At 40.4% G+C, this 115736-nt stretch overlaps 1 protein-coding gene and 1 long non-coding RNA gene across 5 annotated transcripts; both read left to right on the forward strand.

Annotated features, from left to right (window-relative positions):
* Nucleotides 1-26815: 26815 nt before the first annotated feature.
* On the forward strand, nucleotides 26816-115417 carry unc93b1 (unc-93 homolog B1, TLR signaling regulator). 4 transcript variants are annotated; one of them, XM_012960408.3, is made up of 12 exons: nucleotides 26816-26974; nucleotides 38456-38565; nucleotides 86269-86410; nucleotides 89829-89982; nucleotides 90123-90284; nucleotides 93539-93668; nucleotides 100532-100625; nucleotides 100709-100836; nucleotides 100931-101113; nucleotides 111743-112016; nucleotides 113374-113492; nucleotides 114608-115417. In XM_012960408.3, exons 1-12 carry the CDS (start codon nucleotides 26950-26952, stop codon nucleotides 114899-114901), a joined length of 1815 nt encoding a protein of 604 aa, XP_012815862.1. In that variant the 5' UTR covers nucleotides 26816-26949; the 3' UTR covers nucleotides 114902-115417.
* Nucleotides 81261-83290, forward strand: LOC105947200. The gene is made up of 2 exons (XR_001170615.3): nucleotides 81261-81444; nucleotides 82328-83290. It is a non-coding gene; the product is annotated as an uncharacterized LOC105947200 (long non-coding RNA).
* Nucleotides 115418-115736: the final 319 nt, after the last annotated feature.

Consider the following 115736-nt stretch of genomic DNA (forward strand, 5'->3'; position numbering starts at 1 on the left):
AAATATGCTAAATAACAACTTTTTATTTTACGCAGTTCAAGAGCCTACTAGGAATGATTCTCTTTTGGACCTGGTGATATTTTATAATACTGAACTCATCTCTAACATTTGTGTGGGTGAGCATTTAGGGAACAGTGATTATAACATGGTCTCCTTTGAGATAATTCTGCAGAGACAGCCAGGCCCGGATTTGTGGAAAGGCCCGGGCCTAGGGCGGCAGAAGTTTAGGGGCGGCATGCCGCCCCACCGCAAGAACATTTTTAAATTTTGCTCCCATACGGAGCAGTCGGGACCTCTCCCCACTGCTCCGTATGGGCGTTAAAAGGAGCATGCGCAATGGGGAGATGGCGTTGCGCATGCGCACTGGGGGGGGGGGGGGCGCGTTTGCGCATGCGCACTGGGGGGGGCGCGTTCGCGCATGCGCACGGGGGGAAACACCCACAGGGGCGGCCTCGAGGCACACGGGATAGAAATCCGGCCCTGGAGACAGCTCTATAAGGGAGTAACTAAAACATAAAATTTTAAACCTGCCAGAATAAGGGCATCTCTGCAATGTGTCAACTGGGAAAGGCTTTTCACAGGGTTAAACAAAGAAGAGAAGGAAAATGGAACATCTTTAAAATATTTTCATATCAATATTTAATATTAATATTGTTTATACAGGTCAGTATATTCCCCTTGTAAGCAAGGTAAGACATTGCGAAGCCAAACTGTTATGGTTGAATAAAAGTGTTAGTGTCAAGGTTGGTAAGAAAAACATAATTTTATAGTGTTTTGGGGGGGTATCCTTAAAGGGATACTGTCATGATTTTTATGGTGTACTTTTATTTCTAAATTACACTATTTACATAGAAAATAATTCACTCTACCATTTAAAATATTGTTCTTGAACCAACATATATATTTCTTTTTAAAGAGCCAACACTACAATTCCCATTGATTTGCTGCTGGAAGGTGGGTGATATCAGTGATAAGTGTAACTGAAATTTATCACAAGTCACGTGACTGTGGCACAATGGGAAATGAAGAATATGGTTATCCCCATGTCAAATTTCAAAATGAAATATAAAAAGAATCTGGATTTCAATGCAGGATTCTGCTGGAGAAGCTCTATTAACTGACACATTTTGAAAAAAACATGTTTTCCCATGACAGTATTCCTTTAAATTGAAAAGGATCTGGAGATTCTTGTAGATAACAAGTTGCCTGATTCCAGGCAGTGTCATTCAGTGGCTGCTAAAGCAAAAAAAGTGCTGTCTTTGTAAGGCCTCACCTTGAGTATGCAGTGCAGTTTTGGGCTCCAGTTCTTAAGAATGATATAATGATCTGGAAATAGAGCAGAGAGGTGCAACTAAACTGGTAAAGGGGATGGAAGATTTAAAATATGAGGTTAGACTGTCAAAGTTGGGGTTGTTTTCTCGGAGAAAAAGGCACTTGCGAGGGGACATGATTAATCTGTACAAGTACATTAGAGAGGATTATACAGATAGGGTTTTTTTTTTTTTCTTTTTTAAAACATTCAGTGTACCAGAGGCCACCCCTTTAGATTAGAGGAACTGAACTTTTATTTGAAGCAGCGTAGGTGTTTTTTTCCCTTACGTCCCAAGGCAGCACTTACTTTGATAGAGACTCCTCCCACTTGGTAGGAAAAACACCGCCCTTAAACTTCAACCACACCCTATAAAGCCCTCCTCCACAAGGAATTCATCAGTGTTTTTTTCCTACCTAACAGGTTAGGATAACATCGCCGGTTATTAGCTGCCTGGATAGAGTTTATGGATTACCTGGGCGCCACTCAGATGATTGTGCCCCCAGATATGCGTAAACCAGGGCACCTGACAGATGTCTGTGCCCGCCCCCTATGTTAGTGGAAGCTGCATTTTTAAACAAAACGCATATGAAGGAAGCCGGGTCGAATCGCACGATTGTGCCTTCTGTGCTATAAGAAACTGACCGCCGTGCTCAGTATAAGGTTCCTTCCGCTTGCCACATGTTTCCAGAAGCCCTTGCAAATACAGGTTTGTGGAGCAAGATCCTGAGGAGAAGTTGGTATCTGGATCCTTGGTCAGGGCTATATATATAGTCATAGAAAACAACCCGTGGATCCCGTTTGTATAACCATGTGGTCTATGCATCCTTAAGGAAATCCTCTTACTTGTGTGGATTAATCAAATATCCCTTACAGGGAAAAAGCCAGTAAGTCCTGATGTGTTTTGTTGGTATGTTGAAAACGGCCATGTGCATGAAATGCATAATTGTTTTCATGTGTGCATCAGAATGTGTAGCAAATGAAACCGTAATTAGGGCAACTGCCTACAGAGCACAAGATCCTGAGCTTGATTCCCAACTCAGCTGCAGGAAATGCAAATGGAAGAAATCATGCACGGAATAGAACCCCCGACGTTAGGAGGAGAGAAGTTCCCAAAGACCCAGATGAATGTTTAATGCAGCAGCTTATTTTATAATCCACCTTCATGCTTATTATTGCGGTTGTCACAGCAGGGCGCCATTCAGATGATTGTGCCCCTGAATATGAAATGTAAATGCAGCGTCTTATTAACTGTTATTGCTTCAACTGGGCGCCATTCAGATGAGTGTGGCCCCTGATTATGAAGTGTTAATGCAGTCTCTTATTAACTGCTGTTGACACAACAGGGTGCCATTCAGAAGATTGTGGGCCCTGAATAACCCTGTGGTTATTTCACAATCCACCTTTAGGGCTCTGGCACACGGGGGAGATTAGTCGCCCGCGAACAGGGAGTTTTATCGCGGGCGACTAATCTCCCCCGTGTGCCAGAGCCCTTAGATTATGCCTTTTACCTGCTGTTGGCGTTTGCTCATTCTGGATTCCATTCAGGGTGAAGTTGGGATATACTATATGCAAAGTACATTGTGCAGAATGCTGTTGTTAGCTGTGCATACATGCTTTACCTAAAGTTCACGCTTTACAAACCATTTGGTTGGATCATTAATGTAATGCTGCCAAACATTTAGTAAGAACTAGAAGACTGGGAGATCAGGTAAGTAATTTTGGCAACTTGGCCTGAATTAAGAGAACAAGCAGCTTGTGCAGCCTAATTAGCAGCTTGCTGAAAACTTATTGAATTCACCTGGCTGACATACATGATTCCAAACATTTTTTATGCACTCAATACTTGGTCGGGAATCCTTTTGCAGAAATCACTGCTTCAATGCGGTGTGGCATGGAGGCAATCAGCCTGTGGCACTGCTGAGGTGTTATGGAGGCCCAGGATGCTTCAATAGCGGCCTTAAGCTCATCCAGAGTGTTGGGTCTTGTGTCTCTCAACTTTCTCTTCACAATATCCCACAGATTCTCTATGGGGTTCAGGTCAGGAGAGTTAGCAGGCCAATTGAGCACAGTAATACCATGGTCAGTAAACCATTTACCAGTGGTTTTGGCACTGTGAGCAGGTGCCAGGTCGTGCTGAAAAATGAAATCTTCATCTCCATAAAGCTTTTCAGCAGATGGAAGCATGAAGTGCTCCAAAATCTCCTGATAGCTAGCTGCATTGACCCTGCCCTTGATAAAACACAGTGGACCAACACCAGCAGCTGACATGGCACCCCAGACAATCACTGACTGTGGGTACTTGGACTTCAGGCATTTTGGCATTTCCCTCTCCCCAGTCTTCCTCCAGACTCTGGCACCTTGATTTCCGAATGACATGCAAAATTTGCTTTCATCCGAAAAAAGTACTTTGGACCACTGAGCAACAGTCCAGTGCTACTTCTCTGTAGCCCAGGTCAGGCGCTTCTGCCGCTGTTTCTGGTTCAAAAGTGGCTTGACCTGGGGAATGCGGCACCTGTAGCCCATTTCCTGCACATGCCTGTACACGGTGGCTCTGGATGTTTCTACTCCAGACTCAGTCCACTGCTTCCGCAGGTCCCCCAAGGTCTGGAATCGGTCCTTCTCCACAATCTTCCTCAGGGCCCGGTCACCTCTTCCCGTTGTGCAGCGTTTTCTGCCACACTTTTTCCTTCCCACAGACTTCCCACTGAGGTGCCTTGATACAGCACTCTGGGAACAGCCTATTCATTCAGAAATTTCTTTCTGTGTCTTACCCTCTTGCTTGAGGGTGTCAATGATGGCCTTCTGGACAGCAGTCAGGTCGGCAGTCTTACCCATTATTGCGGTTTTGAGTAATGAACCAGGCTGGGAGTTTTTAAAATCCTCAGGAATCTTTTGCAGGTGTTTAGAGTTAATTAGTTGATTCAGATGATTAGGTTAATAGCTCGTTTAGAAAACCTTTTCATGATATGCTAATTTTTTGAGATAGGAATTTTGGGTTTTCATGAGCTGTATGCCACAATCATCAATATTAAAACAATAAAAGGCTTGAACTACTTCAGTTGTGTGTAATGAATCTAAAATATATGACAGTCTAATGTTTATCAGTACATTACAGAAAATAATGAACTTTATCAGAATATGCTAATTTTTTGAGAATGACCTGTATATATATATATATATATATGTGTGTGTGTGTATGTATTCATTTTGGATGTTTTCACTAAGTTCATGATGACAATGGCACTAGTTTCTGTATCATCATCATGTGCTACTTTTCTACTTAATATATTGGGCACTGTAGATCACTACTATAAAGTCTTATTCTGGTTAGCATAGTAAGCTAGATCTATTGGGATTTAATACTCTGTCAGTTGTTCCCCAACCAGTGTCTCAAGAACAACATATTGCTCCCCAACCCCTTGGTTGTCGCTGCAGTGGCCTCAAAGCAGGTGCTCATTTTGAGTTTTGGTAAGGAGGCAACTTTGGTTGCATAGGGATCACGTAGAGTGCTAAACAGAGCCTTCTGTGGACTGTCAGTGTCAGGGGGGCTATTAGGTAGCCAATTCTAGCTCTTATTGAACCCCCAGGAACCAAGATCACTGCTCTATGTATTGCTGTTTTCCCATTATAGTACCTTCAGCACATTATCCTGTGTATTCTACTCTTTTGTTGTTACCATTACAAAGTATTCCAGCAGATCTTCCTTTTTTCAGTTGTCCATAGATTCTACCTTATTGTACACACTAATTATGTCCTTATTTAAACTGTGATCATAGAGTCTTGCTACTAAACATTAATGCAAGAATATTGCAATTGTTTAAGCAAGGATATTGTTACTCCACTCTTCTTACTGTCACTATCCTGGGTCATCAGTGTTCCTGCCCATAGATTAGTTGTATGTGATAGTGTAGTTTCTAGTGCTTAAATGCTAGATCTAAGGGTGTTAATGTCATAACCTTTTTTTTTTAAAAAAAAAAAAAAAAGGAAAAGAGAAAGGGAAAAATACTGCAGTGGAGTTATCTGGTACATGTAGCTGTTGCTGTGGCAGCAGAGTACCTTAAAGGGCTTCATAGGGCAGGGTGACCTTAGTTGTCATTGGCATAATAATGTTGCTGCAAAGCTGCAGTACATATTTAGTGTTGCACTATAGCGGGGGGTGCAAAATAGGTGGTACTTGAATACTGCTGTTTCGGTGTAGCTGTACTACAATTGTGGGCTACTGTTTCTTTTTAAAGATATTGACCACTATGTTTGATTATTATGACTGTAATTTTATGGCAGTATAACCTCTGTCACTGACTATTGTGATTACAGCATATCTATATTGTTATTGTGGCTGATCTTGAGTATACAATTGAATTCTCATTTCTTTTGCAGCAGAGTGTGATTACGACCTACTGTTCGAACTTGGCTTTCACTGCATCATGACACTACTATGGATAGCTCTTGATAAACTTAGGACAGTTACATTGCTGTTTTACTTGCCCACCCAAATTTACTGCTACCTAACTCTCTCAAAGTAAGTGCTGCCTTGGGACGTAAGGGAAAGAGCGGATTTGTACTTACCGTAAATTCATTTTCCCTTTAGTCCCAAAGGCAGCACAATTCTCCCTCCCTATATATTATTTGGTTGTTATTGCTTGGAAAATCACTGATGAATTCTTGTGAATCCTTGTGGAGGAGGGCTTTATAGGGTGTGGTTGAAGTTTAAGGGCGGTGTTTTTCCTACCAAGTGGGAGGAGTCTCTATCAAAGTAAGTGCTGCCTTTGGGACTAAAGGGAAAAGGGATTTATGGTAAGTACAAATCCGCTTTTTCGCAATGAGGATAGTGATGTTGTGGAATGCCCTTCCGAGCGATGTTGTGAACCCTTTAAGAGGGACTTGGATGATTTTTTGAACAAGCATAATATCCAAGGCTATTGTGATGCTAATATCTACAGTTCGTATTGATGTTGGTATGGTTTATGTATGTTAGTGTAGAGATAGGTCAGTATAGGTTTGTGTGCGCTGGGTTCACTTGGAAGGGTTGAATTTGATGGACTCTAAGTTACTAACTATATATTCTGAGACTATTTGAAGTAGGTCTTTTTTATTTTTTTTGTGTGGTTTTTCACTTATTTAGTGTTTTGTTCAGCAGGTCTCCAGTGTGAAATTTAAGCAGCTATATGGTTGCTAGGGTCTTAATTACCCTAGCAACAGGCAGTGGCTTGAATGAGAGACTGGAAGATAAATAGGAGATGGTCTAAATAGGGAGAAAAGTAATAAAAATTAACAAAAAAAAGTAGCCCATGCAACCAATAGTTTTTTGGCTTCTGGGGTCAATGAATCCTATATAAAAGTTGGATGGTAGATGGGAAATGCAAATAATGAAAAAACTGTAGAAAATACTAAAGACCAATTAAAAAGTTGCTAGGAACTGGACATTCTAAAACATACAAGTTAATATAAAGGTGAACCACTCTATAAAGCAATGGAAGGCACTGAGAAAGCTAGGCTACATGGTGGCCACCTTGGAAGTTATTCTGTTTGCAAGGTTCCACATGCAACCCTTTTAGAAACATTTCACAAGTCTGTGGAACAAAGGTAACCACAATCTTTCTCAATGGATACCTCTCCCCCCACTACAATAGTGGCAGAACCTCAACAAGGGCAGACTTTGGGATCTGCCATTCTGAAATGTCGTCACAACCGATGAGGTCAGATTTCTCACCTCTGACTTGCCAGGGAACCTGGACACAGGAAGAGTCACAGATGTAAATAAACCTACTCGAAATCAGAGCCATAAGCAGTGCAATCCACTCCTGGTCACATTTTCTGACAGGCTTTTCCCTGCATGTCCAATCAGACAACACCTTGGCGGTGGCATATCTGTGCAAACAGAGGAACCAAGTGTGCCTGGGCAATGCGAGAGATAACAGTTCTTTAATGGGCAGAAATTCACATCCTCAGCAGTGTATATGTATGAATGTATAATTTTATTTATAAAGCAGCGCTGTACAGTAGAATACATTAATACAAACGGGGTTAATAAGATAATAGATAAATACAAAGTATAACAATAAATACAAATAAATACAATATACATTTACAGTTGCAATAAGTTAAGAGTCAAAGACACAAGAGGATGGAGGTCCCTGCCCAGTAGAGCTTACAATCTATATGGGAATCTATATCCCATATCAGAAGGGGATGTCCCCTTCAAGGGGCCTGTTGAGATGGTCCTAGCAGGGCAAGGTGTTACATGAGAGGTGGTGGGAAGAGAAGTATTGGCTGTGGTTTTAATTTGTCCCTTGGGGCAATTCTGTGCTATAAAAAAATTATATATAGTACCCCCTCAAACAGACCCTTAAAGGACCCCTCAATACCATCTTGACCCCAGGAAGAAACAGTTGCAACTGCCAGTTAAAGAAAAGCATATGTCTCAGCCTGCTCCCCTTGCATCCCAAGGGAATTTTAGAAAAAATATTTCCCCAAGGGCTTGCAGGTGGGGGTGTAATAAAGCGTCTTGTAAGAAGGGGGGGCAAATTAGATAAACGTTAGCAGAGTATCTGGGTTTTACAGAGTGCAGTAAGTAATGCTGCAAACATGGCTGATACTTTATTCTCCTTACATCAAGCAAAGGAAAAAGGGAAATAGCATCACATTCTCGAGACTTTTTCCAGACTACACAGGTTTCAAGAAAACTTTATGAATAGCGATGAGCAAATTTTTATGGCAGGCATAGATTCGCAATAAATCTCCACATTTCGCCATTGGCGATAGTTTTGTGAAGCCTCTGTGAAGTTTTGCCGCAAAAATTTTTGATCGCATCAAAATAGATGTGGTTGTGTCAAAATAGGTGTGGTTGTGTTAAAAAAAAAGTGCGGTTGCGTCAAAAAAGGAGTGGTCGCTTCAAAATAAGGTGTGCATGTATTAAAAAAGATGCGCGGCACCCGTGTTTCATGAATTGTTCACCGTTTTGCAAATTTTTCGGTGAAGTGAAATGGGACAGATTCGCTCATTACTATTTATAAACACAAAACAACATGTATAATGACACCTACTGGCAGAAATTAATAACAGTATAACACAGTATATTAGTGAGAAGGCTTATGTTGGTAACTGACAGTGTACACACACTAGTCTAACAATAAGACTACCCTGGTGCCCAATCTGCCTAGGGGTTTTACAGGGACATAACTCTCACCTACTTTGATACCACTTTGCGCTCCAGCTAGTGTAGTACAAAGAGGTTTCTAAACAGGTTTCTTGGGGCAACTGAGACTTTAGCAAATCTGTAATAACATAAAACAACTCCAAAATCTCCAGAAATGTGTTCAAACTCGAAATTTAATAAAATGGGGCAGTGGGGCATTTTTTTTACATAGGCTCTGACTGGTGGTTTGTTGAAAAGTTACAAGGCACTTTTCACCTTTAAGACTACCCTGGTGCCCAATCTGCCTAGGGGTTTTACAGGGACATAACTCTCACCCACTTTGATACCACTTTGCGTTCCAGCTAGTGTAGTACAAAGAGGTTTCTAAACAGGTTTCTTGGGGCAACTGAGACTTTAGCAAAATTGTAATAACATAAAACAACTCCAAAACCTCCAGAAATGTGTTCAAACTCGAAATTTTGTAAAATGGGGCAGTGGGGCATTTTTTTACATAGGTTCTGACTGATAGTTTGTTGAAAAGTTACAAGGCACTTTTCACCTTTAAGACCCTAAGGCCTTTATTTAAATATTTAAATAAATATTTCCTCCCATTATTTTACAAAATAACCCACAAACCCATAATCAACTCAAAACTTTCCAAAATTCACCCACCAGGTGGCCAACACCTTCACACACCAAATAAAAACAAAAAATCATTGCTTAGAAAGGGTTTTCTCTGCTTAATTTGAAACCAAACAGGGAGTCTTCTTTTTTTGTGACTTTACCCCCACATAAAATGCAGTAACATTTTTGATTTTGTAGTTGAAATGACAGAAATCATAGATCATGTGGGGTATTTATATCTTGGGGCCCCTACATGCCACATACTTGAGTAAAACTATGCACATTGAGCATCAAACTATTCAGTAGACTTTTAGCATTCATGTTTAGGTTTTTTTTGTTTTTTTTTATCTTGGTACCTAATTATATGTGGTAGATACAATTCTGCAAAGTTGAAGCTTTAAGGCATATTTCAGACTTTTTATCTATATAAAAATGCTACATTCAGGAAAGTTTTGTGGTTTAGTAGTTCGAGTAGGAGTAGAAAGAGTTATTTACCCAAGTTGGATTTGGTAGAATGCATACTTTCCAAAAAGACATGGCTTTCTGGGGTAAATTAATTTTTTTGTGGGTTTACCCCACATAAAATGCAGTAAAAGTTGTTTTTGAAGTTTTAATTTTGGGCCACCTACATGCCAAATACTAAAGTGAACCTATTTACATTGGGCATTAAACTGTTCAGTAGACACCTGGCATTCAAATATAGGAGTTTTTCATTTTTTTTATCTTAGTACCTAATGACACGAGAGATAAATTCCTGCAAACTTGAAGTTTTGTGGTGGTTTCAGATGTTTCAGAAATTTTATAAAAAATTATAACTTCATACCTCCCAACTGTCCCGATTTTTGTGGTACAGTCCTTCTTTTGACAGCTCAACCCGCAGTCCCAGATTCTTAATAAAAAGTCCCATATTTCCCTTTGATCTTAGAAACGTTGTTTTTCACTTTTAATTGGGCTTTCTGCAGAAAAGCACTGAGATACAACTGTAACTAAGCTAAACAGGTTTCTTGGGGGAACTAAGACTTGCAGCTTAAAGGACAATTTCAGCTTTTTCAGCTAAACTGTAATAACACATTAAACGTGAAATGTGTTCAAACTTTAAATAACCTGCCAAATTTAGTCAAATGGGAGTGGTATTTAGGGGGTGTGGTTGCAAAAGTGGGCGTTGTAGTAATATGTTTGGGGACTATGCATACATACCTGTAAGTGTATGATATTAGTATCATTTAATTGTATGAACGTACACAATGCACAAGATATCTGTATAGATTTAAAAAGTGAATCAGTCAGATGGTAATAAAGTTGCTCAAGTTGGGAATCCTTTGAAGTGCCTTTGTGTTGGTTACCTTGGTATTTATTATAGGGGGGGTGATCAACACCAAGATATCACAGGAAGCCAACTGGAGGGTCTTTTGCATTTCAAAGTTGAATTGTGTGTACAGTTGTTTATGGTAACACAGCTCCTTATGGGAACTACCCGACTGACTAACACAATAAGATTCTGATACCTGATTATCTTGTCAGCCAATCAGAACACATCCCTACTTTGGTCAGTGAGAGCCCTAAGAGTATAACTTGTGAAGCTCTTATACACACATAGTTAGTTGGACAGATTGCTAGAAACATAGACAGATAGACACACACACACAAAGATTTATGAGTTAGGTTAGGGAGAAGTCCTGAAGGCTAATCCCTATAGAACAGATCCTGTGGGCATATTTAAAGGAACTCTGTATCATTTGCTGTCTCTGGGCTGGATAATCGAAATAAATTAGCTTCATCTCTGGAAAAGAACCGTGGTTGTTTCCTTTTACCTGGTTGTGGTAAATATTGGAATATCCAGTATGTTTGTAATAATATACTACATCTACACTATACACAACAGGCGTGGCCAAAAAAATCGCCGCACCATTTAGTTGGTCACTCTTTCTGTTTTCAAAATGTTGGGAGGCATGTAACTTTATAAAAGAATTGCAGTTTGGTAGTTTGTGTAAAAACATGTAGAACCATCTGAATATGTACTTTCCATAAATGGATGGTTTCCTGAAGTAAACTTGCTGTGGTAGGATTGTGGCCGACTGTGAAACTTTGTGGAACTATTTAATCCACTTCTATCCTCCCTGCACGGACAAGCTACTGCCTACAGAGGCCACTCTCGCAGCCCAGGAGAACACCCAGCACAGATTGTGACAGAAGTTGGCTCTGCTGTGCCATCATTGCTTGGGATCTGCCTGAGACTGTAGTGGCAAGAGTGAAATTGGGGACCACATTGGAGCTGCAAGTGATTCCAGTTATTTCAACCTGCCCGGATCATAGGAAAGACCCTTGGAAAGCTCATCGGGGGGTGAGTGATTGCAGGATCCTAGAGCTAACAATACTCCACAAATCACTTACTGTGGCCCCAGCCCATTTTGAGCTGCCTGCATTAAAATTGTGATTTTTGCACTATACATAGTTACTCCTGCTGGCACATAGTGAGAGTGCACTGTAACTGTAATGACCCTACTTAGAACACAAAATTTGTTGCAAATGTATGAGTCTCCAGCCCATATGTAGTACTCTAATTACAGGACAATGCTATACATTTGACCCATATTCTATTTAACTACTGTACACTGCTCATCATTGATCCTCTGGTTCGTAAACAATTGCTGTATATCACAGAACTATACTAACGTATCAAAAGCTCTTGCACATCTGACTTAAGTGATTAATATGGGAAAAAACCTGCAAAAGTTTAGATCACGTGCAACTGCATGCCTGAACAATATGCCCGCAATAGCAGCCAAGAATCTGTCGGCTCCACTCCGCCTACACCAAGTGCGTCTCCCCCACTCCCAATTAAAACAGTCAAAGAACTGCCAATGGAGAGTCCCCAAGTACCAACACCAGCAGATCTAATGTCTGCCATCCTCCACAGGATGCCAAAACCCCCTAACTTATAATTTTAACTCTAAAATTGAAGAACTAAAGGTAGATCTTTCCCTTATTAAACAAGACATTCAAAATATAGATAACTAACAAACTGGAGGAAAGAGTGTGACTAGCAGCCACAATGTGCAATGTCCCCTTAAATTTTTAAATGACTCCTGCTGAAGTTGGAAATAGCTGTTTATAAGGTAGTAATATGGTTATAATGAATACAGAAAGGGCACATATGCTAAATCAGTTCTTTTCTTCAGTGTTTACAATAGAGGGGCCAAAGTTCCAAGTCCCATCCAATAGCTGCACTGTTTGCTCATCTCAACTAGTCAGTGGTTGATACAGGATATGGTACATAAAGGTTTATTTAAAATTAATGTGAACAAGGCACCAGGGTCAGATGAAATACACCTTGAGGTACTGAAAGAGCTTAGTTCAGTTTTAGCCAGGCCTCATACTTCTGATATTCTTAGACTTGTTTTCATCTGGTATGGTACCTATAGATTGGTGGAAGGCTGATGTAGTTCCTATATTTAAAACATGGATTACAGTTTCAGCCTGGCAATAATAGGCCATTAAGGTTGACATCAGTGGTGGGAAAGTTATTTGAAGGCTTGTTAAGGGATCACATTCAAAATTATGTTCTGGAGAATGGCATTATGAGCGTAATTAGCATGGCTTTATGAAGAACAGGTCATGTCAGACAAATAAGAAGCTGGACAATGGGGTTGCAGTTGATATATATATATATGATCTATTTGGATTTTGCCAAAGCATTTGATATAGTGCCCCACAAATGACTGCTTTCTAAACTAAGGTCTGTTGGTCTTAGTGAAGACGTTTGAACATGGGTAGGGAACTGGCTATAGGATCGGGTACAGAGGGTGGTTGTTAATCGGACATTCTGTACTTGGAGTAAGGTTCTTAGTGGGATCCCCCAGGGTTCTGTATTGGGTCCACTTTTATTTAACTTTTTCTTTAATGACTTAGGGGTGGGTATTGTAAGTACTTTATCAGTGTTTGCAGATGGCACAAAACTATGCAGCCAAATCAATTCTGTCCAAGATGTGACATCTTTGCAGCAGGATCTTGACAAACTGGCATTCTTGGCAGCAAAGAGGCAATTGAGATATAGGGGCTGATTTACTTACCCACGAACGGGTCGAATGGAGTCCGATTGCGTTTTTTTCGTAATGATCGGTACTTTGCGATTTTTTCGTATGTTTTGCGATTTTTTCGGATTCTTTACGAATTTTTCGTTACCAATACGATTTTTGCGTAAAAACGCGAGTTTTTCGTATCCATTACGAAAGTTGCGTAAAAAGTTGCGCATTTTTCGTAGCGTTAAAACTTACGCGAAAAATGCGCAACTTTTCGCGTAAGTTTTAACGCTACGCAAAATGCGCAACTTTTTACGCAACTTTCGTAATGGATACGAAAAACTCGCGTTTTTACGCAAAAATCGTATTGGTAACGAAAAATTCGTACAGAATCCGAAAAAATCGCAAAACATACGAAAAAGTCGCAAAATGTTCGTTTTCAAGTCGGAACTTTTCCAATTCGGGTCGGATTCGTGGGTTAGTAAATCAGCCCCATAGTGTCAATAAATGTAAGGTCATGCAACTGGGATGTAAGAATATGCAAACCACTTATATCCTTAATGGGACTGCACTAGGCAAATCTATAATGGAGAAGGACCTTGGAGTCCTTGTAAAAAATAAACTTAGAAATAGAAAATCGGTCATAAAACAAGAACAATATAGGATATACAGTAGCAATACTATATTTCTGTGCTCTCTGGAAAACACATTTCTGGATAATGGAGCCCATAACTGTACAGCATTTTAAGGGCAATACCAGACAGGGCTGATCTAGGCCCCCCTTTAGACAATATTAAAATACTGCAGAGGAACCCACAGATATAAACAGACCCTCTGGGATCCTAGAAGCAACAAGCTGGCCTCAGGCCTTTACAACTCTCTAATAATGTGCCTCCCTGCTCCCTTTGATAGAACCCAACAAGTGTAGCAAATTACTATCCTGTCACTAGAATTAGTGGGCTGGGGGGAAGCAACCCATTAACTACAGGAATTTTCTGATCTCCTCTAGAAACCAGCTTGCCCAATTTAAGTTCATTTACTCAAGCTAGTCACAGCGAGAAAAAGAGGCGGAACTACACATGCCGAATGGCTACACCCAGATATCTAATTTTGCCACTTGGTATGGGAATGTCTAAAGATCTCTAAATAATGGATAGATGTGGGGAGAATGCAGTATTTGAAAGACCTTCTATCATTTTTTGACGCAAAGATTGCGTTTACTAGGGGTGGTTGAAGACTTACTCCTGCTTGTTAAGAACAGAATCCATATTAAAACTGTCCTCTTCTAGGCAATACAATTGATTGCCATGAAATGGATGAACTCCCACGGTCCAACAAATCCTCACTGGCTAACTCTGGCAAATAGTGTCCTAGCAAAAATAATAACACGGAATATTCTAGACATAGTAACATAGTAAGTTGGGTTGAAAAAAGACATACGTCCATCAAGTTCAACCATAATGCCTATATATAACCTGCCTAGCTACTAGTTGATCCAGAGGAAGGCAAAAAACCCCATCTGAAGCCTCTCTAATTTGCCACAGAGGGGAAAAAATTCCTTCCTGACTCCAAGATGGCAATCGGACCAGTCCCTGGATCAACTAGTACTAAGAGCTATCTCCCATAACCCTGTATTCCCTCACTTGCTAAGAATCCATCCAGGCCCTTCTTAAAGTTATATAATGTATCAGCCAGCACGACTGATTCGGGGAGGGAATTCCAGAACCTCACGGCTCTCACTGTAAAAAATCCTTTCCGGATGTTTAAATGGAACCTCCCTTCTTCTAAACGAGTGGGTGCCCTCGTGTCCGTTGGAAGGACCTACTGGTAAATAAAACATTAGAAAGGTTATTATATGATCCCTTTATATATTTATACATAGTTATCATGTCACCTCTTAAGCGCCTCTTCTCCAGTGTAAACAGACCCAACTTGGCCAGTCTTTCTTCATAACTGAGACTTTCCATACCCTTTACCAGCTTAGTTGCCCTTCTCTGGACCCTCTCTAACTCAATAATGTCCCGTTTGAGCACTGGAGACCAAAACTGAACAGCATATTCTAGATGGGGCCTTACCAGCGCTCTGTAAAGGGGAAGAATAACCCCCTCCTCCCGTGAATCTATACCCCTTTTAATACAGCTCAAAACCTTGTTTGCCCTTGCAGCTGCTGCCTGGCATTACTTGCTACAGCCAAGTTTATTATCTACAAGGACTCCAAGGTCCTTCTCCATTATGGATTTGCCTAGTGCAGTCCCATTAAGGGTATACGGGGCTTGCATATTTTTACATCCCAGGTGCATGACCTTACATTTATCCACATTAAATCTCATCTGCCACTTAGCTGCCCAGATTGCCAGTTGGTCAAGATCCTGCTGCAGGGATGTCACATCCTGGATAGAATTGACTGGTCTGCAGAGTTTTGTGTCATCTGCAAACACTGATACATTACTCATAATACCCTCCCCTAAGTCATTTATGAACAAATTAAACAAAAGTGGACCCAGTACAGAACCCTGAGGGACCCCACTGAGGACCTTATTCCAAGTAGAGAATGTACCATTAACAACCACCCTCTGTACCCGATCCTGTAGCCAGTTTTCTATCCATGTGCAAACGGCTTCACTAAGACCAATAGACCTTAGCTTAGAAAGCAGTCGTTTGTGGGGAACGGTATCAAATGCTTTGGCAAAATCCAAATAGATGATATCTACTGCATCCCCACTGTCCAGCTTCTTACTTACCTCATCATAAAAAGCAATTAAATTGGTCTGACATGACCTGTCCTTCATAAAGCCATGCTGATTACTGCTCATAATGGCATTCTCCACTACATAATTTTGAATGTGATCCCTTAACAAGCCTTCAAATAACTTGCCCACCACGGATGTCAAACTTACAGGCCTATAATTGCCAGGCTGAGATCTTACTCCCTTTTTAAATATGGGAATGACATTCGCCTTCTTCCAATCCCTAGGTACCATACCTGATGAAAGAGAGTCTGAGAATATCAGAAACAAGGGCCACTGCAATTCTGCCCCTAGCTCTCTCAGTACCCGAGGGTGTATTCCATCTGGCCCAGGTGCCTTGTTTAAATTTATCGTGTGTAACCCTTTAAGCACCATATCCTGTGCCAATCACTGTGTAGTTGGAGCTGAGGCAACAGTGAAGCTATTGGGTGGGACTTGGCCCACTGGCTCCTCTACTGTATACACAGAAGAAAAGAACTGGTTAAGCACATCTGCCTTTTCTGTATCCGCTGTAACCATATTGTTATTATAACTCAATGGGGCCACACCCTCAACCTGCATCTTTTTACTATTAATATACTTAAAAAACTTTTTGGGGTTAGTCTTGGCCTCGGCCGCGATGCGCTCCTCATTTTCTATCTTTGCCTTCCGGATTGCTGTTTTACAACACTTGTTATAGTGTTTATAATCATTAAACGCATCTACTGTCCCCTCTGACTTATATTTCTTAAAAGCTTTCCTTTTTCTCCCTATTAACTTCTTTACCTCAGAGTTAAGCCACATAGGGTGATTCTTAACACTTCTACTTTTTCTTATTAATGGAATAAATTGAGAACAGTAATGATTTAATATCATTTTAAATGACAACCATTTCTGCTCTGTGTTTTTATCAGAAAACATAATGCCCCAATCTATGCCCTGAAGCGCTGCCCTTAAGGAGCTAAAATTTGCCTTCCTAAAATTCATTGTCTTTGTTGCCCCCGTGTAAATTTGTTTCCTGCACCAAACATTAAATGAAATAACATTATGGTCACTATTACCCAGGGGTTCAACCACTTGCACATTTGCTATACGTTCTGGGTCATTAGAGATCACTAGATCTAGTATAGCATGGTTCCTGGTTGGCTCCTCAACAACTTGTGACATAAAGTTGTCATGCAGCAAGTTTATAAACTTGTTCCCATTTACTGTCCTGGCAGTACTATTGCCCCAGTCAATATCAGGGTAATTAAAATCCCCCATTATTATCACTTGCCCCAAACTAGCAGCCTTTTCTATTTGCAACAGGAGCTGGGCCTCCTCCTCTTCGCTTACATTAGGGGGTCTATAGCATACCCCTACAATTAGTTTGGTAGATTCTTTACTATCTGTGAGAAGCTCAACCCATAAGGATTCAGCTCCCTCTGTTAACCCCATCACTTCCTCCCTAATATTTGCTTTTAATTCCTGCTTAATGAACAGACACACTCCTCCTCCTTTTCTATTGCCCCTGTCCCTCCGAAACAATGTATACCCCCCAATATTAACTGTCCAGTCATGAGACTCATTCAACCAAGTTTCAGCAACTCCAATCACATCATATTTCCACTCCAACGCCAGTACCTCCAGCTCTCCCATTTTACCAGTCAGACTCTGATTTTTAATTGCTCATTGATTATAATTGTGCTATGTTCTTTGCTTGATTTTTACCTATTTTTCACTACTGTATGAGATTAACCAATTTAAAACAAACATATTGTTAATGTTCGGTTTTATCTTCATTTTAACACCCTCCCTCTAAATTATTTCCCCTCCTGTTGAAACTCAATAAAGAGAAACTTTAAAAAAAATAATGCATATGCTATTTCATATATGCTATGTCTATAAAGGGGAAGTTTGGGGGCTATTTGGTAATATATTTGTGTGCTACTTCAAAATGCAAAAATGCCCAAAACAATCCTGCCTGATATTGCCCTAGGTGACAAAATAACACAAGCATAAACAAACTAGATTTAACCCTTTTAGTGCCATGGGACGTAGATTCTACGTCCTGGGTAGCAAAGGACCAAAGTGCCACAGGACGTAGAATCTACGTCCTACAGAACTATCAGGTTTACAAGCGCTGCGCTCGCTTTTAAAGCAGCGCAGCGCTTGTAAACCCTTCACAACCCCCTAGGCAACGAGCACAAGCGGTCATACTCACCGATCCGGTCCCACGATCGCGTCGCCAGCCAATGACAGCAGTGGACACGCGATGATGACGTGTCCACTGCTGTCCCTTTAAATAGCGCCGCCTACTGTCGGCTCCTCATTCCTGCTGCGCACTTCGGACCTGATGGAGCTCCCCTGCTGCCTTCCTGCTGCCTTCCTGCCAGATTGGTCGCCCCTGATCGCCTGCCTGCCTTGGGTAAGCTGAACTACAACTCTCTACCACTGTTTATTTTGCTTATTTCTATCTCAACTTTCAATTTTTTCTTCTATCTTTGTCATTATTACACTTTTGCACACATACACACTTATTTACAACTTTCCCAAGCACACACAGACACTCACACACACACTTACACTTACACTTTTTTTTTTTTTTTTTTTTCTATCTTTCTTTTCTTTTCTTTCTTTCTTTTCTTTCTTTGGCAGTCTTTTTTTTTACTAAAACTTTATTTCTGATCTTGCTCTATAATTATCTGATTTATTTGGTTGCATTTTAGTGTTTTTTTGGCATTTTCATAATTGATTTCTGTTTTTTTATTATTGTATTGTATTGTAACTTTTTTTATTGCTATTGGGTGCTGAATTTGCAGTGACGTTGGTGGATCCAGGGCTCTGACCACCAATTTCATTGCAATTATTGTTCTTCTGTTGGTTTAGGTGGTTTTATTGGATTTTACTGATTTTATGGTGTTTTATCTTTGCATTGTTCTTTATTGTGTGTTTAGTGCCCCCAAAAAGGTTGCTTTTGCAGTGACATTGGTGGATCCAGGGCTCTGACCACCGATTTCATTGCAATTATTGTTATTTGATTGCTTTTAGTGGTTTTATTCCATTTTAACTTCATTTGATTTCAGTTGTTCTAGAAAGGCTAAGATTGTTCTGGTAGTTTCTATTGCCAAGGGTTAGGCTGATGCCACACATGGCGTAGGGCTGATTTTTTTCAGCAAGTGGAAAAACGCTTGCCGAAAATTCAGCCCTACGCCTGCTACTTGTGCCTGCACCCGAATGAATGGAATACGCTCGGGTGCAGGCACATGTAGCCGATATACGCATGAAAACGCGAGACTTTGCATTCTCGCGCGTTTTCATGCGTATATCGGCTACATGTGCCTGCACCCGAGCGTATTCCATTCATTCGGGTGCAGGCAAAAAAAAAGGGGTGCATAGAGTGCAGCCCCAATATTATGCATTTTCAGGTTTGGCGGCCATGTACTTATGTGCAACCAGACATAGGTATCGTTTTATTCAGGGGAACTTGCAGATTGATGTTTAGTAAGTTTTTGGTAGTTGCCATGGAAATTTTGGAGAGAAATCTAGGTTTGTATCTGGTTTTTCCTTGATTTCTGACCAAAGCGCTGACTTCTGCAAGGGACTGCGGCCACAATTTTCCATGTAGAAAGAGAAGAGTGGTGTCTCTGAATAGCTGAAGGTGTGCACTTTTCGTAAATATATTGATTGTGGGGGTTATTTCACAGGTATGGGGGTGTTTAGACTAAATAACTGCAGGTAGAGCACATAGAGCACAGACCCCCCTTATGCATTGCCCCTGTTTGGGGGCATTTGGTGGCCACGTCTTTATGTGCACCCATACATATGGGGTATCGTTTTATTCAGGGGAACTTGCAAATTGAGGTTTAGTAAGTTTTTGGTAGTTGCCATGGAGATTTTGGGGAGAAATCTAGGTTTTTATCTGGTTCTTCCTTGATTTCTGACCAAAGCGCTGACTTCTGCAATGGACTGCAGCCACAATTTTCCATGTAGAAAGAGAAGAGTGGCGTCTCTGAATAGCTGAAGGTGTGCACTTTTCGTAAATATATTGATTGTGGGGGTTATCTCACAGGTAGGGGGGGTTAACACTGAAAAGCTGCAGGTAGTGCACATAGAGCGCAGCCCCCAAAATTTCAACTGAAATTGCCCTTATACATTGCCCCTGTTTTGGGGCATTTGGTGGCCACGTCTTTATGTGCACCCATACATATGGGGTATCGTTTTATTCAGGGGAACTTGCAGATTGATGGTTAGTAAGTTTTTGGTAGTTGCCATGGAGATTTTGGGGAGAAATCTAGGTTTGTATCTGGTTTTTCCTTGATTTCTGACCAAAGCGCTGACTTCTGCAAGGGACTGCAGCCACAATTTTCCATGTAGAAAGAGAAGAGTGGTGTCTCTGAATAGCTGAAGGTGTGCACTTTTCGTAAATATATAGATTGTGGGGGTTATTCCACAGGTAGGGGGGGTTAACACTGAAAAACTGCAGGTAGTGCACATAGAGCGCAGCCCCCAAAATTTCAACTGAAATTGCCCTTATGCATTGCCCCTGTTTTGGGGCATTTGGTGGCCACGTCTTTATGTGCACCCATACATATGGGGTATCGTTTTATTCAGGGGAACTTGCAGATTGATGGTTAGTAAGTTTTTGGTAGTTGCCATGGAGATTTTGGGGAGAAATATAGGTTTGTATCTGGTTTTTCCTTGATTTCTGACCAAAGCGCTGACTTCTGCAAGGGACTGCGGCCACAATTTTTCATGTAGAAAGAGAAGAGTGGTGTCTCTGAATAGCTGAAGGTGTGCACTTTTTGTAAATATATAGTTTGCGGGGGTTATTTCACAGGTATGGGGGTGTTTAGACTATATAACTGCAGGTAGAGCACATAGAGCACAGCCCCCCCTTATGTATTGCCCCTGTTTGGGGGCATTTGGTGGCCACGTCTTTATGTGCACCCATACATATGGGGTATCGTTTTATTCAGGGGAACTTGCAGATTGATGTTTAGTAAGTTTTTGGTAGTTGCCATGGAGATTTTGGGGAGAAATCTAGGTTTTTTTATCTGGTTTTTCCTTGATTTCTGACCAAAATCTAGGTTTGTATCTGGTTTTTCCTTGATTTCTGACCAAAGCGCTGACTTCTGCAAGGGACTGCGGCCACAATTTTTCATGTAGAAAGAGAAGAGTGGTGTCTCTGAATAGCTGAAGGTGTGCACTTTTTGTAAATATATAGTTTGCGGGGGTTATTTCACAGGTATGGGGGTGTTTAGACTATATAACTGCAGGTAGAGCACATAGAGCACAGCCCCCCCTTATGCATTGCCCCTGTTTGGTGGCCACGTCTTTATGTGCACCCATACATATGGGGTATCGTTTTATTCAGGGGAACTTGCAGATTGATGTTTAGTAAGTTTTTGGTAGTTGCCATGGAGATTTTGGGGAGAAATCTAGGTTTGTATCTGGTTTTTCCTTGATTTCTGACCAAAGCGCTGACTTCTGCAAGGGACTGCGGCCACAATTTTCCATGTAGAAAGAGAAGAGTGGTGTCTCTGAATAGCTGAAGGTGTGCACTTTTCGTAAATATATAGATTTTGGGGGTTATTTCACAGGTAGGGGGGGTTAACACTGAAAAACTGCAGGTAGTGCACATAGAGCGCAGCCCCCAAAATTTCAACTGAAATTGCCCTTATGCATTGCCCCTGTTTTGGGGCATTTGGTGGCCACGTCTTTATGTGCACCCATACATATGGGGTATCGTTTTATTCAGGGGAACTTGCAAATTGAGGTTTAGTAAGTTTTTGGTAGTTGCCATGGAGATTTTGGGGAGAAATCTAGGTTTTTTTATCTGGTTTTTCCTTGATTTCTGACCAAAATCTAGGTTTGTATCTGGTTTTTCCTTGATTTCTGACCAAAGCGCTGACTTCTGCAAGGGACTGCAGCCACAATTTTCCATGTAGAAAGAGAAGAGTGGTGTCTCTGAATAGCTGAAGGTGTGCACTTTTCGTAAATATATAGATTTTGGGGGTTATTTCACAGGTAGGGGGGGTTAACACTGAAAAACTGCAGGTAGTGCACATAGAGCGCAACCCCCAAAATTTCAACTGAAATTGCCCTTATGCATTGCCCCTGTTTTGGGGCATTTGGTGGCCACGTCTTTATGTGCACCCATACATATGGGGTATCGTTTTATTCAGGGGAACTTGCAGATTGATGGTTAGTAAGATTTCGGTAGTTGCCATGGGGATTTTGGGGAGAAATCTAGGTTTGTATCTGGTTTTTCCTTGATTTCTGACCAAAGCGCTGACTTCTGCAAGGGACTGCGGCCACAATTTTCCATGTAGAAAGAGAAGAGTGGTGTCTCTGAATAGCTGAAGGTGTGCACTTTTCGTAAATATATTGATTGTGGGGGTTATCTCACAGGTAGGGGGGGTTAACACTGAAAAGCTGCAGGTAGTGCACATAGAGCGCAGCCCCCAAAATTTCAACTGAAATTGCCCTTATACATTGCCCGTTTTGGGGCATTTGGTGGCCACGTCTTTATGTGCACCCATACATATGGGGTATCGTTTTATTCAGGGGAACTTGCAGATTGATGGTTATTAAGATTTTGGTAGTTGCCATGGAGATTTTGGGGAGAAATCTAGGTTTGTATCTGGTTTTTCCTTGATTTCTGACCAAAGCTCTGACTTCTGCAAGGGACTGCGGCCACAATTTTCCATGTAGAAAGAGAAGAGTGGTGTCTCTGAATAGCTGAAGGTGTGCACTTTTCGTAAATATATAGATTGTGGGGGTTATCTCACAGGTAGGGGGGGTTAACACTGAAAAACTGCAGGTAGTGCACATAGAGCGCAGCCCCCAAAATTTCAACTGAAATTGCCCTTATGCATTGCCCCTGTTTGGGGGCATTTGGTGGCCACGTCTTTATGTGCACCCATACATATGGGGTATCGTTTTATTCAGGGGAACTTGCAGATTGATGTTTAGTAAGTTTTTGGTAATTGCCATGGAGATTTTGGGGAGAAATCTAGGTTTGTGTCTGTTTTTTTCCTTGATTTCTGACCAAAGCGCTGACTTCTGCAAGGGACTGCAGCCACAATTTTCCATGTAGAAAGAGAAGAGTGGTGTCTCTGAATAGCTGAAGGTGTGCACTTTTCGTAAATATATAGATTTTGGGGGTTATTTCACAGGTAGGGGGGGTTAACACTGAAAAACTGCAGGTAGTGCACATAGAGCGCAGCCCCCAAAATTTCAACTGAAATTGCCCTTATGCATTGCCCCTGTTTTGGGGCATTTGGTGGCCACGTCTTTATGTGCACCCATACATATGGGGTATCGTTTTATTCAGGGGAACTTGCAAATTGAGGTTTAGTAAGTTTTTGGTAGTTGCCATGGAGATTTTGGGGAGAAATCTAGGTTTTTTTATCTGGTTTTTCCTTGATTTCTGACCAAAATCTAGGTTTGTATCTGGTTTTTCCTTGATTTCTGACCAAAGCGCTGACTTCTGCAAGGGACTGCAGCCACAATTTTCCATGTAGAAAGAGAAGAGTGGTGTCTCTGAATAGCTGAAGGTGTGCACTTTTCGTAAATATATAGATTTTGGGGGTTATTTCACAGGTAGGGGGGGTTAACACTGAAAAACTGCAGGTAGTGCACATAGAGCGCAACCCCCAAAATTTCAACTGAAATTGCCCTTATGCATTGCCCCTGTTTTGGGGCATTTGGTGGCCACGTCTTTATGTGCACCCATACATATGGGGTATCGTTTTATTCAGGGGAACTTGCAGATTGATGGTTAGTAAGATTTCGGTAGTTGCCATGGGGATTTTGGGGAGAAATCTAGGTTTGTATCTGGTTTTTTCCTTGATTTCTGACCAAAGCGCTGACTTCTGCAAGGGACTGCGGCCACAATTTTCCATGTAGAAAGAGAAGAGTGGTGTCTCTGAATAGCTGAAGGTGTGCACTTTTCGTAAATATATTGATTGTGGGGGTTATCTCACAGGTAGGGGGGGTTAACACTGAAAAGCTGCAGGTAGTGCACATAGAGCGCAGCCCCCAAAATTTCAACTGAAATTGCCCTTATACATTGCCCGTTTTGGGGCATTTGGTGGCCACGTCTTTATGTGCACCCATACATATGGGGTATCGTTTTATTCAGGGGAACTTGCAGATTGATGGTTAGTAAGATTTTGGTAGTTGCCATGGAGATTTTGGGGAGAAATCTAGGTTTGTATCTGGTTTTTCCTTGATTTCTGACCAAAGCGCTGACTTCTGCAAGGGACTGCGGCCACAATTTTCCATGTAGAAAGAGAAGAGTGGTGTCTCTGAATAGCTGAAGGTGTGCACTTTTCGTAAATATATAGATTGTGGGGGTTATCTCACAGGTAGGGGGGTTAACACTGAAAAACTGCAGGTAGTGCACATAGAGCGCAGCCCCCAAAATTTCAACTGAAATTGCCCTTATGCATTGCCCCTGTTTGGGGGCATTTGGTGGCCACGTCTTTATGTGCACCCATACATATGGGGTATCGTTTTATTCAGGGGAACTTGCAGATTGATGTTTAGTAAGTTTTTGGTAATTGCCATGGAGATTTTGGGGAGAAATCTAGGTTTGTGTCTGTTTTTTTCCTTGATTTCTGACCAAAGCGCTGACTTCTGCAAGGGACTGCGGCCACAATTTTCCATATAGAAAGAGAAGAGTGGTGTCTCTGAATAGCTGAAGGTGTGCACTTTTCAGAAATATATAGTTTGTGGGGGTTATTTCACAGGTAGGGGGGGTTAACACTGAAAAACTGCAGGTAGTGCACATAGAGCGCAGCCCCCAAATTTTTAGCTGTAATTGCCTTTATGCATTGCCCCTGCTTTGGAGTGTTTGGTGCCCATGTCTTTATGTGCACCCATACATATGGGGCATCATTTTATTCAGGAGAAGTTTGTCTTTCAAATTTGCCTTTGTTAGAAAATTTTTATGAGATTTTTTTTTGTCAAATCCACATTTGATCATGCGTCCAAGTTTACGTTTTAGAAAAAAAAAAAATGTCAAAAAAAGCTCCAAATTGCACAATGCACTGACAAAAGGTATTTGGCTTTTGAGAGAAAACTACATTGCACCTAGAAACCTGAAGGTCTGTAGTTTCTAAAGATACCGAACATGAGGGGATATTTTAGATTTACATATAAGTTATGCTGCATCAACTGTTACAAGCGCTTTTCCGCTTTGTTCTGGTGTGATATTGTACTAAGTATTGCTTTAGTTTGGGGGTTACTTCTGGACAGGAACTGTGGGGTACCACCACATATTTGGTATCGTTGGACTTGGGAGTATCAGGGCTTTTACAAACGACAAAAAAAAGTGTGTAAAATTAACTTTTCTATGGAAAAAAACCTCAAAATATACAGAAATTTTTCATAATTTTTTTTTTTTTTACATATTTCACCCAAAATACACATCATATCTCCAGAAAAGTTATAAAATTTGATATGTATGTCGAAGCCCAATTAGTGACGAAAAAAACGATATATAATTTCCCTAGTTTCATGGAGGTTTTCCTACCAAAAAACATTGTTAAAGTGAATGAGTACAAAATGCTTAAAAAACGTCTGGCACTGGGGGGAACCGAAATGACGAATTCGGCTGGCACTTAAAGGGTTAAAGACCTTATAGTATATAAATGGTAATGTAGTCAGTGATGAAAGACTACTTCAAGTATGAGTGTGTGTGTGCGCAGCTTTCTGACTCCTGTGATTGCAACAACTTACTGTAAGTTGTACTTCTGGCTCCCAGGCCCCATGTGAGCTAAGGCTTCACAGCGTATGTCCATGTATTCTTAAATTACCCATAATTAATTCCATTTTCATTATATTCTTCAGATTGTGATTCACGCTGAGCTGTGGGGGTTTTACCCTTCATTTGATTTTTTTTAAAAAATTGTTGATTGAACAATGAATAGCACGGTATATCAGCATGCAAGACAAAACATTTAAATAAACAATGCACACGGGAACATACTAAGCAGCTTATTTCTGCACGGCAGAAATAGGAACAGCCGCTGTTCTCAGTTTTAGGAACTGAAAGCTGTTTACTTGCCAGAAACCTTTTCCCACTTCTCGTTTACCAGTTCAGCTTACCATTTTATTGAAATACACAAACTTAAGCATATGTATACCAAAGTTCTCCAGCAGCGATCCTTTGTTGTATTGTCTGTGGCACTCTTCCCTGTACCTGTATCATCTCCAATCAGGGTTGCCAGATTTATTTTTCCAAACTAGCCAAAGGCAGTTCTAAAACCAGCCCAAAACTAGTCAAAAGCCACTTTGTAAGTAGCCCAAAAATAGCCCAATATGCGCAATGAAAAAAAATTCTAAAAAAATAAAAGTATATATGGGAAAACATGCCTTTTTAAAGCGTATAATCACTACCCATGCCCTGTGCCCCCTCTCCACTTACTGGGATGGCTGAGAATTCCCTTCCCTCTGTGCCCAGTCCAGCTGGGAAGTCACTACAGAAATGGATTCAGAATGTTGCATTCACCCCAGACATGATATACATATGGACATATGGGTGTGTTGAACTACAACTCTCAGAAGCCCCAAGATATCCTGAGAGTTATAGCTTAATGATCAACTGTAGAACTGCCCCCACATCACAGTAGAAAGTAATAGTACAATCACATACCCTATAGAGCAGGGAGCAGGTTGCAGAACATACAGGTTGAGCCTGAAAGAACAAAAAGCAATACAGAACAGAGCTTCTGTATATACTGTCCAATTGCATGCTAGGTATTGTAGTTTTATATTAATCCTAGCTGTAGGCTAATTGTTAGAAACAAACTACACTACCCAGCATGCAGTGGAACAGGCACACTAGAAAAAACTTTGGCTAGTTTCCAAATTACAAACCTGCCAAGGCTCCAAAAAATAGCCCAAAATTGTACCTTGGTAGTTTTGTACTTTGGAAACCTGCCAGGGCGAGACCTTGTCTCCAATTGCTTTCCCAACCCCCTTTAAGGTCATTCTCCTCCCTTCACTTCCTCATTGTAAACTCAAAGTAATTTTACAGCAGAAGCAGGAAGTGTGTAAGAGACGCAGATGAAAGAGGGACACTGAAGACAGAGAAGTCCCTGGAATAGTGTGTTATCCATTAAACCTGTAGGATTTCTGCTAATGAATTACATACATACATGCAAAGGTAAGTAGTTATTAATTAAATCCACAGAAGAAAGACAACAAAAAATTAATATGATGGTGTAATTGGACACAGGAATAAGAACAGTAGATAATATAATGTATTGCAGTATTGCAGTAGTGGATTATTAGAAGCATTTAAAGAGAACCTGTCAGTTTTCAGTTAACAATAGAATGTTTAGAATGTTAAGTGTTAAGGAACTCCTCCGGTCACAGGCACAGCAAGGAGGGCTGCAGAGGGGAACAGAGCATTACACAGACTCATCGAAACTCCTCTGGTCACAGGCACAGGGAAGGGGCTGCAGGGGGGAACGGTGCCTCGAGCATTTTCACTGAAACTCCTCTGTTTATAAAAAGGAGGATGCAGGGATTGCACAGCACTGGCTGAAGCACAGTAAACTTGAAGTCCTTCTCTAATAATGGAAAAAAAAACTCTCTTCCATGTTCTCTGTTTTCCGTTCTCTGTTCTTCCCATGGGGCTTGCATACCTCCCAACATTTGAAAAATGAAAAGAGGGACAAAAAGACTTGGCGCAGCGCAGCAATTTTTTGACCACGCCCACTTTTGTGGCCACGCCCCAATCACCACACTTTTCATTGTAGCACAAGCATTCCAGTGTACAGTATAAGTGTAAGTAACAGTGAAATGTGTAAGGCAATATCATTTCAGCAATACTTTTATCAGTGCTGTGTAAATTGTGGTCCACTGCTCTAGCTAAACTGTGAACACCACCATCAATTAACAGCATGTTTTATGGATAATGATGGATGCAGGGAGTTGTAGCTAATAATATACATACTGTGGCAGCAGGGGGGGTGGGAAGTCATAGAAAGCCAAAGGGCAGCAGCAATTCATCTATCCTGTCGGCTTTGGAATCTCAGCTGCAGCGTTCACATTGTTTCGGTGCAGTGTGGTCGTGACGTCACAGTAAGGAGCGGGACATTTAAACTAAATGAATGATGAAAATCGGGACGGGACAGTTGGGAGGCTCTTTTCGTTTCAGAAAGTCGGTGGCTCGTGCACAGTTTTAAAACTACTGCTTCTGGTAATTATTTAAGAAATAAAGTTATGGTATGTCATTACACTTAAGACGTTAAACACATTCCTATTGTTAACTGAAAACTGACAGGTTCTCTTTAACCCTTTCGCTGCCAGCCGTTTTGGTCAAAGCGTTTCACTTTAGGGGCCTTTCCTCGGGGGGACTTTTAGTTTACCCAGGAAAACAATATATCGTTTTTTTTAAGACAACTTAAGCTTTCAAAATATGGTAGAATGTTGGTGTTATTCCAATTCTGTAACAAGATATAGGCTTCTAAATGTCTAAAAAATAAAAAAAAAATCACATTTTCCATAATATAAACACACATACCAGAAACAAAAATTATTTTATGCACAAAAATACAACTGATTTGGAAACTCCCATGTCTCCTGAACGTGACAATACCAAATATATATAGTTTTATGAAGATTTCTCACTTGTATAGGTCAAAAACTCCCAGCAGTACACTACCCAATTTCCAAAGCACTGCTTCATAAAGCTGCATACTTTAGATTTCAAGGCCAAAAAATTCACTAACAGAAGGTTTATCCCAGAAAATTACACATTTCTGGAAAGAACAGATTCTGGGGAATCCAGAATAGGCACAACTGTCCTGTCTACTCCAAACTATCAAGTCACAATGCTTTTTATCAAAATTTGTGAAATTTTTAAAAAAATCACTTCAAAGCTGCCAGTCGAAAGTAGCTTATCTCCTATAGGTCATAAAGTAACCAAATAAAACACTCTAAATATGAATGCCAGGGGTCCACTGAATAGTTTGATGCCCAATATGTATAGGTTTAAGTAGATGGCATGTAGGGGCCCCAAAGTGAACATAACCCTATATGATCTATCATTTCAGCTCCAGCTAAATCAACACATTTACATCCCTATATGTAGGATAAAGCTAGTAAAAAGTACGCTCACCCCAGAAAGTCATATATTTTTGGAAAGTACACATTCCCCGGAATCTAAAATGGGTACCCATGTCTTTCTACTCCAAAGTACCAAGCCGCAAAGCTTTTCTAAATGTAGCAATTTTGATGACATTTCCAAAAATTCCCTCAAAGCTTTGCAGCATCTTATCTCCCACATAGTATTAGGTACCAAGATAAAACACCCTAAATTTGAACGCCAGGGGTCCACTGAACAGTTTAATGCCCAATATCTATAGGTTTACCCAAGTATGTAGCATGTAGGGGCCCCAAAGTGAACTCGCTGCTAAGCGAGTGTTGCATGTAATCTAAGGGGCACATTTACAAAAGCACAAACGCTCGAGCGTTCATGTGAATGCTCCGAGCGCATTTTCGCCGATTTTTTTCGGACGTCCGCATGACTTTTTCGTACGCCGCACGACTTTTTCGGACGTTTGCACGGAAAAATCGGAAAGGTTTTACCGCTGTTTACAATTGTTTGGTACGAAAATTTAGTGACTTTCGGATCACCAATACGATATTATCGTGACTAATACAATTTTTCGTAAGAATTTTCGGGGATATTTGCGATCTTACGAAATTTTCGTTTCCAATACGATTTTTTCCCATTCGTGATTCGGATTCGTGGATTAGTAAATGTGCCCCTAAGTGTTGCATATGAATTAAGTGTTTAGCAGGCGTTAAAAACAAAAAGGCGTTTGAAATTAAAAAGGCACTATACAAGGGATTGCACTCGGGAGACTAAGTACCCAGTGGAAATATGAGTTCCAGTATAATTGCGGGTGTTACTCAGTGTGTATCTTGTCACATGTATGTGATCCTGGAGCAGCAGTTCCATGCAGCATTTACTTGTGAGAGATGCAGGTGGGTTTTCCTCTTTGAATCTGAAGTGCAGAATCTAAGGGGGGAACTGGCAGCACTGAGGGCAGCTGCAAACATGGGGGAGAACAGGAGGCTCACTAAGCAACCACTGGCAGGGGCCAGTGTAGTGGGGGGTGTAGAAGGGACAGTGGAGGTTAATGAGGGAGACAGGTTTGTAACAGTTAAGAGGGGAAGTAGGGGACGCAAGGGTAGGGGGGCTGGTTCACAGCTTGTACAAACCAGCAGATTTGCCGCTTTAGGTGAAGATGCTGGGGAAGACAACTCTGAGCTAGCATGTATGGAGCAGGCTGACTCTCAGAGCACCCTGGGTGCCGGGACCTCTAATACAGGTGGGGGGAGTAGTGCTAGGAAGGGAAGGCAGGCTATAGTTGTAGGGGATTCAATTATTAGAAAGGTGGATAGGGTAATTTGTTGCAAAGACCCTACATGCCGAACTGTGTGTTGCTTGCCTGGTGCTAGGGTTTGGCATGTGGTGGACAAAGTGTTGGGAGGGGCTGGGGAAGACCCGGCGGTCTTGGTACACATAGGTACCAATGACAAAGTTAGAGGAGGGGGGGAAGACCTCAAGAACGATTTTAAAAAGCTAGGTGAGAAATTGAGGGCAATGACTTCCAAGGTAATTTTCTCAGATATTACCTGTGCCACAAGCAATGTTAAGAAGGCAGCGGGAGCTTAGGGAGATTAATGCGTGGCTGAGAGATTGGTGCAGGTAGGAGGGCTTTGGGTTTCTCGAGAACTGGGCTGATTTCTCAATCGGCTACAGGCTCTTTGCCAGGGATGGGCTGCACCTCAGTGATGTCGGGGCAGCTGCTTTGGGGGAAAAGATGGCTAGAGGGTTGGAGGAGACTTTAAACTAGGAGTGGGGGGGAGGGTGCAGCGGGTAATTCTGTGGGAGACAGGATAGATGAGGTAGTGGGCATAGTAAGGGAAAATGGGGGAGGAGACTTGCTTTGGGATACTAATAATGGCAGGAAGGCCCATAAGTTGTTTTCACGTCATTCTCACGCTGGTACTAGTATTAAATGTATATTTACCAATGCAAGGAGTCTGACTGGTAAAATGGGAGAGCTGGAGGTACTGGCGCTGTGGCGGAAATATGATGTGATTGGTGTTGCTGAAACTTGATTGAATGAGTCGCATGACTGGGCAGTTAATATTGGGGGTTATACATTGTTTCAGAGGGACGGGGCAATAGAAAAGGTGGAGTAGTGTGTCTGTTCCTTAAGCAGGAATTAAAAGCAAATATTAAAGAGGAAGTGATGGGGGTAACAGAGGGAGCTGAATCCTTATGGGTTGAGCTTCTCACAGATAGTAAAGAATCTACCAAACTAATTGTAGGGGTATGCTATAGACCCCCTAATGTAAGTGAGGAGGAGGAGGCTCAGTTCCTGTTGCAAATAGAAAAGGCTGCTAGTTTGGGGCAAGGGATAATAATGGGGGATTTTAATTATCCTGATATTGACTGGAGCCATAGTACTGCCAGGACAGTAAATGGGAACAAGCTTATAAACTTTCTGCATGACAACTTTATGTCACAGGTTGTTGAGGAGCCATCCAGGAACCATGCTATATTGGATTTAGTGATCTCTAATGACCCAGAACGTATAGCAAATGTGCAAGTGGTTGAACCCCTGGGTAATAGTGACCATAATGTTATTTAATTTGATGTTTGGTGCAGGAAACAAATTTGCACTGGGGCAACAAAGACACTGAATTTTAGGAAGGCAAATTTTAGCTCCTTAAGGGCAGCGCTTCAGGGCATAGATTGGGACATTATAAAAACACAGAGCAGAAATGGTTGTCATTTAACCCTTTCACTACCAGCCATTTTGAACAAAGTGGAACTTCTACTGCCAGACGGTTTTTGAACATTTTGCACTGTTTCACTTTAGGGACTTTTCCTCGGGGGGACTTTTAGTTTACCCAGGAAAACTATATATCATTTTTTTCAGGACAACCTAAGCTTTCAAAATATGGTGGAATTTTTGTGTAATTCCAATTCTGTAATATAGATATAGGCTTCTAAATGTCTAAAAAATAAAAAAAAATAATATTTTCCATAATATAAACACATACACCAGAAACAAAAATTATTTTATGCACAAAAATACAACTGATTTGAAAAGTCCCATGTCTCCTGAACGTGCCAATACCAAATATGTATATTTTTATGGAGATTTCTCACTTGTATAGGTCAAAAACTCCCAGCAGTACACTACCAAATTCCCAAAGCACTGCTCCAGAAAGCTGCATACTTTAGATTTCAAGGTCACTAACATAAGGTTTACCCCAGAAAATTACAGAAAGAACAGATTCTGTTGAATCCAGAGCCTGTCTACTCCAAACTACCAAGTTGCAATACTTTCCTAAAGTTATTTAGGAAAAAAAGTTATTTTTTATTGTTTTTTTATCAAAATTTTTGAAATTTCTTAAACATCGCTTCAAAGCTTCCTGTCTATAGTATCTTATCTCCTACAGGTCATAAAGTAACCAGATAAAACACCCTAACTATGAACGCCAGGGGTCCACTGAACAGTTTGATGCCCAATATGTATAGGTTTACCTAAGTATGTGGCATGTAGGAGCCCCAATGTGAACATACCCCGATATGCTCTATCATTTCTGTCATTTCAGCTTCTGCAAAATCAACACATTTACATAATTTTGTGTGGGACAACACTATAAAAAAAGTAGGCTCACCCCAGAAAGCCATATATTTTTGGAAAGTACACATTCCCCCGAATATAAAATGGGTACCCATGTCTTTCTACTCCAAAGTACCAAGTCGCAAAGCTTTCCTAAAGTTGGCAATTTTGATAATATTTCCAAAAATCCTCTCAAAGCTTCCAGTTTGCAGCATCTTATCTCCCATGTATCATTAGATACCAAGATAAAACACCTTGAATTTGAAGCCAGGGGTCCACTGAACAGTATGATGCCCAATATGTATAGGTTTACCTAAGTATGTGGCATGTAGGGGGCCTAATGTGAACATACCCCATATGATCTGTCATTTCAGCTTTTGCAAAATCAACACATTTACATCATTTTATGTGGGATAAAGTTAGTAAAAAGTACACTCACCCCAGAAAGTCAACTATTTTTGGAAAGTACACATTCCCCAAAATCTAATATGGGTACCCATGTCTTTCTACTCCAAAGTACCAAGCCGCAAAGGTTTCCTAAGTTTGCTGATTTTATTACATTTCCAAAAATCATCTCAAAACTTCCAATATGCAGCATCTTATTTTCTATAGGTCATTAGGAACACCTAATAAAACACATAAAATTTCATGGCTTACCTTTACCTAATTCATAAACACATGGTAGTTTAATGTGGGATAGAAACTGCAGAAATGTAGGGTTACCCCTGAAAATCATATATTTTTGGAACGTACACATTCAGACAAATCCAGCATGGGTAAAGAGTCCTTTCTATACCAAAGTACCAATCTGCTAAGCTTTCCTAAAGCTAGTGGTTTCTATGACATTTCAGAAAATCTACTAAAAATGTTGCAATTTGCCGCATTTATCTCACACAATTTCTTGCATACAAAGGAAAATCAACCCAAATAGGAACACCAGAGGTCTACTGAACAGTTTGATGCCCTATATGCATAGATTTACCAAACTATGCGGAGTACAGCGGCACCCAGATAAAAACAGTGCATTTGAATTTTCACATATGACGCTCCGGCTCGTGCAGTTTTTGCACCCGGTATGTGTATTATGTGCCATGTGACAAAAAGTAATTTTTTCGAAAGTACACATTTTCCGAAAGTACACATTCTGACAAAACAAAAATGAGTAAGTACATCCTTTTACTGCAAACTACCAAACTACAAAGCAATGCTAAACAGAACAGTTTTTATGACATTTCTGAAAATCGTCACAAAGATTGCATTTTACTTCATTATGTACCCCCACAATTTGTAACGTATCAACATAAAACACTCTAAATTCATACGCAAGGCTCTACTGAACAGTTTGATGCCCTATATGCATAAATTTACCAAACTATGCGGAGTACAGGGGCACCCAAATGAAAATAGTACATATGAATTTTGACGAATGACGCTCCGGCTCATGCAGTTTTTGCATCCGGTATGTGTATTATGTGCCATAAGACCCCCTAACAGTACGGAGACCCTAGAAAACCATGCATTTTCCGAAAGAACACATTCTGACAAAACAAAAATGGGTAAATACATCTTTCTACTGCAAACTACCAAATTACAAAGCTATGCTAAAGAGAACGGTTTTTATGACATTTCTGAAAATCGTCACAAAGATTGAATTTTACCTCCTTATGTACCCCCACAATTTGTAATGTATCAACATAAAACACTCTAAATATGAACGCTAGGGGTCTACTGAACAGTTTGATGCCTTATATGCATAGATTTACCAAACTATGCGGAGTACAGGGGCACCCAAATAAAAATAGTGCATATGAATTTTCACGAATGACGCTCCGGCTCGTGCAATTTTTGCACCCGGTATGTGTATTATGTGCCATAGAAAACCATACATTTTCTGAAAGCACACATTCTGACAAAACAAAAATGGGTAAATACATCTTTCTACTGCAAACTACAAAGCTATGCTAAACAGAATGGTTTTTATAACATTTCTGAAAATTGTTACAAAGCTTGCATTTTGCCCCATTACAGTTTGATGCCCAATATGCATAGATTTACCAAACTATGTGGGGTACAGAGGAAGCCAAATTGAAATACAGCAGACAAAATGTCCATGTGCAAGACAAGTAACAAAGAACAATATGAAATGCAATAAAATCGCTAAAATCACAAAAAAAAAACCTAAAATCAATGGGGTTTTTTCCTAGTGATATCTGCAGTCAGAATCACAGTTTGAGTATTCTGGCTTGGGCAAATTAGTTTTACTGACAAAGTCAAGCGAACAACAACTATGCATAACTGAAAATGCAATAAAATGGCTAAAAATGCAATAAAATGACTAAAAATGCACCAAAATCACAGAAAATGTAATAAAAATACCAAAATAATACACAAAAGGTATTGCGCAGTGCGGTTAGCGAATAAGCTATCCACAATGGCAATAAAACAATTTTTTCAAGCAAGAATAAAAACGATGCGATTAAAAAAAAAAATTACGTGTGTAAGTGAGTGTGTACACTAGGCAAAATGTGTTTTGAGTGTGTGTGTGTGCAGGTAAGTGTGAGTGCTGTAAGTGCTGTGAATGTGTGATACCCCCCAACCCCCCCCAAAATAAGTGTGTGTGTGAGTGTGAGTATAAGTGTGTATTAGTGTAATATATGTGTGTTTGTGTGTGTAAGTAGCACTTACCTGGGGTCCATGGAGCTGAAGATCGCTTGAGATCGCAGGAGGGAGACAGGAGAAGCAGGACAGCAGCTTCAGTGGTGAGTAGCCGGCACAGGAAGCGGGGGGGTGGAGGGGGGAGCGCAATTATATTTAAAAAGGGAGTAAGATCTCAGCCTGGCAATTATAGGCCTGTAAGTTTGACATCCGTGGTGGGCAAGTTATTTGAAGGCTTGTTTGAAGGATCACATACAAAATTATGTACTGGAGAATGCCATTATGAGCAGTAATCAGCATGGCTTTATGAAGGACAGGTCATGGCAGACCAATTTGATTGCTTTTTATGATGAGGTAAGTAAGAAGCTGGACAGTGGGGATGCAGTAGATATAATTTATTTGGATATTTGGGATCATATAATAACCTTTCTAATGTTTTATTTACCAGTAGGTCCTTCCAACGGACACAAGGGCACCCACTCCGTTTGGAAGGAAGGAAGGGAGGTTCCATTTAAATATTCGGAAAGGATTCAGATTTTTTACTGTGAGAGCTGTGAAGTTGTGGAATTCCCTCCCCGAATTAGTCGTGCTGGCTGATACATTATATAACTTTAAGAAAGGGCTGGATGGATTCTTAGCAAGTGAGGGAATACAGGGTTATGGGAGATAGCTCTTAGTACAAGTTGATCCAGGGACTGGTCAGATTCTGTTAATGCCTTTAAGAAGGGCCTGGATGAGTTCTTGAACAATCAGAATATCCAAGGCTATTGTGATACTAATATCTACAGTTAGTATTAGTGGTTGTATATATAGTTTATGTGAATGTATAGATTGGTAGGTGTGGGTTGTGTGTGCTGGGTTTACTTGGATGGGTTGAACTTGTGGACTCTGGTCTTTTTTCAACCCTATGTAACTATGTAACTTACTATGTTACTATGATCCATCATTTCTGTCATTTCAGCTCCAGCAAAATCAACACATTTATATCATTATATGTGGGATAAAGCTAGTAAAAAGTACACTCACCCCAGAAAGTCATATATTTTTGGAAAGTACACATTCCCCGGAATCTAAAATGGGTACCTTTCTACTCCAAAGTACCAAGCCACAAAGCTTTTCTAAATGTAGCAATTTTGATGACATTTCCAAAAATCCCCTCAAAGCTTCCACTTCAAAGCTTCCATCTTATCTCCCACATAGCATTAGGTACCAAGATAAAACACCCTAAATTTGAATGCCAGGGGTCCACTGAACAGTTTAATGCCCAATATTTATAGGTTTACCCAAGTATGTGCATGTAGGGGCCCCAAAGTGAACATAACCCCATATGATCTGTCATTTCAGCTCCAGCAAAATCAACACATTTACATCATTATATGTGGGATAAATCTAGTAAAAAGTACGCTCACCCCAGAAAGTCATATATTTTTGGAAATTACACATTCCCCCGAATCAAAAATGGGTACCCATGCCTTTCTACTCTAAAGTACCAAGCCGCAAATCTTTTCTAAATGTAGCAATTTTGATGACATTTCCAAAAATCCCCTCAAAGCTTCCACTTCAAAGCTTCCATCTTATCTCCCACATAGCATTAGGTACCAAGATAAAACACCCTAAATTTGAACACCAGGGGTCCGCTGAACAGTTTGATATCCAATATGTATAGGTTTACCCAAATATGTGGCATGTAGGGGCCCCAATGTGAACATACCCCCATATGATCTGTCATTTCAGCTCCTGCAAAATCAACACATTTACATCCTTTATGTGGGATAATGGTACAAAAAAAGTACACTCACCCCAGAAAGCCATATATTTTTGGAAAGTACACATTCCCCTGAATCTAGAATGGGTACACATTTCTTTTTACTCCAAAGTACCAAGCCGTAAAGCTTTCCTGTTTACCGATTTTTATGACATTTCAGAAAATCGCCTAAAAATTTTGCATTTTGCCGCATTTATCTCACACAATTTTTTGCATACAGAGGCAAATCACCCCAAATAGAAACACCTAAGGTCTACTGAACAGTTTGATGCCCAATATGCATCGATATACCAAAGTCTGTGGTATGTACTGACCCCAAAATGAAAATAGCGCATAAGGATTTCTTGCCGGCCAAATCAGCTTTTGCATACAGAGCCCCCCTGACAGCATATTATGTGCCGTAACACCCCCTAACTATACAGAAAAACCCAGAAAACCATATAGTTTTGGAAAGTACACATTCTGACAAATCCAACAGCGATAAAGAATCCTTTCTACACCAAAGTACCAATCTGCAAAGCTTTCCTAAAGTTAGTGGTTTTTATGATATTTCAGAAAATCGCCTAAAAATTTTGACATTTGCTGCATTTATCTCACACAATTTCTTGCGTATAAAGGCAAATCACCCCAAATAGAAACACCTAAGCTCTACTGAACAGTTTGATGCCCAATATGCCCAGATATACCAAAGTCTGTGGTATGTACTGACCCCAAAATAAAAATAGCGCATTCTCGCCTGCCAACTTTTGCACAGAGCCCCCTGACAGCGTATTATGTGCCATAACACCCCCTAACTATACAGAGATAGAAAACCATATATTTTTAGAAAGTACACATTCTGAAGTACACATGGCAAAGCTATGCTAAAAACAGATCAAGAATACTAATAATAAAAAAATAAAAATGCAATAAAACCATAAAATTGTGCAAATGAGTGAAACGACAAAATAAGTCACATAACAGTGTAAATTTTTTTTTTTTAAAAAGTGTTTGTGTATACATGTGTGTACATGTGTAAAAGTTGTGTGTACGTGTGTATATTAGTGTATATAAGTGTGCAAAATAAAAAAAGAACCTGCTAAATTGTGTTCTGTAAGTGTGTGTAAATGTATGTAAGTGAGTGTGAGTGTGTGTGTAAGTGCAAAAAAACCCCACCTTACCTGTCCTGATCCCAGTCCTGGTCCTCCTGCTGCAGTCTTCATCCGTGGCCGGCGCTTGGGGGTGGGAAACAGGAAGGAGGAAGTGGATACCAAGCAGCAGACGCGATCGCATCGCATGACCGACATGACAGCTCCCCTGGCTTGTTGCCCAGGGGGCTGTCATCGCTAAAAACTCTCTGCAGAAGCTTCTGCAGAGAGTACCCTTATCTGCTAAACAACGTACGGCGCACATTGTTGGCAGATAAAAGCCTTTTACTGCAACAACGTACGCCGTACGTTGTTGGCAGTGAAAGGGTTAAAGGCTGAAGGTCAAAACTTAGAGTTCAGGAAAAGCAAAACATGCCTCTGCCAGTTTCTTTTAGTCCATGCTCTGTATAATTTAGTGTTGTTGCTGCCATTGACAGATATGGCTGATATTTATCCAGAAGCCTCCATTAATGGGATTGCAGCTGACAGAGGCAGGAACTATGCAGTGCAGGATGACACTCCTGTTCTTGACGGAGCTAATGCACAGGTAAGTTCAAAAATTCTCCTAAATATATGTTGCTGAGTTAGTCCTTTGTTTCTGATAAGTCTGCTGCTGCTGCAAGTTGTTATGAAATGTCTAACTATTGTTTGACTTTATCTGTTTATTTTGTACTTTTACTGCCACAACAGGTAACTCAAAGTAAGTATTTGTGTCAAAGCATACTCTGAAACATTTGCCAAAGTATAGTTTTAAGGAAAATGAATGCAGAAACTGTGCTGTCATTCTACAGTCCTAGGGTTACCTTCAACAAATTAACACAGAGCTTAAAGCGGACCTGTCACCCTAAGAAATCACTCCAAATTATTTTCTATATTGTTAGTTGAGAAAAATAAACTTTACTTACTCTATATAAATAATATAAATCTTGTTTCCTTCTGTCTTGGAATTACACAATCAAAGCAAGCAGGCAGGCGCCATTTTGTGGACACTGCTATTAAGACAAGCTTTGTATCACCCCAAAATCTTGTTTATGTGCCAGACTGGGGGACCAGATGCCCAGGCCCTTGCACTGGCTGCACAATTAGATGAGGAGGAGGGAGGGGAAAAGTGAGATGTGCAGTGACATCTAGGTAGTGCTGAATGGAAAGCTAAAGTTATTGTCTGCCCCACCTCTATGCCTAAGGCATAGAGGCGGGGCAAGCAATATATGATTGACAGCTGTGATTTTTAAATGCCTTTGTAATGGGTTTGGATGTGGTAATATAAAAATGAATTTCAGTTTCATGTTTAATTTGAAAGGGACTTTTATTATACAGCTTTTTTTGTCTGGGTGACAGGTCCAGGGCAAGGAAAGGCAAAGTCACTTGGGGGTGCCAAAATGTTAGGCACCCCCAAGTGACTTTAATCGCTTACCTTGTACCCCAGGCTGGTGCCCCTGTTAGGAGAAAACAGCACCAGCCCGGGGTACCTGTAGCGGAGCGCTTCCTCCTTCCAGCTTTGTTTTGGAACGACTAATGCAGGCGCATGTGCAGTAGAGTGAAAATGCGACTTTTCTGTTAAAGTTCGGCTTTTCACTCTACTGTGCATGCGCACGTGACCCAAGAAGGAAGAGTTGCAGCTACCCCGGGCTGGTGCTGTTCTCTCCAAGCAGGGGCACCAGCCTGGGGTAAAAGGTAGGCAATTAAAGTCACTTGGGGGTGCCTAACATTTTAGCCATCTCACTAGCTAGAATGTAAATCGCAGGTGGGATGGCATACGTTGCGCCGCGATTTGCCGAAGTCGCCTTGAGAGGAAACTTCCGTCGACTTCTGCTAATCGCGGTGCCACGTATGCCATCCCACCAGCGATTTACATTCTAGCTGGTGGGATGGCATTTCGTGGAGATTAGTCGCCCACGACAAGGAAGATTTGTCGTGTGGCGACTAATCTCCCCATGTCACAGCCCTAACATTTCAATTTACAAAAGGTTCTAGGTCGCTTTACATTACATTTCCTATAGAAAACTGTTAGAGAGAAGTAAAACCCTGCTAGCAGCTGTCGCTGTGCTAAAAAAAAATCAGCTTTATTGTATATACACCCACAGAGAAAAGCCAATCTGTTTCTTTCTGCCTCATATGTGGGTTTACTGACAGGCACCGGATCAGCCTGTCAGGGAACAGACAGAGGGGCCCATTACACGCTCCATGCAGTCACTTTTTAACTGTTTTTATAAACATGGTTGTATATTAATATTTTCTCTTAGCCCTATATGAATAAAAGTTATGTTTTAATACATTGAAGTAAAAAAGTTCTTTTACTTTTTTAGCTTTTTTAGGGCTGTGACAGACGGGGAGATTAATCTCCCCAAAATGCCATCCCACCGGCGAGAATGTAAATCACCGGTGGGATGGCATACGCGGCACCGCGATTTCCCCAAAACCACGGAAGTTACCTTGAGAGGAAACTTCCGGTGCTGCGTATGCCATCCCACCGTGACAAGGGAGATATGCCGTGGGCAACTAATTTCCCTGTCTGTCACAGCTCTTAGAGCAACCAGCATGCTGATTGGGCTCCTGTAAATATCTAGACTATTATAGGGTGGAAGGTGCAGGGTTTACTTTTTTCTTTTCTCTTTCTATATGTACACATCTACAAAGATAAGTCTTAATGTCTGCTGTCCTTACTGTTGCTGTCTTAAAAAACAGCTTTGTTCTCCAAGTTTGTTTGTTTTTTACCCTCTTTCAGGTTGATTTTTGAATCTGGTAGTGTGAATAGACAGAAATAAAATCTTTGATATAGAGGTATTATTTGCAAATTGAAATCCCTTGACTTATTACTGTTATAAAGCTCCTGTAAGCCTTCAAAATGCCACCTCGAAGTTTACAAATAATCCTGTGTCACAGTTTACTGACTTGTACTGTAGTATGCTGTGGCCAGAGGGCTTCAGAACTTCAGTTATCAAAGTTAAATGAACAGTTAAAAATGCAAAATGGGAACAGAAATAAAATAAAAAGAACATTTTTCAGTATTTGAAGAGGAAACCACCAACATGAAAACATCAAATGCCATGAAAAAAACTCAAAACATGTCTTAAATATATACCCTACAGATATATACAAAACGATACAGGAACATCAAAATAACTAGAAAGTAAGAGACCTAGCCCTACAGGCAGCTTGTACGACCACTAAAGAGAAACTACCATACAATATGCAACTTTTGCAGATATCGCATGCATTACCCTCCAAAAGCAGCGCCAAATGAAACCACACACCAAAATACTTGCAATACAATGCAACATATAGTTAAATATAGGTGGGGTTTCCCATTTTCGCTGAAATTTTTATGGAAAGGCCAGAGCCATATAATTTATACGCCAGAAGCGGGTCTGGCATTACTAGAAGGCACCACAATAAATCCGGACAGAGACAGCTGGTCACCCTCTGCCTCTTCTTTCCGAGATCCAGAAAGGACCACAGCCACCTCCAATAAACAACAAAAACAGCCTCCTCCAAAGAACAAAGACCATGTCCAAATCGAGACAAAGCATGAGATTTACAATTGTAATTACCCTACAGATGTGTTGAAGATGGTTTATTGCCCGGACCTCCTTCAACCTAACTATGGTAATGCAGAAATGGCAATATATACCCTGTTTTTTTTTGTATATTCTTTATTTTCAGTTTTATATACAGACAGTACATATCAAAGCCGGAAAACTTTCTACAATAGGCATATTGAACACTTCATGTGTCAGAGTGAGTCAGGCAAATTTAGATTGTTTACAACCATACAGAATAAAATAACGATTTTTGTGTCGTTCTACTTTACCAAAGCTATTAGTTTTAGCATTTATTCCTTATACTTAGTTAAATTTTAGCAATGATATTTCCTACTGCTGCCATTATTATAGTATTATTGCCTGATATAGTACTGAAGGGGAAGAACAAAATAAAAATAGAACCAGAAAAAGGAGAAAAGGAGAAGATATCAATAGTAGGGAAAACAGAACTTTGAGTTGCTCAGTCGCTGAGTCGCCGTTGTTGAATTCCTGCCATCTTCATCAGTTGACCTAGTCAGGTATCATTTGTTCATCTCTGTATGATTCTAGGAACAAGACCCACGGGGCCTCTTGGACATTGCTAAGCAGCTCCTCCATTCACATAACATTTCCCATCTCTTTGACCCATTCACTTATAGTTGGGGGAGTGATAGATCTCCAGTGGCGTGGTATCACTGTCCTGGCCGCCCCCAGGCAATAACCTAAAAGTGACCTCTTATATTTCATGACTGATCCCGGAAGGATTGACAAAATGCCTATCGAGGGGTCAGGTTTCAGGTCTAAGCCTGTGCATGAATTGATAACCTTGAATATTTGTTCCCAAAATGGAGTCAGTAAGCGACATGACCACCAGATGTGCAAAGGGGTCCCTGTTTCAGTCCCACATCTCCAGCACTGGTCCATGACCGTGGGGTACATTTTATGTAGAATTTCAGGGCATTTATACCACCTTGAGATTATTTTATAGTTTGTCTCTTGAGCTTTGCATGCTATAGAGAATTTGTGTGTGAGATAAAAGCAATTTCATTGGTCTCCTGTAAGTTGAATTTGTAGCTCCCTCTCCCACTTCCTAGTGAATTTGGGTAATGTAGTGTTTTTGTTGGTAGTAAGTAACTGATATAGTATGGATATTGCACACTTAGGGCCCGATTCACTAAAGTCCGAAATAAGGAGTGCTATTTATAGCATGCGTTAAAAATCTTATCACTTCTTATTTTTCACTCGATTCACTAAAAGGACACTTGTGATAATTAAGAAGCAATGTTCTTGGCGTTATTAATCTTACGATGACATATTTTAATGAAAAAAACTATGCGATAAGCGTTATGGGGGCCGATTCACTAAAGGTCAATAACGCTTATCGCATAGTTTTTTTCATTAAAAAGCATGCGATAATTAAGTACCGATTCATCAAAGTCATTTCGCATGTGTTAATCCGCATATCGCATAATTTTGTCCAAAATGATTGTATTGTGGTAGTGGATGCTCACCTAGTAGCATGTTGAATAGCTTAATGACCGTAGTGGTGAGCTCTTGCTGATTTATGGATTCTATGAGTCCTTTGATCCTAATATTATTTCTTCTGGAGCGATTTTCCTGATCGTCCAGTAGATTTTGTAAGTGGAGGAAACGGGTTTCGTATTGTGCAATAGTCTTGTCCACCTTGGTAAGGTTAGATGTATTGCTATTTACAGATTTTTCCAGTTGTGTATATTTTTCTGTTATTTGTTGCAGCTTTGTATGTAGTAAGCTAATTTCTGCCTTTAGGGTGCAATATATACCCTGTTTTAGCAAAACAGGGTAATGATCCACAAATCTCCTACGGCACTTCATGGTATTGGGAAGTTGCTATCCCACCAAGAGCACCTCTCCGTGTGTGTGTCCCAGAAGAGAAAGGGAGTCACACTGATTTAGTGCTTATTTACAAGTGTTAATTCACTGTAATATATTAAGTTTTTCCTTTTATGGTATTACTGTGTTTTATATATGTTTGATTGGTTTAGCGGCTAGGACCAAAAAAAATTAGGCAAAGGCAAATAATAATGCAGGCATATGGAGACTTGAGACCCAATTTTCAGACAATACAGATAGATCTACATCCACCTCTACAACAAAACACAGAAAATTAACAAAACAAATAGAACATCTGTTACAAACCTATAATCTGTCAGATTCATGGAGGGAGGCTAATAACAGTAAAAGAGACTACACATTTTATTCACATACACACAATACCTACTCCAGGATAGATTATATTTTGATAAATTCACCAGATTTATCGGTCGTGAAGGAATTGAGAATTATAACACTGTGCATGGTCTGACCATGATTTTATGATGACAAATTTTATTAATACACTAACAAACCATACAGGATGCTGGCTAATCTATTAAAAACCCAAAATAAGTGCCACACTATATACAAAATCAGACAACAAGATGGACACATCCCCTCTAACCCTAACACAATTGCTTCAACATTTATGACTTACTATTACTGGCTCTATAACTCCACAATTGAGATCCATACCTTAGCTGTAGACTTATTCCTTAAAAAAATTGTTTCATTTCTAAAATTAATGGAGTTGGAGCAAACAATAGAAGGCAATATTACATATGAATTAATAAAACAAACGATTAAAAAAATGAAATTAAATAAAACCCCAGGCCCAGATGGCTTCTCATCTCTATGCTATAAAAATTCCAAGGTCAACTATTCCCATACTTACCCAACTCTTCCAACACATTCCTACAAGCCACCATCTTCTATGAGAAATGAATGGAGCTACAGTAACAATAATCCCAAAACCAAACAAAGATTCTCTATCCCCCTAAAATTATAGGCTAATCTCACTTCTCAATATTGATATAAGATTACTTGCAATTATATTGGCCTTCTGACTGAACAAAATTCTAGCAGCTACAATTCACAAGGACCAAATAGGATTTATTCCATCAAGGCAAGCCCCTGACACATAAGCAAAATTCTCAACCTGATCACACATTCAAACAAAACACATACTCCCATGTGCTTGAACTTGATATTGAAATAGCCTTCGATATGCTAGACTGGAGATACCTATTACCTATTCTCTCTCTTGGAAACTATAGGTCTTGGCCCTATTTTTATTAAGACTTTAAGAACATGCTATATTGCCCCCTATAGCTCAACTTAACCCTAGCGATGGAACTGTTAGCTAGAGCCATCAGGGAAAATGTAGACATCCAATGCTTGAAATTAAAAGATAAAGAATATTAAATATCCTTATTCACAGATGATTTATTGGTACATGTAACGAAACCTCTCACCACATTACCCAGCCTGATGAACATATTAAAAGATTTTGCGAAAGTCTCTGGATTGACAACTAACCCAGACAAATATGAAATGCTGCATTGAAATTTACCTAGCCATATTGTTAAATTTACAGAACTGAATTTTGGCTTCAAAATGCAAACTGAATCCCTATCCATAATATCTTCTGGATCGGAAGAATATATTGTGTTAAAACGGTACTACAGGTATTCCCTTATCTGGAAACCCATTATCTAAAAAGTTCCGAATTACGGAAAGGCCATCTCCCATAGACTCCATTTTAATCAAATAATTCACATTTTTAAAAATGGTTTCCTTTTTCTCTGTAATAATAAAACAGTACCTTGTACTTGATCCCAACTAAGATATAATTAATCCTTATTGGAGGAAAAACAATCCTGTTGGGTTTAATTACTGTTTAAATAATGTTTTTAGCAGACTTTAGGCAGGAGATCCGAATTACAGAAAGACCCCTTATCCGGAAAACCCCAGGTCTCGAGCATTCTGGATAATGAGTCCCATACCTGTACTACCAAAGATCCTTTACTTATTCAGAACTTTATGTATAAAAGAACCATCACAAGACCTGCATAAACTCCAGAACAAAATCTACACTTTCATAAGGAAAAATAAACACCCAAGAATATTTGGGTTCTTATGGCTAAAATACTACTGGGCAGCCAGAATAGCACACCTGCACACGTGGGTACCCACACACCATTATGGGTACAAATTGAAGACGACCTGATCTACCCATATTCATTGCAATGTATATTATGGTTACCAAAAATACCCTTCAACTATCTCTCCGAACGGAAATGCTACATATGTGGCAGGCATTATGAAACAAATACCACCCAATCTTTAAGCAATCACCATTAAGGCAATCACCATTAACAACAAGGACTTCCCACCTGGAAATATTTGCATGGTGGACTAGCAGAGGAGTAATACATTCACATTCCCTAACTAAACATGGCAAACCACTCACCCTATTTCAAAAATTTTTAACCTCTTCCACAAGAAAAGTACAGAGCTATACAGCTAGCTTATTATATACAACACCAAGCTAAACAATGCAAACACAACACCCTAGGCGCAACAAGCTTGGAAGCCATATGTTGTCATTTCCCATTAGAACCGGGAACCCTTAGCTTGGTAGCTTAATAGTCATTTTACTACTGCCTACTCCTTCGGTACTACACAATTTGGCCTTCCAGCCTCTCTCCATGGCTGTGCTTCCTGTCTCATCCTCAGGTAAGCCACCGCTAGCGTGAGGTGCTTGTGGGTGGCGATCTCATCTGACCTGCTCGGTGTGACAGTATAACCGAGCCATGGACCGTGAGGAAGATTCATCTCCTCTTACTGTACTCTGACTCAGCAGATTGTGGCCCTTTCCCATGCAGTTAAAGAACTCCAAGTGGACTACAATCAAGTTCAGCTGCCGGCCATCCAATTTCAGCCTCCACCTCCTGCTCCGGCTGTGTTACCTCCATCTGTTGTGGGCGCCGCAGCCAGCCCTTCAGCTCTTGAGCCTAAAGTTCTGTTACCAGACAAGTTTTCTGGAGACTGCAGTACCTTTTCATTTAATGGTGCAACAAAGTCCGGTCCTCCAAACTGTGGATTCCTTCTTCCAAGCGATGGCAGTCATATACAATAATCCCCATCGCGTAGCCACTGCTGAAGCGGCTTTAAGAAATCTCCATCAAGGTGCCCGTCCTGTAGAGGACTATACTATTGAGTTCCATAAATTTTCTGCTGACAACGACTGGAACCAAGCAGCTCTTTCCCTCCTAAAGGATGAACTGGCATTTACCCAATTATCCCAAATGCCTTACTCATGTTCCTACTTACAGGACCAGAGATACATTATAATGCCATCCCAACTACCTCGACCCAACCAAGGCCACCTCATAATCCTACATACAATGGCACATAACCTCGCAAACGACCACGGCCGATGTTTATACAGTTTATGTTGTTATCTTTATTGTTTATTAACTTGTTTAAACGGTTCACAGGGCTACAGACTACTCAATAGGTCTAGATATTGATGTTAAACTATAAATGGAAATATATTGCTAGCATATTAACTAATATATGTAAATGGTGAAAATTCTAACTTTAAATGTTAATGATCTTAACAGTGTCATGAAACGCTATATGACAATAAGAGAAATTCATAAGCTTAGACCAGATATTGTGTTACTACAAGAGTCTCATTTCAAAGCCTCAGAAAACCAAACTTAAAAACTAATTTATATCCAAAAGTATATCAATCAAGTAAAAATGCTAAACGAGCAGGGCTCCTTACGATGATCCACAAAGACTGTCCATTTGAAGTTACAAAAGTCACTTCAGGCCCAAATGGACGCTACTTAATCATAGAGGGGACCCTAGCAGGAAAACCACTTAAAGTGGCAAATATATATGCCTCTAATAGAAACCAGTTGAAATTCCTTAGAACTGCTTTAACTAAGGTCTGCCGAGACTACAACTTGCGTATTTTTATTGGAGGGGACTATAACTTAATACCCTCAGAGCTAAGAGACCGATCATCCCCTCCGTTACAAAATGAATATAAGACACAATGCCAAAGGTTCAGGCAACTTATATGTAAACTAGACTTACAAGATATCTGGCGAGTCCACCACCCTAATGAAAAATCATATACTTTTTACTCGGCACGACATCAACAATATTCCCGACTTGATTTCTTCCTGATACTTAGGGCATTACTAACCTACCCGTCAACCACAGATATCCAATCCACTGGTCTGACCACTCCTCAGTCCTACTAGATATAGAACTGGACAAGCCTCCTCATAAGACTCATTGGTGTTTAAATGAGACTCTTTTAAGTGATCCGGGAATCTGCTCGGAAATTTCACAAACTATGGAAAATTATTTTAAGGAAAATGTTAACTCTGTATCCAATGTGTCTATACTGTGGGAAGCGCACAAAGCAGTCCTCAGAGGTAAATTTATAGCAATAGCCGCTCATTAGAAAAGGTCCAAACTTCACACCCAAAATATGCTTGAAAGAAAACTAAAATAACTAGAACACACTGCACATAGAAACCCCACAAAAAAACATTTTAAAAGAAATTACACAGACCCGAAAGCATTTAAAATCTCTGACAATGGACAGCACTGAAAAAACATTATGCTGGACCAGGCAAAAATACTATGAAAGGGGAGATAAACCACACTCCCTTCTAGCCAAAAAGCTAAAAGACCAACAAATTCAATCAGCTATAACTGCAATCACACTAAGTGAAGGTAAAATGGGATATGCACCAACAGAAATTGCGGGGGCTTTTCATAAATAATATACATCATTATATAACTTGCCAAACCCCCCAATTCACCTACAGAATAAGGTAAAACTTCAAAGAAGGACCTTTCTAGAGAACAATATTGGAGTTAGATTTACCCCTGAGGACCTACCAAAACTAAACAAAGAGGTAACAGCCGAAGAAGTCAAAGAAACGATCACATCCCTCCCCACCTCAAAGGCCCCAGGCCCAGATGGCCTAACATATCTATATTATAAAAGGTTTCTGGAAATCTTAGCACCCCACTTAACTAAGCTGTTCAACTCATTCCTAGTGGGAGAGGTAATCCCCACCTCTATGCTAACCTCCTATATCACACTGATACATAAGGAAGGCAAAGATCCGCACCAATGCAGCAGTTATAGACCCATTGCCCTTCTAAACTCCGACTTAAAGATATTAACCAAAATTCTAGCGAACAGATTGGCCCTTCTAATGCCCAAACTCATTGATACCGACCAAGTCAGATTCATACATGGGAGACAGGCCGGGGATAACACCAGACGTGCCATAGATTTAATTGAGGCCATTAACAAAAGCAAAATCCCAGCTCTCCTGCTAAGCCTAGACGCTGAGAAGGCGTTCGACCGCCTCAACTGGGATTACATGACAGAATTACTGTCCACCCTGGGAATAAAAGGCCCTTTCTTAACAGCCATACAAGGGCTATACTCCACTCCTACAGCAACCCTTAAACTCCCAGGGGCATCTGAACACTCCATTCCCATAAGGAATGGTACACGACAAGGCTGCCCTTGTCACCTTTACTATATGCTTTGAGCACAGAACCGCTAGCCTCAGCCATTAGAAACCATACGGACATTACAGGCCCCCACCATTAAACAATAACACAAGAAAAAGGGAAAGTTGTGCTCAACCACTAAATTGTAAATCATTAGGCGTGGGTGCAATGAGGCTGTGACCACAAAATACATATAAACAACCACAAAAGATCCTCTGCACTGATCCTCTGCATAGAACCGCTAGCCTCAGCCATTAGAAACCATACGGACATTACAGGCCCCCACCATTAAACAATAACACAAGAAAAAGGGAAAGTTGTGCTCAACCACTAAATTGTAAATCATTAGGCGTGGGTGCAATGAGGCTGTGACCACAAAATACATATAAACAACCACAAAAGATCCTCTGCACTCACCCATATGTAGAGATAGGACATTAGGACATTCTGTGCAATCAGCCACTAAGAAATGCCCTCCCGCCCCAGACCCAAAAGAGGGATTGTTTGTCCATACATTGCAATATACTTCAAGCTGGCCAACTACGTCAAAGTCATCCCTTCTGGCCAGTCCTACACTGACTGACCTATATACTGTAAGTAATTTAAGATTAGTACTGAGCAAAGGGACTAAGTTTTACCTGCAACATTCTTGCTTATAAGGTTAAAACTCCCATATGGTTGCCCTTTTATTGGCTCCATTGGGATCACCTGACTGTAGCTGGGAAGAGTGGGGGCTACAACATGGAGCTGGCCACTGCTCCTGTATAAACAATAACACAAGAAAAAGGGAAAGTTGTGCTCAACCACTAAATTGTAAATCATTAGGCGGGGGTGCAATGAGGCTGTGACCACAAAATACATATAAACAACCGCAAAAGATCCTCTGCACTCACCCTAATGGTGACCCTTTGCTCAGTACTAATCTTAAATTACTTATATAGGCCAGAATACGGGGTGCAATCCCCCGATTCAATAAAGTATGGGCTAGATGGGATATCTTTACAACCACAGACATATAACCACAGTATATAAAGAGCTATGTGCAACCTAGACTCAGAAATAGAGAGTAATAGCCCTCAAACACAAAATTTATACACAATGAAGCCGTGTTTTATTCCCCCCCTCCGGTTAACACATCCAGGTTTATACCCCCTCTAGTATATTATACATGGTCTAAAACGGTACTAAGATAAAACAATGTGTTAAATGAAAATGACATGCTGACTTTAACAAAAATTTCTTTTCTGGAGACCATGTACCAAAACTGTATAACATTAAGAACTATAATGTATAACAAATCACAATGTCTTACTTTTTTCTTTCTGATAAATCTTTCAATAAAAATTTAAGTTACAAAAAAAAAAGACTAAGATACAGCTGACCCTGCTCTCTTCAGTTTGCCAGTATGGGAGCTGTTTGCATATCAAGAGGCAGATTTATTATGCAGTGTAAAAACCTGCAACAAAATTCGCCACGCATTGGCAGGCTTTGCCGTGAAAATTGGGCATAACTTTTTTATGATTTTTTTCTTCCGCCGAAACTTACGTAGAATAATGGCGTCAAATCTGGCATTCAGACAGTGAACTTCTCCATTTATTTTACACAGCTCATTTATTCCACAACTCATTTATTTTACACAGCTTTTTACATCGTTTTTTCGACAGATTTCATCTTACACATTTACTAAGCTATTTTGAGAAAATTTTGTTTCTTTTTTTTTATGTGTAGATATTTTCGAGATTTATGAGCTTTCGCCAGTACACATTTTTTCTGATATTTCTTCATGAAAAATTTGTGTTTTTCAGAAATTTTTGCTGAAAAATTAGTATTTTCAAAAGAAACTCGCATAATTTGTGGTTTATTAATGTTTAGTTAACTTTATTTTGGCCAAAAAAAAAATTGCCTGGTTTGATCTGTCGAGTACCATTGAGTTCTATGGAGAATAGTAGAGGAATAGAATAGTCAGTGACAGCCTGTTCTTGACACATTTTCAAGGGGAAGTTAATGACCTCATTTATTTCTATTTTACCCAGTTTCAAGTGAGGAAAAATAAAGAGGATTCATTGAAACAAACATCCATATAAACTCAGATTTTTCAATTTTCATATGACCAATAGCATTATAGGGACATTTTATAATTACAACAATGATTAAGTTTAATCAAAATTTATTCCATGTTGAGTCTATATGATGAAGGCCACAAAAAAATTAATTTTAGTAAATTGTCCTCTGCACTCGCTGCTTGATGGTTTGGGTGCAGGAAAGTGGCACTGCCAGCGGCATAGAGTTACATGTTATGAGTTACATAAAAACAAATAAAAATGCTGCTCATTATCAATGTTAGTAATGGGCCAGAAAGGTAAACAAACAAAACGGTGGCACTCTCAGCTGTATATTTAATGGAAAAAATGTGCTTTTCTCACTGGAAAACTCAATATTTTGTACTAAAAAAGTCACATTTAAACATTCAGATTTTGGGCCCGTCAGTTGGTATTATTAACATTTATTTATAAAGCACCAACATATTCTGCAGCGCTGTACAATAAGTGGGTTTCATACATTGGACATACAGAGTAACATATAAAGCAATCAATAACCGATACAAGAGGTGAAGAGAGCCCTACCCAAAAGAGCTTACAATCTACAAGTAGAAAGGGCTGAGACACAAGGTGTGGGAATGGGCATGACCAGAGTTGTGAGAGGTGTGGGGTGGGGTGTGAGGGTATTGCTTTTAGCAGCACACTGAGGTTATGTTAATCTAGATTAGAGTAAACTTCTCTAAATAAATGCGTTTTTAGAGATCTCTTGAAGGCAGAAAGATTGGGAGAAAGTCTGACAGTTTGTGGGAGCGAATTTCAGAGAAGGGGGGCAGCCCTTGCAAAGTCTTTAATGCGAGCGTGTGAGGAAGGAATGAGAGAGGAGTTGAGGAGCAGATCAGTAGAGGAGCATAACAAGAGGGTTGGATAGTACCTAGAGATGAGTTCAGAGATGTAGGGTGGGGCAGAGTTATGAACTGCTTTGAATGTGAGAGTCATTAGGGGAGGGGTAGGGGAAGCCAATGCAGGGATTGGCAGAGTGGAATGGCAGAGGAGGAGCGGTTAGAGAGGTGTATGAGTCTGGCAGCAGTATTCATTATGAACTGGAGTGGGGACAGTCTTTGGAGGGGAAGGCCAATTAATAGGGAGTTAAAGTAGTCCAGGCGAGATATGATGAGAGAGTGAATCAGAATTTTGGCAGCATCTTGGGTGATAAATGATTGTATTTTGCAAATATTTCTTAGGTGAAAGTGACATGATTTGATAAGTGACTGGATATGAGGAGTGAAGGACATTGCAGAATCAATGATAACCCCAAGGCACCGGGCTTGGGAAGATGGGGTGATGGTAGAATTGTTAACTGTTATAGATACCTCAGGAACAATGTGGGCATTAGATGGGGGAAAGAGAACCAATTCAGTCTTAGAGAGGTTTAATTTAAGTTAACGTTGGGACATCCAAGTGGAGATAGCGGACAGGCAGGAAGAGACACGAGTTAGAAGCTCTGGGTTGAGATTAGGAGAGGAAAGATAGATCTGAGTATCATTAGCATAGAGGTGTTACTGAAAGCCAAAAGAATTGATTCATTTGCCGAGTGAGGAGGTATAGAGAGAAAATAGTAGGGGGCTCAGGACAGAGCCTTGAGGAACTCCGACAGAAAGAGGCAAGGGAGAAGATGATTCACCATTGTGAGAGACACTGAAGGATCGATCTGAGAAATAAGATGAAAACCAGGATAGGGCAGTGTCACGAAGGCCAAGAGAGTGGAGAGACTGGAGGAGAAGAGGGTGATCCATTGTGTCAAAAGCAGCCGAGACATCAAGAAGTATTAGTAGCGAGTAGTGTTTTTTGGCTTTAGCGGGTTAGAGCAGTTTCGGTGGAGTGTTGTTGTCTAAAACCAGATTGTAGGGGATCCAGGAGGTTATTGTCAGAGAGGAATAGCGTCAGTCGGTTGTAAACTAGGCGCTCGAGTAGTTTGGAGATGAATGGAAGCAAAGAGATAGGTCGGAGGATATTAGGATTGGAGGGATCAAGGGAGGGTTTTTTCAGAATAGGGGTTACAAGGGCATGTTTCAGTTGGGAGGGAAAGATTCCAGTATAGAGCGAGAGATTAAATAGATGAGTTAAGGCTTTGATAAGACAGGGGTTGGCATTGCGTAGAAGTTTGGTAGGAATGGGATCAAGTGGGCAGGTAGTAAGGTGAGAGGAAGCCAAAAGTTTTGAGACTTCCTCTTCAGTCAAGAAGAGACTGGGTAGTGTGTAGGGAGGGAGGTGAATGGTTATGGGGATTAAGTTGTGCAATGTCACTTCGGATGGTGTCAATTTTATTTTTCAAGTGCTCTGCAATAGCTTGAGCAGTGATTGAAGCACACAGGAGGTGGAGAAGGGGACAGCAGAGAGTTAAAGTTAGAGAAGAGTTGTGCAGGTTTTTTAGAGAGGGCGTTAATGAGTGCAGTGAAGTAGGTTTGTTTAGCTTGGCGGAGGGTGGTATTATTATCTGCAGAGCAGATTTGTAGCTGCAGAAATCTGATTCTAACCTTGATTTGCGCCAGCGGCGCTCAAGTGTATGTGACTGTTTTTGGAGGGATTTGGTATGAGCAGTGTGCCAGGGTTGGAGTGGTTTGGGCGTTTTGTCAGAAGCAAGCTCATTAAGGGCAGTGGAGAGTGTGCTGTAGTAGACAGAGGTAGCCTGATTAGGACAAGAGACAGTTAGGATGTTAAAATGAAGAGAGTCAAAGGAAGAAGAGAGATGTGTCGTGTTTAGGGATTGCAGGTCTCGGTATGTGCATGTTTGGGGGACAGCAGACGGGTGTAGAGAGAGTTAGCGAGAGTTGAAATGTGAGCAGATTGTGATCAGAGAGGGGGAAAGGGGAGTTAGTCAAGTTGGAGATAGAACAACATTTTGTAAATATAAGATCCAGGGAGTTTCCATTGGAGTGAGAGGGGGAGTCAGAGCACAGAGATAACCCAAAGGAGGATGTTAGTGAAAGGAATTTAGAGACAGCAGGAGCATTAGGATTGTTAACAGGTATGTTAAAGTCACCTAGTACAATGGATGGGGAATCAGAGGAAAGGAAGTAAGGAAGCCAGGCAGAAAAGTTGTCAAACAATTGTGAGGTTGGTCCAGGAGGTCAGTATATGACTGCAATGCGAAGCGAACCAGGGGAGAAGAGCCTAATAGAGTGAACCGCAAATGAGGAAAATGAAAGAGAAGGAGGAGGTGGAAGGACTTTAAATGAATAGCGGGGGGAGAGAAGGAGTCTTACCCCCCCTGCCCTGTTTCCAGGTCTGGGAGTGTGAGTAAGGTGTAGCCCCCCAAAGGACAGAGCAGCAGGTGAGGCAGTGTCAGTAGAGGAAAGCCAGGTCTCAGTTATTGTAATTCTTTCGCCTACCCAAATACCTATGATTCTAGCAGTAAAAACAAAGTTAGAGTAAAACAGTACTTTTTAAGAAACCATTGCTTTTTATCCTGGAATGTCATCCCGGATGTGTCATTCATGGAGGGAAATCTGGACAAATTAGCAATTTGGGCAATTGAATGGGAGATGTGATTCAAAATGGTAAATATAAAGTTATTTACTGTGGATTTAACCTTTTTAGTGCCACAGGACGTAGAATCTACGTCCTGTGTATCAAAGGACCAAAGTGCCACAGAACGTAGATTCTACGTCCTGCTGCACTTCCGGTTTTGGGAGCGGAGGAACGGCTTTTCAAGCCATTCCTTCGCTCCCCACTCGTTCCCCAGCCTCCAGACAATAGTCAGAGGTGGGGAACGAGTGGCCCCTGGGTAGCGATCACCCAGGGGCCCCATGGGACTTACCTGCCATCCACGTGGCTTTCTGTGCAGCTCCTCTCCCTTCCGCAGCTGCCCCCTCTGGCCCCCCTGCTTCCTGACACGCCCCCTCACATGAGCTGATGCTGCTGTGCCAGATCGTGTTTCTCCTGCAGATCCTGATCTTCTAGACCCCAAGTAAGTGGCAAATACACACACAATCACACATTTATTACACTTATACTCACACTTACACACACACACATGCATTTTTGGGAGGTTTTCAAACATTCATCACTTACAGCACTTAGAGAAAACTCACACTTGGTTGCATACTCACACACATGCACACAAAACACATTTTACACAGACACTTACACACTTATGTAATTTTGTAATTATTTTTTTTTTTCTAATCGCATCGTTTTTATTCTTGCCTGAAAAAAATGTTTTATTGCCATTGCGGATAGTGTATTCGCTAACCGCACTGCGCAATACCTTTTGTGTATTATTTTGGTGTTTCTACTACATTTTCTGTGATTTTGGTGGATTTTTGGGTATTTTACTGCATGTTTAGCCATTTTATAGCATTTTCAGTTATGCATAGTTGTTGTTCGCTTGACTTTGTCTGTAAAACTTATTTGCCCTAGCCAAAATACTCAAACTGTTATTCTGCCCGCAGATATTATTAGGCAAAAAAAAAAAAAATGATTTTAGTGATTTTTTTTTATCTTTATCAATTTTATTGCTTTTTACATTGTTCTTTGTTACTTGTCTTTGCACATGGACATTTTGTCTGCTGTATTTCAATTTGGCATCCTCTGTACCCCACATAGTTTGGTAAATCTATTCATATTGGGCATCAAACTGTTCAGTAGACTAGTGGCGTTCATACTTAGAGTGTTTTATGTTGGTACGTTACTAAATGTGGGGTACATAATGGGGCAACATGCAAGCTTTGTGACGATTTTCAGAAATGTCACAAAAACCGTTCTGTTTAGCATAGCTTTGTAGTTTGGTAGTTTGTAGTAGAAAGATGTATTTACCCATTTTTGTTTTGTCAGAATGTGTACTTTCGGAAAATATATGGTTTTCTAGGGTCTCCTTAGGTGGTCGTATGGCACATAATACACATACCGGGTGCAAAAACTGCATGAGCCGAAGCATCTTATGTGAAAATTCATATGCACTATTTTTACTTGGGTGCCCCTGTACCCCACATAGTTTGGTAAATCTATGCATATAGGGCATCAAACTATTCAGTAGACCCCTGGCGTTCATATTTAGAATGTTTTATGTTGATACGGTACAAAATGTGGGGGTACACAATGGGGTAAAATGCAAGCTTTGTGACAATTTTCAGAAATGTCATAAAAACCGTTCTGTTTAGCATAGCTTTGTAGTTTGGTAGTTTGTAGTAGAAAGATGTATTTACCCATTTTTGTTTTGTCAGAATGTGTACTTTCGGAAAATATATGGTTTTCTAGGGTCTCCTTACTGTTAGGTGGTCGTATGGCACATAATACACATACCGGGTGCAAAAACTGCATGAGCCGAAGCATCTTATGTGAAAATTCATTTGCACTATTTTTACTTGGGTGCCCCTGTACCCCACAGAGTTTGGTAAATCTATGCATATAGGGCATCAAACTGTTCAGTAGACCCCTGGCGTTCATATTTAGAATGTTTTATGTTGATACGGTACAAAATGTAGGGGTACATAATGGGGTAAAATGCAAGCTTTGTGACAATTTTCAGAAATGTCATAAAAACCGTTCTGTTTAGCATAGCTTTGTAGTTTGGTAGTTTGTAGTAGAAAGATGTATTTACCCATTTTTGTTTTGTCAGAATGTGTACTTTCGGAAAATATATGGTTTTCTAGGGTCTCCTTACTGTTAGGTGGTCGTATGGCACATAATACACATACCGGGTGCAAAAACTGCATGAGCCGAAGCATCTTATGTGAAAATTCATATGCACTATTTTTACTTGGGTGCCCCTGTACCCCACATAGTTTGGTAAATCTATGCATATAGGGCATCAAACTGTTCAGTAGACCCCTGGTGTTCATATTTAGAATGTTTTATGTTGATACGGTACAAAATGTGGGGGTACATAATGGGGTAAAATGCAAGCTTTGTGACAATTTTCAGAAATGTCATAAAAACCGTTCTGTTTAGCATAGCTTTGTAGTTTGGTAGTTTGTAGTAGAAAGATGTATTTACCCATTTTTGTTTTGTCAGAATGTGTACTTTCGGAAAATATATGGTTTTCTAGGGTCTCCTTACTGTTAGGTGGTCGTATGGCACATAATACACATACCGGGTGCAAAAACTGCATGAGCCGAAGCATCTTATGTGAAAATTCATATGCACTATTTTTACTTGGGTGCTCCTGTACCCCACATAGTTTGGTAAATCTATGCATATAGGGCATCAAACTGTTCAGTAGACCCCTGGTGTTCATATTTAGAATGTTTCATGTTGATACGGTACAAAATGTGGGGGTACATAATGGGGTAAAATGCAAGCTTTGTGACAATTTTCAGAAATGTCAAAAAAATCGTTCTGTTTAGCATAGCTTTGTAGTTTGGTAGTTTGCAGTAGAAAGATGTATTTACCCATTTTTGTTTTGTCAGATTGTGTACTTTCGGAAAATGTATAGTTTTCTAGGGTCTCCTTACTGTTAGGGGGTCTTATGCCGCATAATGCGCATGCCGGTAGCTTATATTGCAGTGTATACACTTTGTATGCACTAACTTCCTTTTGGGGTCTCTAAATGCCAGATACATCGGTGATCCTATGCACAATGGGCATCAAACTGTTCAGCGGACCCTTGGTTTTCATATTTAGGGTGTGTTTTCTTGGTACCTAATGTTATGTGGGAGATATGGTGCTTGAAAGTGGAAGATTTGATGTGATTTTCAGGTATTTCACCAAAACTAGCAATTTTGGGAAAGCACTGCGACTCTGTAGTTTGGAGTAGAAAGACATGGGTACCAATTTTGAATTCGCCCGAATGTGTACTTTCCAAAAATATATGGTTTTGGGGGGTCAATGTATTTTTGTGTGTTTTTACCCCACAGAAAATGCAGTAATCGTGTTGAATTTTCAGTAGCTAAAGAGACCTCTGGGGCAATCTCTATGCACTGATGTCCTTATGGGGTCTCTAAATGCCAGATACAGTGCTGATCCTATGCACAATGGGCATCAAACTGTTCTGCGGACCCTTGGCTTTCATATTTAGGGTGTGTTTTCTTGGTACCTAATGTTATGTGGGAGATATGGTGCTTGAAAGTGGAAGATTTGATGTGTTTTTCAGGTATCTCACCAAAACTAGCAATTTTGGGAAAGCACTGCGACTCTGTAGTTTGGAGTAGAAAGACATGGGTACCAATTTTGAATTCGCCCGAATGTGTACTTTCCAAAAATATATGGTTTTGGGGGGTCAATGTATTTTTTTGTGTTTTTACCCCACAGAAAATGCAGTAAATGTGTTGAATTTTCAGTAGCTAAAGAGATCTCCTGGGCAATTTGTATGTACTAACTTCCTTTTGGGGTCTCTAAATTCCAGATACATAGGTGATCCTATGCACAATGGGCATCAAACTGTTCATTGGACCCCTGGCTTTCATATTTAGGGTGTGTTTTCTTCGTACCTAATGTTATGTGGGAGATAAGGTGCTTGAAAATGGAAGATTTGAGGTGATTTTTTAGAATTTTCATAATTTTTTATAGAAAATGCTAAATTCAGTAAAGCATTGCCGTTTGGTACTTAGGAGTTGGAAGACATAGTTACCCATTTCGGATTCGTCAGAATGTGTAGTTTTCAAAAATGTATGGTTTCCTGGGGTAAACCTAATGTTCCAGGATTTTTGGCTTTGGAATGTAAAGTATGCCGTATTCTGCTGTAATGCTTTGAAAATTTAGTAATTTACTGCTGGGAGTTTTTGATCTATAGAAGTCAGAAATCTCAATAAAACTATACATATCAGGTATTGGCACGTTCGGGAGACATGAGGCTTTCCAAATCAGTTGAATTTTTGTCCATAAAATAAAATGTGTTTCTGGTAGAAATCCTTATATCATGAAAAATAGCATTTTTTCTTTTTTTTTTTGTATTTCAAGCTCTAAATCTTGTTCCAGAAGTGGAAATACACAAAAACTCAGGTAGATTTGGAAAGCTCAGGTTCTCCTGAAAAAAACAATATATAGTTTGCCTACCTAAACTTAACCCTGCCCCCAGTAAAAGCCCCTACATTGAGAGAGCACAGAATGTTCACAAAACGTCTGGCACTGGGGGGAACTGAAATGACGAATTCGGCTGGCACTTAAAGGGTTAAAAACTGCAAGCCAGTGCTAAATGAGGTCTCTGGAGAACTTTGTTTTTCTAAATAGCATTGATAATAAAATTGATGGCTGCAAGCTAGAGCATGCCACAACAAATATGATAAAATGTGGGCTGACTGGACTGCAGCAAAACTCAAAGTCAGTTATACCGAAACGAGTCATTGCAGTATTTTAGAGCTAAACTACATAGAAGAGTTTGATCAGACTTTATTTGACCCACAAAATCTTGTTATGCAATATCACAGCACCAGATATTGTGGGATAGTACACTGCTGTAATGTAACATGGGTCATTCGCATTGTGTTTTGTTAATATATCTATATCCAATGTAGACTCCATCAGATTTTGTCTTGGTGGATACAAACCCAGCAAGCAGCATTCCATTCTGAAAGGCTTGTGTCAGATAAATCTGTGTAAATGACATAGATTTGCTATAATTTCCAAACAGTTATACTTTGGCTGTAGAGGAAAGAAGATGTAGACAGTCTGTAAACTCACTAGTAGATATGTTGGGTTTGGGTGCCAAACCACAAACCTACAGCCAAAAGGAGTGGATTACTATGTATGTACAAAGATGAGCTGGTAATTCTAATGTTGACAGGTTCAGTGTAAAATAAAAAAAAAATCTTTATTAAAGTTTACAGTACATGTCCATAAAAAGCCTTATTATATTCTGACCCTTACAATGAATTCTGACTTGTAGGATGCCTCCATTATACCTCTGTAAAATTAACTGTTACTTTTTTCTCCACTTCATTGGAATATTGTACAGGTATGGGACCTGTTATGCAGAATGCTTGGAACCTGGGCTTTCCAGATCAGGGATCTTTCAGTAATTTGGATCTCCTACCTTTAGGGCTCTGGCACACGGGGGAGATTAGTCGCCCGCGACAAATCTCCCTGTTCACGGGCGACTAAGTAAAAAAAAAAAGTAAATCGCCGGTGGGATGGCATACGCGGCGGCACGATTTCAGTAAAATCGCGGAAGTTTCCTCTGAAAGGCAACTTCAGCGATGTAACTGGAATCGCGCCGCCGCGTATGCCATCCCACCGGCGATTTACATTTTCGCCGGTGGGATGGCTTTTCGGGGAGATTAGTCGCCCGCGAACAGGGGGATTTTCCGCGGGCGACTAATCTCCCCATGTGCCAGAGCCCTTAGTCTACTAAAAAAATTAAACACAATAGGATTAAACAGTAAATTAAACACAATAGGATTGTTTTGGCTCCAGTGAGGATTAATTATATCTTAGTTGGGATCAAGTATAAGGTACTGTTTTATTATTACAGAGAAAAAGGAAATAATTTTTAAAAATGCGACTTATTTGATTAAAATGGAGTCTACGGTAGATGACCTTTCTGTAATTTGGAACTTTCTGGATAATGGATTTTTGGATAAGGGGTCTGTAAGGTTCCTGACCGCCGACTGTAAATTTAGTAATCCGTGGGAGCCCTCCTGCCAGGACAAAGACGTGCACGGGAACAAGAAGGACACAACCAAATGGAAGTTCAAACTTGTTCAATTTATTGCTAAGTGATCATCACTTTTATAACCTTCGGTGCACACGTAACTACATAAGGGTGTGTTATAGCAAATAAGAAAAAGACTATTGTTGCTTCAAAGATGGCCTTCAAGGATGGCTAATGCGGGACAGGAATTTTAAGGAGGACACAAGGAGTAGAAGAGGCGTTAGTGCACAGATAAGATTAAGTTGTTTCTCAAGGCTTATATTTCGTAAGGTGCAAGCTGTGCCAGGGTACTCTTTGGGAAAAACAACTATTATGGGATGTTCAAACCTTGCTGTTTGCTGTTACAAAATGGAGATACATTTCTAAAATGTAGTATGATATGCTAAGCATCAAAGTGTATCAAAGTTATCAAAATACATGCATATATGATTATATGAATATGAGAATATAGGATATTATATCAAACCTTACAATCCCACCTTTTATCACAAAGTGATAACATATTGAAGATAAAATCTATGGAGGGAGAATTTTAGGTACCCTCCCTTTTATCACGAAGTGATAACACTTAAAGTTAATCATTATAACATGAACAACACATGCGGATTAATGAAGGCACACACTGAATGATAATCAAACAAATGACCATTGACCCAACCACTAATGTCTGGGAGCCAGCTAGTGAGCCAGTCCCATCAACCTTGATCTTTATGTTGGGTAATGTTGTCAACTAAACCGTGAAGTATGCCGAGCTGTTAGTTAATGGCATGTGTATGATCAGAAAGATTAAAACAGCATAAGCCTTCAAAGTATTCACAACCATGATTATGTTTGAAAAGCAAATAATCGATCGCTGCACAATTTTGTAGTACAGCTTTTCTAACGTCTCCTATGTCAGTCAATAGATTTGCAATTGCAGTGCTGGTGGCATTAATGCTCTTAACTATGATGCAAGCAATTTTATTAATTTGTTTACCCTGATATACAGTCAATCCTGGTACTTCTACCAATGAAAATCCTAACGCTATTATTTCAGAATCATACATTAAGTGTAGGTCTGACTCACAATCTTAGGTATGTATTCATAATCTGTGCTTCTCTTAGGGCGTTGGGCCTGGGTGGTCCGTCCAGGGTAGGTTGTAGGAACAGCTAAACTAAGTCTAGTTAATACACAGGATCCACCGGAAATATTAGCTGGAATGTAATTAAACGAGTTGTTCCCACAAGAGAAGAACCAACCTCTGGGCATTGGCACATGCTTAGCTAAACTAGGTGACAGGATGGTATGATTACATGACATAGTTGTGGTGACATTGATGCATTGAGAAGTCATCCTACTGCACACTGGGTGCGGGTCAGTACTCTTAGTTAAATGTGCCTAAATGCACACAGGGATGTCGCTAACATTACAAGTCATGTTATAGCATATGTCACTTGCAGTTACATTGGGAGTGACTTATGGAAGCAAAATGTTGATCTGCAATATAAATATAAGAGGACATGTGTTTCAGTATCAGAATCTTGCACTTCAGAGTCATTATTTGTAGCATAAAAAATGTCAGTAAATGTCAGTAAGCACAGTATTGGGAGTAGCAACAGCTACGAAACAAGTCTCAATCAGTTCAGTTGCACTAGTGACATCCTTTAGGCACCTGTAATGTTAAGAACAATCCGTGCCATGTATTCCCACAAATTGTCATCACGTATGTCTAATGCTCTCTTGTCTACTGTTATATTCCTGTTGGGGCGGTCCGAAGACTGTCCACACAAACAGGGTAACTTCTCAGGGTGATATGCACACATGGTGCTGAGGAAAATGACAAAGTAGACAAATCCTGCTAAAACAAGAATTTTGCTGAGGAAAATGATGAGGTAGATTTTCAGACTCGATCGCCGTTTCTTGGGGCGAGGACTGGGTAGGGCCTCAAGGGGGGTCGCCATCGTCATCTGAGGATGGTGTATCCTGTGGAGTAATCCTCACGGGGGGGGGCCCTCTTTAGGCGCATTGCGTGTATCCATTGGTTGCTGTCAGATGTCAGGACTGCGGTTCTGGTGATGTCTATCACGGTTGTGAGATCTCCGTAGGGGTGGTTCCCCCTTTCTTTGGATGGAGTCTCGCATGATGTCTCCTGGTTAATATGAATGTGTAGGTTTCTGTGAAGTAATAAGAAAAGAGAGAGAAACATCATTGTTGTGATTATTCAAAACCTTTATCAATTCAGTTACATATTGTTCCCGTATCTGATCCACATCGCCTGATATAGTGATCTAAGGGAGTCCTTGTCCACGGAGTGGAAAAAGGCTTACCCATTAAAATTTCAAATGGAATTTTTTGTGCTCCCATTTACCTACTGAACCTGTCTACTATGACAAGGGGGTATTGATACCCTCCAGTTTCAATGTTTCACTTGCTATGACTTTCCTGTTTATATGCACCGTGAACTACATAATGAACAGTGGTGCTGCATATTTCTGGAGACCTATAATCCCTCCTTTTGACCAGAGACTATTGTCGTCGATGGTCAACATATTATCCTGCCAGTATATTAAATCTGCAGAAGTGGCATATAATTGTAGCTCATATAAGAGCAAATCATGCGGCAGAGATGTTGGCATGCATAATACAGTAATATCAGGCGGGGGCTTATCGGGAGGGGGGGTCAGTAGGATTGGCAGCCACCGGCGGTAGAGTGCCCACGGCACTTAACTACCATTAGGGTGTGTGGAAGCATAAGGGCTTGTAACGATTCTTCTATATAAGTAGCAATAGGCTTTACCATCAGCACTTGTAAAGTATAGAAAGTTATAGGATAGAATGAGGTATTAGCAATAGAAGACTCAACAGCTACCCGAACAAGCTGCTAGCACCCACAGGTAGGCAGGCATGCCTTGCACAATGAGCGGTAGCACCTTAAAGAAGTATGCTATGGGTCTTTAACTGTTTCCGTGAATCTGGGCTAAGACTGCAACCATGGTCTTACAATTTCCTGCAGTACAACACAAAGGCAGATTATAGTTAGGCAGACTGAGTATAGGTGCAGATGCCAATACCCCCAGTAAAGCTTTAAATGCATTTGTGCCAGTTTCAGTCCATTGCAAATTGTCAGATTCAGAGTCTTTAAGTATGCTCCTTAAGATGCTTTCAAAATATGAACAGTCTGGAATCCATTGTCTGCAAAAACCAACCGTGCCCAAGAACGTGAGCAATTGTTCCTTAGTTTGTGGCTTTCTATGGCTGAGATTGCCTGGATTCTCTGTGGGTTAATTCATTTCTGCCCCTGAGATGACAAGAAACCCAAATACTGCACAGATGGCTTGCAATACTGCACCTTTTTAATGATACCTTGTGCCCCTCCTCAAACAGGTAATTCGGCAGTGAAATAGTGTCTTTTTCACAACTTCCTTGGTCTGCACTACATAACAACAAATCATCAACATATTGCAGGGGAGTTGACCCTGACTGATATCCCCAGCCCTTTAGAGATTCGAGGAGTACATACCCATAAATCACGCTGCTAACGGCATACTCATTGCTAATTGCGCAAAGGTGATTGACGCCGATCGCACGTGAAGGCAAACAAGGGCCTTGTCTTCTCACTTACTGATATAGAATGGTAGGCATTCCCTAAATTTATGACACTGTAGTATGTTGAGTCTGAAGGTGTAGATGTAAGTAAGGGGTTAATGTCTGTTACAACGGGCACCATCGGGTGTATGAGTTTGTTGATGGCCCGTAAATCTTCTCTTGATACAAGGGATACTGTTTTTGATAAACAGGTGTGTGGGTCTTTAAGAATGCTTTGTAGGGGGTACAAGACACTCATCCTACGTTGATTTTGAAAATAGCCCACACGGCAGGTTAATTTGATCTAATGGACAAATGTCCGGACACTTATATAATTGTGCCATATGTCCTCTAATATTCTCTGAAACCTTTTTGTTTACAGGCTAAGGCAACTGCCATAGACTGTGTACCAGTCCATAATCCTTCCATTTCTACATTCATTAACCCTGACACATATGTCTAAGATAAATAAGGCATGAGGCTATGTATTAGAGGAGTTGTATCAGAACTGTGTAATACAGAAAAGGATATTTATTATTGCACGGATACAAGTGTTCCTTCCAGGACTGGGATCTTTTGTAGTGGGAGGTGTGGTTCCAAACAAATTTCTTTAGCATCATTTAGTCCTCGAGCTGCAGTTCCCTCAGTGAAGGTTGGATCTGGAACAAAAGAGAACACCTAACCATGCACTTTAGTTAGTTCACAAGTCAATTGAGATACAAAATTAGTTAAAGCATCAGAGTGTAATTGCAGCTGTTGGGGAAAGTAACACCTTAATCTGGGAGCTGACTCAAACAAAATTTTGAAGGAGACAGTTTACAGTCCCCCCTTGGTCGGTATCTAACACTGAACAGAGCTACAGGCAATCTGTCAGGTAATTGCATTTTTTTTATTTTTATATATATATTTCTTCCCCTCTATGGCTGCCACCAGCTCCAATGCTGGGATCCCTTCCTCCACCTTATTATTGGTTTGATCCCTGGAACCCAGCAGAGAGAGATATCCAGGGTCCTATATTTCTGACTCGTTTTTGCTCATCTTGTTCACACTCTAACATCCCTTCCTTAGGGTGGCAAGCACACTCCATGGGTAGGTATCCGCTGGAAATAGCATTTTTTCCAAATCTGTATTATACTTTTCCCTAGATTTTCTTGTCCCACAGGGAAATGGACATTAAGCCGGTAACACAGAATGTCCGTAACACTGAACGATACACGTTTTCTACCAAGGTAAACTTCAGGATACCCCCCTTCCATGATCTTAGCTAGTCGCCACCCCCCTTCTGTAATACCAAACAGAAGTCCACATACACAATTATGACACATATCTTCCCCGTGCACTGTACTAGGTTAACCCACCAAAGTTAAGATACCCCACACACAAGCACAATCCAGTGCGATTATCCCCACTCCAGCATGTAGACCTCTCAGCTGGAATGTAACTATTAACCCCTCTTATGCCTGCACATAAGAGTCCTCCTGTCACTGACCTTCACGGGCACAACTTCGGACGGTTAACGGAGACCAATTATAGGGAGACAAAAGAAAACATAAAGACAGAAAACATAAATCAGGCAATAGATACCATGTGCAGGTTCAATAAATGGGCTGCAGGCAAGAGGAACCTGTCTTTGCTGGCTGCCAGGAAGCCACTGGGGACAACGGACTAATTCACAATAGAATATGGGGATGACACGGTAAAGAAACTAAAATCTAAGTTCCCACCGTGTCCCGCGATCAGGTGATCAGTCTCCGTCCCGCGTCAACTGTCTGGAATCCTTATATTTGGCTTAAAGGCAGACAGGACCTACAGTCTCACATTGGGCTCAAATTGTCAGGGACACAATCAGTCCTCACGGTATTTATTCCTGTTCAAATTAGTTCAGCAAAGCGTGTGGGTGCGCACCGAAAAAAACATACTGACACCAGGTTCAGTACTCCTTGCAAATTTTATCATGAATGGGTGGTGGTAATTTCTTAGAAATTTTATTTCATTTATTTTCAACTCCTTATAATGAAAATTAATTGCAACAATTCCGAAAAAGCAAAAACCTTATTAGCTCATTCAGAGGTATTTCTTAATGTTGCAATAAATTTTAGATGACCGGTTTAAAAATATAACATTTACTTCTAAAGACAATAACAAAGACACAACACAGACAAACAGTAATTCATCCAACAGTATCGCAACAAGAGACCTGTGCCTACCTAATGCCCCTCCTTTAGAGGCTTATCTTTGAGTTTACCAAAAAAACTCCTTATAACCTTTGGCTACTTCCCACGATTAACTCTTAGTGCCGTTAATTTCCAAAGATCAAAAATATAAGCACGCTTGGCAAAGCAAAGTCGTCGGGGCTGAACTGAGATCATGGTCCCAACAATACCCGCAATGACATGCGATCACAGCAGACTATAATTTAACCTATAAATCCTGCACTCCTACAGCGCAAACAAAAAACCCTGCGCTCTCAGCAGCGCAATAAATTACCTTCAAAGCTTCTTTTCTTATCTCCTACTGGTCATAAAGTAACCAGATAAAACACCCTAAATATGAACGCCAGGGGTCCACTGAACAGTTTGATGCCCAATATGCATAGGTTTACCTAAGTATGTGGCATGTAGGGGCCCCAATGGGAACATACCCCATATGCTCTATCATTTCTGTCATTTCAGCTTCTGCAAAATCAACACATTTACATCATTATATGTAGGATAACACTAGTAAAAAGTACACTCCCCTGAGAAAGTCATATATTTTTGGAAAGTACACATTCCCCTGAATCTAAAATGGGTACCCATGTCTTTATACTCCAAAGTAACAAGCCGCAAAGCTTTCCTAAAGTTGGCAATTTTGATAACATTTCCAAAAATCCTCTCAAAGCTTCCAGTTTCCAGCATCTTATCACCCACGTATCATTAGGTACCAAGGTAAAACACCCTGAATTTGAACACCAGGGGTCCACTGAACAGCTTGATGCCCAATATGTATAGGTTTACCTAAGTATGTGGCATGTAGGGGCCCCAATGTGAACAAAACCCCTTATGATCTATCATTTGTCATTTCAGCTTCTGCAAAATCAACACATTTACATCATTATATGTGGGATAACGCTAGTAAAAAGTACATTCACCCCAGAAAGTCATATATTTTTGGAAAGTACACATTCCCCCGAATCTAAAACAGGTACCCATGTCTTTTTACTCCAAAGTACCAAGCCGCAAAGCTTTCCTAAAGTTGGCAATTTTGATAAAATTTCCAAAAATCCTCTCAAAGCTTCCATTTTGCAGCATCTTATTTCCCACATATCATTAGGTACCAGGATAAAACACCCTGAATTTGAATGCCAGGGGTCCACTGAACAGTTTGATGCCCAATATGTATCGGTTTACCTAAATATGTGGCATGTAGGGGCCCTAATGTAAACATACCCCCAATATGATCTATCATTTCTGTCATTTCAGCTTCTGCAAAATCAACACATTTACATCATTATATGTGGGATAACGCTAGTAAATAGTACATTCACCCCAGAAAGTTATATATTTTTGGAAAGTACACATCCCCCCTAATTTAAAATGGGTACCCATGTATTTCTACTCCAAAGTGCCAAGCCGCAAAGCTTTCCTAAAGTTGGCAATTTTGATGAAATTTCCAAAAATCCCCTCAAAGCTTCCACTTTGCAGCATTTTATCTCCCACATATCATTAGGTACCAAGCTAAAACACCCTAAATATGAACCCCAGATGATGCCCACTGTACACAGTTTTATCAAAGCACATGGCACTTAGAGACCCCCCAAATATACCTTGTGCTCACTAATTTTATGGCTTACTTTAACCTAATTCATAAACACATGGCAGTTTTATGAGGGGTAGAAGCTGCAGAAATGTAGCATAACCCCTAAAAACCATATATTTTTGAAAAGTACACATTCTGACAAATCCAACATGGGTTAAGAAGACTTTCTGCACCAAAGTACCAATCTGGAAAGCTTTCCTAAAGTTAATGGTTTTTATGACTTTACTGAAAAAGGCCTAAAATTGCAATTTGCCATATTTATCTTACAACATTTCTTAATGACACATCACCCTAAATATGAATGCCAGTGGTCTACTGAACAGTTTGATGCCCAATATGCAAAGATTTACCAAAGTATGTGGTGTACAGAGGCACCCAAATGAAAATAGTGCATAGGAATTTTCTGAGCTGCCAACTCAATTTCTGCAAAAAAAGCCCAATGACCGTGTATTATGTGCCGTAAGACCCCCTAACTGTACAGAAAAACCCAGAAAACCATATATTTTTGGAAAGTACACATTCTGACAATCCAACATGGGTAAAGAGTCCTTTCTACATCAAAGTACCAATCTGCAAAGCTTTCCTAAATTTAGTGGTTTTTATGACATTTCAGAAAATCGCAAAAAAAGTTGCAGTTTGCCGCATTTATTTCACACAATTTCTTGCATACAAAGGCAAATTACCCCAAATAGGAACACCAAAGGTCTACTGAACAGTTTGATGCCCAATATGCATAGATATACCAAAGTCTGCGGTATGTACTGACCCCAAAATGAAAGTAGTGCATATGAATTTCTCGCCTGCCAACTCAGCTTTTGCATACAGAGCCCCCTGTCAGCATATTATGTGCAGTAACACCCCCTAATTATACAGAGACCCCCACAAAACCATATATTTTTGGAAAGTACACATTCTAATGAATTCAAAATAAGTAAAGTCATTTTTCTACACCAAAGTTACATATGGCAAAGCTATGCTAAAAACAGATCAGGGACACTAATACAGGGATAAAAATGCAACAAAACCACAAAAATTGTGCAAATTAGTGAAACGACAAAATAAGACACATGCTGTCAAAATAAACAGTATTTGTGTATACATGTTTGTACATGTGTAAAAGTTGTGTGACAGTGTGTAAGTGTGTATATGAGTTTGTATATAAGTGTATATAGGTGTAGATAAGTGTGCAAAATGAAAAAACAAAAAAAAAACTGCAAAATTGTGTGCTGTTTGTGTGTGTAAATGTATGTAAGTGTGTGTGTAAGTGTGTATAAGTGTGTATAAATGCAAAATAAAACAGCCTTACCTGTCCTGAAGCTTGCCAGGTCCTGGAGCAGGAAATCCTGGGGGCCGGCGCTGGGGGGGGGAGCAGGAAGTGGGACCAAGCTCGTTGGCCAGGGGGCTGTCATCGCTAAAAACTCTCTGCCGAAGCGGCACTTGCCGCTTCGGCAGAGAGTAACCTTATCTGCCAAACGACGTACGGCGTTGGCAGATATAGCCTTTTACTGCAACGACGTACGCCGTAATCAATACCCATGGACTGATAATCAATACCCACTCCAAATAATGTTTTACAAATACTATGGTACTTCTCACTTTGTAGTGCCCCCTTCTGAGAAGTGTAGCAATATTGAGTTAAAGTGTAGTTCATACCACCAGCCACCAGGGAGAAGTAGAGATTGGGAGATATACAAGCCAGTGCTGACTATATTCCCAGGCCAGTTTGGGAAGGGCATGGCAGAACCAACACCAGCCTGCAGAAGGAGAGGAGGACCTTGCCCTTCTGGATAGAGGTAACAGATTTAGCTAGAGCAGGATAGTTTTCAGTATTATCTGGCACTAGGTGCACAATTTAGAACAGGAAGTTGTCATGGGCCAGAGTGTTGGATTGCTGGGAACAGGTGGTGGAGTGGATAAGTGTGTTAACCTGATGGAAAGGAAGCTATTCCATACGAGAAATCCTATTGAGTATTAGAGCTTACTTATGTTGCCTGAAACAAGAACATGACTGTATGGATGTACCGTATATACTCGAGTATAAGCCGAGTTTTCCAGCACTCAAAATGTGCTAAAAATGGAACCCTCGGCTTATACTCGAGGCAAGTAGCAAATTACCTATCCAACTGGGCAATTCATCCTCTCCAGCCATCGGGTGCGCACGGGCCATCCATTGCACACGCACGCACATCTTCACACTTCAGTAAATCTTCCCCACAGTCCTTTTACCTTTTACATAGATACACAGAAAGGGGGATCAATCCCCTCTCCTTTTAATAGGGCATCCAGCCATCGGGCGCACACCGGGCAGCTGTCGCATCCAGCCATTAGGTTTATACTGGGCACCCGTCGCATCCAGCCATTAGGTTTATACTGGCCACCCATCGCATCCAGCCATCGGGAGCCGTCGCGCACCCCCCCCTCCGGCCATCCGTCGCATCCAGCCTTCCCCAGCCATCTCCAGCCATTGGGCGTGCACCGGCCAGCCGTCGCATCCAGCCATTAGGTTTATACTGGCCAGCCGTCGCATCCAGCCATTAGGTTTATACTGGCCACCCGTCGCATCCAGCCATCGGGAGCCGTCGCGCACGTCACGTCGCGTGGGGGGGGTGCGCGACGCGACGCGCACGTCGGCTCCTGATGCCTGGATGCGAAAAGAGTGTTTTAGGTCTGTGAAAGGATAATAAATGATCTGAAACTTATACTGCTGATGGTCTCCACAATGCTATCCCTGACCCACGGATCTAAAGCCTGGAGCAAAGTGTTAATAACAACAGAAAATATTTGGAAAAGCTGGGAATCCCTCAGTATTTTCGAAGTTCGATGGTTAGTATATCAGTCTCTGTGTATCTGCCATCAGGCATTTAGATGGATAGCCGGTTGAACAAGTAATCTGGCGCTGCCCCTACCTACTTTGCCCTTACTACTTGGACACAAGCTAGTGTGCAGGTGTGTTAAAAGAAATGGATGCCTAGGCTTATACTCGAGTGAATACGTTTTTCCAGTTTTCTTAGGTAAAATTAGGTACCTCGGCTTATATTCGGATCGGCTTATACTCGAGTATATACGGTATGTATTTATGTGCGTATGCCTGGTATGCTGGAAAGAAAACAAATCTTGAAGTTGAAGAACATGTGCCTTAGAGGTACTTCTTATTAATGGAAAACCAGTATTCCGCAGTGTCTGGTTTGTATGGTAACATCTGCCTGCCCCTCCTACAAGTGCTAAAAAAGTACATTTTGTCTATAAAAATACATTCCATGTACAAAAAGCAATCCACAGTAGACAGAATTAAAGTGTGGATATAAACACTGGTAAAAAATATACAATGTTTTATTTACCAGTAGGTCCTTCCAACAGACACAAGGGCACCCACTCCGTTTAGAAGAAGGGAGGTTCCATTTAAATATTCGGAAAGGATTTTTTACTGTGAAAGCTGTGAAGTTGTGGAATTCCCTCCTGGAATCAGTTGTACTGGCTGATACATTATATAACTTTAAGAAGGGGCTGGATGGATTCTTAGCAAGTGAGGGAATACAGGGTTATGGGAGATAGCTCTTAGTACAAGTTGATCCAGGGACTGGTCCGATTGCCATCTTGGAGTCAGGAAGGAATTTTTTCCCCTCTGCTGCAAATTAGAGAGGCTTCAGATGGGGTTTTTTGCCTTCCTCTGGATCAACTAGTAGTTAGGCAGGTTAGATATAGGCATTATAGTTGAACGTGATGGATGTATGTCTTTTTTCAACCCAACTTACTATGTAATAGATATATTTCTAGTGATGAATGAGAACAAAATCAATTATTATATTACAAACTCAAACACAAATGTATAACATCCATACAAAAAAACAGTTATGTGTAAAGTTACTTACAGAATGAATAATGCAAAACAAAACTTCAACAAACTATATAATGGTGTAACTGAATAGCATATTCCAGCTAGATTTTCATGACAAAATAGATGCGTGTGACAGAAAGCAAGATTCTATAGCACAGAATTCATTCTATCAACAAAATGAATACTCAGTTTCACAAAACTGATAAAATATCCATTCTGTGAAACAACACTGTCAATCAAATTCCTGAACCAATAAGAAACAAGCATATTCATTATCCAATAATATGCAGGTTTAAACTGGAATCAATTTACTGGTCTTCCCACTGTTTTAAAGTGATACTGACACTAAAAAATGACTCCTCAAAATATGAATGTACATAAAAAGTTGCCTATAGGTCATGTTGATTGATTTTCACTGCGAGATTTGGTTTTTTAAATAATTGTTACTTTAAGTTCCTAAACCTGACTGTTTTGCCAACCTGACTGTCCCTTTTCAGTCTGTCAGTTATAGCTTCTAATGCCAACGGCCTCCTGCTGGACAAATATGGCTGCCCCCTTATAGGGGAACATGGGGGATCAGACAGGTAGTATAAAAGCATTGGGCAAATACTTTTATGGCAAAAGAAAATGCAAAGAAAATGTTATGATAGATGTAAAAAAAGGTTTAATTTCTGGTGTCAGTATCTCTTTAATTTGTCTATAAAGTGCACACACACACACACACACACACACATTTTTTGGATTTGTTTATGAAAAGCTTTTTTTTTTAAAGATTTTTTTATGAAAAACTGCCAGCACTGCCCCACAAGGCTACATTATCCCTCGTGCTGAGGATACTGTCTGGCCTGCTATAGAGGGCACCCTCTAATGTCTGCTGTGTTATAGGTTTTTAACCAGAAGGTCTTTCAAATGGATGAGAAATATAGTGCTGTACTGATGCTGCGCCACAACACTGATGTTATGATGTTTCTAGACATTTTGTTCCTGATAATGAGCTTTAAAGAAAAAAAATTAATATGATAACTTAAGGCTATTCCTATTATCTTCCAGCCTAACCCATCATTATAATATGCCTAATATCCCCTCATTAACATACGTCAATAAGTCAATAAAACTTAATATTTATAGCATGCAGTAAAAATGTTTTCCTAGCCACTATATGTCAACATAAACACTGGGTAGGTTCCCTGCCCCCCCCCCCCCCTGCCCTCCTGGGGCCAGTAGTCTTTTTTTTTTCCTGTCCTGTTCTCAGGCTAGTTTTTTTTTCCTACCGGGCTCTTGAAATTTTAAAAAAAAACCCTGTGGCTGCTCTATTTAAGTGGCAGGGGTTTTCCCTGTTGTTGGTCGGTCAGGGTCCCCAATTTACACTCCTAGAGGACTGTAGGGGTTGAACAGAAGGGATTTTTCCACTTACCCTTGAGGTCTGGATCCTTCTGTTCACTCTTCGGAGCTAGAGGCGCACTGTGGTAATCCTCATGAAGGGGGTTAACGGTGCAGCGGGTCCTTTTTTCTTTTTCCATGGGGCAGGAGTCCTTCTAGTCAGTCCTGCCACCTTCATCATGGCGCAGGAGGTCTGAAGTGTGCTGCTGCTGTTTGGGAGGCACGACTTCTGCACAAGCACGATGGTGCCGTTGCGTGATGCCGCATGCACGATGACGCCGTTTCGTTGGGGTGGGAATTTCAAAATTTTTTAATTTCGCCAGTTGTTTTTGAACTTGTGCTGCTTAATTGCCTGGCATTTTTTGCTCTTTTCTGCTCCAAGAGGGTTGTGGACACGCTCTCTCTGTTTTGACACAGGTACTTACTTTTTTTTTTTTTTTTAAAGAATCTTTTCCTTCTGGTGCCTTTTTTGCTTATTGAGTTGTTTATTTTTTAGTGCACCAAGGATGGATCCCGCTGCCTCAAGAAAAACTGTCCCAAGAGCTAGGTAGGTCCCTCCTTTTTAATTTTTACATTTTTTTATTTATTTATTTATTTATTTTTCGATTTTTCTTTTGTGTTTTTTCTTCTGCAGTTTGCCTAAAAAGAAGCTGGTTAAGAAGAAAATTATTTCAGAATGTCGGGGGTGTGTTAATCCCAGTCTGCCAAATAAGAAATTCTGTGTGGATTATTTTTCACTGCTGGCGGAGAACCAGTCCCCCCTGTTTCCTTCTTCAGCTTCAGGCTCTGCGGTTTCTTCCAGTTTGCTAGCATGCATTTCGGAAGCAGTGGCTCAGGGTATATCTAAAGCTACCTCTTCTGGGCCCTGTGGGGATGTCTCCTTAGATCCTGTCTCCTCGGATGAGGGCCTAGTCCAGGATTATCCAATGGGAAGGGCGGATCTCTCTCTTCCACTGAATTCGGAGGAAGAGGATAGGAGATAGAGTGTTCCTTTTTTGACCTGAGTTTGGTATCACCACTGATTAAAGCAGTAAAGTTGGTTTTAGGAGTGGAGTCTTCTTCTGAATCAGTCTCAAAACCTAAAGTGTTGCCATCTTCTTCCAAATCCAAGGAACATTTTCCTATGTTTCCAGAAGTTACTGATCTTATAAAATCAGAATGGTCAAAAGGCTCCAAAAGAGTTTCTGTGTCTGCTCTGTCTTCTAGGTTTTCCAGGCTGTATCCTTTTCTAGGACAGGATACCAAGTGCTGGGATTCTCCTCCAGCCGTTGATTCTGCAGTCATTCATCTGGCCAAGAAAACCACTCTCCCTATTGACGATTCCTCAGTCCTGAAGGATGCAATGGACAGGAAGACGGAATCTGAGTTAAGGAAAGTTTTTCAAGTTTCAGGGGCTGCCTGTCGCCCGGCCGTAGCCCTAATTTCAGTTGCAAAAGCTATACAATAGACATGGCATTAAAAGAGGGAGCTGATAAAGAAGATATTTCAGTTGGTTTATCAGAGCTTAAACAGGCTTCTGCCTTTGTTTCCGAAGCAGCTATAGATGTCACTCGACTTATAGCTCGGAATATGTCCTTGTCAGTGTCTGCTAGGAGGGCTCTTTGGTTGAGACAGTGGACAGCGGACACGCCTTCAAAACTGAGTCTCTGCTCGTTACCTTTTGAAGGGGAAAGGCTCTTTGGTTCAAAACTGGACGACATAATCTCTAAGTCTTCAGGAGGAAAGAGTCTTCTTTTTCCACAAGAAAAAAAGAAACAGAAGAGTCAGTCCTTCAAGTCTTATCTTTTTCGAGGATCTGGTAGAGGTAGAGGCCAAACTACCTCTACAAGGTCAAACTTTAGAGATACAACGAGACCTTTTTCATGGGCTGGTTCCAACGCAGGGGCTGGGCGTGGCAGGGGGAAGTCAACCCAGTCTTCCAAGAAGCCTTCCTGACTATCTTCGCAGGGAAAACTCCAAGGTAGGGGCCAGACTTGCGAGTTTTTCCAATCAGTGGGAGAAGACTGTTTCAGATCTGTGGGTCCTGTCGGTCATAAAGAGAGGTTATCAAATAGAGTTTTCCTCTCTCCTAAGTCAAAGAGTTTTCATTATTTCTCCAGTTCCAAGGTCTCCAGAGAAAAGGAGTATTTTAGAGGAGTATCTGCAGTCGTGTTGCCAGTTCCGGAAGATCAAAAAGGCCAAGGCTTCTATTCCATTTTGTTTCTGGTGAAGAAATCTTCAGGGGCTGGAGGCCCATTTTAGATCTGAAAAGACTGAACTCCTTGGTGGCTCCAAAGAAGTTCAAGATGGAGTCCATTCACACTATAATCCCAGTAGTTCAAGAAGGAGACTGGGTAATCGCCATCGATTTGAGGGATGCTTATTTCCACATCCCGGTGGCAGTGTCATCAGCCTTTTCTCCGTTTTGCAGTGGGCAAGAGACATTTTCAGTTCCGTTGCCTTCCGTTCGGCCTTACGTCTGCTCCCAGAACCTTCACGAAGGTTTTAGTTCCACTTATTGCAGAGCTGCGCAAGGAGGGCATAATGATCTGGCATTATCTGGACGATTTACTTCTTTCAGGCAAGAGTCCGACTCTGCTAATCAAACACCAAGACCAGGTTGTCTATTTTCTTTCAGTTCACGGTTGGTTAATCAATGAAGAAAAGAGTTCTCTGGAGCCTTCTCAATCTCTCATTTATCTGGGGGCGCACTTCGACATGCTCAAAGGGAAAGTGTCTCTTCCAAGGGAGAAAGCTCACAAAATCATTCAGAAGGTTTCTCAGCTTCTCAGAGTAGAATGGATCTCAGCCAGGGAATTCATGTCAATCCTCGGCCTGATGGCTTCTACTATTCCGGTTACCAGATGGTCCCAGTGGCACATGAGAATGGCTCAACAAATTTTTCTTCAGCAGTGGAACAGATACCAGAAGGATTAGGATCAGAAATTTTTCTGTCTCACACTCTGAAAGAGAATCTCCTTTGGTGGATGAAGCTTCCAAATCTCTTAAAGGGTTTTCCTCTTTGCCAGAATTCTTGGGAGTTAGTGACGACAGATGCATCCTCCCAAGGGTGGGGTGCTCTCCTGGGTTCTCAGATGGCACAAGGAGTTTGGGAAACCCATATGGAAAATGTGCCTTCCAACATTCTGGAGATCAGGGCGGTCAACTGTGCCTTTCAAGCGTTTGCTCACCTTTTGAAGGGGAAATCCGTGAAAGTCAGGATAGACAACACTACGGCTGTAGCCTATATAAGGAGGCAGGGGGGAACAAGGATCTGGCAGCTATTGCAGGAGGTGTCTCCAATTCTATGTTGGACGGAGGAGAATCTGGAGAATCTGGAGGCTCTGACGGCAGTTTATGTTCCAGGGGCGCAGAATCAGCAGGCGGATTTCTTGAGCCGAAGTGTCCTGAGCAAGCACGAGTGGCAGCTCAATCCAGCAGTGTTTCTACAGCTTGTAAGGAGATGGGGCAAGCCGAGTGTAGATCTGATGGCTTCTCCAGGCAATTCCCAACTTCCTCTGTTCTTTTCAAGGAAGTATCATCCTCAAGCAGCAGGAGTAGATGCACTACTCCAGAGTTGGGATTTTCCGCTGGTTTACCTTTTTCCTCCGGTTCCTCTTCTGCTATCCATTCTCCTGAAGATCCAGAGCGAGAAGGTGGAGGCAGTCCTGATTGCTCCGTTTTGGCCTCGAAGGCCATGGTTCCCTTTACTAGTGAAGCTTCAGGTATCGGATCCTTGGTGGTTGCCGGCCAGGAAGGACCTGCTTCTTCAGGGACCTCTGTTTCATCCAGATCCAGCTTCCCTTTCATTGGTGGCCTGGAGACTGAGTGGAAAAGGCTAAAAGGCTTGTGCCTTTCCGAATCGGTGATAAAAACTCTGTTACAAGCCAGGAAATCCTCTACCTCTAGGACTTATTACAGAGTTTGGGAGAGATTCCTAGTCTGGCAAAGTCAGCACAGCTTGGAAGGGTCTGTTCCCGATTTGCCTCAAGTGTTGGAGTTTCTACAGGAAGGGCTGAATAAGGGTTTACAATACAGAACTCTTAAAGTCCATATTTCAGCCTTGTCAGCCATGACAGGAGTTCGCTGGGCTGAAGATCCAGTCATTAAAAGATTCATTATGGCTACACTCAAAATTAGACCTCCAGTGAGATCTTTTTCTCCTCCTTGGGACTTACCTGTTGTATTGAAATCCTTAACATTACCTCCTTTTGAACCTCTGGTCCAGGCTTCAGTTTGGAATTTGACCTTAAAAACATTGTTCTTGGTGGCCATTGCATCAGCAGCTAGAGTGAGTCTTCTGCAGGCCTTGTCCATTAATCAGGAAAATATGACTTTCTTACCAGACAAGATTGTTTTGAAACCAGACGTCACTTTTCTTCCTAAAGTCGTGTCTACTTTTCATTTGAATTCAGAGATTGTCCTCCCTTCACTATCTGTTGGATCGGTAGCCTCAGAGGATCCTCATTTCTCAAGTTTGGATCCAGTCAAAGCGGTGAAGCAGTATCTAAGTTCTACTGAGCCATTCAGGAAGTCGAATAATTTATTCGTTATCCCATCAGGGGCCAGAAAGGGTCTGGTTGCCTCAACTTCTACTATTTCCAGATGGTTGGTGATCCTGATTTCTAAGGCCTATCAGTTACAAGGCAAGCTAGCTCCTAAAGGGATCAAGGCCCACTCTACTAGGGCAGTGGCAGCATCCTGGGCAGCGGTGGCGGAAGTTCCTATAGATCGTATTTGTCATACGGCTTCTTGGAAGTCAGCGAAGACCTTCATGAGTCACTATCGTCTCAATGTTGGCTCAGGGGGTGTGGAGTTTGCTTCTGGAGTCCTGAGTTCCTTTAACTCCAATTAAAAATTTCTGCATTCATTTGTAGAGTTTTATTTCCCGCCCCTTTTTGGTTATAATGCTGGGTACATCCCAGTGTTTATGTTGACAGGAATAGGGAAATTTGTTTTCATACTTACTGTAATTTTCCTTTCCTAGCCACTAAATATGTCAACATACCCTCCCTTCTTGGACTTAATTATTAGACTACTGGCCCCAGGAGGGGGGGTGGTTTTATAGTTTTGGTAGGAGGGACTTTCTGGTCTGAGTATGGGGGCAGGGAACCTACCCAGTGTTTATGTTGACATATTTAGTGGCTAGGAAAGGAAAATTACAGTAAGTATGAAAACAATTTTCCCTAATCGCGTCTAAATTTTCGCGACTTAACGCACGATTCACTAAAAGCATACTTGCGTTAATTTACGCACGATACTGCATGCGTTATTTTAGTCGCGAAGACTATTTTCGTGCGGTATTTGACGGTACATGCGCTAATCAACACCCCACGTATAAATAGTCGCCGCGTATAAATAGTTGCCGCATATAAATAGTATCAAATAAATAGTATCCGGATATAAATAGTAGCCGCATATAAATAGTCGCTGCATATAAATAGTCGTGTGAATAAACGCACGCTATGTTAGCTATACATGCCAATGCTTGCCGAAAATTACTGTACTGAAAATGACCATTTCCCTGCAAACTGGAGGCTGCATCACTCTAGGGTCAACACATACTTGAATAAATAACACTGCAAAGTCCATATTGTGTTGCCAAAAGCTCATTAAAGGAGAAGGAAAGGCTAATAAAGAGTTAATCCCAAGCTGCAGGCATACCTTCAGTTGTCTTAATAGTGCCCTTAAGTCTCCCCATACTTCACCTGTTCAGAAGCCAAACAGGAAAAAAAAACGATGAGCAGTGTAGAAAAAGATTCCCATAATGGTGGTAAAAAAATTGCATATACTGAGCTACCATTAATATCTGTTATATTGTACTATACCGAGGGGCCCCCACAGGAGTGTTTTATAGAACGTTTATACAAGCAATTCAAACAGTGGGAAGAAAGACCAGTAAATGAACTTCAATTAAAACTTGCATGTTATTGGATAATGAATATACTTGCTTCTTATTGGTTCAGTAATTTGACTGACAGTGTTGTTTCACAGAATGGATATTTTATCAGTTTTGTGGAGTATTAATTTTCTTGATAGAATGAATTCTGTGCTATAGAATGTTCCTTTTTGTCACAAGCATCTATTTTGTCATGAATATCTAGCTTGGAATATGCTAGTCAGTTACACCTTTATATATTTTGTTTTATATTGTTTTACATAATTCATTCTGTAAAAAAAACTTGTTCTGCTGTATGGATGTTATACATCTGTGAGACAGAATGCTTGTTAAAATTTACAGAATTGAGTTTGTCATATAATTATATCCTTTTGTGCATAAAATTGATTATTTTCACAGAAATATGTCTTTTGTATATTTGTTACCAGTGTATATTGCCACAGATTCATTCTGTGTACTGGGGATTGTCCTTTGTATACAGAATGTATTTTTTTAGACAAAATGTACTTTGGACAAACGGCAACCCATACTTTTTATGTTAGCATTTTTCACTGCTTTTTTCTCACAAGCCTCAGCTATTTAATCATATTTTCCATATTTTTCATGTATAATTAATAGGTATTTCTATTTACTCTTTATAAAAAAAATGTAAAATAAATATAAACCATACACAGTCCATTTTAATCAGATTATTAAAAAATATTTCCGTTTTCTCTGTAGTACATTGTATTTTATCCCAGCTAAAATACAATGGGGTTGATTCACTAAAGTGCATTAAAACGAGTGGTATTTATAGCATGCGTTAAAAATTTTATAGCTTCTTATTTTTCGCAACTTAACGCACGATTCACTAAAAGGACACGCGTCAAAATTAAGACGCAATGCTCTTTGCGTTATTTAACTCATGATCAGCATTTCCGTGCGTTATTTTACACAACGCAGGGTAATTGTCGCACGCGGTATTATGGTGCGAAATTCTGCATGCAAGCCATATACCACATGACTAATGCCATTTTGTGCAGTTGCGCTGTGAGAGTGTAGAGGGCAGTGTGGAAGCCAGCAGTGGCAGAGGAAAAAAGGTGGCAAAATGGAGGGAACACCATGGTAGGCCACAGGAGTCTGAGAAGAGGCACAGGCACTCTGAAGGAAGCCTACAGGAACCAGGCAGGTTCTATGTCAGAACCCACACTACCAAAGCTGCAGAGGAAGGGACACTTGACCAACCCACACCTGCAAGTATTCCTGCTTCTGCCATGTCACACAGCTCCAGCAGTGACACTGACAGAGAGAGGCCTGGCTTCATCGGCAGCCCAGATGTGGAGGGCACTGATAAGGAATATCAGCCAGAGGAAGCCAGTGGAGAGGAAAGTGAGGAGCTTCCCCCCCATCACCAAAAAGGAGCTGCAAGAAACAACAGGAGAGCAGGCTCCAAAACCTCAAATTCTCTGAATTTGAGAATGAGGCTCTGGTGGAGAGGATTGTGCCGGTGTTCGACAAGATCTTTGGCAAATATGCTGCCAAGACGCAGACTGCTGTGAAACACAAGGCGTGGAGGGACATTGCAGACCATGTTAACAGCATTGGGGTCTGTCTGCGCAGTGTCCAACAGTGCAAGAAGCACTACCAGGACATAAAGCGGGTCCTGAAGAAAAAGCTGGCAGAGGACTCCAGATACAGGTAAATATTATACATTTATCTTTCTATTTAACACTTGCTCATCTGCTTTTCTCCTCAATCGGCTTTTCCTTTTGGCTTACTGTCTTCCTTCCTTTTTAGCTTCTTTCCTACTTACTTTACATGTATGTAATGTATTATGGCATGCCTATATTATGTGCGCAACTTATGTCCTCAGAGCTGTGGAGTAGAACAACAAATTAGGACAGTAAATAGGGGGGGTCATTTAATAAATATTTCCCAAAATTCTTAATGCCCTGTGAGTACAGGGCATTAAGAATTTTGGGAAATATTTATTAAAAAAGGAGCTGCAAGAAACAACAGGAGAGCAGGCTCCAAAACCTCAAATTCTCTGAATTTGAGATTATTGTGAAAGCATTGTTTAATACAGAGTATAAGGGAGAGCTGGGAGTTAGCAAGGCCACTAAGTAGCAACTTGCAGCATTTTAGTAGGGTTTGTGTCAGAGCATTCCTTAGTATTGTTACACTTGAAATTAAAGGGAATTGAGTGGGGCAACAATGAGTAACAAAAAGTGACTGCGTTGTTATGGCTTGCTTATTGGAGGCAACACAATAAAGGCATTCATATATTTTATTTAGGTCTGGAACTGGAGGTGGCCCTTCCAAAAAAGTCTTTTTCTGCAGGTATGAGGAGCAACTTATGCCTTTTCTTGTTGCAGAGAGCATGACTGGTGTCACCGGCATCTTTGATTCCGACAGGAATGTCGGCAAAGGTAGGTGTAATGACATTAATACAAGTGAATTTACTCTTGCAGAGAAGCTTAATATTAATGGAATACAATGTAGATTGATCCTTACACCACCTGGCACAAGCAGACTCAGACAATCATCATCTGCTCCGATTCCAGGTATTTTTGTTAACAAATTTTGTTGTACCTGTGTTTTGCGTTAGGCTTGTGCAATGGCATAATAGTGAATTGTGTCTGTGTATATTGCAGGTGTTTCAATTACAGATGTGCAGTGTATTGCTAATAAGATTGGTGCGTTATTGGGCCAGTGTGTCTTGCTGGGTTAGGTGCAGTCAGTTCATCTTGTACTTTTGGACAGTCAATCTTTTCAACTTGATTTCGCCCTTGCACTCTGTATGGCAAAACATTTTACCTTTTTTGCTTATTTGGAATGAATCAATGTCCACAAATAGTTTTTGCAAAATAAGCTTTGTCATGTTTTAAAACAAATGACAATCATTATTGTCCATGAAGTTTGCCTGGCTTAATGGACATAATAACAAAAAATTAAATACAGGTATGGGATCCCTTATCCGGAAACCCATTATCCAGAAAGCTCCGAATTACGGAAAGCCCGTCTTCCATAGACTCCATTTTAATAAAATAATATAGAATTTTAAAACTGATTTCCTTTTTTTCTGTAATAATAAAACAGTACCTTGTACTTGATCCCAACTAAGATATAATTAATCCTTATTGGATGCAAAACAATCCTATGGGGTTTAATTAATGTTTTATTGATTTTTTAGTAGACTTAAGGTATGGAGATCCAAATTACGGAAAGATCCCTTATCCGGAATACCCTTGGTCCCGGGCATTCTGGATAATGGGTCCTATACCTGTAATGTCTTTTTCTTTTTTCAAAAAGGTGGCCATAGACGCTCCGCTGGACGGTCCTCGTCTCTGCTCCACTCCCTACAATGCTATCCTGCAATGGAAGAGGAAACTTTGAGTGGGGTCTGAGAGGGTCTGGGGAATGTGCCAGTGACGTGGCCTTATTTTCCGATGAGGAGCCAGCACAAATTCCCCAACAGCAGGTCACACCTATGGCCAGAACCACCACAGCTAATGTGCCCCCCAAGGAACCTGAGAAGGATCAGTTCTACAGATCCCTTATTAGGCATAATAAGGTGTTTAATGAAAAAGTTGGACACATTACATGTGGACTTTTGTGTGGCCACTAATGCCTACAATGCGAGTCAGGCATGACAAGCTGCGCACGAGGCCGCCATGTTAAGCCTGCAACAGGAGAGTCAGGCAGGACAAGCTGCACACGAGGCCGCCATGTTAAGCCTGCAACAGGAGAGTCAGGCACAACAAGCTGCGCACAAGGCCGCCATGTTAAGCCTGCAAGAGGAGCGTTTACAAGTCCAACATGAAAAAGTGGCATCGTTTTCTAAGCAAAATTATCTTCTAGAGAAACAAATTTCATTTCAAGAAAAAGCACAAAAGGAAATTCAGCCAACATGCTCTACCACTAGAGATAGTGGTGAGAGTTCAGATACCACTCCTGCAGCTCCCACTAGGCAGCTTCGTAAAAAAAATTAATGTGCCACGAAAATGTGCTTATTTTTTGTAAATAGCCAAATGCTGTGTTAAGAAAGAATATTAATACACATTAGGGATCTGTGGAACTTATCTTTTCTTAGGCCTATGTTCTTTGTAAATAGTTCTTTCTCTTGTTGCTATTTGTGTGGGGGTGGGGGAATCACCTGCTCAAATCCACATCAGCCTTAGTTGCCACTCACCACTGCTGTGAGAAATAAAAGAAAGGAGCATTTTTTTTTTTAAGTACGCAACTAATTTCCCTGTGAATAAAAATATTTCTTTGGAGAAGTTGTTTGGTATTTCTTGTTTATGGGATTAAAGATTGTAGGTACTTACAGGAAAAGTAATTGGTAATGATTTGTCCAAGGACTTCATTCCCTATGGCAGTGCTGTCCAACTTCTGCGGTGCTGAGGGCTGGAATTTCTCTAGCATACATGGTGGAGGGCCACTAATGGAAGCCAGTTTTGACCACTACCCCTTTTAAAACTATACCCACTTCAAACCACACCCATTTGATCATAATGGTGGTAGTGCAGCCAAAATCCAAATGCTTGGTCCTCACTGCGGGTATATCAACCATCATTCATATGTGCCATTCACACAGGCAGCATAGGCCAGGCAGTTCATACAATGTCTGAGGACAGGTGAACAATGAGGGGGATTACAGCCTGAGCCTGAGGTGTGAACACTGCAGGGGGTGAACAATGCATTTATTAAAAGGTGGGAACAACACATGGGATTACATTTTTAAACAATACAGGGGGGTTACAGCCTGAATCTGAGGTGAGAACCATGCAGGGGGCCAGTTAATCTCAGTACTGATACCATTTAAATCTTACTCAAAGGTAAGCCATCAAAGCAGCCAGACAGGTGGGGGGGCCACACAGAGGGAGGTAGCCAGTTGGACAGCACTGCCCTATGGCATCCGCACCTCAGACAGGATCTTGGGGATGTATGGTGTCATCCAGGTCCTCAGCCACATCGCCTGGTAAGCCATGCCGGTTCGCCAGATTGTGCAGTACAGCACACGCAGCCACAATTTTGGCAACTTTAGAGGGGCTGTACATTAGGCTTCCTCCCGACTTATCCAGGCAGCGGAAGCGGCTTTTAAGGACCCCAAATGTCTGCTCAATCACAAACCACGCTCTGACATGTGCTTCATTAAAAGCACACTCAGCCCGTGTACGCGGCCTGTGAATGGGTGTGATGAGCCACCTAGAGCATGGGTAGCCAGCATCACCTGAAATAAAATAAGATGTAATTAAGATGCTGCTTCCAGTCTCCCTCTATCAAAACATGGCCCTTTTGCAACAGATGTGACAGTGTGAGACTGACACTACAAGTAGCTGCTTTGACTCTCCCACTGGCAAAAGAGGACACTTTACAAATGCAAAACAAGCTTATGGCAGGTAGGGCCTGGTTTGACAGTGGGAGACAGAAAGCAAATGTGGCCAAGTTGTGCTAGACATGACACAAATACTTAACAGCCACCCGTGAGGCATTTGTCCTGTCTCAAAAGCATTGTAAAGTGTGGACTGCCTTAGGATGTAAGCATCGTGAGAGGAGCTGGGGAACCCAGACACGATGCTCAGGATGTTCATATGTGCATCGCACACCACTTGCACATTGAGAGAGTGGTAGCTCTTCCTGTTGCAGAAAATGTGCTCCCTGTCTTGGGGGGTTTAAGGCCACATGGGTGCAATCAATTGCACCCAACACATTTGGGATGCCACTTACCCCATAAAACTGCCTTTTCACGGTGTTCCAGTCGTTCCGATTTTGGGGAACGAGATGAAATTCCCAGACACCGCGTGGATGGCGTCCAGGACCTGGCCAAGGCGCCATGAAAAGGTAGGCTGTGACACCCCCCCCGTAAACCCTTCCAACCCTCTGGAAACTTCCAGTGGCCAAAAAGTGCAGGGAGCACAGGAGTTTGACCATTCCAGGAACAGTGCGGCTTCTGCGAGTCAGTGGCTGCAGGGAAGGCTCCAGTAGCTCATACAGACTGGATATTACCGCTCTATTGACCACTTCATCCTCACTTAAGCCTTCTAAAGTGGCCCTTTCCCTAAAAAAACGAGGCTGCATAACTCTTGAAGGCTCAGGGACTTGATGTTCCTCCTCCAAATCAAGCAAAAACCCCATTTCAAAATCCATCTTGCCTTTATCCACACAAAAATGAAAAATGTGCTCTGTCCAACACCTCCCCCAATTAGGTGCTAAAATATGCACAGATTCGCATGCTTATTAGCGTGTTTAATGCTTCATGCCCTTTTGTGAATCATGCTTTACTATTCTTTTCATTCGCTAAACACTAACGCAATACGTTAAAAATAACGCATATCGGTAGCGCGCTATTTAACGCATGCGTTATGCGTCTTAACGCATGCAATATTACTTTGTCGAATCGGTCGTTATTTGTTGCGTGCTTTTTAATGCAAAAAAGCATGCGATAAGTGTTATCGCCCTTTAGTGAATCAACCCCAATGTATCCTTAATGGTGGCAAAAAAATCCTACTGGGTTTATTTATCGTTTAAATGATTTTTTAGTAGACTTAAAATATGGTGATCGAAATTAGGCAAAGACCCCTTACCCAGAAACCACCAGGTCTCAAGCATTTAGATACCAGGTCCTATACCTGTAATATGATATGCAAACCTATTCATAGGTATTTGGGAACATCTTAAGAAGCTAAGGCACAAATCTCTTCCTATGAGAAATTGATATAATTTTGATGTAAAAGGGAACAAACAGTGAGGTTGTAAATGGAATTTCAACTACATGAATTTGGAATTTAATTTCACCCAGTAAAGACAGCTTTGATCACCGATTCAAACACATTTTTTGAGCATTTTATGATTTGAACACAATTCAGTTGTTTTAAAGGGATTTACTTAAAGGAATTTTTACATTGTGTATCAATATACTACATTATAAAATTCTCTTGTTTTTTGTCCTTTTCATTATTTTCTTTTCATTTTTACTTTTTTTTTTTTTTCATTTGATCCGTCTTTTTTATCAGGTTTTCTTTTTTGTTTTTGATTATTCTTTTCTCTCTTAAGTATCTGTAGAAACCCAGTCTGATTGTCTTCTCAGAAGGGGGCATTTCAAATTGAGACATACCATAGCACTTTTATATGCATTTACAAACAACTACAATATGTGCATAAATAAAAATAAAGTTGATCATGTATAACAAAACCTCATCATGAAGGGCTATTTTCAGTTAGAAACAATTAAACCTCTTCTTATTCTATAGGTTGAAGATTTCTTAGGTGAGAAGCCAGATTATGATGAAGAAGCTGAAGAAAAGAGATATTACCGACGCAAGAGACTTCTTACAGTGAAAAGTGTTGTGTTTGCAAGCCTTGGAGCTGCTCTTACATATGGAGTATATTTAGGTGTGTTAGCGTTATGGGATAAAGTTTCTAAATGGTTCACCTCTTCTTTACCTTTCATTTTTTCCTATTGAGTAAAGCTCAGTGTACACAATTCTAAGCTCTTCTGTTTTGCTTTGTTTTACCAAGTCTTCATTTCACACCTCTTGTATATGCCCCATTGGGGGAATCATTAGCATGTTTATAGGGATTAGCATCCTATTGTCAGAGAACATGATTCTGTTTTACTCTAGAACAATAGGTGCAAAAAGCATCATTAACATTTTTATACTGATTTTTATAAACCACTGAATTCACAAAAAAGTGTAATCGATACAATATGGTATATAAAAAGTTTTTATGTCACATTTGCATTACTATGCTAGTTTTAGCTTAATGAATAAGCAATAATAATGTTTTGAGTGAATATATTGTATAAATCTTTATTTAAATGAAAAGGAAAGCCTCCCAGGCAAATTTTTAATTTTAGCAGCAGTGCCCCCTTTTAATCACTTCACTGACACTTGCACCAACTTATTTGTACCCCCATAGCATGTCCAGTACTACAGAGTTTCTTGACCGCATTGGTCACCACCTTTAGCTCTGCCAATTCTGTTTCCAGCAGCCATCTTGGTGATCATCAAGCACCACATGCACATTGGCACCCAAACTGGGATATTGGGGTAAGGTGAATTCAAGGTTGGACTGGCCCAACAAGCCACTGGCAAAGGAACTGTGGGGTCCCTTTTTCACCGGGCATGTTGGTAGGTGGGCCAGATTGCTGTTGGCTGGTAATCAGTGGCAGTAGAGATGTAGTGCTGTGAGATGTAATTTTTGAAACATGCAGATTTACAGAAGTGAAATTACACAAACATTTAGAAAAAAATAGCCCAGCTTGTCCTGAGAAAAATGATGTATAGTTTTCCTAGGTAAACTAAAATTCCCCTTCAGTGAAAAGACTGCCAGATGAAATGCAAAATCCTGCTGGCAAAATCATTATTAGGAGGTGCTGAATCCCAACTCTGTATTACACAGCCATGACAACAGCTATGCGACACCCAGGAAGCTTTCTACTGATTGCGACAAGGACCAAAGTACTTAAAGCTCCATACTAAACAGCAGGGGACGTCACTACTTAGGTGGGAGTAAGAAGAGCAAGGGAGCTCGGCACATCTAGTTGCAGGGAAACAAGCTAGGTCTCCCACTGATTTTGTATTATGATGAGCTGTATCATTTTATAATAATAATAAAAATAAAGTGCATAATATAAAATGTAATAATTACATTTACATTATATATATAATAATTTAATTATATACTATGCACTATTTGCACCACCACCCCTACCCCTGGTCCTTGGATAAAATGTCTTGCTTGAAACCGGTCAGCGGTGCAAAAAAGGTTGGGGACCACTAATCTAAAAGACAAAATCTGAAGCCTGTTTAAAAGACAAATTCACAAAAGTGGAGATAAAGTTTTGTGAATAAGGTGAAAAATCTGACAAATCAATCTCCACTTTAATTTTGTCACAAGATCACGACTTTTTGTATTCCCCCATTGACTTATATACTGTATGCATGATGAGGTGTCTACATTTTTTATATTTTTCCAACAGATTTGCCTTAATGCTAAAAGACTACTTCTACATGCAATTTTAATCTGAATTTATATCAATCTTGTGTTACTATTAATTAAATGATATAGTCTTCACTGCTAAATAAAAATGTAAAAAATATGAAATTGGAAAGTAAATTCTCAATTAGAACAAAAACTGTTTCTCTTTTACTTTCGAGTGGCTTAATTTTTAAGTTACAGCAAGCTGTGGTATACACATGTTAAAGTTGTATTAAGGCAAACATTAATGAAACCAAATATGGACATATTGTACCTCTGCATACACAGAGCAAGCAGGAAATAAAGATTGGAGGACTCTCTTTCTAACAGAAAGCTACCCAATCCATTAATAAAATGTGCTCATAAGTCTGACCATATTTTATTAATGGATTGGTAGCTTTCCATTAGAATGAGACTCTTATTTACTACAATATTGAACCGCTACTAGATTTAAAGTCATCAGGACAAGGGATGAAGCAGACTGATGACTAATGAAGCCCAATATAGGCTGTCTAATTTATATACTGCAAGACAAAATTTGTTGCAAACTACCTTGTAATTAAAGAGATACTGTCATGCGGCGGGGGTAATGACTAAAGAGCGCAGACTAGGGGTAGGCAGGAGAGGCTGCCTGGCGCCCCCCAATAGTTGCGCCCTAGGCAGCTGCCTCTTCTGCCTACCCCTAGTTCCGGCCCTGCTTCCCATTGTTCTGCTGATAAGCTGCTGGGGGAAAAAGGGAGTTTATCACAGCACAGGCAATGGCTGTGGCCAGTGTCGGACTGGCCCACCAGTATACCAGGAAAACTCCCGGTGGGCCCATGTGTCAGTGGGCCCTCTTGCTTCTATCTATTTAGCCCATTTCATAGTCATTCCATATTTCTGTATGGGAACATGGAAGCTTGATAGATGGAAGAATAGAGTATAGTATTATTGAAAAGAGACTAGGATAATAAAGAGTTTGAGGGAGGATAAGAATAATTAAAGTTTTGAGAGTGGGCCCATGGTCCAGGTTTTTCTGGTGGGCCCCTGCCATCTCAGTCCGACACTGGCTGTGGCACCCTGGAAAATGAAGAATATGGCAAGCCCGATTTGAAATTTCAAAATTAAATATAAAAAAAATATGCATTTCTGAAAAACGGATTTCAATGCAGGATTCTGCTAGAGAAGCTCTATTAACTAATTTGTTTTGGAAAAAAAACATGTTTCCCATGATCATAATACTTTAATCAATTGCTGTGTGCCAGTGGCAATTTGTCTGTGCGTGGGATAATAGGCCATAATGCATGCGTTTAATGCAATTGTTTTGTGTTTAAAAGGGATGTAAAGGCAAAAAACAATATTGCATATACTGTTTGCAAACCTAATAGAGAAAAATATTTGCAATGTAATTCAATTAGAAATGGTTTACCTTGTTTAAAGTAATCGATTCTCTGCAGCCGAATTCACTGTTTTGTCTCCACACCATGCTGAAGCTGCGCACTGGAATCCTTTTTGCAGCCGTCCGACCAGAGTAGTAAGAAAACGATCAGCGCTGCTCTGTATTCTGAAGGGCCCTTTTGAATAATGCACAGCAGTGCTAATAGTTTTCTTAGTACTCTGGCCTGCTGGTCAGTAAAGGATTCCTGCACGCAGCTTCAGAGGGGAGAGGAAACGAACAGTGAATTCAGCTGTACAGAATCACTTATGTTAATTGAGGTACATTACAAATATGCTTCTTTTTAGGTTTACATTCAGTACATGCAATATTGTTTTTCCTATACATCCCCATTAAAATATTTTTTACTGAATGTAATATGATTGGACATCACGGATGCTGTTTTTTCTACAGGGCTTTTGCAGATGCAGCTTATCTTACATTATGATGAAACTTACCGAGATGTGAAGTATAGTAACATAGGACTGCAAGACATTGACAGTAAGATGCTGATGGGAATAAACGTAACACCTATAGTAGCATTGCTTTATACCCCAGTCCTCATAAGGTTAGATATATTCTTTGCTCAATATTTTGTAATATTTTTATTTCTGATAATTTTACTGCTGGCTAAGAAATAGTTTTGTAATGATTGGATGTTTGACTTCAGCTAATAGGGTCTTTTTCTCCGGTATATTTTTCCTGTAGGTTTTTTGGCACAAAGTGGATGATGTTTCTCTCTTCTGGGATTTATGCTCTGTTTGTTTCCACCAATTATTGGGAAAGATACTACACACTTGTCCCTTCTGCTACTGTCATTGGTGTAATGATTGTCCCATTCTGGGCTTCACTGGGCAATTATATTACTAGGTAAGTAATTAAGCATACAACTGCTCTCCGGAATGCTGTTATTTTTCCTGAAACTTTTATGCTATCTCAGCAATTACAGTGCCAAAAATAACTAATTCTAATGCCCATCACCATTCTAAATCCTGGTGATGTCACTTCTCCTAGGCGCTTTAGTTGTGTGCACAAGTGCAAAATGTTTTTTAATTCACTTGACATTGCTTAGAGAAATGTAGGGAAATTTTGCCCGAGAAGAAAAAGTGTTCTGATGTCAACTTATTACTTACTATGGAGATAGATTACAGAGCCAGCTAAAATATGTACAGCAGCTTATTCAGTTTTAAATGCTAAATTCTTATTGCACTTTACACTGACCTAAGAATGATTTCTACCCTTGACCTTTAAATGAAACTAAAGGTGACCACTAAAGGTGTGTAAGACACTCTTTTTACTCTTTTAGTACTATTCTTGTATTGTGTTATATGTACAATGCATTTGCATCCTGCTGCTTATAGTACAATATTTTGTTTTCTTTTGCCTTTGACAAAATGTGTTTTTAACATTAAAACTTTAGGCAGAATGTAATTTCTACATACAGTATGTATTTATTTCATTTTTAGCTAAGGTATTTTAGGTGTATACTGTGAAACTATACCCCTGAACATAAATACAAAACAGACTCTCCCTGGCTCCTATGATTTACTGTGCACAAACCAAGGGCACACATACATCCTAGCCAGTGAAAGGACAGAGCTGTGTCTTTTACTTTCACTCTTCTTCGCGTTACAGTTAAATATAGTCTGCATTATTGTCTGTCAGGAAATCTCTGATCACCATTTTTTTGTTTTTTTTTGTCAGCTGTAGGTAGAACAATGGAAGCACCCATTCAACTTAACTAAATTAATGTAAATAACTAAAGCTTAAAAGAGGGTGGATAGAAGCAGTATACAAGTCAAAGTAACCACAGCCCTTTTAAACATCAAAAGTACACATTTGGATATTCAGGTGCCTAATCTTTATCCAAGTGCCCCTAGCTATTTCCAAGTGTTCAGCAGGTTCTGAAACTGTGGGGCTCATTTATAAAGTTTGCGCAGCACAGAATTATTCGCACAGTAAACATATTTTCTCTGTCAGTGTTTATATTTATAAAGCTGGACAAGATTGGTGCATTTTTATTCACAGTATGAATGTCAATAATAATCGCAACTTACAAATATTTATGTGTCTGAAATCCACAACTTTGGAAACAGATTTCACAAATTGTGAATTTATATTCGCAAAGTGAAAATTGTCGTTATATTCACACACAACAAACTCACAGTGGTCATGCTCACGCGAACTTCAATCTTGTTTGCGAGCCTTATTAAATATTTATGCGCAACATACATTTTACAGCGGAAAAAAAAGAAAGACAGGCACAGCAGTGCAAAATGTAACTGATTCGGGGAAAACATGCACAAAACAACCATATGCGAAAAAAATATGCGCTGAGTGAACTTTATAAATGACCCAACTGTGTTTTATTACACACAATCTACACAGCACTGCAGACCATGCTCCTTTGTCTTTGTACGTTAGCCTCCTTGAATCAAGCTGCTCACTACTATTAGATAATTTGTTAGTAATATTTTGCATATTTATAACTACCTTCATTCAATAAGATGCTGAAATATTCTTTTTGCGTTTATTGCTTTGAGACAGTACATCTTTTAAAATTTGTGTTAATCAGGTGTATAGTTGTCTCTGGACACATTTTGTTTAGGATAAAAATATATAAATCTTTGATGTACTATTAACAAACTAAAACTCTGACAATGGTTTACTCTGGGAAATGTTAACTAGTTTTGACCAGCTATATTAGTGTCTGTAATAAAGGTTGCTAAATATAATGTATTTTATACCTAAAATAGGCAACTTTGTTAGATGTCAAGTAATAATGTGTGAACAAGGTAAACAACAGGGCACTCCAGTAAAAAATGTATTCATAACATTTTATGGGCCTGATTCACTAAAGTGCGATAAAAATTATCGCACGCTTTTTTGCGGTAAAAAAAACGCGATAATTTGCGCGCGATTCACCATAGTATTATCGCTTGCGATAAATCGCCATTTTCGTATGCGGTATTTCTCGCGCTAGTTTTACCGCATGCGTTAATTTCCGCGCTGAAAAGAATACGATCGCATGATTCACTATAACTTTTGCGCGCTAAATATCGCATTCGGCTATGCGAAAATTAACTCCTACTACAGGCAGGCGAAAAATTATAGAAAAGTACAGTAAATGTTTTTTTGCAATAAAATATGGACTTACAGTGTTATTTATTCAAGTATGTGTCTTTTTACTCAATTTTACTCAAAATTAACACCTACTAGAGGCAGGCGATAATTATAGAAAAGTACAGTAAATTATTTTTTTGCAATAAAATATGGACTTTGCAGTGTTATTTATTGAAGTCTGTGTTTCCCCTAGAGTGACGCAGCCGCCAGTTTGCAGCGAAATGTTCATTTTTAATACAGTAATTTTCCGCAAGTATTGGCGTGTATGGCTAACATGGCGTGTGTTCATTTGCGCGACTATTTATATTTGGCTACAAGTGATGAAATGTTTTGCCAGGCATGGATTTGCAGCGAATTTTTGGACGTGCGTTGAATTTTTTTGCGGCAGATTTTTTCATGCGTTTCGCAAAACAATCCGCCAATGGCAAAACGCATGAAAAAATTCGCCACGCAAAAATTCAACGCACATCCAAAAATTTATACAAGCGTCAAAAAATAATAGTCACGGGCAACAATTTTTTTGCCCGCACAACATTTTTGCCGTTTCGTGGATCTTTCGAAAGATTTGCTCATTTTTCACTAAAGATAACCAGAACACATTTGCTCATCACTAGTGGCTATTATTTATAAGCATCTACTATTTATATGCTACCATTTATATGCTACCATTTATATGTGGCTAATATTTATATACACCATTTATATGTGGCGACAATTTTTATATACTATTTCTATGCTACCATTTATATGCGGCGACTATTCGCGTGCGTAATTTAGCGCATGTACCAGCAAATACCGCATTGAAATAGTCTTCGCGAGTTAAATAACGCATGCAATATCGCGCTTAAAAATGCGCAAGTATGCTTATAGTGAATCGTGCGGAAAATCGACAAAATTAAGACGCGGTAAAATTTATAGCGCACACTAAAAATAGCGCACATTTTATCGCACTTTAGTGAATCAGGCCCTATGTGTGGAATTAATGTTGTTTGCTCTTACAGGATGGCTCAAAAATACTATGAGTTTGTAAACTATAAGGAAGAAAATGTGCGTGAGCAGCGCAGGGTGCCTCGGGGTGCTAGCCACAGATATATTATTATATTTCAGAGCATCTTCTACTCCCTCTTCCATGTAAGTCTCTGATTAATGCATGCCTGTGCAATATAAATAGCTTTTCTTTTTATTCGATGTTTGTTCTCAGTTTTTTAAAGAGTAAGATAGTAAGTTGGGTTGAAAAAAGACATACGTCCATCACATTCAACCATAATGCCTATATATAACCAGCCTAACTACAAGTTGATCCAGAGGAAGGCAAAAAACCCCATCTGAAGCCTCTCTAATTTGCCGCAGAGGGGAAAAAATTCCTTCCTGACTCCAAGATGTCAATCGGACCAGTCCCTGGATCAACTTGTACTAAGAGCTATCTCCCATAACCCTTTATTCCCTCACTTGCTAAGAATCCATCCAGGCCCTTCTTAAAGTTATATAATGTATCAGCCAGCACGACTGATTCAGGGAGGGAATTCCACAACTTCACAGCTCTCACAGTAAAAAATCCTTTCCAAATATTTAAATGGAACCTCCCTTCTTCTAAATGGAGTGGGTGCCCTCGTGTCCGTTGGAAGGACTTACTGGTAAATAAAGCATTAGAGAGGTTATTATATGATCCCCTTATATATTTATACACAGTTGTAACCCTTTCTTGGCTGTAACAAGCCAACAGCACGACTAGATAGGTCTAGAGCATGGGGTACACACGACTCCTTCAGGATGGGCCTTCGCTATGTGGAAGTAACCAAACGGAGCTATGGTGTAGTGCAACTACAACCCACTGTAGCTGTGTGCAGTGCAGAATAACAAATGGGCGCCAGAAGGTTCTTGCAGTTGAACAGTAGAACTGGTTTATTTTCAGCAACAAGCAACTTGCAGGGTTATGCAATATACTCACACATCAGTTAGCATAGCAGTTCTCTGAGGACAGCACAGAGAGGGTGCACACCCGCTCCTCCCAACTCCCCTTGAGCCTGGGCAGGATCAGTGCCACCGGTTCAGTTGCTCACTCTGTGGAACAGTCAGCTGGATACCACTCTCCTCAGGCCCCACGGCAACTTTGGATCAGGGTTCAGACTACCTGCCTCCTAGGTCTAAACCGCGGCCCTACACTAAGGCAACAGTGCCTGTCTGGAAGGGTACTCCCACAGCTACTTTCCTCTGAGCCAAACTGCTCGTGCTCACTTCCCTCACTATCTCACGTTCCTAGAAAGTGCTGCACAAAACTTGCTATCTAACTGGTCCTCATTCACGGGGTCCCTGTCCCCGACTTCACCAGAGTGGCTGACACACTCTGGGACGCATGGCTTTACTGGGGGCCTAGTTCCTTTGCCTCCAGCACAATGCTCCTTCCCCTGTGAACACAGGCAGCCAAAGAGACAGACCCACCCCCTGCTAAGCACTATATCAGAGTGCCAAGGGAGTGGTCTCCCTGTTAACCAATAATCACACATATGAACTCAAAACTGATACATGGGTCTTTGCCCAGTAACAGCACAAAACCAGGAAGCTGCAGGGTTTAAAGCCATAGGGACTAGTTAACCCTATGGATCCCTACACAGTTATCATGTCACCTCTTAAGCGCCTCTTCTCCAGTGTTAACAGACCCAACTTGGCCAGACTTTCTTCATAACTGAGACTTTCCATACCCTTTACCAGCTTAGTTGCCCTTCTCTAGACCCTCTCTAACTCAATAATGTCCTGTTTCAGCACTGGAGACCAAAACTTAACAGCATATTCTAGATAGGGCCTTACCAGTGCTCTGTAAAGGGGAAGAATAACCCCCTCCTCTGGTGAATCTGTACCCCTTTTAATTCAACTCAAAACCTTGTTTGCCCTTGCAGCTGCTGCCTGGCATTGCTTGCTACAGCCAAGTTTATTATCTACAAGGACTCCAAGGTCCTTCTCCATTATGGATTTGTCTAGTGCAGTCCCATTAAGGGTATAAGTGGCTTGTATATTTTTATGTCTCGGGTGCATGACCTTACATTTATCCACATAAAATCTCATCTGCCACTTAGCCACCCAGATTGCCAGTTGGTCAAGATCCTGCTGCAAGGATGCCACATCCTGGATTGAATTGACTGGTCTGCAGAGTTTTGTGTCATCTGCAAACACTGAAACATTGCTTGTAATACCCACCCCTAAGTCATTTATGAACAAGTTAAACAAAAGTGGACCCAGTACAGAACCCTGAGGGACCCCACTGAGAACCTTATTCCAAGTAGAGAATGTACCATTAACAACCATCCTCTGTACCCGATCCTGTAGCCAGTTTTCTATCCATGTGCAAACGACTTCACTAAGACCAATAGACCTTAGTTTAGAAAGCAGTCGTTTGTGGGGAACGGTATCAAATGCTTTGGCAAAATCCAAATAGATTATATCTACTGCATCCCCACTGTCCAGCTTCTTACTTACCTCATCATAAAAAGCAATTAAATTGGTCTGACATGACCTGTCCTTCGAAAAGCAATGCTGATTACTGTTCATAATGCCATTCTCCAGTACATACTTTTGTATGTGATCCCTTAACAGGCCTTCAAATAACTTGCCCACCACGGATGTCAAACTTACAGGCCTATAATTGCCAGGCTGAGATCTTACTCCCTTTTTAAATTTCGGAATGACATTCGCCTTCTTCCAATCCCTAGGTACCATACCTGATGAAAGCAAGTGTGAGAATATCAGAAACAAGGGCCACTGTAATTCTGACCCTAGCTCTCTTAGTACCCGAGGGTGTATTCCATCTGGCCCAGGTGCCTTGTTTACATTTATCTTGTGTAACCCTTTAAGCACCATATACTGTGTCAACCACTGCGTAGTTGGAGCTGAGGCAACAGTGCAGTTATTGGGTGAGACTTGGCCCACTGGTTAAGCACATCTGCCTTTTCTGTATCCGCTGTAACCATATTGTTACTATAACGGGCCACACCCTCAACCTGCATCTTTTCACTATTAATATACTTAAAAAACTTTTTGGGGTTAGTCTTGGCCTCTGCCGCAATGCTCTCCTCATTTTCTATCTTTGCCTTCCGGATTGCTGTTTTACAACACTTGTTATAGTGTTTATATTCATTAAACGCAGCTACTGTCCCCTCTGACTTATATTTCTTAAAAACTTTCCTTTTTTTTCCCTATTAACTTCTTTACCTCAGTGTTAAGCCACATAGGGTGATTCTTAACACTTCTACTTGTTCTTATTAATGGAATAAATTGAGAACAGTAATGATTTAATATCATTTTAAATGACAACCATTTCTGCTCTGTGTTTTTATCAGAAAACATAATGCCTCAATCTATGCCCTAAAGCACTGCCCTTAAGGGGCTAAAATTTGCTTTTCTAAAATTCAGTGTCTTTGTTGCCCCAGTGTAAATTTGTTTCCTGCACCAAACATCAAATGAAATAACATTATGGTCACTATTACCCAGGGGGTTCAACCACTTGCACATTTGCTATACATTCTGGGCCATTAGAGATCACTAGATCCAATATAGCACGGTTCCTGGTTGGCTCCTAAACAACCTGTAACATAAAGTGTCATGCAGAAGTTTATAAACTTGTTCCCATTTACTGTCATGGCAGTACTATGGCTCCAGTCAATATCAGGATAATTAAAATCCCCCATTATTATCACTTGACCCAAACTAGCAGCCTTTTCTATTTGCAACAGGAGCTGAGCCTCCTCCTCCTCACATTAGTGAGGAGGAGGACACTTGTATTGCCAGACAGTTTGCACTGTTTCACTTTAGGGGCCTTTCCTTGGGGGGACTTTTAGTTTACCCAGGAAAACAATATATAATTTTTTTCAGGACAACCTAAGCTTTCAAAATGTGGTAGAATTTTTGTGTAATTCTAATTCTGTAACAAGATATAGGCTTCTAAATATCTAAAAATGAAAAAAAAAAAAATTTCCATAATATAAACACACATACTAGAAACAAAAATTATTTTATGCACAAATATACAACTGATTTGGAAAGTCCCATGTCTCCTGAACGTGCCAATACCAAATATATATAGTTTTATGGAGATTTCTCACTATAAAAAATATAGGTCAAAAACTCACAGCAGTACACTACCAAATTTCCAAAGCACTGCTTCAGAAAGCTGCATACTTTAGATTTCAAGGACAAAAATTCCACTAACAGAAGGTTTATCCCAGAAACATTTTGTACACTTTTTGAAAGAACAGATTCTGGGGAATCCAGAATAGGCACAACTGTAAGTCTACTCCAAACTATCAAGTCGCTATGCTTTCCTAAAATTATTGGTTTTTATCAAAATTTGTGAAATTTTTAAAAAATCGCTTCAAAGCTTCCAGTCTATAGTATCTTAGTATCTGCTACAGGTCATAAAGTAACCAAATAAAACACCCAACATATGAACGCCAGGGGTCCATTGAACACTTTGATGCCCAATATGTATAGGTTTACCTAAGTATGTGGCATGTAGTGGCCCCAATGTGAACATACCACCATATGATCAATCATTTCTGTTATTTCAGCTCCAGCAAAATCAACACATTTACATCATTTTATGTGGGATAAAGCTAGTAAAAAGTACACTCACCCCAGAAAGTCATATATTTTTGAAAAGTACACATTCCCCCGAATCTAAAATGGGTACCAGTGTCTTTTTACTCCAAAGTACCAAGCTGTAAAGCATTCCTAAATTTGGCAATTTTAATAACATTTCCAAAAATCCCCTCAAAGCTTCCTCTTTGCAGCATCTTATCTCCCACGTATCATTAGGTACCAAGATAAAACACCCTGAATTTGACGCCAGGTGTCCACTGAACAGTTTGATGCCTAATATGTATAGGTTTACCTAAGTATGTGGCATGTAGGGGCCCCAATGTGAACATACCCCCTATATGATCTATCATTTCTGTAATTTCAGCTCCAGCAAAATCAACACATTTACATCATTTATGTGGGATAATGCTAGTAAAAAGTACGCTCACCCCAGAAAGTCATATATTTTTGGAAAGTACACATTCCCTCAATTCTACTCCAAAGTACCAAGCCACAAAGCTTTTCTAAAGTTAGCAATTTTGATGACATTTCCAAAAATCTCCTCAAAGCTTCCACTTTGCAGCATCTTATCTCCCACATAGTGTTAGGTACCAAGATAAAACACCCTAAATTTGAACTCTAGGGGTTCATTGAACAGGTTGATGCCCAATATGTATAGGTTTGGCATGTAGGGGCCCCAATGGGAACATACCCCCATATGATCTATCATTTCAGCTCCTACAAAATCAGCACATTTACATCCTTTATGTGGGATAATGCTACAAAAAAGTACACTCACCCCAGGAAGCCATATATTTTTGGAAAGTACACATTCCCCCGAATCTATAATGGGTAAACATTTCCTTTTGCTCTAAAGTACCAAGCCGTAAAGCTTTTCTAAGTTTGCAGATTTTTTATGACATTTCAGAAAATTGCATAAAAATGTTGCAATTTGTCGCATTTATCTCTCACAATTTCTTGATAAAGATCAGATATAGGCAAATCACCCCAAATAGGAACACTTAAGGTCTACTGAACAGTTTGATGCCCAATATGCATAGCTATACCAAAGTCTGTGGTATTTACTGAACCCAAAATGAAAATTTTGAAAAAACTCAGTTTTTGCATACAGAGCCCCCTGTCAGCGTATTATGTGCCTAACTATACAGAGACCCCCAGAAAACCATATATGTTTAGAAAGTACACATTCTGACAAATCCAACAAGGGTAAAGAGTCCTTTCTACACCAAAGTATCAATCTGCAAAGCTTTCCTAAAGTTATTGGATTTTATGACATTTCAGAAAATCGCCTAAAAATGTTGCAGTTTGCCACATTTATCTCACACAATTTCTTGCGTACAAAGGCAAATGACCCAAAATAGGAACACCTAAGGTCTACTGAACAGTTTGATGCCCAATATGCATAGATACACCAAAGTCTGTGGTATGTACTGACTCCAAAATGAAAATAGCGCATATGGATTTTTTGCCTGCCAGCTCAGCTTTTGCATACAGAGACCCCCAGAAAACCATATATTTTTGGAAAGTACACATTCTGATGAATTCAAAATATGTAAAGTTATTTTTGTACACCAAAGTTGTGCTAAAAACAGATTAGGAACACTTATACAGGGATAAAAATGCAATAAAACCACAAAAATTGTGCAAATCAGTGAAACAACAACACACAACAGTGTAATTAGTGGTCAGAATATCTGATCCAATAGTCATGCTGTCAAAATATACAGTTTTTAGGGAAAAGAAACTAAAAACAAAGTGGTAAAATGAAAAAACAAACCAAAAAAAAAAACGTTTTGTGTATACATGTGTATACATGTGTGTACATGTGTAAAAGTTATGTGACAGTGTGTAAGTGTGTATATATAAGTGTAAGTAAGTATGAAAAATGAAAAAAAAACAAAAAATAAAAACTGCTAAATTGTGTGCTGTAAGTGTGTGTGAATGTATGTAAGTGTGTATAAATGTATGTGAGTGTGTGTATACGTGTGTAAGTGCAAAAAAAAAAAAAGCCTTACCTGTCCTGAAGATCAGATCGCTGCTCTGCCCTCCATGCTGCAGTCCAGTACCAGGAAGTCAGTGGGCCGGCGCTGGGGGGGAAGGAGGAAGCAGGAATAAGCAGCGGATGCAATGCGATCGCGTTGCAGGACCGATGTGACAGCCCCCCTGGCTCATTGCCCAGGGGGCTGTCATCGCTATAAACTCTCTGCAGTGGCCGCACACGTCACGTATGAGACACGTCGTTGGCAGTTAAACCCTTTTTCTGCCACGAGGTATCCCATACGTCGTTGGCAGTTAAATGGTTAATAAAGCAGGAGTTGCAGCCCAACATTAAGATCCTATTTAATCCAAAAAAAAAAATCCTATTTTAAGGTTATGTTTTAACACTTGTCTTCCTCTTCACACAGATAAGCTTTGTACTGGCTCAGTTACCAGTGCATTTCTTCCTTAGCAAGTTCTTTTACTCGTACAATCACACACTGTTCAATGTGCGAGACTGTGGTGAGTGTCTATTTTCCTTCATAAATATATAAAAAAAACTGTATTTATCTAAGGTTTGTTTACAGACTCTTTACTTTCAATAGGAGCTGCCATTCAGCACGGGATTCTTCCAAATTTCAACTTGACTGTACTGCATACTTTGCCTCCAAGCCTAAATCTCATCTACGTGGAGAGTGCTCTTATGGGTGCTGCATTGGTGTCGATGTTGCTGGTAATAAATATGCATAGTAGTCATTGATAAAACAATAAATATTATTAAAGTAAACATAAATTCTTTCCTTTTTTTGTTTTTTTATCACAAAAAGATTTTGTTACTCTGTGGTTCAGCTTACCGCCCTACAGAAGAAATTGATTTGCGTAGCATTGGATGGGGAAACATTTTTCAACTACCCTTCAAACATGCCCGGGACTATCGCCTGCGCTGCCTAGCACCATACTTTCTTTATAGTGGCTTTGAAGTTCTTTTTGCCTGCACATGTTTTGCTTTGGTGAGTAGCTACTGTAATAAACTTTAATAAGAATTTGGATCATGTTAAAGTGTTTTTTGTGCACTAAAGAGGTCACACATTGGGGCTGATTCACTAAAGGTCGATAAAACGAGTGATATTTATAGCATGCATTAAAAATATTATCACTTCTTATTTTTTGCAAGTTAACAATCGATTCACTAAAAGGACACATGTCTGAATTAAGATGCAATGTTCTTGGTGTTATTTATCTGGCGATCAGCGATTTTAAGCGATATCTTAATGCATGCTCGATAATTTATGTCGCGTACGATATTTTTCGCCGCACTTGATATTAGCGCACGCTATTACTCACGTACCAGTTACTTTCTGAAAACTACTTTTCTGAAAATAACCATTTCTCTGAAAACACGAACATGCATCACTCTAGGAAGATCACATACTTGAAAAAATCCGACTGCAAACTCCATCTTGTCACCACAGACAATCACCAGTTGCAATTTTGTTCAGTAACGCCTACTCCTGGGAGGTGTTAAGTTTCACAGTAATTATTGCCACATTTTATGCGTTTACTGCTTCATATGTGTTTGTGAATCTTGCGTTAGTATTATTTCTATGTGATAATTACCGCAATGCGATAAAAATAATGCATTGCGATAATGCGCTTTTTAACACATGCTATATGAGTGATAATGCATGCAAAATTATGTTGATGAATCGGTACTTATTTATTGCATGCTTTTTAACGCAAAAAAAGTATGCGATAAGCGTTATCAACCTTTAGTGAATCGGACCCATTGGCTCCAAAGAATACACACGGGGGGGGGGGGGGGGCACACACTGGCTCCAAAGAATACACGCTGGATAAACACAAGCTATTTATTTTTAGTTTTTATTTGTTAATTTCCAGGTCCGACTATGATTCAAAATACAGAATGCTCTGGTTCTGCACTAACCTGTGCTTTCACATAGCATTTTAATCAACTGGAACATGGGGAAATCAAAAGACCAGTGCCATCCTTGTGTGACAGTTGGTTGGGTTCCCAAAATTTAACCAGTGACAGCCCAGCTTAAAGGAACAGTAACACAAAAAAATGAAAGAGCTTTAAAGTAATAAAAATATAATGCACTGTTGCCCTGCACTGCATAGGCGGAGGGTGATATTTTTGTTTGGGTAGGCTAAGGCTAATGTCACATAGACAGTTTCTTTGCCAGCAATTTTCCACTAGCAGAGAAACAGCTGATTAAGTCATGTGGCATTGACAAAAGCTGTCATTCACCTGTCACTGAGCAAATGCACAGGGTGGATTTTTTTTGTCTAACAATGCACTCTGGCATTATCAGGCTAAAATCTTTCTTATACATCGGCTACCAAGCGATGGGCCCTCCGGCAGTGAATGATTTGTCACTCCACATGGACAAAGTCCAGCCTATTTTAAAACAATATGTATAGCACTCGCTTATTATTATTATAAGAGGTAGAACACTCCTACAGTATTCTACAGTGCTTATCTGTTATCTGCTATGTAAAAATATATGCATCCAGCAATGAATGTAATATTTTTGTCTAAGTAAAATTAGCCTAATTGCTCTGCTAGTTCAACCAGAGTAAGGAAAAAAAAAAAAATGTGGCCTTGGAGGGGTAACAATGTTGGAATACCAGGAAAACTACCTGTGAGCCCTCCTGCTTCTAAGCATTTAGCCTATATCATAGTCATTTTCTATTTCTGTATGGGATCACAGGGTATGAATAGATTAAAGAACGGATTATATTATGTAAATAAAAGAGACTGGAAGAATAAAGAGATTGATTAAGAAGAGGGGTACAAATAGCTGGAGAATGGGCCCATGATCTAAGGGTTTTCTGGTGGGCCCCTGGCATCGCAGCCCGTCACTGGGGGGAAAAATCCCTTCCTGACTCCAAGAAGGCAATCAGATCAGTCCCTGGATCAAAGTACAAAAACGGCATGTATGCAGCAATGTAAGCTGTTGTTGTATGTCCATACTTTAGATGTTTTGAAGGTGCTGTAAAGAGTGGGGTATTCACAAATACTGCACTATGACTTCACACATGTAGTGCCTTTGTCCAACACTGTTAGATGTGGTGTAGATTTGAATGTAGAGCACAACACTGTGGGAAAAGGTGTCTTTGCAGCCCTGGGGGTGCATGCTGAACCCTCTTCCAGGAAGCTGCTGTTTTTTTCTGATTTTTCTGTTTATGTGACACTGAAGGACCTTTTAAAAGACAACTGTGTACCAGATACAAATCTATATATGTATACCCTTGAGACCCCTAGACACTGCTTTCGCACTCCATTTACAATAGGAACTCTCACACAAACTGCCTGTTATTGCAGGAACCCCTAGATGCAGTATTATGACAGGCACCTTTGTTGGCAACCTAACAAGGGCTTCAGACTACTACTGCCAATACATCCCATTATATTATGTTCAGTCTGACTCCTACTGCATCTAGTCAGGGCCCCTAGACACACTTGTTTTGCTGCTACTCCACAGGTACACTGTCTGATGCTCTATTGTTTTATATTAGGGGTTCTTGGTATTTTTTTAAATAACTTACAACCCAAGGCCAAAGCCCCAAACCATCTATTCAGGAACAGTTTTAACGAAGTGTAATATGTAATTTACTGCACTCTGAATTGCATTTAAATATCAAACAATCCCCACATACCAGACTAGCAGGTGTAGTATCAGCAGTCTTTAATCCCAATCACCAGCATAAACAAGCAGCCTGGGAGTATAGCTCAGTCACACCTACCCCCTAACTTTGTGCCTAGTTCATGGCGCTTTGAGTCTCTCTTAAAGTTTCCCATCCGAAATCTTGCGAGATTTGCCATCTGAAATCTCACAATGATGTCATTACACAGTGGCTCTCCCTGTCAGCTAACAGGTAGCGATTTTTAGGTAGAAAGACTTCAGCAGCAGCACCCATCTCCTCAGAGAAGCGCAAGCGGCACATTGCTCTGTCAGATTTTTTTTTTTTTAACTTTTTTTTTTTTCCCTGGAGGGGGCTTTTTTTGGATTAAATGGTTTGGGGAGGCTTAGCCTCCCCAAGCCTTATGGAAAATCCGCCTATGCTGCACTGGTAAAACTAGTGTGTTTGCTACAGTAACACTACTATAATTTATATAATAAGCTGCTGTGTAGCCACGGGGGCAGCCATTCAAGCTAGAAAAAAGGAGAAAAAGGCACAGGTTACATAGCAGATAACAGATAAGTTCTGTAGAATACAATAGTGTTTTATCTGTTATCTGCTAAGTGCCTGTGCCTTTTCTCCTTTGAATGGCTGCCTCCATGGCTACATAGCAGCTTATTTATATAAATTATAGTAGACTTTCTGAAGTAAACACACAACTTTTACCAGTGCAGGGCAGCAGCACATTATATTTTAGTTACTTTTATACACTTTCATTTTTTGGTGTTACTGTTCCTTTAACAGGTGCTAGATAAGTAGTGGTCAATTATAAAGCAGTTATTTCTATCCAAGAGTGTATACAAACTCCCCCAAGAACTTTTTTTGTCAGCAGATTTTTGTGAACAATTACAATTCAGTGTTTGATGTTGAGCGAGTTTTTCATTTTGTATAGTAACATAGTATAGGATCTATTATCTGGAATACTTGGGACCTGGGGTTTTCCAGATAAGCACTCTTTCTGTAATTTAGATCACCATACCTTAAAGGGGCTAGTTAACTTTTATAGAATTGCAAATTCATTGCAACTTTTGCTTTTCTCTGCTGACTCTTTCCAGGTTTTAAGTGGAGGTTCACTGACCCTGGCTGCCAAAAAAGCTGCCAAAAAACTGTTAGGCTAATGCCAGATGAGGCGTGGGGCGGATATTTTCAGCAAGCGGAAAAGCGCTTGCTGAAAATACCGCCCTACGCCTCCTACATGTGCCTGCATCAGAATGAATGAGATATGCACATGTAGGCACATGTAGCCAAAATACGCATAGAAACGTGAGACTTTGCATTCTCTCACGTTTTTATGCGTATTTCAACTACATGTGCCTGCACCCGAGCGTATCTCATTAATTCCAGAGCATGTAGGAGGCTTAGGGCAGTATTTTCAGCAAGTGTTTTTCCGCTTGCCGAAAATATCCGCCCTGCGCCTCGTCTGGCATGAGCCTTACTCTGTGAGGCTACAATTCTAATATCATTGTTAATTTTTATTACTTATCTTTTTATACAGGCCCTCTCCTATTTATATTCCAGTCTCTTATTCAAACCACTGCCTGGTTTCTAGGGTAAATTGCACGTCATAGAAAGTGATGCTCGTGTCAAATTACGCAATGTGCAACAAAACTGAATTTTTTTTACCATACTTACCGTAATTTTCATTTCCTGGTTACTATGGGCAGCATTCACACCTCTGGGTATTTCCCCGCCCTCGCTTACTGATAGGACAGAAAAATAATTAATCCAATTAACACTCTATAAGGTTCCACCCCCACATCAGCCCCTTGTCTTTAAGTCCGAGCTAACTCTGGGGAGGGATCGGTGTGAATGCTGCCCATAGTAACCAGGAAACGAAAATTACGGTAAGTATGGTAAAAAAAATTCCGTTTCCCTGGTTACTGTGGCAGCCTTCACACCTCTGGGTCCATACCCTAGCAATCAGAAGGGGTGGGAAAGAAATTAATACAGAAATAATGCTCAATATTTTTATTCTTTAGCGAATTGAACCGCTTCTAAAATCTTTTTCCCAAAAATAACATCTTTTGAGGAAGCAAGATTAACATGATAATGTTTCAGAAAAGTTTTGGCTGAGCTCCATGAAGCTGATCTGCACACCTGGTTGAGTGTGACATCTGCCTGAAACGCCCAAGAAGCACTCAATGCACTTGTAGAGTGTGCCTTAACCCCTTTAGGAATTTGCCATCCTTCTGTCTTGTAAGCTATTTGAATGCATTTTACAATCCATCTGCTTAGTGTGGTTACTGAGGCCGCCTGGCCTCTCTTATTACCTTCTGGAATAATAAACAGTCTGTCAGATTCTCTCCATTCCTTGGACCTTGATAAATAGGTTGAGAGACACCTAACAAGATCCAGAGTATGCCACGCCTGTTCCTGCTCCGATGTAGGTTCTGCAAAAAAGGCTGGCAATACTGACTTATGATTCATATGAAGGGCAGAGACCACCTTCAGAAGGTATCCTGGAACTGGCCTTAATAAGACTTGATGCAGTTGGATAACAGTAAAAGGAGCTTCTGATGATAGCGCCTATAGATCACTGACTGGCCTGGACAATGTGATCGCTGTTAGAAAAACCGCTTTGATTGATAGCATCATCTCCGATATGCTCTCAATAGGTTCAAAAGGTCTTTTTGTGAGTGCATGCAAGACCAAAGGCAGATCCCATGTAGCCGAAAGTGCCCTTCCTGGGGGTCTGAGATGTAACACCCCTGTCATAAATTTTGCCACATTTTGATTTTCGGCTCACCGTATGCCTGTCAATGCTGAGATTGCTGAGACCTGGAGTTTTAAAGTTCTTAAACTTAGCCCCTTGTCCAGGCCCGCTTGCAAGAAATGCAAGATCTGAGACACCGAGAGTTGATTTATCTCTATTTGTCTTGCAGACAGCCAATCTGAAAAGACTTTTCCAATTCTATTGTACGTTTTATTTGTGGAAAATTTTCTGGCCGACAGCATAGTTTTTATTACTGCTTCAGACAGACCCTCCTTATTCAACCTGTCCCTCTCAGCCTCCAAGCAAAGAGGCAAAATATGTGTGGCTGGGAATGCCTCACTGGCCCCTGATTCAACAAATCTTCTCTGTAATGTAGGGCTAAAGGCTTCTGTATGCTCAGATTCAAAAGAGGATACCAACTTCTTCTTGGCCAATTTGGAATAATTGCAATCACATTGGCTCTGTCCTTCTTGATTTTCCTCAGCACTCGTGGTATTAGAGGTATCGGTGGAAAAATGTAGAGGAGTCCCTGACTCCAACTCTGCTGAAGGGCATCCACTGTTAATGCTTGGGTACAATAACAAACTGGGAGAAGAATTTCTTCACTTTCCGGTTGCTCGGGGTGGCCATCAGATCCACCTTCGGAAGACCCCATTCTTTTACAATTTTCGCAAACACCTCTGAATTCAACTCCCACTTGTGTTTTCCTATCAGAGTCTGACTTAGAAAATCTGCCACCACGTTCTGTTTCCCTGGCAAATGCAGCGCTGAAATCTCTTGTAGATTTTTCTCCGCCCAACTCAGAATTGGGTGTAACTCTGTCATAAGGCTCTGACTGTGAGTTCCGTCTTGTTTCCTTATGTATGAAATTGCCGCTCTGTTTTCCATCTTCAGTAATAACGATGTACCTCTCAGATAACCACTGAAAGCCTGAATCGCTTTCCATATGGCTCTCAACTCCAATACGTTGGCTGGAAGACTCTGTTCTTCCCCTGTCCAAAGACCCTGGCGGTACTCTCTCCTCAGGTGGGCTCCCTAACCTGAAGGACTTGAATCCGTTGTTAGAGTTTCCCACGTCGTCTTTGTCAAACGATGACCCTTCATCGGGTTCTCTTCCAGAAGCCACCATCTGAGCCTCCATGAATATCCTCTGATTCCAGTCTTGTACTGCTGAGTCCCACTGACTCCAAAACATTCTTTGTAATGGTCTGATATGCCACCTTGCCCATTTTAACATTGGGAAAGTTGAATTGAGGAGACCTAGAACACTGCCCACTTGTCTCGCTGTGCTGTAAGTCCTGCTCCTCAAAGCTGTTAATGCTATCTTTATTCTGTTCTTCTTTTCCTCTGGAAGAGTCACCAAGTCCTGTCTCGTTCTGGCCCCCAGATAAATTAGATCTTGCGAAGGTACCAGCTGACTCTTCTCCAAGTTCAAGATCCATCCATGCTCCGAAAGAATCCGAATTACCCGATCTCTCTGATGAATCAAGAGCTTCTGATCTTGAGCTATCAAAAGAATATCGTCCAGATAATGATATATCTGAATCCCAGACCTCCTGATCTCTGCTATTAATGTCTGAAGAATCTTCGAAAAAACTCGCAGAGATGTCGCCAACCCGAACGGAAGGCAGGTGAACTGAAAATGGAGATCCTGGCTTATTGCAAACCTCAAGAATCTTTGGTGAGACGGAGTTATGGGTACATGGAAATAAGCATCTTTTAAATCTAAAGACAGGAGCCAATCTCCTTCCTGCACAATCTTTACTATGGAAAATATCGATTCCATCTTGAACCTTCTTATGTGGAGAAACGTATTTATTGGTCTTAAGTCCAAGACCGGCCGAAAATCTCCTGTCTTTTTCTTTAGCATGAAGAGAATTGAATAAATCCCTTGTCCCCGAAATTTTTGGGGCACCGGTAGAATGGCTCCGTCTAATAACAGCTGCTGGACAGCCGAAAGGAAGACCTGTTTGCATTGGATCCTGATGCTCTAAATACGACCTTCGAACGGCAAGTTACACAGATTCATCTTGGATACCTTAACCGCATCCCACGCTCTTAGCCACAAGGCTCTTCTTGCTGCAACAGAAAGAGCCATTGCTCTAGACGAGGAACGAACCAAATCTACTGAGGCTTCTGTAACAAACTCCGTGGCTAGCTTTAATTCCGCTAAAGCATCAATGATATTTCTTCTGTCTACCCCTTCTCTAAGTGCCTCTTCCACATTCTGCATCTACATTTGCATTGCTCTGGATACCGAGGTGAGAGCTAAAGCCGGTCTACAAGTTGCACCTAGTGCTAAGTGTGCCCTCTTCAATGACGCTTCCATCTTCCTATCCATAGCATTAAGAAATTTTCCACATCATCAACTGGCAAGAGAGTCTTTCTGGACAGTCTGGAGACTGCTGCTTCAACCTTTGGAGGCTTGTCCCAAACTAATTCTTCCTCTTTTTCAAAAGGATAACACCTCTGCACCCTAGGTGGAATCGGATACTTTGCATCTGTCTTTTCCCACTCTCTGACTACAATCTCTTTTATTACTTCATGTAGGGGAAAAGTAGCTCTCTCCTTCTTTAAATACTTAAATGGATTTGAAGAAGACGGTTGTTGCTCCGATTTTTCCGGTAACTCCAACTGGGTTCTAACTGCCTTAATCAAAGGTTCTATGAGTGTCTCATCAAACGATGAAGTAAGTTCTTCCTGAAGACTCTCTTCCTCCTCAGAATCTGCAAAAGAACATGGTTCTGGTGATCTCTTTCGCTCTGCCACAAAGTCTCCAAATCTTTGCCTCTCTGCAGAACGTTTTGTAGCCATATTAACACCTTCTGCTACAGCATCTCTAATCCATCTCATGACATCAGCAGTATCAGCTGCAGCATCTCCTGCCAATCTTCTAGTACATCTTTCACACAATTTTAAGTGTTTTAGCGCTGGATTATCACAAGCCACATAGTTCTTATGTTTCTCTTTGGAAGTAGATTTTCTTGGGGTAGGCACACTACAATAATAAACATAAACATAAATAAAATCAATTAAAAATAAGCATTCTTTTGATTGAGACCAACAACCCACCTACGCAGTGGCTCACCTCCTAATATCACTGGCAGCATTTTTTGGGCTACTAGGCACTTGGAGATTAGAAGTCATCTAATAAAAGAAAAGGAAAAAGAAAAATATAGCTTCTAACTACCCCTGTGAACACACTGAAAACACTGTGTTCACAAACAGAACTAACATACCTTGCAGCAGAGGTAGGAGAGTGGCGCAGAGGACGCTTGCTCCCAGAGGGCAAAAGTAGGGGGACTCAGCCAGGCAGGAGCCTACACACTAGGCGCTTAGGAGAGGGGGCACACCGAGTCAAAAAAACCCCTCTTATACTCTGTGTTCGCGCCAAAGCGGCGTCTTCGCGTACCCGGAAGTGACATCAGCGCCGGAAGCGAACTTGTGTTCCAAGCTGGAACGCATCACGTCCATTACCCGGCGTTTCCGGACTCGCGATCGCCAAAAGTAAAAGTAAGTAAAGGGGAGAAGCAGAAAAGCAAGAATAAAAGAAACTAGCTATAGTGCCGCCCCAAGACCTGGTCTGAGACCTAGGTACAAGTAAATCGCTCCAACTGATTGCATCAGACACAGAGCTAACATGATAATAAGCCCGGGCTGCCTAATAACGGGGCTGGCTAGCTGACCTCCTCTGAGAGGAAATACATGTGCATAGCCCTACCAGGAAGAGAGGCCAACTTCCCAGGTATGGGATCCCAAAAATGGGTCCATGTGAGCCACAAAATAAAAATATTGCATCCAACAAAAAAAAATCCTTGAAGCGAGGCCAGAAAAAAGACAAGGGGCTGATGTGGGGGGGGGGGTGGACCTTATAGAGTGTTAATTGGATTAATTATTTTTCTGTAAGCGAGGGTGGGGAAATACCCAGAGATGTGAAGGCTGCCATAGTAACCAGGGAAATTTTACTGTTCGCCCATCCCTACTTTTTACTATTGAGTGCATTTTTGGTCTGATATCTTTTCCGTGTAGCTGCGCTCAAGTTGTTGCTGTTCCTGTCAGTGCAGCTACACAGGAGCATAAAGGAGCAGATCCACTTCTCTCTGCTTGCCTATTAAAAACAGGCAGAGAAAGCAGACTGTACGCCATGTGTGACTTTGGCGTAAAGGAGTTAGTGCAGGTTTAATGTCTTAAAGCAACAGTAACACCAAAAAATATAAACGTTTTAAAGTAATTAGAATATAATGTAATGTTGCCCTGCACTGGTAAAAGTTGTGTGTTGCTTCAGAAACCCTATTATAGTTAATATAAATAATCTGCTGTGTAGCAGTGGGGGCAGCCATTCGAACTGGAAATAAGGAGAAAAGGCACAGGTTACAAAGCAGATAACAGATAAGCTCTGTAGAATACAATGGAAAACTATGCAACTTATCTGTTATCTGCTATGTAACCTGTGCCTTTTCTACTTTTTTTCCAGCTTTGTGAAATGTGTTTGTGTTTTGTGAAATGCCACAAGTTCGCTCATTACTTGTTGAGACTTACAAGTATTAATGTAAAATATACACGCATAAAGCCTCCTGTGGCTTAGCATGGTAGTGCATTGCTCAGAGGTCAGAATGTCCTGGGTTTTAATACTTACAGACCCTAACAGGACAACAAAGAAAACACTGATTTTTTTTCTACCAGTACACAGGTTAAGGGGAATTCAACATCCAAAGCTGATACACTTTTGCTCATTTTTTAATTCTGTTCCTCCCTTTATGATCATGTACCCAGGTAGCGCAGTCATAGCACCATGTACCCTGCCTTTCCAATTTAATCATTTTCTTTTGCTGTGTTAAGACTATTGAAGTTTGCCAACACATTTTGGGAAGTTATTTATAGCTAAATAAATGCTTAAAAACTGGTTTTCTTTAAAGAGTAACTAATTCATAAGCAACTTATTCCTTTTGGACTAATCTCTGCCAACAGCTAATACATTTAAATTGTATATCAAAACTGCATCTGTTAATATCCTTCCCTATGATATAGATTTCAATAACAGTCACTTATAATATTTAAGGACACAATGATACAATAATTTATCATAAAGTGGTGATAACCCTCTGATGTATATATATATATATATATATTTTTTTTTTTTTTTTGTCTCCTATTAAACATACTTTGCCTTTGCTTTATTTCCTTGTCCATTACTGTTCTATATTTCACATTCTCATTTCAGTGTTATGGTGTTTGCTCACTTGGTTTGGAGAGCCTTCCCTTTCTTCTTACTGCCTATGGCATTTCAGCCTCTTTCTCTTCCTCCCTTGCCCTCTGCATGCTTCGTTTCCCAAGACAGATTCCCTTGGTAGGCGGAACCTTGCTACATTGCTGCATCTTGATTGGATTGTTCTTCTGGAGCCCGACACCAAAACTGCAGTCACAGAAACCCCTACTGTATTTAGTGGCCATTCTGTGGGGTGTTGGAAGTGCACTGAACAAGAGTGGTCTCAGCAGTAAGTGTTAAGATAGAGAACAGTTAAGACCCAGTAGCAGGGGTCCCCAACCTTTCTTACTTGTGAACCAAAGTCAAATTTAAAAAGATTTGGAGAGCAACACAAGCATCATAAAAGTTCATGGAGGCGCTAAATAAGGGCTAAGATTGGCTATTAGGTAGCCTCTCAGCTTACAGGAGGCTTTACTTGGTAGTAAATCTTGTTTTTATTCAGCCAAAACTTGCCTCCAAGTCAGAAATTCAAAAATAACTACCTGGTTTAGGGGCACTAGGGCAACATCCAAGGGGTTGGTGAGCAACATGTTGACCCCAAGCCACTGGTTGGGGATCACTGCAGTACAGGAATGTTTAATACAAATATGTTCAATATATACAGTTACAAAAACTTGTGATACTGATATTAAAAAAAAACTACTCTTCAAAATATTAATGTACATTAAAAGTTACCTATAGGTCATGTTGATTGTTATCGCTGATAGGTCTGCTTTTGTTAGTAATTGTTACTTGAAGTTACTTAACCTTTCTGTTTTGCCAACCTGAATGTCCCTTCTAAGCCTGTCAGATATAGCTTCTAATGTTGACAGACTACTGGAGCACAAATATGGCAGCCTCCTTACAGAGGAGGATGGGGATCAGATAGGTAATGTAAAAGCCTTGGTCAAATATTTTATGGCAAAATTATAAATAGCATGCAAAGACAATATTATTAAAGACAAGGAATTAATGAGAGAGAGTTATCTAACTCTACACTCCCTCTCTTCTTCTGCAACTCAACTGTTATTCATTCAAAAATTCTATTAACAAATCTCCCAGAATCCCCTTCTGTTGTGACCGAAGCTGGTACTGTTTGTATCCTTAGAAATAATAGTTTTTCTGCTGCATTACTGCTTAAGTGTAAAATGGGTGATTTATTACATTATATCAAGAAATATTTTATCTTACCATCAAACTGGCTTTTACTTTTGTTGCGTACCTAATAACGTGCGAGATATGATGCTGTAAACATTAAGCTTTGAGGTGGTTTTCAGAAATGTGATAAACACTAACTCTGTACCTTTTTAAGTTTCTATGCTTTTTAAAGTTTTTATGCCTTTTACAAAGCATAAACTGCTGGCAGTTTAATTATTTTTGCAGCAGATGAAGTAAGAGCCATACAAATTTGTCTTCTCTTGGATCTCTACATGCCACATGGTTATCAAACTGTTCAGAAAACCCCTGACAACTGCCACACCTAGGATGCAAGCAACTCATATGCATATACATTTCTGTGTATAACAGTCCTTTTTATTAACATTCTAATTGTGCTGTTTTTTTTCTTGTTTTCAAACCTAACTGTATTCTTGTTCCCTCACCACTAGTTATTATAGGTGTGTTTTATGAAGATAAAGAGCGACAGGACTTTGTGTTTACAATTTATCACTGGCTTCAAGCACTCGCAATATTTATTGTGTATCTCTGGTCTGGGATTCCTGTGACAGTAAGTAAACAACCCACAGTCGCTGTTTTTTTTGCAAAGGAGTACATTTCTAGGGATAATAAACAGAATGTATTTAAATTGTTTACCACATTTTATTTATCCAAAATACTTATTCAGTTAGGTGTTGGCTGAAATAGTCAGTTTATAATAAATAAAGTCAATGGAACCATTATGATTGGATGCCTGTGACTGTAACCCTCAAGGGTTTAAATGCCGGGGAATTTCCTACCAGTTGTTTGAACTGAAGAAAAAAGTTTTCAAGAAAAAAGAAAAAAACTCAGAAAAGTCCAGTTGTTTTAGACTTATTTCTACTAGATACTGTATATCGTGACCTGGATGAATGAGAATCTACATAGACCATGTAATAGCAATTACAATACCATTACCTGTTACTTGATCTTAGGAACCAACTTAAAATATAAAAAGTATATACCATATAAAATTTGCAATACAAGGCTCATTAATGATTTAGATTTATATTACTTGACAGCATATAAAACAGTGCATTCTGCATTAGAATTGATTATTAAAGAAGGAAAGTCTTAGTCAATGGGGGGTGGCAGAAAACTGCACCAGCCTTGGGGTACTTTATAGCAAGCACCACAGAGTGATCCATTTTCTGCTTCTTCTTTCTTCAGGCACATGTGTGAAAAATCATAGCCTGTGTACCTAGTTGTATACCTATGTCACAATGGGCATGGATTAAATATATGTTTCAAAAGTTCAAGTGGTGTCTTGATATTTGACAGGAGTTGGATCTATTACCTTAAATGCTTGGAACCTGGGGTTTTCCAGATAAGGGATCTTTCTGTAAAAAGGATCACCTTAAGTCTGCTAAAAGTAATTTTAGCATTAAATAAACCCCCTAGTTCTGGCCCTGCCTGTCAAAACAAACCAACTGGCAGTACCAATTTCACACTGTAGAATATGTCAACTTTTATTTTAGAGGTAAATTGAGGAATAAAATTGGTTTGCACAATGAAAACTGGGGATTAGAATTTTCACTGCTTAAGTTAACATATTATGCCCATTGCTTACTTTTATAAGTAGATAATTCTAATAATACAAAAACTGTTTTCATTTTGCTTTCATTCTATCCACACTGCATTTTTCAGGCTAAGCTGGGCATCATGCTGGCTTCTGCATTAATCTCTGTTCTTTCCTATCTGTGGATGGAGCATAAACTGAGCTGCAAGGTGCCCTATCGTGTTCCTAAAATACCAGCCCCGCGCCACAAAGTCAAAGGATACCGCTATATGGAGGAGGAAAACTCAGATGAATCTGGATCAGAGGGTGAGAAAGAACAGAGTGAAGGTGGAGAAAGTGAAGAGGAGGATAAAACTGTTCCGTGCTACAGGCAGCCAGGCAGGAAGGAATGCTACGAACAAGCAGTGGGAGATGAGGAGTGATGATTCTGGAAACCAAAAAGATGAAAAACTGCTCTATTTTTCATTTATCCTATATAAAGTCAATTGTTCCACTGGGTGGCAAAGTGGTACCATGGTTAGGATTGATACATTGCTGTACTAGGATCTGAGAGTTCCACCACAGACTATCTGGTTTTCCTTTCATCGAACAAGTAGATTAAATGAGTTGTAATTAAGTGTCCAGTAATGTAATTAAGTGGAAAAAAATTATGTATTTGTTCACCCGCACCTTCAATTATACTTTTTCTGGTCAACAAATATCTTGAAAGAGGATCTTTACATAGGTTAGCTTTTATGTGCACTATAGTCTTGTTTCAGCTTGAATGGCTACATCTATGTTATTCCTATTATTTTTTCAAACTGTAGTGTTTCTGTAGCAAACTTAAACTGTATGCTTCGTAAAGGTGATACAGATTATGTTAAGAAATTATTTAATAGGCAATGTAAACCCAAAAATATATTGTTTTGCTTAATGAAAGTAATTGCTATTGAAAGCCGTATCTGTCTGTCCCATTATTCTCTGTCCTTGTGGTTTTGACTTTTGAACGTAGCAGAAGCAAGCTGCCAGATTTGTGAAGAAGCAAAGCTGACTTTTGTTAATTTGTTTCAAGAGACAGAAACAGTAATATAGAACTGAGAAATACCAATTGCAGTTGATATACATTGATAAATTAACATCAAAACACTAAACAGTTTTAATTAATATATATTCAGGGCTGGCTTTCCAAAGCTTCAACACCCCCCCGCCAAAACACTCCCCATCAGTAGTGATGAAGGAATCTGTCCTGTTTTGCTTCGCAGTAAAATACGAGTTTGT

The sequence above is a fragment of the Xenopus tropicalis genome, chromosome 7 (assembly GCF_000004195.4).
Source record: "Xenopus tropicalis strain Nigerian chromosome 7, UCB_Xtro_10.0, whole genome shotgun sequence".
NCBI classification, from domain to species: Eukaryota; Metazoa; Chordata; class Amphibia; order Anura; family Pipidae; genus Xenopus; species Xenopus tropicalis.

Excerpts from the sequence above, each read along its gene's own strand:
- unc93b1 (XM_012960408.3), top strand. The coding sequence starts at position 26,950 with ATGAATTACATACATACATGCAAAG. Across the intron at positions 89,983-90,122 it reads TATACCCCAGTCCTCATAAG|GTTTTTTGGCACAAAGTGGA; the intron begins GTTAGATATATT and ends TTTTTCCTGTAG. Across the intron at positions 101,114-111,742 it reads CCTGCACATGTTTTGCTTTG|TGTTATGGTGTTTGCTCACT; the intron begins GTGAGTAGCTAC and ends TTCTCATTTCAG.